Below are 144,179 nucleotides of genomic sequence, written 5' to 3'. Positions count from 1 at the left end.
TCCCAGCCTGCCGCTCGATGCCAATAAGAGCTAAAGTGCCTGAAATCCACACGTGCACAGGAATTGTACAAACTTCCGATTTTTCTGGGTCACCAACCACACTTACTTTTATAGGCCCAGTTTCCTTTTAAAGCACAGGGTCTTACTTGCTCCAACAATTGATGATCTTTCAGAACATAACTGTAGACGGGACTCAAATGAGTAAAACCGCAAAATGTTTCACTTCTGGAGAGCAGCCACGGGTCAGCAGATACTCTGGCAAACAGGCTCTCTCCAGTGGCTTCTTGGGTTGGGCCAGGGCTGGTGGCCTGGCCCTGATCCCCTTCCTTGCTCTGTGAGCCCTCCGATCAGATCACCAGGAGCCCCCCCACCACCCACCTCCTTCTTTTCAGTAAAGAAATCCATCTCCTCCCAGCAGGTGAGAGGTACCACTGGTCTCCTGGGTAACTCAGTTATTCCCGTTTTCTGTGAGCAAACTCTCCTTACTTTCCTGGAGAAAACCCTCTTCGTCCCTGAGAAAACACCTGGTTTCTCCAGGAAGCTGGGGCAGAACCATATCTGGCTTTGGCCTATGTCTCCCAATTAGAATCCAGATGTTCAGAACCAGGGCCCCAGATCAGCTGCATCTGAAACGCAACAGTTCTATGACCCAGCAGACGGGATGGCCTTGAGATTCACAGCCCTTGAGAAGAAGCCACCACCAGCCTTTCTGGAGAGAGACAGAGAACCCTCTTCTCGGAGGCACTGGTGGGACTTGTTTGTGCAAAGTGGAGTTTGGAAAACTCTGAAAGAGACAGCACGGAGGTGCAGGAGAAAAGGACTCTCCCCTCAGAGTTACAGCCCTGCTGGGAGACCCTTGTCCTCCCCAAGGGACAATCTCCGGGTGGCTTCAGGGTCTGTACACCATTGCACCCATAGACCTGTGGCCACAAGGCAGGACTACCTCCAGGCTCATTTCACACCCGAATTCCGGCATCTCCAGCCTCAGCCCCTCCTCGTCCCCGTGCGCTCACACACACACATTTTATTTTCTGTCCTCCATGGCATATGGTCTCTTGGTTTTAACTGGAAAATTTTCTTGCTGTCCGCCCCACCTCTACCCCGTTAGCTGGCCTTTAACCGCACCTAATACCTTTAGTTTGATGGGGGCATGATCTGGCTCCTTAAATAAGATGTCAGATTTCCAAATGCTGAGTCATTCAACCCAGGGAGCGGTGCCTGAGGGAGAATTAGGCCAGCCCAGGGCAGAGCCTCCCTGCCCCACCCCCAGTGACAGTGCCCAGCCCAGTAAGACCGCTCACAGGTGCCCAGGGCTGTTCGGAGTGCTTCCCATGGGTTCTCTCATTTACACTCACGACAACCCTACAGGGATGGGCTGTATCTCCATCTTCCAGATGAGAAACTGAGATACAGGGAGGCAAAGAGGGATGGAAACCAGCAACCAGGCTGTGTTGCCGACCAGCTACTGCAGCAAGAAATTCGAGCTTACATTCAATCATTTATTCATCATTTAGTGAGCAGGCCCTACCCTCAAGGCGTTTGCATTGGTGAGTCGAGATGAACACATGGAGCCCCATTTACAACAGTGGGTGATCAACATCGGCTGGGGGGAAGCCCAGAGTGCCAGGAAGCACCCAGAGAGGTATCCAGCCTGGACTTTGGGGGTGGTCAGGGAGAGCTTCCTGGAGGAAGTAGTCACTGAGCCAAGTCCTGAGAATAAGTGGGAGCTGGCCATGTTGGAAGGGCGTTTCAGCCCGAGGAAGCATGTGTGTGGTGGTTTAGAGGCCAGAGGACACTGAGGACCTTTGGGGGAACTTGGACAGGAAAAGGGGCAGCAAGAGACTAAAGCTAGCTACAGCCAAGGAAGCTCTCTGACCCACAGCCAGACTTCAAGTTGGAAAGTGTGGATTTGAACCTGAGTCTATCTATTTCTAGCTGTGTGACATTGGGCAAGTTAAACAGCCTCTCTGGGTCTTAGCTGCCACATCTGAAACCTGCAGAAAGGAACAGTACCTTCCACAGAGGGCTGTTGTGAGGGAGAAATGAGCTCCTAAGTATCAAGCACTTGACCAGGACACAGGAAGAGCTCACTCAGTGGTACCATCACCATCAGCTGGCGGGAGTCAGCCCAGCAGCTGACAAAGCACAAAGCTGCTCTCAGCCCCTCAGACAGGGTCCCACAAAGCACAAAGGCAGGCTTGGGGCTCCCACAAAGGAGAAGAATGAGGCTTCAAGCCAGCAAGACCCCAGGAAAACCCACCCTCCCACCACTGATGGCTAGCCTTCGGGCTGCCTCCTCCTTCCCGAGATAAGGCTTTGCCAAGGAATTCCACTGAGATTTTAAGAAAGTTCACTTTGAGTTTCTCCCAATCCCAAATAGAAACAAGTGCACGCGCGCGGGCAGCACAAGGGGAAACCGGGAGCTTGTTTATTTTCTCCCCATGATGAAACCCGCCCACCATGGAAGGCACCACGACGCCTGCCTCTTATCTGGCCAGGTGTGGGCTGGGCGGAATGGCGGGAGGTGGCCGTGGGATGTTACCGTGCACTGGGAGTGGGTAGAGGGGCTGTGACAAGTGGTCGTCTGTCCCCGAGCCTTGAGGATTCGAAAGGGATGCAATTGATTCAGCCCATAATAATATCCAGGCAGACCCCGAGCCGGGGCTACCTGCCAGCATCATTTCCCACGAAGGTTCATGGAAATCTTCCTATGGGACTTTTCAGGTGGACACTCACCCATCCCAGGCTAGTGCCTGGATCCTTTAAAATAGGATCCCGGAACTGAATATGGGCCGCTCCAGGTGAGGAATGCCGCCTGATGTGGGAGCTACAGCTCCTTGACCCTTGACCCCGGCGTCCTCTCTGCCTTTCAGACTCGGTCACCACCACCGGCTTTCAGGTCAGGACCGGCCACCATGAGGAGGAAGCATGCGTTGTTCTGAGTGATAGAACGCTCTGGTGCTCCCGCCTCTGAGCACTCATCCTTGAAAACAGCCCTGATCGCAGTAAGTCACACAGAAGAAACTTTGCGCTTTGCCAAAAAAAAAAAAAAAGTTTTAATCTTATTGGACGAAATAAAGGCCGGCCCACAAACGCCACCAACTACATTTGGTAACACCACGCTCCAGAGTCGTGCCTCGCTTATCAGGAAGAGAAGGGAGGGGACGCTGAGCTGGAAGGTGAGACACGTCCCATGAAGGACTTGAGGACTGGGCCACCAGGCCCCCGACTCTGGCCTCTGACGCCCCAGTGCAGGCTTGTTCCTGTCTCCAGCATTTGTCCTGGTCAGTAACCAAACAGCTCACTGCATGCTTGCCGCGTCTGCCTGCCAGGCCCTGCCCCTCCTCAACCCTGAGGGGCCCTAGGACAAGTCACATCTGTCCCCCTGATCTGCCTCAGGCCCAGCCCCGCACCTGGCCTGGCACAGCAGCTCTGCTCTAACCCGTCTCTGAGATCAACCCCTCTGGAGTGAGGGACGCGCGCATCCCGACCAAACCTCACACAGGAACTGACGGCCATCTGCTCCATCGCTGCCACTCCCCGTGAACAGGTCTCACAGTGTGCCAGGGACAGGGCTGATCCCTTTAGATTAAATCCCTAATTTATCCTCAGAGCCCCTTGGTGAAGCACATACTACTATTATTGCCATTCTCCAGACAGGAAATAGAAGCTCAGAGGCGGTAAGTCACAGGCACAAGGCCACGCCCTTGGTCAGGGTCCAAGAGCCACAGCACAGGAGCGGCTTCCTGAGCCAGCTGAACACCTCCTGCCCTACATTTTTCTTTTCCTGGTGGTCTGGAAGGTTCTCCTGCTTCCTTTTTGCCCTGTCCCATCACAATCACTTTAGGCCCCACCACCCTTGGCTGAGCAGATGTTATGGACTCAATTATGTGCCCCCCAACCCCAAAAGCACATGTCAAAGCCCTAACCCTCCATGTGACTGTATCTGGACAGTCTTTAAGGAGATAATTGGAGTTAAATGAGATCACGTGGGTGGGGCCCTAATCTACTAGGACTAGCATCCTTATAAGAAGAGGAAGAGACACCGGTGTGCTCTCTCTCTTTACTCCCTCCCTCTCCATCCCTCCCGCTATCTCCTCCTCTCCCCTCCCCTCCTCTCTTTCCCCCTCCCTCCCTCTCTCTGCAAGTCCACGTGAGGACACAGGGAGAAGGCAGCAGTCTACAAGCCACGGGGAGAGGTCTCACCAGAAAACAACCCTGGCGGCACCTCCATCTCAATTTCCAGCCTCCAGAACTGTGAGAAAATGAACCTCTGGTGTTGAAGCCCCCGGTCTGCCGTGTTCGGCTGTGGTAGCCAGAGCTGATCAACAGCATGCAGGCCCGGGAACCCGGGAACACCCTGCTCCCTCACTTACCGCTGCCCCCTTGACCTGGGAAGCGTGCGACAGAGTGCAAATCAGTGAGGAGTAAACGAGAGTCTTCGTGAACAGGACAGCCCTGCAAATCTGAAGACTGGAAGCTTCTTGGAAGAGGAGGCCTTTGAAAGAAAAAAGGCAGCAGAAGGGGGATATGCCAAGCACACTCTCTTAGACAAAGCCGTCCCTTTGTCCCACCTGGCGCCTGGGCTCTGGACTCAGAAACAGCTGTGTCTGATTCCCTAGCCTCTTTGTGCCTCAGTTTCCTCATCCGTGAAATGGGGATACTGATGTTGCCCACACCGAGTTGTGATGTGAGGATTATTAAGAATAACATACATGAAAATAAAAAGATATTCAGTGCTACGTATTTGCAGTCCTCACTCTCCACATCCTATTCCCCCAAAGAATTCTCTCTTCTCCAGCTCGGTTCATGGGGATTTTGTGATGCCTAACCAGCACCCTATATTGAAACAGACACAGCAATAGGAAGGGAATGCACATCTTATCTAAGTGGGAGGGCGGAGGGGAAGCAGCAGCGGTGGGCGTGGGCTTTCGGGGAGAGTTTGGTGTGGAAAATGGAGTGTGAGGGTGAGCTGGAATTCCCACACCGCACCAGGAATCTTCTTTCCTGCCTTTGATAGCCCTCAAGAGGACTGAGTCTGAACCACCTCTAATCACCTCCAGGGACCACACTACATTCTTTGAAAGCAGCGCCCGGCAGAGAGAGACTGGACACGTGGGGCCCAGGAACAACCAGGTCGCGTGTATGAGGCACCTCGAGCTCGGTGTCTGACACAGCAAATGCTAAATAAATGATCTTTCTTTGGGCCCTTATTATTCACTAAAATAATATACTCAGGCTCTTTGATCTCAGGAGGGAGAGCCTCAGATACAAGCCTCCAAGTGCTGGGCCCCTAGTCTCCAGTCCCCACCTAGAAGCCCAGCTCACCCTGTGCCTGACCCTTTTCCATGAGCTTCTAGGTACCTGCAGTTGAGATACCCATTGAGAAAGGTGCTTCCTGGCCAGGACACAGCCCACGTGAATGAACTGCCCTGGGCAGCAGGGGAAGGTTCCAGAACACTGATGGATGACTAGACCCCGACTCTCATCTGTCAGGTGCAACCTCGAGCCACAGGATTCATCTCGGGAGACAGAAGTGACTCAGAGTGATCACTGCCCTGCAGTTTCTCCAAATAACCTGGAGCCCCAAGATCAGCTGGTGACAGTGCAGAGGAATGCCACATTTTTCCTCCATGGGGCTGCCTTGAGAATTCAGAGGGAAGAAGTGGGACCACCAGGAATGCAGCTGGAGACATTGGGCCGGGGCGGGGGGGGGGGGTGACCCGTGCATCTGGGACTTCCTTTGCGTGAGTCTGTCCCAGGGTCTGGGAAGGCAGATCAGTGATCCAGGACCACCTCATGTATGTGAATCTTTGAGATTTACTGGGTTTCATTACTAGGGAATTTCATTGCTGTTATTTTTCCCTCCAAAAAATATCCTGAAGCGATGAGCAATGGGAGGTCACCCCAACTCCTACCCGGGACGTGAAGAGCAAGAGCACACCCCCACACACACACACACCACCCCCAACTCGCTGCCCAAACATACACAGTTCTCCGCTCTCAGGAACGGTGACCCCCATGGGTAACAGGGCCCTGGCTCAACTAAACCATGGTGCCTGTCCCCAGGCAGGTCACTTCCATTGGCACTTTTTCTTTCTTGCCTCCCCTGAGTGCTTGGTCTGCAGTGGAGCTCTGAGCTCACTGAATTCTCCTGGCCACTCCAGGAGAGCAGAGAAACTGAGGCCCCACTTTCCAGGTGGAGAAACTGAGGCCCAGGGAAGTAAAGCAATTCGCCCAAGACCACAGAGCTGTAAGAGAGGGAGTAGGGATTCAAACCTCGCTCCAGAGCCCCCCCTCTTAACCTCCACCTGAGACCACAGGAGACAGGACCACACCTGCCCCGGAACACCCAGGACTGCAGTCTACTGTCAGCATGCGTTGACACCATGTGGGGACACTGAGCAGAGCGCTGCCTGGGCCTCAGGAACACCTGCCAGATGGGACTCCAAGCCCCGGCCACTCAGAGCCCGCTCAGTCAGCTTTCCCCTGGCCACCCTCAGCTCACAGACCCCAGGAACAGGAGGCTGAGTGGAAGGCTCTGCTCTGCACAGCTCCTTTGGGGCTCCCCCTCAACCCCCCAGCATCCACCCACACAGAGCTCTGGGTCTGCCTTGCTGGATCCAGTCCCCAGGGAGGCCCAGAAAATCGAAATCTCATGTACCTCTCCCAGGGACCACCATAATGGGGAAGACCTGTGACTCACACTTGGCCCACACTTCAGGGCACAAATAACTAAGCAACAACTTGCCCATCCTACTCAGCAGCTTATACAGATTCCACATGCCCCTGCTCACATAATCCTAATAACCCTGCGCAGTGAGTGGGCATGTCAGATGATCCCCGTGTTACAGATGAAACGACAGAGGCTCTGAGGGGGCTTAACCCGAGATCTTGAGCTTTCATGCCAGAGCTGGCTCTGAGCCATCTGCTCTGCCCACAGATGGCCAGCTTTTCCCTCCACTCCTTACTGCTTTCCTCAGTGCTCCCCAGGGTCTGAGCACTTGCCTTGAATCACTAATCTACAAACCAGTACCCTGGACAGGGCAGCCGTGTACAGCTACGCAGGTCGCACACTGCACAACCCCAAGGGGGCACCATTCACGGGGACTACAATGCCTGGAGTTGTGCCCTGAGCCCAGACCCCACCCAGGCCTGACCCAGCACGTCCCCCAATTCCACGGAGCCCAGTGCTACCCTGCACTTGTCTTCAGGGCTCCTTCAGTTGGGCATGGACCCTAGACAGACCATCTCCCTCAAGAGCCTGTCCCAACTTGTTCTCACTCTAAGCCAAGCCCTGGTGGGGGCCAGGGCACACCCCATGGGGACTGCTCGGGAACACTGAGGGGCTCCAGAGCCCGGGGGGCTTTCTTGATGTCAGGATGGTGGGAAAGCCACGGCCACAGCTGCACTTCGCCCGCCCACCCGTCGGCTCTACCTTCCAATGGGCCCCACAGGGCCATTATTCAGCATCCACTACAGAAACATCTGCACCAAATAAATCCAGCCTGAGTCCCGGGGAAGAGGACTTGAGGAGAGCGTAGCGCTGTCAGCAGCCAATGACGTCCCAACACTGGACTGGAACCAGACTCGCACCAGTGATTTATCTCTGCTCGGTAAATTCTCCAGCATTGCTGGGCCGACAAGATGGGGCTTGTTATCTGGGGAGGGGAGTTGGGGTATACGGGAACTAATCCTCAGACCCACCATTTGGAAGAAGAGTGAGAAGTTCAGCTTGGAACCCCTGAACTGTCATATTCCTTGGCAGCTCCTCTCCCTGCAAAACGTCTGACTATCACTACTGAGTGCAAACTATGTGTCAGGAGCTTTTGAAAATTCCTTCCATGCAGCACATCCCTCAGACTTCCCAACAATGCAGCAAGGTGGGCACTGTTACTGCGCCCATTTTAAAGATGGGAACCTGGAGCCCGAGGAAGGTAGGCTCGGCACTCCTGCTCTGAGATCCCTGGCAGCTGACTGCGGGGACCCAGATGCTGAGCCCCGTGCTCCTCCACTCCCATCGCAGGTGTGCACCTCCTCTGGGCCGCCTTTTTAACCAGGTGCCAGGGGTAAGGGTAAGCAGACTCCATCACAGGCCTGCCCCTTCTAGAGACTAGGGGGCCAGATAGGCATTAATGAATCACACAGATGATGTGAAATGGCCCTGTGCTGGGTCCAAGGGAGGAGGCAGGGCTAGCCAAGTGTGTTAAAAGAGGGGTCTTTCTGGTCTAGGGGCTCAGGGAAGGCTTCTCTGAGGAACCGATGAGAACTGGGGATGTTAACAGTGGGGAAGAGGAGTAAGAAAGAGGAAGTTCAGCCCACGTGGCAGGAAGGTGGTGGGAGTTCTAAGAAACTGGAAAAAGCCCAGTGTGCAAAACACAAAGAATACTTACTGAAAGAGTCCCTTTATGTAAAATTCTAGAAAACGCAAACTAATCTATAGTGACAGTTGTTGCCTGGGCTGAGAGGTGGGGCAGGGCTGAGAGATCACCAGGTGACTGATCTGTTCATTACCTTGTTAGTGGTGACAGTTTCACGTGTACATACAGAGCTCAAAACTCATCAAATTGCGCACTTTATGTACAGCCCATCAGTATGTCCATTACATCCCAAAAAAGCTGTAACTTGGACTATGTAGAAGACTGGTGTGGTTAGAGGGCATGGAGGGTGGGAGGGAGGGGCCCGGGAGGGGCCAGCTCAGCTAGGCTTCACAAACCTCCAAGAACTGGGCCTTCGTCTGCCGGCAGTGTCTTAGTTCCTGGGGCTGCTGAAACAGAGAACTACAAACTGGGTGGCTTAAACCACAGGAGTGCACCATCTCACAGCTCTGGGGGCCAGGAGTCTGAGACCAAGGTGTCACAAGGTTTGGTTCCTTCTGGATGAACATGAGACAGAATCTGCTCCCGGCGTCTCTCCTGGCTGCCGGTGGCTTGCTGGCCATCTTTCATGTTCCTTGGCTTGTAGAAGCGTCATCCCAGCCCCTGCCTTCCTCTGCACACAGCCTTCTCCGTGTGCATGTGTCTTTTTCCAAAGTTCCCCTCTTTTATAAGGACCTCGGTCACACCGGATTAGAGGCCCGCACTCCTCCAGTATGACCTCATCTTAACTCATCACTTTGGCAATGGTCTTATTCCCAGATAAGGTCACGTTCTAAGGCATCAGCAATTAGGACTTGAATGTCTAAATCTGTGGGGACAACAATTCAATCCATAACAAGTGGTTTGAGGAATAAAGAGTAACCGAGCGAGATGGGGCAGAGAATGAGAACAGGTGAGGAGGCCTGCATTAGAATTCTGCTCCGTCACTTCCCCTGGGGCCCAGGCAGTCACTTCGCCTCTCAGAGCCTCTATTTTCTCCCCAAAACGGGGATTCTGATCCATGCTTCACCTTGCTGCCAAGATGTCCCAGGATCGAAGAAAAGGATCAGTGGAAATGTGCTTAGGGCACTGTCTGCTCCTGCTGGGCCCCTGGGGAAGCTCTCCATCCTGCCCAGCAGCTTGTGAAGTTGCTCCCCAGGCCAGCCCTGTGTGCTTACTCGCCACCCCTAGACACCAGGGATCCAGAGAGGTCAGGCCACTGCCCACATGTTCTCAGTTAGGGAGGGAGACGTACCATTAGCATTATCACACAAGCATGACAAAGAGCACCTGGGGTCGTGCGAGTGCAGAGTACAGAGCAGCCGCCTCTGCCTGGTGCAGTCAAGGAGGGCTCCAGGGAAGAGGTGCCTTTCTAACACAGGAAAGCTGCCATGGCTCAAGCCCCAAGCCTCGGAGTAGGGTGGAGTGGTAGGGAGAATAATGGCCCCTCCGCAAAGATGTCCAGGCCCTAATCCCCAGAACCTGAGACTATGTTACCTGAAACAGCCACAGGATTTACAGATGTGAATAAGGTTAAGGACCTTTAGATGCGGAGATTATCCAGATGGGCCCAGTCTAAGCACATGAGTCCTGAAAAGGTGGAAGAAGAGGCAGAGTGGGTCAGAGATGCGATAAAGAAAGGAGTGGCAGAAGAGGTAACAAGTAAGAGAGAGATTCAACGCACCGGCTTTGAAGATGGAGGAAGGGGCCACAAGCCAAGGAAGGCAGGTAGCCTCTAGAGGCTTCTCCCCAGAGCCTCCAGAAGCAAAGCAGGCCTGCTGACACCCTGATTGTAGCTCAGTGAGACTTGTGTCAAACACCTGACCTACGAAACTGTCCAGAAGTCAGGGACCAGCTCAGAATGCAGCAGGAGGCTCCCCCACCATAGCTTGGCTTTCTGAACACAGTTTTCTGCCAAAACATAGATCAAAGACCCCACAAGAACTCCATAACCTGCACCGTCTGGAGATCTGGGTCAGAGGCAGCTCATGACCCTGCTGGGCACTCCCCAGTGGGTCACCCCCATTCCAAGGAAGCCTCCTGTGACTGCCAGAGAGCAGTCAGACAACTTCCAGGGCCACCAATCCCTCATTCCTGGGTTGGGTTCAAGGTTTGTCCTGCACAAGGGTTCGTTTCCACCCGCCAGCCAGGAGGGGACAAGCAGGAACCTCTGGGGATCCAAATAGCAGGCCCTCTGGACAGGCAATGAGCTCTGAGGCGGGCTACGTGCTGGAAGTGCAGAGGAAGAACAAATATTGTTGAGAGCCCCCAGATCCAGTCTCCCAGTTAAAGGCATCTTTCAGGTCTCAGAAAACTCACTGAACGTTGCAAAGGCGTCCACTGGCAGGAGCTGCCCCACTCGGGAGGTGGATGAGCCGGACTGTGCCCTCAGCTCTCTATGCTTTGTGTCTAGTGGACCTTCCCAGTGAGTCAACTCTTGGTCATTACTCATTACTCAATGGAGGAAGATGGGTTTTGCACAAATGGTAAAGGACTTTGAAAAACAGTGCTGTTTCCAACATCCAAGGGACCCAGCCAATGGCGGCCAAGGCACAGCGTGCAGCGGGTGAGTCATCACCTTGGCCATTTCGTAACACGATACTGGAGAACACGAGGAGTCAAGGTGGCTTCTCCCTTTTCTCTGAGCATCAGGATATTTTATTGTCATTGTGTGAAGGTCCATTAGCGATGGTCCTGGAAAACGGCTCTTTCAAGGTCAGAGAAAAGGAGCAGAAGGAGCAATTACTCCAAATGCGGGCTGTTCAGATGCTTTAAGTTTAGAGCAAAGGAGGCATCCAGTTGGAAATAAAGCCATACACCGAGTTCCGGGCCTGGCAAATTTTCTGATTAAACAGAAGCGGTGCGATCATGAAAACAGCCTGCCGTGCTCTATACCAGACCCTGCTCTGAGGGAACTGCAGGCTGGGATCCACTGGAGCCCGCTGCGGGGATATCCTCCTCTGCCTCCCCACCCAGCCTCTCAGCTTCCGGTTGGACTCATCCAATGAAAGTTCCCAGCAAGAGGCTGGGGCGTGAGAGAAGACAGCGGTGGGAGAATTGAGGCCTCAGCCACAGATTAGCAGGGGCTAGGTCCTCCCCTCTGGCTGACAGTTCTAGGCAGGGTGGCCCGCTCTGGCTCCAGGCTGACACCACTCCCTGCCCCTGAACCTTCCAGCTAGGGGTGGTAAGCACCCCATCCCACGGGGATTTCCTTCATCCCCAGCCTCCCCTTTGTGAGCAATCCTAAGCTCTCTCTCCTCAGGGACCCCACTCAGGGGTCCCTTCTGTTCCCTGCCAAGACCTAAATGATCTCCCCACCTTCTCCAGAAATTCCCCCTGGAAGACTGCAGCCTCCTTCCTTGAGCTGCCATAAACACAGCTGTTCTTCGGATGCTGGTCCAGTTTGCCAAGCCAGTTCTGGGCCTCCAGGGAAGGGACCAGAGCGTACACACTGTGCACACCATTTATATCTACAGTGTGTCTGCTAAGCAGTTGTCTGGTTAAGCTGTCACACCTTCAGAAAACTCCCCCTTTCCCTGCCAAGTTCATGGAACCCGAGGGCGGTGGCCAAGAGGCCAGGAGGGGAGGGAGTGAGCCTGGGAAAGAGAAACACAAGCCTGAGTGTCCAGAGGGGGGGCAGAGGGGAGGCATCCCCCAAATCCTCCTCTCCACTCCCTGCCTGGCTCAGCCCCTTTGGCCAACAGCCAGCCCCGAGGCAGAGCTGGAGCCATCCTCAGCCTCTGGCTTCTTGCTTCCTAGAAGAAAGCATATGCAGTCAGCAAACACAGACTGAAAGGTTACCCAGGCCACACTGAAACCAGGCATCAGGGCCCTAAACAACCAGGACCTAGACCAGCATCTGTCCTGACTGGCCAGTGCCTGTGCTTGTATCAGTTGCTGTTGTAGAATTACAATGTGCGGTGGAGGGATTCTGACCTGGCGCCTGGGAGACTTCCCAGGGGAGGAGGCCTTTAAAGAATGGATAGTGTTTGATAATCCAACACTTCTTTAATGGAATCCGTGATGCTTTACCTCTGGAAGGGACCTCAGAGGGAATCTAATGATCCCTTCATAGGAAAAGAGAGGGAACCAGGGCCCAGAGAGGGAAGAGGACTCCTGGTACAAGGCTCCACCCCCTGCAGATGGCCCGCCTCCTGCAGTGGCCCGGGCACCCTTAGGACAGGTACCAGTTCTTAAAGGACCAGCTGCCCAGCGCTGCAGTGCAATTCACTCAATGTGTGCAAGAGCCTCACAAAAACGCCCCCTTGCCACAGGGAGGAAGCTGAGTGTCTAAACTCAGGAGAGGATTCACAGTCCCTGAAATCCTCCATAGGAATTTCATTCTTCTGATTTCAATCCCTCTCATTCTGTAAATATTTGTTGAGGCTTTTAGGAGTCAGGCATTGAGAACCAAGGCCAGAGGGGAGACAAACCCAAGTCAATGGCGATGATGCCATAGAAGGCCTATGGGGAAAGCAGAGAAGGGAGCAGCTAAGTGTGCCTGTGGACAGAGGAGCCGACAGCTGAGTTGGGTTGTAGAGGATGCACTGGAGTTGGCCAGGCAAAAGAGAAGCAACTCAGGGAACATCACTCCAGGTGCAAGGAAGAGCATGAACAAAGAAGGGCAGGGTGGAACGCTCATGCCTGGGTGGAGAATGGAGCAAGGCTGAGGAAGTGGGCAGAGAACAGCTGTGGGCATCACCAGGGCAGTTCCAACGGTTTGCATCCAGCATCTGTCCTCATTGGTCAGCGCCTGTGCTTGTACCGGTTGTTAAACAATTTGACTGTCATGTCTGTTGGACAAGGGCTGGAGCAGCAAATTATCAACAGCAGATGGATAGGACCAGGCTTGTTTTTACAGAAAAATCTCTCTTTGTGCATAAGCAAGATGGACCCAATGTTGTGGAAGGAGGCAGGTGAGAGGCAAGAGCCAGTTCCAAGGACCTGGCCTCTAGCCTGCACACAGGAGCAGGCTGAGATGGCTGGAGAATCCACATACAGCTATAACATGAGCCCAAGTCCCACAGGGCTGGGTGAAGTAGAACCTCAGAACTTGAACTCTGGAAGGTCCCTCCAAGACCACCCAGGTCACGTCCCTTGTTTTACAGATGTTCTACCAGAGATGAAATTAGAACTTATAATGCATTTAATCATTCGGTCAATGTGGGAGGCCCCCTCTGTGCCAGGCACTGCCCAAGGCCTTAAAGACAGAGCAGAGAATAAAGTAGCCACGACCTTGGCCCTTGAGGAGTTCATATACTAGTAGAGAAAAGAGAAAATTAAATAATTCAAATTCTGGGAGGTTTTATGAGAGAAGTAAACAGAATGATGTGATTCAGGGCTTTACAAAAGATAGCCAGTGGGCCAAATCCTGCCCTCAAGTCTTTCGTAAGCCAGCAAGCTAAGAATGATTTTTCATTTTTAAAGAGATGCAGAAAACAAAAACAAAACAAAGAGAAAACACGCAACAGCAACTGCATAGCTCACAAAGCCTAAGATGTTTGCTGTCTGGCCCCGAACAGGAAGTTTGCCAACCCCTGCAGAGTTAGCGGGAGGCTGGGGGCTCTCGTAACTAGCAAGGTCTGGCTTTCTTCCTTGTAATATGGCCTCTTTCTACTCCCCAGAGCTGCCTCCACCTTAGGGAGGATAAAACATTGAAATGGTTCGTCACAAGTTCACTGGAGCTGGCAACCTGCCTGCAGCCAAGAGTCCGGATTTCCGGATGCCTCCTTCCCCACCTGCTGTCTGGGGTCTCACTCAAGTAACCTGGTCCTCAACCTGGCCACAGCTGTGCCTCCCCTTCCCCGGCCAGCAGACAGGAGCCACACGGACAACAGCCTCCCCCCCCACAGGCCCCTAACCCCCCTGCTTACCTCTAACTCCTGCTTGAACCACTCAGTCAAAAATAGAACCACATGGATCCCTATTTCAAGACAGCTCCCTGGAAATCCAATACCCAGAAACCCTGACTTCTTTTATTTCAGACCACAGCTCAGAGTTCAACTTTACAAATCCTGACATTTGGCAACAAAGGCAGAAATGTGTCTGTCCAAACAAAATCAAATGCACAAGTCTAGCTCTCAGGAAAGAAAGTCCGTAGAACACATTCCAGCAGCAACTGTGAATGGAAACCCACACGAAGCAAGAAATACAGCGTAAATCCCCGAGCTCGCCACTCCGGTGGCATCTCTGATACATTCCATCACATTTCTGTGCAAAACAGGAACCAAGTTGTCTCTTTAAAAAAAAAAAAAGTTTGTCCCATCAACGTTCAACACTGAGCCTTTCCTCTCCCACAGCCCATCACCCTGGAAGGTTGCAGAAGATCATTTTGTTCACAGTGAAATCTGTGCTTCGTGGGAAATGAATTACACCTGAAAAGTTAACTTTGCAATCATTAAACTAGCCATCCCCTAAAGTTAAAATAACTCACCTGTTCACACAAAGTGAACAATAAATTCTTATTATGGTGATGGTGAAAACGTCTGATGAAAGGTGATAAGTGGAACACATTCACTTGTGGTTCCTCCCCCCACCACCCTCCCACCCCCACCATCCCATTAAAACCATAGCAAAGGGATTCTTTAAAGGAATAAGCCCACAAGAACAAAAAGAATTAGAAATAGCAGGAACAAAATTTGGGAAGATGGGAAGCAGATGGATGAGCTGTAACTGAGGGAGTAGAACTGAGAAAGCCAAGTAGAGCACTGGACCCCACCTGGTTTCCACGGAAGAACCCCATCCAGGCATCAGCACCAGGCACCTGGCAGAAGGGCTCAAAGTGGGGTCAAGACGATGATGATGAGTTGAACCTAAGGACCAGGTGGACCCTGATTACCCCTCACACTCCTTGTAGTCGACCCAGTGGACCTTCTGCCCCCGTGGAAGACTGGGAGCTGACTCTGGAGAAAGGAAAACAGGATCTCTACCCTGGGGGGCATCAGGGACCGATGGGGATGGAGGACCGGTGCCGAACACAGGAAATTAAGCCAAAGCTTACATGTCAGCTATCCAGACCCACAGTCTTCTTCCCCGGTTCATATCTCAGGATGTGGGCCAAAAAAGGGGGGGGGGCAGGAAAATGGAAAATTCTTCACGGGGGAGTCTGACCAAGTCAAGAGAAAAGAGCTCTGGGTGCTGACACGGTTGTCTTGTGCCCTCAAAGGACGAATGACAGACCCGTAAAAAATGTTTTCCCTGCTTTTCTTTCAGGGATATTTAACTTAGAATTTAACATCCGTCAGAGAAAACACAATTTCCTGCTCCCACTCTATATTATTTCCCACCATTTCTGCTGTAGAGGGGGGAAATAGTATACAGTGTTTGATGTATATGATTACAAGTTTACAGAATCTGCTTACATTTCTGCTATTATTGTTTCTCAAGACAGCTGAACTAAATCACCCTACAGCAGGGCTCTCAAGTTTACCTGCAATTAGAATTCCCTGAGGAGCCTTAAAAATATACCATTCCCAGAGCCCCACCCTCCAAAGGTTGATTTAATTCGTTAGGGAGGGGTCAGGTATCCTAGTTGTAAAAGCTCCCCCGGTGCTTCTAATGTGCAGCAAAAATTGAAAACCACTTAAATAACAAATACAGAAAAAGTGAAGCCTACAGACAAGCCTATTTATTCACTCAGAGGATCCAACTGGAGATACTCCACTAAAATCAGCAAGAGGAGGACATAGAATCCAGGAAGCAGAGGGTCCAGTACAGGAGAGAGGCAAGGAAAATACCCAGAAAGGTGTTGTGGGGAGATTCCGGGATGCATCAGATCTAGAGAGCAATTAATCCAGGGGAACTTGGAGCTTTCCCAGCCTACCCCTGCAGCTAGGATGAGTGCATCGGACCTTAGCCACACCAATCAGTGGATGCATGTGTGATTTCATTTCTGGAAAAAACAATTAAGAATCAGGCATCAATGAAAGACACCTGCTCATCAAGAGACGCTAGCAGAGAAGGCATCTAACCTTCCGGGACAGCAGGGTAAAGGGCTCGCATCCCTGACATCCAGCCCTGTGGTCTGAGCACTGGCCCTGGGTGTGACGTCTCCAAGCCTGAGTCTGGAGCCAGTGAACATCCTGTAGCAAATTCTTCTAGCTAGAGGGTGTTCTGCTTTTTTGCAACTAAGCACCTGACGGATAGAGTGTTACCAAATATTTAGGGCTGAATTCATAAATAGATGGGAAATTAAGCAAACAAAAAAGGCAATTGTTAACTACAAGGAAAACCCCAAAATAAAAGAAAAGAAAAAATGTAATTATGTATGCTACATGGATTGGCTGGAAACAATGTTTAATCTTATGTAAACATTAGATTTTGAGTTTTAAGTTATAAATATATCAGAAAGAAAGGGGATGAGGAAGTATGTGTGTCAAAGTGGGAGGTGTGTTTTCCATCGATGCAATTTGCTGCACGAACTTGGTAGCTTGATGCAATGGAAATTTATTAACCTCACACTCGTGGGTCCTAAGTCAGACATGGGTCTCACTGGGCTAAAGTCAAGGTGTGGGCAGAAGGAGCTCCAGGGACAATCCACCCCCTTGCCCACTCAGGTTGCTGGCAGAATTCAGATCTCTGCCACCAGTAGAACTGAGGCTCCAGTTTCCTTGCCGGTTGTCGGTGGAGGGCAGTCCCACGTCCTGGAGGCACCCATGTCCCTTGACTCCTGGTCCCCTTCCTCCACCTTGGAAGCCAGCACTGGGGCTTCCATAGTCTCCTACCTCATCTTCCTTTGTCACATCTCTGACCTACTCCACTGCCTTTCACTTTTAAGGACTCGTGATTAGATCAAGCCCACTCAGATAATCCAGGATAAGCTCCCCATTTCAAGGTTCTTAACTTTAATCACATTTGCAAAGTCTCTTTTGCCATATAAAGTAACATTCACAGGTTTGGGAGATTAGGGCAGGGGCATCTGTGTGTGCGTTGGGGGCGTGGTGCAGAATTCGGCCTACCAGGGCAGGGGAGGTGCAAGAATGTTAAATCCCCATCTTCCAGAGGAGGAAGTCACGAGTGCCTAAAATGGAAAAATCAAAAAAGAGCAGTGTAAACACTGGAAATGGAAGTAGAAGCCAGAAGACATTTCTAGAAGAACAGAAAAATCATTACCACTGAGCAGCGGGATGGGGGACAGAGTTTTGCAGTTTTTACATCAGAAGCCTCACACAGCACTATTTAATGTTTAGCTTTTTAAACCACTTATCTTTTTAAGCTATGTACATGTATGACCTCCTGCATAGGAAACACCCCTGGGTTCTGTCCACTCTCAATACTCAAAGCACACGTCAGACAACTGGGGACACATCTGACAATGTCACAAGTGGTTCTCCACACCAAGGAATCCTGCAACACCAGCTGGATGTCCTACAACTTAACTCAATTCTGACACAATCTATCTGGAGAGAGCATCACATCCCACAGGTTAAGGGCTCAGTCCCACAAGACTGCCCCCCACTTCAGAAACCACTTACACATCCAGGTTGTTACCCAGATGTAACAGACCAGATGTAAATAGGAGGTTCCCACAGCTCAGGGAAACAGTTTATTTACTAGATTATTGGTTTATTACGAAGGATATTGAAGGCTACGAATGAACAGCCAGATAAAGAGAGTCATAGGGTGAGGTCCAAAAGGGCCCCAAGCACAGGAGCTTCTGTCCCAGGGGATTTGGGGCGTGCCCCCCTCTGGCACATGATGTGTTCTTGTTCACCAACCCTGAAGCTCTCAGAACCCTGTCATTTAGGATTTTTATGGAGGCTTCGTTACATAGGCATGATTGATTGTCATTGGCCATTGGTGAATGATTAAGCCTTCAGCCCCCTCTTCCCTCCCAAGGATAGGGTGTGGTGGGGAGACTCAAAGTTCCAACTCTCTGATCACATGGTTGGTTCCCCTGGCAACCAGCCCCTCCTCATCCTTAGGGGCTTTCCAAAAGGCCCCTCATTAACATAAACTCAGCTGTGGTTGAAAAGGGCTTGTTATAAATAACAAGAGACACCTTTATCCTCTTACCACTTAAGAAATTCCAAGGGTTTTAGGAGGTGCCAGGAACAGGACGAAGACCAACTGTATATTTCTTATTATAAATCATTCTAGTTCCTCTGCTGGGAACACCCTCTTCTCTAGGCCTCCCCTTAACTGTTACTGACTCCTCTCCCAGCCAGTAACCCCACTCCATGCTTCCACAGCCCCTCACATGTCCCCCATTATAACTCTCCACCCAAACTGAAACTGCACCAGTCCACTTGCTGGAGAAAGCTTATTTGTAGGATGAAAACCAGAGACAAGCCAACCAGAGAGAGAAAGAGGGCAAGCAGCAATGAGATGCTTGGTCATGAGTGGGACATTCTCTCCTGAGGATTTGAAGCTGAGGGGATGTGAAGCCTGGAGCTGCTGCAGCTATTTTGTGCTTCTGAGGTTAGGGTCTGAAGTAGGAACCACTGTGAGGAACAATAAGAAAAAGGGAAGAGAGACATGCCAGTGTCTCTCAGTGATAGCACAGTACCTACAGTTGTTCCCCTTCCGTGTCTCTGGCCTCTGGGATTTCTAGTCCTAATTACCCTGAAGCAGTGGCTCTCAGCCTTGGCTGCCATTAGAATCACCTGGAACACCTTAAAAAAAAAAAAAACAAAAAACCCAGACCTGGTCTCACCTGCCCCCCCCCCCCCAAGAGATTTTGATTCACTGGGTCTGGGGCTCCGGGTGGAGAAGCTCTGGGAGGATGGGGAGGGGAGAAGGGACAGAGCAGCAAGAGGAAATAAGTGTTTCAGCCACATTTTCTCATTTTGATAAGGTTGGTCTGATTAAGCTTGGCTTCATGCTATTTGTGCAAAACAAACACCAGATTTTGTATCCCCTTTCCTCCCCACTCACCAGAGGGAATGGGAACTCCTTGACATTTTGGTGGAAAGCAGCAAGAGAAAAACAATTCCAGAAAGCAAATGGAGGGAGCCCTTTGGCTTTTGAAGGTGAAGGAATAGTCCTTCACTTGGTGAGTTTTGAACACTCTGGAAACAAGAGATGCTGAACAAGCAAGCAGCCCACAGTCTCTCAGAGGAGGGTGGTAAGCTGATGGCAAGGGCCCACTAGGGCAGGGAGACCTGCCTGAGCTTCACAGGCCCCACGGTGGACTCACCGTAGGAGTCAGCCAGGAGGGCAGGGGCTGGAGCCGGCTTGCTGGGAAGGACACCAGCTCTCCCAAAGGTTGGGAGACACAGACGGTATACTCTGCCTCAGGAGCTGCTGCTGGGAGAAGGGAGGGCCCCTGAGGCCAGGATGGGGAGGTCTGAGGGCAAGGAGGTCCTGGAAGGCCATGGGCACCACACAGAGGAGTCTGGACTTTGCCTGTGTCAGTTGGACCATGGAGGCATGAGAAACCCCAGACAGGTGGCAGAGCTCTGAATCATCCCCAGGTCCAAGCTCAGGTCCAAGATGACACCTTGAATGTATTTAAAATCGTTTTGGACTGAGCCCGTCTGTGTTCAGTCCCCACTGAGCATCATCTATACCTGCTAATGTGGCCCTGGACTGGAAGGTATGAAGGAAGTAAATGTTCCCTTTTGGGCTTGACAAGGTGCTTCTCAAAACACCCTCATACCCACTATCTGTTTCCAAACACTCCCAGGGGCGGCTGATGGGAAAGCCTGGCCAGGTGGTGCTTGGAAGCTTTTTAACTTGCAGAGACCAGTAACCTCCTCCTAGGCCCGAAGACGGCTGTGAACTCCTCCAACTAGGGTGAGCTACTCCTCACACAACCCTGACTCCTCTCCATAGGCAGGGAATGGTCCCTGAAGCAAACTGCTGAGTCAAAGATAGAGGAAGTCAGAGAGTTAATAAGCAGAAAATGATGCAGATAAAATACATTACTACTGATTTTATTATTGACAGCGAATACCGTTTATGCTCAAAACAGCCCAATAGGTAGATACTATTTTTATTATCTCTGTTGTACACATAAGCACACTGAGGCTCAGAGAAGTATAGTGACTTGCCCAAGGTCACACAGCTTCTCAGTGGCATGAGTTGGAACTAGGACCCTGGTCCCCCAATCCTGAGTCCACAGCTACATCTGCCTTTGCTATTATCCAGACATTCCTGTGACCTGGCATGACAGATCGCCAGGCAGAGGACCGCTGTGCTCCCTCTGGGCTCCAGCCAGCCAGCATCCCTGGGCAGTTTAGGCTCTGGCGGTGAGACCAGGAGTCAGCATGCCTCACCCACCCCAAGCGGTCTCCAGGGAACCCTGAGCAGGTCACCCTCCTGGCCACAGCTCATGAAAGGAGGGGCTGTGCAGGAGGCTTTAGCTGTCCTGCCACCAGCCCCTCGACCCACACCAGCCCGCTGCATTGTCAGCACCCTCTTAGGTAAAGCACAAGGGTCTCGGGCTTTGGGAAGAAAGCCACACTTTCCAGGACTGGGTGTCAGGCAGACACCCTGGACGCAGGGCAGGGCTGGGAAGCATTAGAGGGGAGACCCAGGAGGGGCGGCGATGGCCGTTTCCGTCTGTACCTGTGACTCGTGCTCATGCTGAGTGGGTAATGGGGCCAGAACCACTCAAGTCCCCCCTGCCTGTGAATTCAGTGTGGCTGGGGCCAAACACCCAAGGGGGTCAGGGGCATGAACCTCCCTCTCAGGGGGCGTGAGGGTTAAATGAATGAAATCACACAGCAAAGAACTCAGAACAGAGTCTGCACCCCTGACCACCCAAAGTCTCCCCACCACCCCCAGCCCTCTCCAACCCCTCTTCTGCTTTATTTCTCTCTTGAGCACTTTTCTCCAACTGACATCTCTTCTCAGCAAGCTCCTACCCAGCTTACTCTTCCGGGATGGTCTCCCTGGACTTGACATGGCCCACTCCAAGCCCGGGGCCTTTAGGCCACTTTAAGTCCCATTCCCTGGTGCGCTCCAAACCAGTGCTTTCAAACTTAAACAGGTAGTCATCCATCACCCAGGGCTCTTATTAAATATAGAAATTAAATCAGTAGGGCTGAGTGGGCCTGGGAATCAGCATTGGGATGCATTCCCAGATGGTGCCGGTGATGCTGGCCTTGGGCAGAATTCAAGCTCTAGAGTTTACCTTCTGGGCTAATGTTCTTTTCATTTTCCTTTTTTTCCGCCTCTCCTTTTGTCTCTCCCCCTGCCACTCCCCTTTTCTTCTGTCCCCCACTCCTCTCCCCTTCTCTTTCTGCTCACTGTCTCTCTGTTCCAGTCCCTCTCCCCCTCGCTCAGTCTCTTCCCATCTCTCTCCATCACTTCCACCTCTCTTAATGTCCCTTTCTACCTCCTTACTCATATCTTCCTTTCCTTTTCTTTCCCCACCCCTGCCCGCCCATTAGCTTCCCCAGGAGGTTAACTGGCACCCTCAGGCATTGTCCCAACCTGCTGGGCTCTAAGATCAAAACCCCTGATTCTAGGGGGTTCCAGAAAAGTTGCCTGGCTCCTTATTTGCAGAGGCAAAAACCAACATTAAAAAAGCCAGGAGACCCTGGAACTTAGCTATTCAGAGCTGGACTCATCACATTCCCTTCTTAATAACCACATAATGACTCCTATTAACAGCCCATCAAAGGCAATTACTACTCTGAAAGGAACAAAGGCTCCCACTCGCTATTTTTCTCACCGTTTGCAGCAAATGGCTCTTATTCCACACCTGCATCCTAACCACTCCCCCCACTTCTGAGGGCAAGTCTTACAGATACCTTCTTCCTCCTGGCCTTTCTCCAGCAGCTTCTCAAAGGACAGCTCCTCACCCATCCTTTCCCAAGGGACAGACTGAGAACCTGGCACTATCTTCCTAGTCCTTTCCTCTTTTTCCCTTAGTGAGGACATTTGATGGAGGCACAAGGAATCATCAAGAATCTGTCCTGCAGAAATACTCATAAGTGCCTCTGTTTACAAGCTTAATTGTGCAGCGTGGATTGTAAGAGTGCAAAACCGGAAATTATCTCCATGACCATCCCTGACAAGTAGAAAAACCGGAAAGCCGTAAATACAACTAGGTGAGCCCAAAAGAACAACAAGAGCCCACCCCTCCTCTGAGCACTTTATACATATTATTGCATTTAATGTCACAACAACCCTGGGGAAATTATCCCATTTCCCAGCTAAGGAAACCAAAGCTTAGGTGTTATTACTACCTGTTTTTGCCCCAAAATGAATTCCACTCCACAGCAACCAATGTCTAATCTTTAAGCAAATTTTGGGTTTTCTTTTTATGTATAGACCATGGAAAGTAAAACAAAAACTTCTAGAAAGTAATTAGGAGAATATCTTCATGACCCTGAAAGGCCAAGATTTCAGAAGCAGGACGAAGTGTGAGCTTCCTGGACTTCACAACAAGCAGTGGGTGTTACCCTTTACTCCCGTGCATCCTCTATCCTGGAATTCAGGAAGGTGGGAGGGTGGGGCACCAGAATTTGTTCAGCATGTGCAGTCCTACTGTACATTTCAGTTTGGAACTCCATCTGGGAAAGAGAAGGTGATGACTTCAGGGGAGGGGGACCATCACCGGTCATTCCCAAACAGGGCAGATGATCTATGGTGATGGACACCAGGGGGCGCCCTTCAGACAGTGCATCCAGTGGGGCCAGCGGCTCTGGCTGGAATCAGACCTTCTGCTTCCCTGCTGTCCCTATCCCAGCTTGTCTCTGGCAGCAGAGAGACAGAACCAGAATTTTCAGGAGAGGTCAGCAACTAGAAGGAAAGGCCCCTCAGCCCAACACCGTGGTTTACAGAATGCCTTCACCCACACTGTATCCTCACACCAGCCCGGTGGGGAGCGCCTACCCCAAGTGATGGATAACGCAGCGGTTCAGTAAAAGTAAAACAATGTGTCTGAGGCTTCCCGGCAAGTGAACGGCAAAGCCCAGCTCCCAGGCCTGCTGCCCGGGAGGCCTGCCTGCGCTGCCCTGAGCTGTCGCCTTCTCTCAGACAACTCCCAAGCACTGGACCAGACCTTCGTGACAGCGCCAGGTCTGGGTGGCCTGCAGGAGACCCACATGGGAGCCTGCTAAGTCCGCAGGTTCCTGGGGCTCAGCTGCCTTCTACTCGGGGGCCTGGTGCCGGCCCAGGACAGTGGGGGTTGACAAGCCTCCCAGAGGGTTCTGATGCCTTGTTAGCTTGGGAACCCCCAGTATGGAGGAAGGGAGGAAGAGCCCCCCACCGCCAGGCCAGGATCTGGACTTCTGAGGTTCAGCACCAACTCGGACACTGACCCGAGGGGCTCTCTTGGAAATATTTTCTCCTCGGGGCTCCATTTTCCTCCATCACCGAATGAGAGTTTGGGTCCTGGTTCAAGCTCTTAGTTTTCAGTGTTCATAGATCCCTTAGTAAATCTGATGAGAGCTAAGTACCCTTTCCCTAGGGAATGCCCCTACATACACACATACACACACACACACACACACACACACACACACACACACACACACAAGGGGACACAATTCTGTCTCCAAATCAGGAGACTTCACAGACCCCATGTGACATCCCACTGGCCTGACTCACCTCTAAGGCCATCCATGTCTCACATTCTGATTCTATCAACAACAGAACCAGCCTCTTCTGTCACCTCAGACCCAAGAACTCAGGCACCAGTATTTTTTGCACCAGTTCCCTAATGTCTGTAAAATTGCAAACACCAAGACTAATACTCTCTCTGGAGTGGTACAGACAGAGCTGGAGGGTTATATCAAGTATGGTTATTAAATTTCCATATTCAGACGTGCGAAGCCAGGGTCCTTGAGGAGCCCTTAGAAGCCACTCAGTCCCCAATAATCAGATTTCTGATGCTGCAGCCAATTCCTTCAGAGGGAGGGGAGGCTCAGGTCCTGTGCCAGGGTTAGCCCTGAGCTACCGCAGGTCTCATCTGCCCATGAGTGCAGGCAGAAGGGAAAGGACAGGGAGAGATGGAGGACAAATCTATATTACCTCCTCTGAGAAGCCCTCCCGGGTCCCCAGGCACAGTTAATTCCTGCCTCCGTTGGGCTCTGGCAGCATTTTGTGTGGGCTGCAATTATAGCCTTTGATATGGTCTGGCTGGTACTATGGTTCGTTGTGTATTTATCTGCCCTCCCCAGAGTGTGAGCAATTTAAGATCCAAATTCATCTCTGCATCCCATCCCAGTAACTATGGTGGGGAGGGGAGGGGAGGGTCAAAACCGCCTGCCTCTGGGCTGCCTGCTGCCTCCCTGATACCCTGGAAGTCTTGGGAAGTCACTCCCCCTCAGCTCCAGCAGTGAGCCCATGACCAAGCCTCGGTCTACCAGGGCATCCAATCATCTGGCCACAGTGATCAGTTCAGGGATGGGCATGAGACCTAAGTCAGACCAATGAGGTTCAATCCTGGGATTTGTACTGAAACTGTCAAAAAAAAAAAAAAAAGGCATTATCTTCCCACTGAGGCTCTAAAGCTGATTGGATGGAAGCCTGGATCTGCAGCTGGCCCTCTCTGCTGTGGGTGGGCACCGTCTGCCTGAGATTGAAGCCAGCTCGGAGGACAGCAGTGCTGAGCAACGCAGAGAAAAAAAAAGCCTTAATGATCTTGTTTGAAGCTCTGGATCCAGCCACGTCTAAAGCCAGCATCACTCTTGAGCTTCCCAGTTTCATCAGCCAATCAATCCCCTTTTTTTTTCTTTCTTCTTCCAGTTTTATTGAGATATAATTGACTTATAGAACTGTGTAAGTTTAAGGTGTACAGTAATGATTTGATTTACATACATCATGAAATGATCATCACAGTAAGTTTAGTGAACATCCATCATCTCATATAAAACAAAGTTAAAGAAACAGGAGAAAAAAAGTTTTTCTTATGATAAGAACTCTTAGGATTTACTCTCTTAGCAACTTTCATATATAATAGACAGCAGTGTTAATTATATTTATCATGTTGTACATTACATCCCTAGTACTTATTTATCTTAGAACTGGAAGTTTATACTTTTTGACTGCCTTCATCAATCAGTCCCCTTTTTGCTTGAGCCAGTCGGAGATGGGTTTCTGTCACTTGCATCCATGAGTCCTAGATAAAACTCCCAGATTCTTAACTTCCCTCTGGTTGGCTGAGTATCTTTAAAAAAAGATATACACTGGATTGGCGCAGCCACTATGGAGAACAGTATGGAGGTTCTTTAAAAAACTAAAATTAGTTACCATGTGATCCAGCAATCCTCCTCCTGGGCATATATCCGTAGAAAACTCTAATTTGAAAAGATATATACACTCCAATGTTCACAGCAGCACTACTTAAAATAGTCAAGATATGGAAGTAAACTAACTGTCCATTGACAGATGATTGGGTAAAGAAGTTGTATATATGTACAATGGAATACTACTCGGCCATAAAAAAGGAATGAAATGATGCCATTTATAGTAACATAGATTTGGATGGACCTAGAGATTATCATACTAAGTGAAGTAAGTCAGATAGAGAAAGATATATATCATTTATACGTAGAACCTTTAAAAAATGATACAAATGAATTTATTTAGAAAACAGAAACAGATTCACAGACATAGAAAACAAACTTATGGTTACCAGGGGGGAAAGATGGGGGAGGGATAAATTAGGAGTTTGAGATTAGCAGACACTACTATATATAAAATAGATAAACAACAGGGTCCTACAGTATAGCACATATTCATATTCCTATGGGAACCATATTCAATATCTTGTAATAATGTATAATGGAAAGGAATCTGAAAAATAATATATATAACTGACTCACTTTGCTGTACACCAGAGAATAACACAACATTGTAAATCAACTATACTTCAGTTTTTTAAAAAGATACATACTGGGGTTCATGGCAGCAGTAACTTGTTTGAGGTTATAGAGCTGCTTAGTAAGAGGGCTCAGACCAGAAGTCAGGCTGCCTGACTCTTAGACCGTTCTCCATCTGACACATTGCCACTCCTCCTCCGAGCAGAGGCCCAGCATTGGGCCAAACCCAATGACCAAACCCAAAGCCACACTAAAGCCAAAATATGCAGTGCGGTGCTCGTTCAGCAAGACCCCACCTCACTCTCAGGGACTGGCAGGGTCTAGACCACAGACAAATGAAGGTGAAAACAGAGGTTTTTCAATAGCGCTCAAGGTAGAGGCTTCTTCCAGCTTGAAGATGGGTTTTTTTAATCCAGACATGAATCCAGAGTCAGTGGACAACCAAGGAGAAAGCCAAAGATAAGACCCCGGAGGTGTCATCTCAGTCTGTCCCTTGACTCAGCTGCTGCCACTGGGGGGTCAGCCTTAAAGACTGACCCCCCAGCTAGTGAGCCTGCCAAGTTATGCTGACAATGCACTCTCTGTCCTTGGACCCACACACCAGCCCAGGGAGGGATGATCTGCCCCATAATAACAGAGGGTGTCAGCCCACAGTGATAACTCTCAGCCAGGCTCCCACACCCGATGTCATGATGTTGTGAGTGTGGCTGGAAATCCTGAGAATAATTTTCCCCTTTTTTTGGCTAACTTTCACTATTGATTTGTAATTTTCTTGATTGTGGTTTGAGAATGTGGTCTGTATGATAGTGGTTCTTTGGTATTTGTTGAGACTTGCTTTGGGCTAGTGAGTGATCAATTTTTATAAATGTTTCACATTTGCTTGAAAAATATGTATTTAAATGATAAATACAGGGTTAGGATTCTCTGTGTAATCATCCAATCAAACTGATAATGATGTTCAAAACTGTATCTTTATTAATTTTTTTTGTCTACCAGAGCTCTCATTTTCCAGAAACCTGTGTTAGAATCTCCCCCTCAGATTACATGTGTTTCCATTTCCCCTTATAATTCTGTCTACTTTCTGTATATATTTGAAATAATGTTGGTAGAAGAGACAAGTCCAAGTACATCTTCCTGGTGAATTGTTCCTTTCGCATGGTGTCAGGCCCTCTTTTTCATTAATTTTGTCTGATAATAACATTGCTACACTGGCTTTCTTCTGGTTAATAGTTGTTGGATGTATCTTTTTCCATCTCTTTTGACCTTTCAGTATCCTTATGTTTTAGATGCACCATTGTTAGCTGCTGCACAAAGCTGGATTCAAGTTGTTGTTCTATTTTGTAGCCCATTTGGAGCATTTCTGTCTTTGAGATGTCAAGTGAAATCCATTTACCTGCATTGTGATGACTAAAGTACTCGGATTCCCTACTGTCATCCTATTTTGTGTTCTCTGTTTAGCCTGGTTTTTTCTTTGCTGCTTTCTTCTCCTTTCCTGAATCACATTTTCAAAAGATTTTTTTTCTACTAATTTCAAACGCATATATGCTGTTTTACTATCGTAGCTAGTTTTCTACCATATTTTAATACGAATACTTCACAACATTTCAAGTTAAGCAACGTCGGTGTCCCCCACCTCAATGACGCAAAGACCTTAGGACACCTTGCCTTCAATCTTTCCACCATTTCTTCAGGCGTTGTGACCTAGGATTTTAGTTCCATGTGTTTCAGAACCCCCAAACCTGTTTGCGATTTCATTGCTAGTTTTTATACAATCAGTGCTTATATGCATATAATTATCAAATTATTGCCTTACAATTACTTTTTACATCCTACCTTTTCCTTCTGGGCTTAAAACTCAGAGGTTCGACTGTATTCATTGCACTCACCACTTTATATAAGGGACTTGAGCATCTGTGGATTTTGATATCCATGAGGGATTCCTGGAACCAGTGCCCCACAGATACCATGGGACAACTGTACATGCTTCACTAATTCTTTCAGCAAGGGTCTGTGAGTGTTTGAGTCTCAGACTTTCTTTGTCTGAACCTGTCTCTCTCTCTCTTTTTTTTTTTTTTTTTTTTTTTTTTTGCACTCATTCTTAGCTGCCCACAGATTTTTTGATTGACCATTGTTTATAGTGGTATCTTAATTACATAGTTCCATTGTCTTCTGGCCTCTATTGTTACTAAATCTGCTGGTCAGCTCAATCATTGCTCTTTGGTAAATAATCTGAGTCTGGTTACTTTTAAGATTTCTCTTTGTTTTTGGTTTTCTGCAATTTTACTCATTGTACATAAGTGTAGATTTACTTGTCTTTGCCTTCAGAGGACTTCTTGTACATTTTCCATAGGAAGAGTCTTAGCTTTCATCAGTTCTAGAAAATTCTCAGCCATTATCTCTATAAACATTACTTTCTCTTATTCCATGTTACATGTCTTGAAATGCCTATTAGATGTATGTTAGACTTTCTCATTCTATCTTCCATGTCTCCTAATCTCTCACTCCTTCTCTTTATCATTTCGTATTGCAGTTGAGATAATTTCATCACTAATTTTCTCTTCATGTCTAACCTACTATTTAACCTATTCACTGAGTACCTTTATTTCAATGGCTTTTTTCACTTCTATATTATTGAATGTAGCTCTTTTCCAAATCTTCCTTTCTTTTATTGTTGTATTCTGTTCTTTCCTTATTGCTTCTTTTCATTTTTTTTTCTTTCTTTAGTATGTTCAAATTTTCTCAAGTTCTTAAAATATTAATCCTGTGTGCCGTGTCTTCCCTGAGATGATTCTTCACATCCTTTGTGTCTGGATTCTGTTCATCTTCAGCAATCCCATGGCCCCTGAACTATGAAAGAATTTCTAGTAAAAGTCTTATATTTGCTTCTGCAAGGTGTCCCAGAGGGACTATATTTGACATTAATACCTCAGCTTGGGAAGTCGTCTAATATTTTAAATTCAGGCTGTACACTGAGAAATGTTACAGGCATAGGGCTTCAGTTTTTCATCAACTTACTTGGTTGACCGAGCCCTAGGCCCAAGTAGGTATACGATGAATGAGGTTGAGGTGCCAAAATTTCCTGGGTATACTGCAGAGGAAGGTGTCCACGGGCTTGGGAGGTTGGAAAACCTGGAGTGGATCTACTGTGTAGAACTTGCTCCTTCACCCCTGGGAGGACCCAGAGGACACTCACATCACTGAGGCTTTGAGAAATACTTTGGTGGGGGTTGCAGAATATCCTTGAAGTTCTCTATGATGGTTTTTCTCTACAGGCCAGAAATGATAGCGCCATCAAACTAGGTTTCCTCAGTTCAATAGGGAAGATGAAATCCTAGAGAAGCGGAGGCCAAGTGATCATATTTAATCACCAGAGACAAGGTCGGCATGGTTTCTGTCAGCAATAGAACCAAGTGTTCCTGGTCTGACAAGCATAGACCTTTGGTACTGGCTGAAGACCATGGTGACTCTAGAGATGGTGAAAAAAGATGGGCACCCGGATATGTATACTTGTACTATGCTTGAGATGTATAAACAGAGACGCTCTAGATCAGCTGAGCAGAGGTTTCGCTTGACTTCCCACACTTGAGCTAGTCCACAGGCCCAGACCGTGCAAATAACGATGCTGCATAACAAGTCATCCCAGGACTTAGTGCTTAAGACAACATCATTTATTCTGCTCACAAATCTGGATTTTGCATGGGGCCCAGTAAGAACAACTGATCTCTATTCTACTTGGTATCATCTGGGACAACTCAAAGGCTGGGGGCTGGAATCATCCAAAGGCTCATCCACATGTCTGGCGTTAAAAAGCTCAGAGGACTCAGACAGCCACCTCTCTCTCTACCTTTGTCTGGCCTCCAAATGTGGTCACTCCAGTATGGCAGCTTCAGAGTAGCCAGGCTTCTTGTATGTTGGCTCAGGATTCCCAAAGCACATGTCAAAGGAGAGAGAGAGGGGAAGGAAGGGAGGAAAGAAAAAAATAGAAAGAGTGTACACCAGATGGAAACTGGATCGCTTTTTATAGCCTTGGCTCAGATGCCAAGCAGCTCCACTACTGCCATTGTATTAGTCAGGGTTCTCCGGAGAAACAGAACCAATTGGATACATATATAGAGATAAAAACGGAGATTTATTATAGGAAGTGTCTCACACAGTTATGGAGGCCAAGAAGTCCCACGATCTACCATCTGCAAGTTGGAGAACCAGGAAAGCTGGTATAATTCAGTCTGAGTCCAAAGGCCTGAGAATGGGGAGTGGGGTGGGGGTTTAGGAGTCAGGAGCTCACAGTGTAAGTCCGGATGTGAATCTGAAAGCCCAAGAACCAGAAGCACCGACATCTGAGGGCAAAGAAGGCGGACAGAATAAGCATTCTGCTCAAGCGGAATGAATTCACCCTTCCTCAGCCACTTTGTTCTATTCATGTCAGCGGATTGGATGATGCCTACCTGCACTGGGGAAGGCCGTCTGCTTTGCTCAGTTCACCAATTCAGATGCTCATCAATTTCAGAGACACCTGCACAGACACACCCAGAAACAATGTTTTACCAGCTCTCTGGGCATCCCTTAGCCCAGACAAACTGACACACAATGTGAACCATCACAGCCATGCTTTAGAACGAAGACCAGCCCATGTTCAAGGGAAGAGATCACAGGCCCTACCACTCAGAGGAGGAGTCCCAACATCAAATCATAAAAAGAGCATGTAAGACGGCCTACATTCAACACAGCCACGTTTGGAAACATGGTATGTCACAGTCCCTTGGGAAAGAACCCTGCTCCTCCAACACAGCCTTCCCCCAGGTGACCGGGTTCCTGTGCATTGGAGAAGGAGAAATAACTAGACTTTTTAGGAAGTACTAGGCACTGGCTCTGAACTGACACCAAAGTGGCCACAACATCATGGCTCAGCAGTACGACTTCCCCTCCTCAAGGCTTGCCTGGCTATAGACATGTCACCATCCCCCAAGGGGATCAGCCAGTGATCCGGTGGCAAGCTGATAATGTTGAATCACACTGAATCACTTCCATCACAGGAGGGACAACATTGTTGTCTCATTGGATAGAATCTCTAAATATGGATTTATCTTCCCTGCTGTCCAGCCGTGGATGCACTGAATACCTAAGCCATAGTCATGGTATTTACTTGAGAGCCAGTGTAAGGAGGAGAGGGTGACTTCCATAAATCAAAATAAAATCGGGGCAAAGTGTAGAATGAATATTCTATCTTCATCAATTTCAGACTTATTAAGGATCCCTTCTGGCAATCTTAGACCAGCAGATGTTATGTTTAAGGGAAGAATTATTTAAAAGAATCCTGCCCCACCACACCACAATCAAATGTATTGTGAAAAAATTAGCTGAAGAGAAAATAAAACACTTTCTAATTTATTATAGGATAACGTTTCTTCAAGTGTCCGCCAAGCTTTCTATGAGTTGCAGACCTGGAAATATATTGATTATTTGATTCTGTTTTTTTAAAAATCCATCATAAGTTTTATTCTTACAGGCACAGTGAAAAAAGTGCCCAGGTCCCAGGGTTGCATCACACTAAATAAATCTGAACTTTCCCCTGGGAACTGAAGCTGTGCAAGGTCAAGATTCCTGGCAGGAAGGCAGCTTTCCACACATTCCAAATGGACCCCTGTCTGGGCCGTGGCTCCATTACCACAAGGAGCCCTGCCTCTGACCTCCCAGCCAGCTTCTGGCTGCCCTCCAAGGAGCCGAGATGCTCCCTGACATCAGCCCTGTCCCTGGCAGGTGCTGGTGCTATGGCTTTGGGCTCTCTCATTCCTCTAGGAACAATTCTGTCTGTCCTCTCGGCCTGTGGCAGGTCAGAACCGGATCATCGAGGCACTGCCCAAGCCCAGCCTCATTCCTGAAGTAGGAATGTTGGCTGGTGGGGCTGGATCTGTTTGTTGTATTTAAAAGTCTCCTTGCGAGGTAAGTTCAGACCCAGCCTGTCCCTGAGTAGAAGTGTGAGCAGCTGGAGAAAGGGTCCTGAGGTTCACTCATCCTTCTCTGGTTCACTCAGTCCCCCTTCGCTACTACCTATGGTCTCAGAGCTGCGGGCTGAAAGAGGAGCAGGGAGGTCCTGCTGAGGAGCAGGACAGTAGCAAGTGGTAACGATGTAGCTCAGAAGTTTAAATAAGAGTTACTAACTCCAAGGAGGTGCATGTTGGGAGGCACTGATGGGCAGGGGGTGACCAGGAGTTGTAACTGGTCTGGTCTCCTTCAGATGTGAGGAACAGAACCTCATATCAAACCAATTCAAACCAAATGGAGATTTACCAGCTCATTGAGAAGTTCAGGAGTATCTGCTGCAGGTACAGCTGGATCCAGAGGCTGAAGCAATTATGTCATTTGGGCTTTGTCTGTATATGGCTTTCTTTAGCACGAGGTGCTCTTCCTATGCAGGCAAGGTGTCCACCGGCAGCTGCAGACTCACAGCATCTCAGGTAAGCAGTGTTAGTGAAAACAGCGCTTCGCACTTGCAACATGCTCACATCAATCACAGGGAAGCGTCTGACTGGTCCTGTTTGGGTCACATGCCCATCTCTGAACCAATCTCTACGGCCAGGGGGTTGGATCCTCTGATTGGCCAGCCTATGTCCTATGCTGACCTCCCTGTGGGAGAGACAGAGCTGTGATTGACAGCCCTATAAGGACCACATGGCCTGAGGGAGTTCCCTAGAGGAACCTAAAGAAGGAGTGTGGGGAAGCATGCTGGGGAGATGGAACTCATTTTCCCAGTCTACTGCCAGAGCCTTCACAAGAGGCAGCATACGAGCTGGCTCTGATGGATGGGCCAGATTTACTACAGGAGAGTGTGGAGGGCAGAGAGAACGGGTGTGGGTCAGGAGTGACCTTAGAGAATGGCTGAGAAGGAGAGTGCTATAAATTGAATGTTTGTGCTCACCTCCAACGTTATGTTGAAACCTAACCCCCAATGGGAAGCTAGATGGAGGTAGAGTCTTTGGGAGGTGATTAGGTCATGAAGGGGGAGCCCTCATGAACTGGGTTAGTGCCCTTACAAAAGAGGCCATGTGAAGACACAGTGAGAAAACAGCCATCCATGAATCAGGAAGAAGGCCCCCACCAGACAGATAATCCACCTGCAACTTGATCTTGGACTTCCAGACTCTAGAACCATGAGAAATAATTTCTGTTGTTTATAAGCCACCCAGTCCATGGTATCCTGTGATAGCAGACCAAGCTAAGACTGGAAAGCAGAGAAGACCCCTCAGAGCTCCACCCACCTGCCTCACTCTACTCCAGTTCTCACCTCTCCAGGCCAACATGTTGAATGTTGATGTTTGAATCTAGGGTGGAGGCAATGGGTCCAGTGGTGAAAGGTGAAAAACATATAGGACTCAGACTTCCACAAGGGCTGTTTTGAAACTGGAGTTTGGCACCACCAATTCCCAGCTGAAAGCATGCTCCGGTGTGCAACATGGGGAACCCAGAAGGGGAAACAGGGTAGAATGGGCAGGTGTGGCTACCAAGGGCTTCTGGCAGGTGGACCTGGTCCCTGCGATGAGCTGGCTGCAGCCTCCAGGGACAAGAAGGAGCGTTACTGTTGGGCTTTAAAAGCAGAGGCAGCAGCATCAATGAGCCAGCAGCACAGCATTTGAACTCTAACATCCTGGGTTTGAGTTTTTTATGTTTAAAAAAATAAGGCTAGAACTATGTACCCGTAATTCCACCACCTGGAGATGACCACTGTTAGCAATTATGGATGTATGTATATATCTCCTTCTATAAATATACATATATTTTCTTATGTATTTCTATATTTTTCACACAAAGTATACAGGGGAAAATATACCTACCAAATGTTTCATTTAACAAGATAATAGCAGGGAGGTCATCAGATTTTGAGACCTTGTTTAACAGCGATAAGTATGAACGGTTTTCCAAGCCATCACCTATGTCTTTATTTAACAGTGAGGAATCTGAGGTCCAGAGGAAGGAAATAACTTGTGAGCCACTGGTGGGTCAGAAAGCTGCCCCAGCTCCAGCTCACTCGGGACCCGTTCCCTTTCTGGCGGGCGACTGCTGCGTGGTGAGTTCCCTGTGTTCAACAAGGTGGGCGGGGGGCGCTGTGGCCTCCGGTTGCAGGCAGCAGCTCAGGGGAGGTGGTGCAATAGTGCCTTGGGCTCCTCCAGCAGGTTCTCGGGCTCACACACCCTCAAACTCACAGCAGCCAGCAGGGCAGCCGCTGTGGCTTCATGGCCAGGACCCTGGATCCTGCCTCCCAGGAGCTGCCACCTTCCACCCTCCAGCTGAACCCCGTCTCTAGGCAGAGGGATGGCCCTGGACTTTACCTCTGGTCCAGAGGCAGGTGTGGCAGGTTCAACCAAAGGCCGTGGGTACAGCGTGAGCCTGTCCAGACAGCATTCGTCTTTGCGCTGTCAGGGAACATGTGGTATGTTTTTCCTGTGGCAGGACAATGAATTTTCTTTGGCTCCAGGAAGAGAGCTATTCATTAGCAAATGTCACAGCGGTGGACATCAGGGGCCCTAACAATGCATCCAGCCTCCTGGGAGGCAACTCCATCACCCCGAAACTTTCCATGGGAGCTGGGGCAAGCGGAGCAATTAAAGGACAACTGGAGACACACCCAGCAGGGCGGCAGTTGGCTGAGGCGAGAGAGAAAAATCACAGCACAGAGTCAGGGCCCCTGGGTTAACAGTGCTGGCTTTAGAGTCTATTAACCTGGAATTGAAGTCCCATCCAGCTCTTGCTGGCTGTGTGACCTTGGATGCACTGCATTCCCTCTCTGAGTCTCACCCTCCACATCTATAAAGCGGGATTACCTACCACCCTGGGTTGCTGGAGATTAAATGAGGTAACAAGGTAAAGCTCTTTGCTGGACACATTAACCACAGTTATTATTTACCTGGTGGTTCTCAGAAGGGAGGGACACCACATAAGTAAATACAGGCACATGGTAGACACTCCAAATGCCAAACTGTGTGTTCATCATTTTCTAAACTGTACTATATACATTTCCTGCCCTCTTAAACAGAGTAATTGGAATTTAATATTTTTCTAATAATTCAGAATTAACATTACCAAATGATTATATCTCGCCTTCATAGGGTAGTATCTGTAGAGGTGAGTGGTTGCAAGTTGGGCTATTTGTCCAAATGCTAAATAGCCCAGCCCAAGATGGCTCTGTTCGAATCGTGTCCATATCAGTTTTTCACAGTCTGCTGGTCTCCTCTCTGTCAGGTTCTTGGTGACTTCTTTTCACTGCTTCCAACAGGCCTTGCTCAACCCACCACCCAGTTCTCTATCACCACCACCTGACAGTCTGAGCTGAGAAACCAGACAAAGGAGCCTGTTACAAATGTGTGTAAAGTAAGAGTTCATAGGTTCCCAGAGAGGAGCTGACTCTTCTGCACAGCAAAAATGCGTTAGTAGAACTCTCTGAGACAGTTACCCAAGGCCTTCCACCCCTTCCCACTTCTCAGCCTCCCCCTGAATGGTTGAGGTGTTGGGGGTCAGACCCCAAGAAAAGCACCCATCACTATGCTAATCTGACACGACTTCCAACACAGAGAATATGTCAGGATGCTCTGTTTCTCAGATACATGGAAAAGTAATGTCATGGAAACAAATGCCATCTTCCTGTAGTATTTTTTAGAAATTAGACAGAGATTTCATCTGAGTTGAACTCAGGTCTCTGACATGCTGGGTGTCTTATTACTGCCTGAAAGGACCACTCTGAAGACAATGAGGAAGTTGTCCCAAGGAGAGCCTGTGCTTCCTCCCCTGTGGGGCACTCATTCCAGTTCACCTGCTTCTTCCTGAGCACCTTTATTCTGTTGTCACTGAGCTTCCTTCATCCAGCAGACATCTGTAAATTCTCAAGATGTGCTGGGCACTGGGGTCTTTGCCTCCAGAAGTCCCCATCCAGTGACGGGAGCAGACAGGTGGCAGTGGTTCGTCCTATTCTGTGACCAGCATATAGCAGGTACAGAGGTTCTGGGCACGCAGAGAGGAAAGTGCCCGGCTCTTCCCCGGTGGGAAGGGGGAAGCTTTCCCCAAGAGGGGCCATTTGAGCTGAACCTTGAATGCGTAAAAGGAAAAAAGAAAGATATTCCTGGCAAAGGAAACAGCTCATGCAAAGGTGTGAACATTCACAGCTTGTTTGAAGCTGAGGGAAGGCTGGGCAGAGGCTGAGGCCAGAGTAGGAATGTCCCGTTATTGTACGACCACTATCATAGAGACAGTCTGAGAAGGACCAGAAGAGGATCCAGGAATCCCCCTGGGTCCCTTACATATTGGCTGGGGCCAATCCCTCAGTCCTGCTCTAAGATTCAGGAACTCATGGTCCCGAATCAGCTTCCACCCTAGGCCCAGGCATATCTTCAAGAGCCTGTGAGCGCCTGCTGGAGGCCGCACATGCAGACTGGCCCCTGGCCCTGAGGGAGCGTTTCCATAGAGCGGCTGATCCCTTGGCCAAACAGGCTAAAAATAATCTCGGGTAGATTTCCAGACCAGACTCTGACGCATTCAAACCAAAAAGGCTCAAAGATTTGCACAGTTGATGAAAACTAAAATATCAACAGGCTCCTCCAGCTTGGGGAGCACTTTGCCTAATCAGTGATTCAGCAAAAGACATTTGTTCACTGAGCACCTGCCAGACACCGGGAGGAAGAAGGCAGGCAGCGTGACACCATCCCTTAAATAAACCATGGTTCATCTTTACAGCAGCTACAAAGACTGAGATGGCTCTATATACGCTGACCTGGAAAGCTCCTAAGACATGTTAAATGAAAAAAGCAAACTGCAGAACAATACATAGGATCTCAGATACACTAAATTTAAAAGAATGTGTGTATCCATATAAATTCATGGCCGAAGAACTGGGATACCTCACAACCACCCCAGGCAGTAGCAGTATTAACCCCTTTTGCTGATGAAATTATTAAGCCTCTGTGAAGTAGGGTAATTTGACCATGTAGCTTATAAACTGTTGAACTAGGATACAAAAACCAGCATTAAGATTTATATAGCAATTTTTTTCAAAGAAATGGAATAATAAACTAAACTCACTCACTCATCCATTCATTCAATAAGCCTGAACTGAATTATCTACAGTGTGCCTGGAGATAAAATGATGAAAAATACAGATGAGGTCCCTGTCCTCATGGCATTTATATGCAGGGGTCACCTCTGGGCAGGGAATGATAGAGGGTGGGGTTGGGAAAATGAAAGAGAACATTAGCCTTGTGTATTTTGTTTGAATTTTTCATAATCGGAATTAACCCAGTATTTGAATAACTGAAATTTATTTGTAATATTTTCACTGAAAAGTTGCCTTTACCTTTGGGGAATACTCACTCTTTAAGCCTACTGCCTAGCTGCTGAGTTTCTTTGTAATAACTTTCGTTTTAATTACCATAACAGTAGTGCTCACATCGGCAGCACATATACTAATTACTGTCACAGTAAAGTGCATTCAGAAAAGTGAAATATAGATAATACTTGGGGGGACCTTGCTATGCACGAGCTAAACCTTATGCATACACTATCTTGTCTGACTCTCACAACTACACTGCGAGGTAAGAACTATACCCATTTTGCAGATCAGTTCTCAACCAGGGGCAATTTTGCCCCTGAGGGACATGTGGCAAAGCCTGGAGGTGTTTCTGGTTTTCACATCGCAGGGAGGGGGGCAGTTGCTACTGGCATCTAACGGATAGAGGCCAGGGATGCTGTTGAACAACGTACAATGTACAAGATGGCCCCCACCACAAAGAATTATCCATCCCAAAATGTCAATAGTGCTAAAGTTAAGAAACCCTGTTATAGAAGAAACTGAGATTCAAGAAAATCACGTGCCCAAGGGCACGTAGCTGATGAGGTAGGCAGAAGTACGCCGCCCAGACTTGTGAATATGTTACCACTCATGGCAAGGAGGAATTCAAGCTGGAGCTGGAAATAAGGTTGCTGATCAGCTGATCTTAAAATAGGGAACATATCCTGGATTATCCAGGTGGGCCCAGTATAATCACAAGGGTTCTTAAAAGTGGAGTCGGGGGCAGGATAGTCAGTGTCAGAGAGATACGATGTGAGAAAGACCCGACCGGCCATTGCTGGCTTTGAAGATGGAAGGTCTGTTTGACCCCAAAGCATACCTCTTCACTCTTTACTAGCAGAAGGGTGGGGAAGGGCATCTTCCGTAATCCCGCAGCCCAGGGAGAACCACTGTTAATGTTCTGGAATTATACTATGGTTACAAATTTACATCATGGGCATTCTATGTCATTAATAATTAACAGAAGCTCAATTCATTGACTTTACAATAGTTCATCATATAAATGCACCATCATTTAACTGCTCCCTTTTATCTGGTCATTGACTTGTTTTTAACTCTGTACTGTTACAAACAACCCTGCAATACACATTTCTGCTTCAATTTCTGACTGCCTCTTGGGTTATTTCCTTAGAACAGATTCCTAGAAGTCAAATCATCGATCCAATGGATATGAACACTTTGAGGCTCTTAACAGATACTGCCAATGGCTCTCCAAAATGGTAAGTACAGGAAGGGATCCATCTCAAGTTCTTGAAAATCTGACGGATTTTTAAAAATCATTTGATAGGTAAAAATAGTCTCTTAATTTGCCTTTCCTTGGTTACTAGTGGAATTGAACTTTTTTCTCATATATTTACAAATCATTTTTATGTCACCTATGGATCATTTGTTCATATTCTTTTTTCCGATATTTCTATTGATGTGTTAATAATTTCCCAGTTTGTTTTATATATATATCAATATGAATATTAAAAATAGTGACCCAGTGTTCTCATATATATCCCAAATATATTTTGGAAAATATATATTGGAAAATATTTATCATACACATATGTTTGGGGGAAATATTTGCCATAAATATTTGTTTTGAGGAAACACTTGCCTTCTAGCATTTGTTGTTATTAGTGTTTTATACATTTTTGTCATGTTGTCAGATCCATTGCTTTTCCTTTGGGATCTCATCCATCATCTAAATGCTGAGAAAAACCCTCCCAGTTCAGAGATGGGGTAAATGTTTATATGCATTTCCTTCTGTGTTGTAGTGCATGTAGTTTAATTTCTTAAATATAACTCCTTAACTTATAACTTCATTATGGCCATGAGATGCTGACCATAAGGGCAAAGTTCCCTGCAAGTTTTTAAAAGTCGTATACAGAATCAGGGGGAGGGTGTAGCTCAAGTGGTAGAAAGCATGCCTAGCATGCACAAGGTTCTGGGTTCAATTCCCAGTACCTCCGTTAGAAAAAAAATTAGGTAAATGAACCTAATTACCTCCCCCCAACCAAAAATAAAAAGTTGTACACAGAGTCAAATACAATCCCAGGAGATATTTCAAGTTTAGCCAAAAGCAAGCCTGAATGTGACACACACTGAATTATAAGCATCCTTACTGTGGTCCAGCAGGGCCTCGAGAAGCACCCCCTCTCCACAAACACGCCCACGTTCAATTCTTTTCATCTCACTCTGAGGTTCCCCTGTGCTTGCCATCGAGGTAGATGCAGATGGTTTTCCCAGACTTCCTCATCCTTGCACACCACATTCACCCTCACGAAGAAACAAGAGTCCTAGCCTGGGATCCCTGTGCTCCACTCCCCCATCCACGCCCTGTCCCCACCAGGAGGAAGGATGGGGGAGTTACTCAGTTTTCCTGATATCTTCCATGTATACAAGAGGTATACATGTCATTAAACTTCTGTTTTTCTACCTCCCCCTACCCCTGCAGAAAAAAAAAAAAGGAAGGATGGGAACTCCTTGAACCCACCCTACGTGGTGATTGGTGTCTGCCTGTGTGAAAATGTCCAATCATCAAAGAGGCGATGGATCAGAGTCTGGAGCAGTAATTCTCAACTGCGGTGTCTGGTTGACTCTGAAGGGTGTCATCAGCAATGTTTACTAATAATAGTTAAAGGACCAAATGGTTAACATTTTGCAAAAAATTTTTTGTTCTTATTATGTATCGAGTAGATTCAAAAGACTATGTCAAAACATGAAAACGAATATATGTATGTATGCGCATGACTGGGACATTGTGCTGTACACCAGAGATTGACATATTGTAATTGACTATACTTCAATAAAAAAAGAAAGACTACCTCAAAAACAAAGATAAGATGTAAAGAATAACAGTAAGAATCAACTATGCATAAACTGCATACTTTGCCATCACCTTAAATTTCCCTCCCCGGTCCCATGCCATCCCCAGACCCCTCACAGAAAGACTGTCCCAAATTCTGTGGTCACTTCCTTGTTCTTTTTGGACCACATATGTTTGCACCTTTAAACAACATTTTGTTCAATTTTGCCTGCCTTTCAGCTTTATCTAAATTGGAACAGTATATGTATTATTTTGCCACCATGTTTTTACTTTTCACATTATGTTCCTGATACCATGTTTTTTTCACGTAGCTATAATTGACTCATCAGTACTGCTCAGTGGGTTCCACTGAATGGACATACCACAATTTATCCATTCCACCACGGATGAACATTTGGATGTGTTTCCAGTTTGGGGCAATTAGGAATAATGCTTCAGTGAACATTTTTTAAATAATTTTATCGGGGTATAATTTATATCATTATAAAATTTACCCACTTATAGGTGGACTATAAATGTATACAGTCGTGCAACATTACCACAATCCAGGTTTAGAACACTGCCACCACCTCAGAAGTTTCCTCCTGCCCATCTGCAGTCAGTCCCACCCACTCACCCCCACATACCCCCAGGCAATCACTAATTTGCTTTCCGTCTCTATAGAGCTGCCTTTTCTAGAAATTTCACACAAATGGAATCATACAATATATAGTCTTTTGTGTCTTCTTTTGTTTAGCGTAATGTTTCTGAGGCTCATTCATCCTGTTGTGTGTGTCAGTAGTTTGATCCTTTTACTGCTGAGTAATATTCCATTCTATGGACACACCCTACTTGTTTATCCATTTACCAGTTGGTGAATACTTGGATTATTTTCACATTTTGGCTAATATGAATAATGCTGCTAAGAGTACTTGTGTACAAGTCTTTGTGTGGACCTATGTTTTCATTTCTCTTGGGTAGATAACCTAAGAGTAGAATGGCTGAGTCATATGGCAAATGTATGTTTAACATTTTTTAAAAAACAAAGGAACTGTTTTCCAAAATGGCTGTGTCATTTTGCATTCCTACCAGAGTATACGAGAGTCCCAGCTTCTCCACATCCAAGTAGCAAAACCACTTGGTTTTGCCAGTCTCTTCTATTACACCTACTTTAGTTTGGTAGGAAGTATGTGAACATTCTTAATCATGTTTCCTGGTGTACCTGTGCAAGATTTCTCAAGAGTCTCTATCTGACTGACTGCTCCATCATAGGTTGTGTGGCTTCAACCTTATTAGATATTACCAAATTATTTCCCAAATAGACTGTAGCAACTTCATCCCCTTTAGCAGTATATATGAATTCCAGGGGGGTTGGGTATATAGCTCAGTGGTATAGAGCATGTTTAGTATGCACAAGTTCCTGGGTCTAATCCCCAGTACCTCCACTAAAAAAAAAAAAAAAAGTATCACAAAAAAAAAAGAGTTGCAGTTCCACCACATTTTTATCAACATTTGATATTGACAGAATATTTGATTTTGCATGTCTGGTGATGTAAAATGGTATCTCATTTGGTTTTAATTTGCATTTATTTCCTTGATTATAATCTTATTTATTCTCTTGTTTATTGGTCATTCAGATTTTCTCTGCTATTGGTAAATTTTCACATTTTTCACCAATTTTTCTATTGGATTGTATATCTCCTATCTAATGTTTAGTTCTCTTAGGTATTTTGGGTGCTAAGACCCTCATCTCTCACATAGATTGCAAATAGCACCTCTAGTTTGTGACTTGATTTTTCACTCACTCTGTGGTGTCTTCTGAGGAACAGAGGATCTTAATTTTAATTAACGTATGTTAATGCTATTGTTAGTAGAGTTTTTTGTATGTGTGTGTCTTACTTAAGAAATCTTTTTCTGCCCTGAAGTCATAGGGTATTTTCCTGTGGGGAAGGTATAGCTCAAGTGGTACAGCACATGCTTAGCATACACAAGGTCCTGGATTCAATCCCCAGTACCTCCTCCAAAGATAAATAAATTAGTAAACCTAATTACCTCCCCACCAAAAATAAAAAAGTTTAAAAAAAAATCTGAAGTTGCAGACAAGGATATTTTCCTGTATTGTCTATCAGCTGGAGTGTTGCCTTTCACATTTAGTCTTTAATTCAGCCAAAATTGGTTTTTATCTAAAATGTGATACAGGGGTCTATTTCTTTTTTTCCATATGGATTCTCAGTTATCCAAACACTTTATTGTAAGTCCATCATAGATCAAGTTTCCAGCATAGATCAAATTTCTTTATATGTGTGATTCTGGTTCCAGGTCACTCAATGTATGGCTGTCTCAATAGTACATCATCTGAATTACTGAAGTTTTGTAATAATTTTTATCTGTGGCCAGGCAAGTCCCCACCCCCACCCATCTAGTCCTTTTTCTTCAAGACCGTGTTGGCTTTCTTGAACTTTGTTTTCTCATACAAGTTTTAGAATCAGTTTGTCGAGTTTGATACACATATGCACACACAGAGTTAGGATTTTTATTGGAATTACATTGAACCTATAGATGAATTTGGAAGAACTGACAACTTTATAATAGTGAGTTTCCTAATACACAATCATAGCATATCTCTCCTATTTAGGTTTTCTTTATTATCTTTCAATAAAAGTTACAGTTGTCTCCGTAAAGGTCATGCACATATTGTATTAGACTATTAGAATTATTTTTTCCTCAAATAGGAGAATTTATCTGTAAAGTCATCTAGATCTGTTTTCTTCATGGGGAGATTTCTTAGTTTCCCCCTGGAAACCGTAAGTTTTTCTATGGCTGTGAGTCTGTTTCTGTTTTGTAAATAAGTTCATTTGTGTCTTTTTTTTTTAGATTCCACATATGATATCAAATGGTATTTTTCTTTCCCTTTCTGGCTTACTTCACTTAGAATGATGATCTCCAGGTCCATCCATGTTGCTGCAAATGACATTATTTGACTCTTTTTATTGCTGAGTAGTATTCCATTGTATATATACCACAACTTCTTTATTCAATCATCTGTCAATGAACATTTATGTTGTTTCTATATCTTGGCTCTTGTAAATAGTGCTGCTGTGAACATTGGGGTGCATGTCTCTCTAATTTCTTCTACTATTTTCATGATTTTTCCCTCCATCATGCTTTCTTCTATAATGATTATTTTTTCTTCATTCCACTTCTTTAGGTCTACTATATTGGAAGTTATACTCTCTATTTTCCTTTTTTTTTTTTTTTACAAGAGGTGCCCTACGTCTTTTAATATACATACTTCACCTATCAAAGTCTAATTTTAATTAATATTCACGACTTCAAAATGATCCACAGTGTGGGAGATGGAGTGAAAAATAAGGTGTAGGGACAGATAAAATAAGAGGCATCATACATTAAGGGAAAAGTGGGTTAGGATTTTTTACACTATGACTTTTACTTTAGTAATGCTTGAAATTTTCATGAAAACATTTAGAGTTAGTATCTTTACCCTCCTTCTGAACAACACAAGGATTTTAAAGCACTTTACTCCACTCACTCCCCTTTGATGTACACACTGTTGTTCCTGGTATTTTTGTTGTACTTGGTTGTTTGCTTGTTTTAACCAAAAACTAAATAACATCATCACCATAATTATTGTTTTGTTTTAGAAGAGCCCACACATATACTATTTCCTTTGCTAACCATTCTTCTTGCCACTCAGACCCTCGACAATCACTTTCCATCTGCCTGGGGGACACCCAAACACAATCACACACTGCACAGGGCTTCCTCACCCCACAGAGTCCCCTGTACTGTGTCAGGTCCTGGCTGGCAAGGGGAACTAAATGCACCAGCCCAGCTGACTTCTGGATATGCTACGGTCTTAGGACCCATGACACATGGGTCCCCTAGTGCACTGGCTGGATCCCCCTTGCCAGGGGTCCCAGAATAACAGCCCCAAAAGATGCCCACATCCCGCAAAAAAGATGTTCACACTGTGATTCCCATTTCCTGAGACTACTGTTACCTTCCTTGGCAAAGAGGAATTAAGGTTCCAGGTGGAATTAAGATTGCTCATTAGATGGCATTAAAATAGGGAGATTACCCTCCATTATCCAGGTGGGCCCAAGGGTCCTTAAAAGTGGAAGGGGAGGCAGGAGAAAAAAAAAACAGAGGGAAAGCAGCATGGGATGGATTTAATCTGTTGTTTCTGGCTTTGAAGAAGGAAGGGGGCACAGCCAAAGGAATGCAGGTGGCTTCTAGAGACTGCAAAAGGCAAGGAAACAGAGTCTCCCCTAGAGCCTCCGGAAAGGAATGCCGCCCTGCAGACGCACTGATGTGAGCCCCGGGAGGCCCATTTCAGACTTCTGACCGCCAAAACGTTAGGAAAGTGAGGCTATGCCGTTTTTTAACATGGGTGGTGATTTGTTACAGCAGCAATGGGAAACCAACATGCTTTCCCGCAAAGCATCATCATCCGTCTGCTCGTCTCTCCGCCCAGAGTGTAAGCCTCACGAGCTCAGAAGCACGCCCATCACATTCACCACTCAGCCCCCGGCCTCGACAGGGGAACAAACCTGACAGCTGGAAAGGGCCAAGAAACCAATTTAGGCCACCGAATTATTTTAAGTAAGAGAAAACTGAGGCCCAGAGAAGGGCAATGACTTGTTCAAGGCTACTCAATCTGTACCAGCCAAGGCCACCATCCTGCCTTCTGGTCACTAAGCCAGAGAAGCCCCAGGACAGACACAACTGCCAACTCACCAACATGGACAGAAGCTGTCTAGGCACAAGAAATCCCTAGGGAACTCCAGACAGCTGGGAAAATGTTAAGTGTGGGTCAGGTAAGACTGAGAGAAGATGTCGAAAATGACTTAAGTCTTAACGGTGTTAATCCCAGTGGAGCCTCTGGACCACCAGTAACAACTAGGGCAGAACTGTGCCCAGCACCCACCTGATCAGTTGAGTTATGAAGACACATTCACCTGAAGCTTTAGAAAGGCCGATAGACACACAGTTAATGGCAAACTGAAGGCCTGCTTTCAAGAATCTTAGCATTTCACACTTCTGGCCAGAGTCAAAGCTATGGGCAAATTAGAAAAAGCCCTTCCTCCACAAGACATCTTTTTCCATCTGTCAGAATATTGTGGTAACACACTGATTCCATTAGGAAAAGACACTTTACTCCCGATTTGCCAGAAAACTGTCATGGATTCACTCATATATGCGTTACCATGTCTGTTTAGGACCAGCACTCCCTTAGACAGGAAGCCTTTGTGCAGTGCACAACCTGCAGAACCATACACAGCAGCCCTACCAGGCACTCTGGTCTACCCCTTCATGATCTCATCTTCCCCCATCCCCACCCCAGTCCTTAGGCCCACTGGAGAACAACTTTGACCTCAAAGTTTACCATCTTATGTCTAACTCCTCCATTAAGGGCACGAACTTTTATTCCTCTCTTTTTATAGGCAGCCGGGGTTGAAGAGGAGCAAGAGAAGGCTGATCCCATCCAGAAAGAACATGAGGAGGTGAGGAGACAGGAAGCAGTAGGTTCTAACTGAATGTCCAGGGCAGGAGATGGCTGAGGAGGTATGGCAGCTCCCAGCAAAGGCCTTGGAGACACCCCACCCACTACCTACTGGGGAGATGCTAGGTCCACTTTCTGAGGCTCCCAAAGCCTCACTTTCCTTTCTGTGCAGAGGGTATCATTGTAGGACTGCTGGGAGGATTTAAGAAATGATATGAGTTCAGGCTGGTGCCTTGTAAGGGCTCTGGACCTGTGAGCTATTGTTAGTCCTATTATCAGCACCACCAGCCCAGGGGCACCTGCTCTTCATGCTGCCAGCTTCCAGGCATACCTTGCTTTAAACAAAACTGGCACAACCCAGATCTCTAAAAGCAAAGCATGTGACAGGAGGGAGGGAGGGAGGCTGTGTCACCAAGAGAAATGATAACTCACTGTACCAAAGTACCCATCACTGGAACAAACAGAAAAATCCACATCTCTTTTGAATGGAATTGGTTTTGTTTGGGAACAATCTCTGACACACCGGATGAGCCTAGTTCGGCCCCAGGAGGCTCCTTGCACTGTCTCATTTTGCCCGTCACCTGTGCTCTTGGCCAGACGGCCTCCCCCAGGTGAGCCCCAGAAGCCCCATGGCCAGAGGAGGCCCAGGTGCATCCAAGTAAGCACATGCCCAGCTTTGGAGACGCTGAATCTCCAAATCTGAGCCCTGCTGTTTGCGAGCTCGGCAACATGGGTAACACGAGGGCAATCACACTACTGGCCTCGTGCAGCAGCCGTTCTGAGACAAGGCTATAAAGCACCTGGTCTGAGGGCCGTGGGGTTATCGTTACCAATATCAGCTGGGAGACCTCCGTGCAAGCAGGGTGGGTAAGAGAAGAGCCACCACAGAACCCCTGTTCACACACACACACACACACACACACACACAGACACACACACACACAGACACACACACACACACAGACACACACACAAATTCCCACATGGTTGTCACCTCCATCTATCTGGCCAGAACGTTGTAGCCTGCCTTTTTGACAGACTAGCCAAATGCATTTTTTTCATATTATCACATCTCAGAGTGAATTCAGCTGCAAGTAAAAGAATACCTGACGTGCAGCAGCTCAATCAAGATGTTTAATTATCCTGTGTATCAACTCAAAAGACATCAACACAAATGTCACTGAGGCTTCATTTTTTATATAACTTTTCCAGGCAGCCATCAGCAGCATGCCAGCTTTTCGTCCTTAAGACTTGTCATCTCAGGGCTGCCTCAGTTCCACAACCTGCTGGTGACCAGAAGAAGGTGAAGTTCCCAGTCTTTTTTTTTTTTCCTTTTAAAGAAGGGAGTGAACTCCCTCCCAGAGCGCCCCCAACAGACATCCCCTTATATTTCAGGGACCGGACGTGAGTCACCAGTCGTCTCCTAATCCAATCGGGAGAAATGGGCTGTTTTGCGGGCTTATCCCCATCATAGCTCATCCTCACCCATAGGTCGAAGGGGAGACTCTTCCAGGACAAAAGTAAGAAAGCAAGCAGTAGAAGGTGGCTGTCACTTGACACAATGAGCCCCCTAGCTGATCAGAGGAAAGAGCTGGAGCCCAGAGTGGTAAAGTCCCTCGTCCAAGGCCACATGCGACTTTCCAGAAGGACCAAGATAAAAAGCCAGCCACTGGCCCAGCAAGCTCCCACCACTTCACCATGGGGCTTCTCAACCAACTACAGCAGACTCTAAGCCCCAAATGGCTGCAGCCCAGTCCCCAGGACACTGAGCTTGGCCAGAGGCACAACACGGACAAAGTCAATACCATTACATGAGTGAGCCCCTGACGTGCCCAAAGGTGCCCTGCTCCGCCTCCACGCCCCACGGCTAGGGAAGCCAAAGGACTTCCTGCCCCTCGCAAGAGCCTTGGCAGGCGGGTCAGCGGGAACCCAGAGCCTGACAAACAGCATCTCTGTGGCTGCCTGGATACCCGCCAAGCTGCCTCATTCCCTAGGGCTGACCTCATGTTTCTGAAGAGCCTCAAGACGCCTAAGGTCTGTGCATTGCCTCTCACGGCTCAGTTTTGCTGCCAGCAAAGGAAATGGCCCAAGCTGGGGGCTGGGGGCCACATGGAGAGGTGCGAGCGCAGAGCCCAAGCATTCCTCCCCACCACCCACCCCTGCCTGTCAAAAACCTCTGTCTGTGCCATGCATGCCCCGTTCCAGAAGATACTGAGCAACTCTCTAACCTCTGGGATGAGGCCCATCCTGATCTGTCTTCCTGCTTCTATCAATCTGAACATATCCCTCGAAGAAACTTTCCCACTCTGGCTATTTCTGTCCATTTCATTCCAGACTTCTGGAAAGGGAACAAAAGGCAGTCAGACTTCATCGGAAGTCCTGAGAATATCTCAGAAGTCAGTTCCACTGCCTCAAAGAGAGCTGGAAAGCTCACCACCAGGCTGAGGCCTGTGCTTGGTGATAAAAGTAACTGTTGGTTTAACCTAGAGTTGGACCAGGCACCCACTCCAGCCTTTCTGTGGTCACTGACTGCAAAGGCACCCAGAATACTGAGGGCCAGTAAGTGCCCCCCAACAAAAAAAAAACCCTTCATGCATTTGGCCTCCACTTCCAAAACATTCTTTTGGGGTAAAACACCTACCATGGGCAAGGCTGATGGCAAACAAGGTGAGCAGCCTGGAGAAACGGTGTGGAGCCAGGCCCCCAGGACACACGAGCAACCGTCCACTTCTCTCCAGGGCATCTGTGTCACAATCACCGCTACCCACCCACCCTGGCTGCAGCTCCCCATGAAGGCATTTGCTCTCATCCATGTTCACTTAAAAGTGTTTATTCCCTTTGCAAAACCACAAGGGCTAAAAACCACGTGGGGAAGGAAAGCCGTTTGCCATCCTCTCTTTAGCCTGACCAAGGCAGGTTGCACCCAGCAGCTGGCGGCTTTCACCTTTCCTCACAGAAGTTTTTCTCAGAATGGCAGCTCCCAGTCTTCAGAGCTTGAAAGGCCTGCATACCTTGAAAGTATGCAGGCTGCCGGGCTGCAAGAACAGAGTGGAATTTTCCATTTATAGAATACTCCTCATACCACTCTTGAGGCCGGCGTTCTCGTGGTAAGAGCTCAGAGTTCAGTGTCAGCTAACCCGCCACGCTTCTGTAGGAGCCCCACGCCATCCAGGCCCTTTTATTTATTTTTGGTGGGAGAGGGGAGGAAATAAAGGAATAGCTTCTTGAGTGCCAACATAAACTTGGAAAAGGAACTGGGTTGGCAAGTGCAGAATATCACTGCCTGGTTTGGGGACTGAAATCAACCGTTGGGAGTGGGAGGTGAGGAAGAGACCGAAAAACATATCTTCCACCCCACATGCAGACAGGTGGCCAGAACAGGCATCGTGTTACTGCCTCTAGGCCTTCCCCACGCCTGCTGCCCGGGCCCTGGACTGCTCCTGAGGGCAGGGGCCCACGCCAAGGGCACCAGGCCCCACCTCATTTCTTTCTCTCCTGCCGGGTTTCCCTGTGTTCTGCACTTGATTTCTGCTGATGTATGCACAGACTCGAAGTCTGAAATACCTTTGAGATCCACGGTATAGTGGGAAGGCCACCAAGCCAGTCATGAAGAGGTCTGAGTCCTAGTTCTGGCTGTGACAAATTCGCCATGTGATGTTAAAGAAGCCCATCTCTTCTCTGGGTCTCATTTTCTTCATCTGTAAAGTAAGATCAAGTTGAATGATCCCAAAGATTCCTCCCACTGCTGACATTCTGATTCACTCCTTCATCCTAATGGTAACTGGTGCCAGCACTAGGTGCTGAGCATCTCCTGTTGGGCACAGCCAGACCCATAAGCATAGCATCACGCCTAACGACGGCTGCACCACCATCCTCCCAGCCCTTGTTTCAATAGCCATAGCTCCTCCAGAGAGGGGAAGCAACCCTGCCTGCCAGCTCAGCCACCAGAGGAGACATTTTTCTCGTCCCATAGAACCCTACAAGAACCCTCCCAGTAACTAAAATCTTTCCTACTTTCCATTAAAAAAAAATGTGTTGCCTTTTCTGGAAAAGGCATGATCACCTCAAAGCCACCTAATCAAAAATCTTGATTTATTTTCCACTGTTTTCACAAAAATATTTTATTCATTTCATAGTACTAAGTTGTGACACAATATGCTTTGTTTTTCGAATTGCACATACACCTCAGATTTCAATATAGCCCCCCCAAACCCTACCCCAGGGGTGTTGAGGAGCTACACACACACACACACCCCAATCGTTGTCCTAAGGCTGGAAGATTATATGGCCCAGCCCTCATCCCTACCTAGGTCACTAGCTAACGGCCACCTAGTCTCTGGACACATGTGGGGAGGTGCTGCGTGCTGTGGGAAAGTCCTGCGTCCCTCTACTACTTAAGAATCGTAACAAACTCAGAGGTTTGTGCGAGGATTTCACCCAGTTGAAAGCCCTCCAAAGCGCTGTACAAACGGAAGTTACTTGATTGTTGGGCGGCTCTGACTTGAAAATTGCATCCTTAGATCGCGCCAAGTCCTGCCTCCCCTCAGCTTTTCTTACTGATGCTGGTGAGGAGAGAGAAGGGTTTCTCAGAAGGCCAGCCCAGGGCGCTAAATGCTGGGAGGTGCGTCTCACCACCAGGCCGAGGGAGATCCAGGCCTGGTCACCTGTTCCAAACCCAGGGCACAGAGCTCAGGCGAAGGCAGCCGCCCCTCCCGTGCTCCTCTCCCTTACTTTTCCCTCCCCTGCCAGCTACGCGGGCAGGACACGCCCCCTCCCTGGGATTCACCAATCAGCGTCCGGAGCGGCGCCTGTGGCGCAGGGGGCTCTGGTCGGCAGCCAATTAGCACCGGGGCCTCAGGCGGCGCCTCGCCCGCCCCCTCCCGGAATGAAAGCCGCCCCGCAGCTGGCGAGGCCGGCGCAGCGCGTGGGGCGCGGGAGCCGCGCGGGCGGGCGGGAGAGGAGCGCGCGCACTGCCTGCCCGCCCCCCGCGCGCCCGCCTCTGCTCCGCCTCCGTCCGGGGCGCGGGCGAGGTGGCCGGGGCGGGGGAGCGCAGAGGGCAGGGCCGCGGCGGCGAGGCCCGGGGGCGGGGAGGAGCGGGACCCGATAAAAAGCGGCGAGGCGGCCCCACCCCGCGGCAGGCCGGCGGGCAGGCTCGGCGCGTCCCTTCCGTCCGGCCCGTGCCGGCGGCGGGGAGGCGGCGCGCGCGGCCCGCAGCCCGCCCATGGAGGCTTTCCCCTGGGCGCCCCGCTCGCCCCGCCGCGGCCGCGCCCCCCCGCCCATGGCGCTCGTGCCCAGCGCCCGCTACGTGAGCGCCCAGGGCCCGGCGCACCCGCAGCCTTTCAGCTCGTGGAACGACTACCTGGGGCTCGCGACGCTCATCACCAAGGCGGTGGACGACGAGCAGCGCTTCGGCTGCGCCCGAGGCGAGGACCGCGGTGGCGGCGGCGGCTCCCCGCCCTCCTCTTCCTCCTCGTCGTGCTGCTCCCCCCATGCGGGGGCCGGGCCCGGGGCACTGGGGCCGGCGCTGGGTCCTCCCGACTACGACGAGGACGACGACGACGACGACAGCGACGATCCGGGGTCTAGGGGCCGCTACCTGGGGGGCGCCCTGGAGCTGCGCGCGCTGGAACTGTGCGCGGGCCCCACCGAGGCCGGGCTGCTGGAGGAGCGCTTCGCGGAGCTGAGCCCGTTCGCCGGTCGCGCCGCCGCCGTGCTCCTGGGCTGCGCGCCCGCCGCAGCCGCCACCGCCGAAGTGGCGCAGCGCGAGGAGCCAGCCCCAGTATGGGCGGCCGAGCCCCGGCTACACGCCGCCTCCGGGGCGGCCGCCGCCCGGCTGCTCAAGCCCGAGCTGCAGGTGTGCGTGTTTTGCCGGAACAACAAGGAGGCAGTGGCGCTCTACACCACCCACATCCTGAAGGGACCCGACGGGCGAGTGCTGTGCCCCGTGCTGCGCCGCTACACATGTCCCCTGTGCGGCGCCAGCGGCGACAACGCGCACACCATCAAGTACTGCCCGCTCTCCAAAGTGCCGCCACCGCCCGCCGCCCGTCCACCGCCACGCAGCGCCAGGGACGGCCTGCCCGGCAAGAAGGTGCGCTGAGGGCCCGGGCTCGGGTCTGCTGCTGCCACTAGGGTCACCGCCTGCCCACTCTCGTTTTTGGTCTGCGCACCATCTCTCCCTCGCTGCTGGGGAGCGTGGAGCTCAGCAGTTGGCTCTACTTGGGAATGTCGTCTTGGTTTGTTTTCAAAGGAAGCCGGCGGTACGGAGTACTTTCTTGTAGAAGAGCGGTTGAGACTAGATGCTAAAATCTTGATTTGTTTATCTCTAGTTTGTGCACATCCAGACGGTGACGGATGGGTATTCCACTAACTGAAATATGGCAACTTAAAGGCGCGCTGTTTATTTACTCTGTACGTGGACCTATTTTAGACGCGCATCAGTGTGAAATGGTCTCAATCTGATCTTGGATGTTTAATTTTATGAATGGAGGCACTTTACTAGGTCTAGAATATTTTTTTAAAAGCCTCTTAACTGAACTTAAAACTGGCGATTTTATGGAATGTCAGCAAAATGACTATTTTATTGTTTGGAACAAGTAATGTTTCTGTTGTCCTTAACCAGTTATTCTAATCCCAGGTGAAACAAGCCCCTGCCTGGTAGCATCATTAAGTGAAGGCTTAGTAAACTTTCCAGTATTCGTTTGGGTGGGTGTTCCCTCCTTGTGGCTTGTTTCTGTCCTAACTGGAGGTGTAAACATGAACAGTCTGTAGCAGGTAGAATACAGTTCCTTAGCCTTTTATGTACCAGATCTTTTATTACTGAATGACAACTAGCATTTTCCACCTTTAAAATTTTTGCCAAGTTATAATCATATTGTGTATACACTTGGAAATGGTGCTGTTTAAAAACCGTGTGTTGTTTATACAGTAACAGTATATGAACTCATTAATCTTGCCTTTAACTCTGGTACTTTTGTCTATGTAGTCCTCCTTCCCCCAATTTCCAGTTCTTCAAAAACATTTGTGATATAAGACCAAAAAGGAGCAGTATTAATTCACTCTGAATTGCTCAATTTCAGCGTTCCTAAATAGTGGAAAGCTCATTCCAGCTGTTGCCTCTCCAATTAAATTTAAGATGGGGTACTTTTGAGCTCCGGAAGGTTAATGTAATGCTATGAAGGTTCCACTCTGGGCTATGTCGGCTTTAAACATCACAGGCAGCTCTCAAATCAGTATAAGCACTGATTAAAGGAACTAGTGGGAGTGGGGGTGTTGGGGTGGGGTGTGCAGAGACAAGACACACAGCCTGTCTCATGTTCCCATTCTCACTGGAAGATGACCCTTTCTCTGGAACATCCACCAGTTTTCCACAAATGAGATTATACCCATCCCCAGGATTAAGTTTAGCTCAGTGGTACACGAGGTCCTAGGTTCAATCCCCAGTACTTCTATTTAAATAAACAAATAAACCTAATTAACTCCCCTACTAAAAAAAAACCCAAAAACTGACTCCTACTTCAGCCTCCCACCCTCATTTTCAAACCCACTATGCATAGTGAATAATACCACACTGTATCTTACTATCAGGACAGATACGTAAGACAAAAATGGAAATGAGTTAAGATGAAGTCATCTGAAATGTACAAAATCACTATCTGAAAATACCAACAAGAGATTTAGTTTAAGTATATTGAGATGACAGTTTACCTAGGCTATTAAAAGTCAAGACTGCTTTCATATTAAACCACTTCCTCCACAACAAATTTGCTTGATTTGAACATTCCTCTCAAAATGTAAAAGGCTGCCATAAATAACACTGGGATAGCTATGAGCCTTTTTGGTCAAAGGAAGGTGCACCAGAACAAAGGAAAGGAAAGCAGACAAACCATTTCTTGGCCAGGAAAAAATAATCCACTCCTGCTACTAGCCCCAAAGCAGAGAACTTCAGAATTGCTAAGCCTGAACTCAAGAGATTTAATAAAACCGTGTAATTAACTTACTCTCTTCAGTTTTGCTAGAAACATACCAGTTTAAATTAGTTTTGCTTTTTGAGGTCAACATGAATTCCTGTACCTCTTTCCCACTGCCCTATTCTGCCTTCTCAAGTTACTACTGATGGGTGCATTCTCCTGACCAGGACTAGGCAGGCAGCTTGCTTTGTAGTTTTAAAAAAGCCAAGTTAGGGGGTGGGTGTAGCTCAGTGGTAGAGTGCATGCTTAGCATGCATGAGGTCCTAGGTTCAATCCCCAGTACCGCTGTTAAAAAGAAGTAAACCTACCGTACCTACCCCCTCCCAATAATAAAAGAGCCAAATTACAGGTTTCCAGGTCTCAGGCACATGGCTTTATTATTTTCACAAGAATCCCTTGGTGACCCAATGTGCCTAATGCAAATCTGATACTACTATTTTATCAGAACTGGGATCAGTGTTAAACTTAGGTCTTTAAGTACGGGGAAAGGTATCTAGAATACTCTCACAACCAGCGAGGCAACCATTATGTCCATCTACATAAGCACCACCCCATACCAGCTCCCCTCCCCCCTTAAATTTGCTAATTTTAAGAGTTAAAATATGAACAAAGAATGTCCATAGTTTTCTAAAGCTTTCTTATAAGAGGTATACTAACCACATTCTAATAAATTTAAAAGCAACGCTCAATCTGAAACGTATTTTAAATGCTTGCAAAGCTAAACTTAAGGTAAAAGAAACCCAATTTTTTGAAGTTTAAAAAATACATAAAATAGTGTGACAAAACTGTCTTATTTTCATAAGAATATACTACATGTTTGGGGCAAGGGGAGAGAGAAAAAGATGTATAGAATCTTCAAAAGAGCTTTACCAACTGTGCAGGCAGACTGCCTGTCCTTTTGTTAGACACTTCCACAGGCTTTTCCATTTCCCTATGAAGTCCTTTGGAAAACTGCAAAATTATTTGATTACAACAACTTTTGGCATAGATATAAGCCAAAACCATGTATTTTAAAATTATATCACAAATATATGTGTATTTCGAAGGAAAGTTTCAGTGTTAGTCCTAATTTTCTAGTTTGTTCTTAGCTGCAACATGAACATTCCTTCTGTTAATGTCCTATAGATTTCAGTTAAACTTATGAAATTATAAGTCAGTCTACAGCCAAATCATCCTACATCTAGAGATCCCAAGCTCCTCCTAGTAGCCACTATGAACAACTAATAGGATGTGGAGTCTTTTGGGGGCTGCTGTCTCCACCCTCAGATCCATCCATGTTGATAGCGATGACATCCCCATTTGAAACTGCAGAAGCCACTGGGAACATGGAAGACATCACTGAGTAGGTTGGTGGTTCTGATTTCCTTTGACACCTGTGAATAAACACTGGGGGACAGAGTAAGGCTTGTGATGCCTTGAGAGTGGAAACCTAAGAGCAGGATCACAAAGTAGAATCAGACTCTTTTGTCCTTATCCTGTGCTCTGATTCCAACACCCAGGACAAAGAACTTGGAGAACAGTGTGTCTGGGAAAGGGGCTGGGCAGGAAGCGTGTTTGCAGACGAGCCTGGAAACCTAACCATCAGACATGCATTTGTAACTCATCCAAACAAATCAGTGAGGACGAGTTGCCTGTTGGGGGCCTATCTGTGATGTCACAGGTACAGTCCTCCTCTAGTAACTTATGACTCAGAATGGGACTGCCCCAAGTTCTTTCACTTGTTGTAAAAGAAGTCCTCTTCTCACAAAAAGATCTTTTAAGACTTTAGCTTGCAGTCCAGATATCAAGAAAAAAATGGTTTAGAAAGTGATTTCCATTATTGTTAACATCAAACAGGAAAGGCTGCATCTGATTATTTAAGTAAAACATCATCCATACTCCCTCTTCTGGCCTTACAGCTGTACCAACAGGAATTCTCACCACTACTCAGTATCAGAAAGAATACTAAGTGCCTACAGCCGCTATAAATTTACAACTAACATTCTCTGAAATTAGTTATGATTTATCTTACTTCAGAGGGAAACCCAAGATGTACACCACACACACACCACACTCACAGAGAGGACAGCATTACAAGCAAACACCGGGGCTCCTCAACTAACAAAGGACATTTTAGTGGAAGCATCCTAGCCACATTTGCCTTCTGTTATATTTAGGCTATTTTCTCTAAGACATTTAATAGCACTGGTAAAAACTCAAGTGAAGTAACTTCAACTGAATATGCAAACTCAGCATTATAAACAAAACACTTTGACTAACCACAAATCAACACTAGAACAAATTCTGTAAGTATTTTATTTATCGTTGAAGAAAAAACACAGCAGCAAGTTCTGTGTTGGCTTCAATAAGACCGAATAGTTAATCTTTAACATGGCTACTACACTCCAAAATTGAAGTCAACACAGTCATTACTACAAATTACTTGTTGAAAGAACCTATCCTGAAGAGAAAGGAAATCAGGAAAAAGAATTTAAACAATTCTTCCAAACCACCACATTTATAAATATTGTCATATTTAAAATGCTTGAAGGCATGAATTCTCCATAAATGGAAAAGCAGTTTGCTATTGGCAAAAGAAAAACTCAGCAATAGTTTACTAAATGCTTTAAAATTTCAAAGCTGTATCTGTTTTAGATTCACACTTGAGCAGTATTTTTCTCATGACAACAATGACTGCACATTGCTTTCTAGTCACCCTCTCGAGTAAAACCTGCAGAAAATCCCACTGTATCCAATGTGTGTAATGTTTACTGCACTTATAGTAAATCTAAAAACTTTCTAAATTTAGTAAATAGTAAATACCTCAAAATACCTAGAGGCATGTCTCAACTGCTAATGGTATGAAAATTGTTTCAGCTTCCTGCTTAAATCTTCAAATATCTTCAAATACATTTTCTATAACATGAACCATACTTCATTCCAAATTAATACCAGATATTTCAAAATCAAAAGAAAAAGGTCAGTTCCATACCAAGATACAGGTGTTACTCAATACCTGAAGAATTCACATTTTAAATTTATTTTTTACTTTTTCTTTTTTGTAAACAAATGATTGATGAAATAATGCCAAAACCTTAAATTCCGAAACGCTGCATGGTTTTCGAACCTTCCGTGGATACGGTGCATGATCGATCTATTATATAGGATTAATACAAGTTCATGCTTTTTGTGTTATGGTGAGACAACAGTAAAGAATCCAATTTAGATTGGTTGAAGCACAAGTATAATCCTTGAATGTGATCAAACCTATGTAAGACATGAGTTTGAATCCACTGTCTTGAGACTTAACGTCGTACTGTGGTCCACCCGTCTTCATCAGTCTCATTTTTAGTACGACGAAGAGATTCCCTGTCTTTCTCAGCTCTCCATGAGGGCTTCTCTTTTTCACCTTCTCTTTCTCGGTCTCGATCTCTTTCTCGATCTCTTGAAAGAGCTGGAGGAGGAACACGACGAGGGGCATCCCGCTCTTCTGTCCGGTCATCTTTCCTGTCATCAGCACGTCTCCAAGAACTTACTAAAAAGTTTAATTAAAACAAGACAGAATGAACTTGTACCACATTCTATTAGTTCACACTAAATAGAGCTTAAGCAAAACAAATGCCTCAAATTACTCAAAAATCCTATACTGAAGATAATGATGGAGAATCTCCATTAAGAAATAAAAGCTAGGTGTTAAATAAATAAATAAATAAATAAATAAATAAATAAATAAATAAATAAAAGCTAAATACATTTTAATCATTTTGATACAATTTCTGAAAAAACCTTTAAAACATACATCCTTAGAAATGTAAGCTGGCAAGCAAGAAGAAACCACTGGCCTGAGAAATATCCTAATTGCTTAAAAAAATTTAGGCTCAAGTGACAAAATTCTGGCTGAATAAAAAATTTCTAGAGGGTTTTTGGCTCTTTTTGAAGAAAATTTAACAGCAAATAAGTAAAAGAATGTATTTCATTATGGCTATAAAAGAAGAAATACCCTTACAATCCAGTTGTACACATAAAATAGCAAAAGCTTGTGAGACGACGACTTACTTCAGTGCAATGGTCATTTTAAACAAAGTATTCTCTACTAAAGTTTCAAATATTGCCATTTCAGAGAATGTTTTACACTTTGTGCTTATCCACGAGGACCTTACTTTTAAATAACTGATAAATTGTTTTCTTGTTTACATAAAATTAATGTTTTTACCAATATAGATATTGCTTACTATCCAATGTAGTCTACCACTATACTTCGAATTTGAAGATGACCTAAACTTCACAGAGCATAGTTAAGTTTGTGAGAACTATGAACTCTAAATGGAATAAACTGATCTACTGCCCATCTTATTTTTGGTGTTCATACAAATTGACAAGATGGTAAAACGCACAATCCCCCGTTATTCCGGCTCCCCAGGGATTTCTGGTCACACAGAAAGAACACCTCTACCTTCCTCACGCTCTGATCTGAGAGGAGGTCCCCTTCGATCTCTGTCATCTCGTCTTTCTCTTAGATCACGGCGATCATCTCTCTCACGGCGGCGGTCATCCCGATCCCTGTCATCACGACGACTCGCGTCTCTCCAGCTTGAAGATTCCTCAGCTGGTCCTCGTCTCCAGCCACCTTCATCTCTGTAGCCATTCAAAATGACATGGTAGGTTCCATCATTAGACTCCATGGGTAATTATAAGTGAAAATATCCTATCCAACTTGGTGCGCAAAGAGTTTGCAAATAATAACAGGAATAAAATTTAAACACGTGACTTGACTGCAAACTGATGCCTCAGGCATGGAAGTCAAATGAGAATATCTGGATCTGCACTGTCCAACACAGTCGTCGTTAAATTAACTAAAATAAAACCAAGACATTCCCTTAGCATTGCTAACTCATTCCAAATGCTCAATGGCCAGATGCTGGCTACCAAACTGGACACTACATATATATAGGACATGTTCATCCTTACAGAAAACTATTCAAGTGTGCTTGTCTAGATTAGCACAAAGCCACTTTGCCCAGAAGGAGCAAGCTAGAACTCTTAACTAATAGAAGTAAAGGGGCTTTTAATAATTTAAAGGCAATAAGCTGGCCTCAACCACAGGGGAAAACCAACAGCCTGGTGAAGACAACCTGGACTGGTTCCAGTGCCAGAGTTACACAGTCTATTGACAGCCACACAGCTCAAGCCTCCATGTCTTCTTCACTTTGTAGAGGAAAATGGTTCAATTAGATGACATCTGAAATTTTTTTTTAATCTGCACTATGATTCTAACTGATAAACTGGGGGGAATGAGGAGCACCACTTTTCAAAAATAGTTGGGAACGCACAGACAGCACTGAAAGAATCCTAACTGTAACGCGGATGTCAAACCTAGGCCGTCTGAAGCGGTCCTCTCGATCCGCGTCTCTCTCTCTGTCCCTCTCTCTGTCTCTGTCTCTCTCTGGGTCCCTGTCGTTCTCGTCACGATCTTGATGGTCTCGGTCTCTTTCTTTCTCCCTGTCCCATTCACGGTCTTCTGATGGTCTCGATTCTCGAGGTGGACCCCAACTCTCTTCTCTGGCTCTTTCTTTTTCTCTCCATCCACCTATTTTTTTTTAAAAAAAGAAAAAAAAAATTTCAACTTAAACAGATTGGCAACCATGAACAGAGATCTTAAGGTTGACATTAATCCATCACCATTTTAAATGCTAATTAATTTAATGCCATACTCCAACCTCGTTTTTTAAAAAGCCTAAATTCACTTACATCATTTCACAGACTCCCCTGCTCCTATTTGTCTCCCTATTATTGTTTTTCTAACATATAACATATAGGAACTTACATGGCCTGGGTTAAGCATTCCTTATGCAGAGATTCCAGGTATAAAAATCAGTTCTGATGGCAACTCATTTAAGCAGAAAACTTAAAAGGGTGAAGGGTAGGATCTAGATCTCCGAGAGACAAGAGCCCCAATTATGAGTTCATTTATATTCTGCAACATTTTCAAAACCTTTAGAAGCAAAAAGACTCTTTCCTGTTACATCGCTGCCCACCACCATTTACCACCTATGAAATAATAAATCCTTTGGCCTTGCCCAATATCTCACACAGCCATGGGATGTCCAAATTTAGGAACATTATACACACACGCACGTGCGCACGCACCAAAAAAGGCAGAGATTTCAATGAAAACGTATTATAGCTGCAAAGCTATAATTATCATTGTCACTAACATTTATATTACTATGTGCCACAGCACTAGTCTAAACCCTCTGCAGGTATTAGCTCATTTATTCAAACCTGTTCTCAGCTGAGGATGAGCAAGGCAATGCTGCCTTCTTGCTGCAGCTCTCCTACTTTAAACAAGGATCCTTTTGGTGGTCTTATTTAGTGACACGTTTTCAGACTTATGCTTTTTGTTGGTGATTTCAGTTTTTTAAATGTGCCCCCAGCCCCACCTCCAGCATTGTGCTAAAGTGCTGTCCAGTGTTCCCAAACACAAGAAGGGAATGATAGATATGCCTTAGGGAGAAAATACACGTTGCTAGATAAGCTTCATTCAGGAATGAATTACACTGCTTTTGGCCATGAGTTCAAAGCTAATGAATCAATAATATTTATTAAATAAGGTATCTCTAAGCAGAAAAATAAAACAAGGTTATGTATTGATTGACGAAAACTGTGACCAGAAGGCTTACAGGAACCTAATCTGGTATTTCCCTTAGGAGCAATGGTTTAGTATTCAGTGACTTTATAAAAATTACTATCTTGACTTAATGCGAATGTAAGATCATTCTCATTTTGCACAAGGCACAGAAAAGTTAGGTGCCTTGCCCAAAGTCACAGAGCTTCACAGTGGAATGAAGTGAGACTAGAAGAAACAGAACCCACTAAGGGTTTTTAAATGCAAGGAAGCTGCTAAAATTTGCATTTAGAACAAATTACTATGGTTACTGAAGATTCACAAAGAGGATGAACAAGCAGAGCAAACAAGTAGAGCAAAGGAGAGCTCCCAGATTTCTGGCTTATACAATCAGAGGGACAGATGTGCCCCTGAAGAGAAGCAGAGAAGCAGGGGGGTGGGTGGGGTGGTGGGTGGTGGGTGGTGTGGTGTGGTTGTGTGTGTGTGTGTGTGTGTGTGTGTGTGTGTGTGTGTGTGTGTGTGTGTGAATATACAATCCCATGGTTGGCAAGAGTACAGACAGATGTTCAGTAAGCATATTTTGTTTGTCATTATTTATACAGGAAGGCTCGTCCAGGACAGAACCTGAAGGACGTCACTACTTAAGGGCTGGCGCAGGAAGAAGAGCCCTGAAAGAAGCAGTCAACAAGGCAGAAGGAAAACTAACTGCACTAAAGCAGAAAAGGGAGTGAAGTTATTTGGTGTGAGCGATCTCACAGGCCAGCTTTTGACATAAAAGTCACTATGGAAAGATAAAAGGTGAGGTAATAAAGGAAAGATAAAAGACCAGTTTATCTAAAACTAAATAATACAGCCCAATCTGTTATACATCCATTAGAATTTCACTTTAATCAGCTGAAAAATAACACCATTTACTTAAACAATCAAAACGTAATTAGTCATTTGAGATTTGAGTTCCTCTTCTGAAATAACCTGCTATCCTCTACAGAACAGTGGAGATTAACTGGTGTAAAATTTCACTCTGTACTTGCAAACCCATCAAGCACTCTCTAAAGCATCCATCTGCTTTTCTGAAGACCAGAGTTTTACCTGGCTTGACAAACGGTCTCCAGGGACCAGGTCTCGAGTCATCGCTCCGTCTGGGAATCCGATCGTCATCAGCCCGTCTCGAGATCCGGTCGTCGTCCACGTTTCTCCAAGGCCCCCTGTCATCATCTGCACCGCGCCTGGAAATCCTATCATCATCAGTACTCCTCCAAGGTCCTCGATCATCATCCAACCCGCGCCTGGGACCCCGGTCGTCATCCATGCCCCGCCTAGGGCGATCGTCATCAGCGTTCCGCCAGGATGACCGCTCATCGTCCGCACCTCCTCTCCGCGGCCCCCGGTCCTCGTCCACCCCTCGTCTGGGTCCTCTGTCCTCATCGGCTGTTCGCCAGCTTCCTCTGTCCTCGTCCAGGCCTCGTCTAGGTGGTCTGTCGTCATCCGCGTGACGCCAGCTTCCCCTAGTCTTCATCGCCAATTCGTCTAAGAGGCCTGTCGTCATCAGCATTACGCCAGGAAGGCCGGTCATCGTCTGCCCCCCGGCGAGAGAACCTATCTTCATCTGGACCACGTCTAGGGCCTCTGTCGTCATCCATGCTGCGCCGGGGACCCCGATCGTCGTCTGGTCTAAGAGAAGATTCTCTCTCTTCGTCATCCCCCAAACGCCTTGGTCGATCTTCATCTCTTCTATGCAGCCTCTCTTCAACCCTACCTTCTCCGCGTCTCCACTCCCTACAGAGCAACAAGCCAAAAATCTTTTAAGAGTAAATTTTCTTCGAAGTACATGACCCTTTTGGGAAATATCTCACTCACTCTTAAAAGTCACTTCAGTCTAAACTCATTAACCTAACAGAGTATGTTCCAATTAAAAAAAAAAATCACACAAAATTGAAACCTTGTATCAACATAAACCAGTAAGGAGACAGCTGCCTTAAAAAGGTATCTCTGGTTTACAACAAGTACCTTATTTAGCAATTTCCAAATCTATTACTACAAGCTTTCAAAACTTAATTTCTGTGTAAGGGGTTATGACCAGCACTCTTACCTAGCACTAGCAGTCCTTTTAAAAGACGGTTTGATCTAACTTAATTCAAAGGACAAGAAAAATACATTATGAAATTGTTCATTTTTACTCTGAACTCAACACTATTAGTTTAATTAAAAAAAAAACTGAAGCCCATTTCTCAAGATGTTTGTAAGTCAGTAATTACATTAGCACTGAAGTGAACTATGAAAAACATACCAGTAATACACATGCATAAATTCACGGCTCTTTTTTCCCCACCCCAAAAATAAACTGTTAGAAAAACAGTAAGATATTAACAGGATCTATGATTATTTGGTACTATTTTCCTTAACGCTACTTACTTCTCTGGTGGGCCTCTTCTCCACTCAGAATCTGCTTCAGGTCCTTTTCTCCATGTGCCTTCTGAATCTCTATCTCCCCAACGAGAGTCCTATATTCACGGAAGTTAATAAGAGGCACTACATTGGCAACACTTACTACAACTACCAGTATTACCATTCAAGTGCTTTTGTACTTTACAGTAAACAATCTTAAGTTCTTAAATAAAAACAAGCTTTAAAATTCTGTTTCAGAACTTCTAGATCAGACTGATAGTACTGTGAAACTGGTGTTCTCATGTATTGCTGATGGCTTTATAAACTGATAAAACACCACTGGAAAGCAATTTGGCAGCATGCCCCTGGAACCATTCAAATTCTACAGATTTCCTTTGACCTAGAAATTCCCTTTTGCGAAAAAAAAGTCCAGTGCCCCAAAATGTACATCACAGTGGCAACTCAACAGAGGTGGAGCCAATGGACTGTCCAGTTGGGGATAGTTACATTATTTCCCTCTTCAAAATATTACATTGTCTTTGCAAATTATGGAAAGGTGTGAAGAGATACACACTCACCCTTAAGGTAAAAATGTAACTGGTACCACTTTTGTAATGGACAATGCACACAATCTTAATACAAACACCTCTGATACAGTGTGACTGATCCTACAAATGTAACCTGTGGCCACAATGGGACAAGTAAGAATACTCATGAAGACACAAATAATATCTAGGGGTGGAGTGGGAGAACTAAAATAAAAATCTAATGAAGTTGAGAATAAGTATGACCCCAAGTAGGTGAATAAAAGGATCTTTATTTAAATTTTAAAGCGTCTTGAAAACAAAATCCTCCAGAAGCAGCTGGTGAGAAGCAAGAGAGAAAAACAAGAATGGCCAGATCATGAGTCATCAGCCCTCAGCAGCTGCTGACTCTGAGCTGTCTCTTAAGATGGGAGTTGTTCTAAGAGACTTTCTCAAGTGGACCTTGTGGGAGAAGATATGAACTCAACTGTCGATGGTAACTTATGGTTACTACAATGGAGGGGACATCCACACCTAGAAGACGACAGTTCTCCCATCCTCCACACTCACTCTATAAATTAAACTCCACAAAGAATTCAAGTTAATCAGGTTTCACGGACAAATATTTGAACTTAGAAAAAGATTTTAGGGATGGCTATGACAGACATTAAACAAAAAAGAATTCTAAAAAACTAACATTATCACCAAAATTTTTAAGACAGTTGATAGATCAACAGCAGTAAAGGCCCTGCTGATGTATAAACAGAACAGGAATCTCAGAGAACCAGTCACAAAAGGACAAAGAGATGAAGACAGTAAGTGAAACATTAAGAGATAAAGAATAGGACATTTTTGAAAGGCCCAAATAAAGAAAAGGAGGGGGAAAAAAAATTCCCCTGAGTTAAGGAAATTCTATCTGCTCTAACCTAAGGAAATAGAAACCTGACTGACAGGGCACACATGTCAAAAAGGATGAGTAATAAAGACCATAAGCTTAGGCACCTAAACATGATTTGGTGAAATTTTTAAACCCTTTACCCTAATGACAGAGAAAATTCTAAAAGCTTTCATGGAATAAAGCAGACCATCTAAAGAAGTAACAAGACCAAGACTATTATCCTCCTTGCCCATATGTGACAGTGAGGGTAAGTCTCTAAACTTCTGAAGGAGGACGATTTTGAACTGGCTGGACCAATGTACCATTCACTGTTCAACTGTGAGAAACAAAACCTCTTTTGAGACATATCCAAGAATATTTGATAAAATACACAAAACAAAACAAAAATTATCTGTAAGGAGGAAAAGATGATCTACAATGGAAACATTTTAAACTAAATTATGTTTGCCAATACAGGTTGTAAAACTTAAATTAATTCTAAAGAGAGAGATAACATTGTTTTAATGGACTGGAGGCAATAAAACTTAAAGGCATGCTCAAAATTTTGTTTTGTTCTGAAGAGAGGAAAGAGTTCTCAAAATTTAGACTGTGAAAGTTTAGACTTTGAAAAAAAATAGATGGCAATCACTAAGAGAATACAGAAAAACATGAACAGAGAAAAATTCTTAAGCTTGGCTTAAAGAAATGAAGGGGTGGCAAGGATATGGAAGCAAATAAAAAGCTCCAAACCAAAGGTTAGGAATAAAACCAAATGTAGTATGTTACACCATGTTAAAAGTGAACAGGTAAAACTAAAGACTTTCAAACTGAAAGAGAAGAAGGGGTCCACAAAACAGTTAAACAGAAGGTCGAAAACAAACAAAAGGATGAACACAGATTTGCAAAAACTAAAAGAAAAAAATCTGTAACCCATAATCATGCAGTGATTTACCCCATTGTCTTCAGAAGATGAAGTAAATTAACAGGATGTAGCAAATTAAACACAATAACTCTGAATTCATACATACACACAGGACAACAAAAAAAGAATACTTATCCTACAGAAATTAGCAACAGGAGTTAACAAAACCAAAAATCTACCCACAGACACTATAAAACAGAAACTGAAGACCATACAGATAACTAACAACAGGTCCTCCAACAAAGAGAAGCATCTGATACAGGTGTGGGACAAATAAAGAAGCAGAGCAGGCAAGAAATCGTTACCTCTTACCTTAAAAAATAAGCATTATTTTATTTAAAGGGCAGCACGGGCACATCTCAGGAAAAAACGAAGAGCATGCAGGCAGATGTCACAAACACACGATAAAGTGTAACAGTAGCTCAGAACAGCTAGAGTACAGGTGACTGAGAAGAAAATGGTGACAGAAGAAGCTGATGAAAAAAGCAGCAAACCTAAAAGGCCTTGAATACTAAGGCATGTTTTCTGCCTTTGGCTCTAAGCAATGAGTACCAACCACAGGAAGGTCTGAAACTGCAGAGCAGGTGTAACAATCAAATATGCATTATGAGAAACCAAGCAGGCCACAACATAGAGGAATGCCCGAAGCTGGGGGAAGATTACGATCATGGAAAACAGTAAGACCAGTAAGTAATACAAGCAAAATTAAAATGTGAATTAAGGCAGGAACATAGGGACAGAAAGGAGGGAAGGGTGGATTCAAAACAATGTGATTAAGTGGTTAATAATGCCACCACCAACTAGGGAATTAGAGACAAAAGACAAAGGGGGTAACAAGGGTCAGTTTTGGACATGAGTGCATATTAAAAATAAAAATTTGGAGCAGCATTTGAATCACCTGGTAATCTTGTTAAAATGCAGGTTCTGATTCAGAAGGTTTGGCACTGGGCCTGATACTCTGCATTTCCAATAAGCTCCCATGGGATGTTGAATACTGCTGGTCCCCCAGATTCATCGGAGTATCCTCAGATCATCTTCCTAATTCATACCAACTCCTTTCAAGGAACCAAAACAGACCCCCTTCCATACCACTGTTATCTTTTGTCAAATACTTAAGTGTTTCACAGGATTAGTTCCTACCTGACAAGTATTCCAAACTGAAGTCCGTAAAATCCCAGCTTTGCTAAGACAAGTTTAATTCCACCCTACCCCCTTAGGAACCTCTGTCTTTGGGAAGATGAAACAATACTAGACTCTAGAAGAACAGACACGGACATGCATTAACAGGTGGGTCATGCAAGAGATCTGGCTGATAAACACACATCACATAGAAACAGCAATGTCTCTGCTTACCTTCCTAGAAAGTGCATCATCACCAAGTCTTCTCTCTTCCTCCCTACGACGTTCCCTTTCTTCAATTTCCAACTCCCTCTGGCGTTTTTTCCTTTCTACTTCTTCCAATTTCTTGACTCGCTCCTGATATTCTCGAAGTTCTTCCTCACGCTTTGCCCGTTCAGCACGCTCTCTCTCTTCTCGCTCTATATAACGTAATAGGTTACGAAGTGTGCCTCCTACCATACCCTTCCCCAAGTGCTAGACCTACTTTTCTGGTATTAAACAGACAGTATAATGTAGAAGGAAATTCCCTTTAAGAATTTTAAAATAATTTACTATCAGCTAAACTTGAATATCAGGAGACATTCAAGAAAACAAGTTTACGCCACTCAACACAACTAAAGTGATAGCAGAATCCCTCCCCGGTTCCTGAGCATCTGGGATGCCAGATAAAGGATCATTGGAGACTTCCATCTGGTATGTCTTCCTCAATAAATGTTAATATTATACAGAATACAGGGATAAAAATTAAAAAGCAGTATTAATTTTTCAAAGAACACCAAAACATGGAAATAAGCTGGCAGACAATGTAACATCCTCAGATATCAAACTGCAGAAAACTAAAAGTCAGGTTCTCAGAACCTGAAAACTAGCTACCTGTAGTTAAGCCAATGATCTTGGTCCCATGTTCCTCTAGCTTCTAAATAAGACTGTATAAACTGGACCTGACACCATCCTTGCCTTACCCTTCTACCTCGGTCCACACAGCTACCTTTTAGCATCTGTTCTTCTGCCCTCCTCTGCTCCTCCTCCTCTTTCTCCCTGTAGTAGGTTATTCTGCGTTCTTCTTTACGTTGCCTTTTACGCTCTTCCAAGCGATTATGTCTTTCTTCTGCTAACCTCTCTTCAAACTGTTTAAGTTTTTCCTATAATTGAATGGTTACCCAAAAAAAAGAAAGAAAATCCAATTTTTAAGAGCTGCAAACTGGCAGTAGATTTTATGTTTATAAAAGCATTGCAAGTTCTGTGGAACGATGGAAAGCAACCTTCCAGTATAAAAACCAGAATTTCCAAATGACCGAAGTTTTTCTCTCATGTCAAATTTTAAAAAATTTGAGGGGACACTATCTATATCCAGTGGGTTTATTTTTATACAGAATAAATCCAAATGATTAAATTAGAACCTAAGAGCAGGACACTTTGATCTAATTTTTTCCTTTCTGAATCAGAGTAAACAAACGTTTGTATCAAAAGCAAATTTTATGCAGTCCACTTTCACCTTCAGAAAAATTTGTTCATAGTGATGATTACTTAGCCTATGGAATATTTTCAAGATATCCCTATGAAAATATTATTTGAATGACCATTATGAATGTTATTAGCTCAAGACAGAATGTACCACCATGTTAAAGAAGAATTCTTAAGGCAAAACTAAGAAGCTTATGAATAAACAAACGTTTCCCTCAAACCAGTAAGTTTACCTCATAAACAGACTGTCGTGCTGCCTTGAGTCGCATTACAAATAAATCTCTGTCTTCGAGCATTCGTGACATTCGGTTCTTATGTTCAAGAGCCTTTTCCCGTTCCAGCTGCATCGTAGTAATCTGCAAATAAATGATACGAAGTTAAATTTCAAAGCATTCATTATGTGATTACTAATTTATCCCAAATTCCAAGCTCTTTTGCCCTTTTCAATTTTGAAATGTAAGTATCATGTGAGCCAACATGTCATGTCCCAAGGAAGACAATCAGGGGCCGGAGATGGATAAAGATGACTTAGGGCATCTCTAAGGAAGTAAGAGGAAAAACCAAAATGTATATGACAAAACAAAATAATAAATATCTCATGGTATATAATAAGCACTGTTGTTTAATTATTAAAGGCATTTTCTTCCTTGAAAACTGGAGGTGTTTTTAACTGGAGGTTAAGGTAGAATGAAGCAGGATGAACTACTGATGTAAGAAAGCTTTTCGGGGGGTGGAGGGGAACAGAGTGCATACTTAGCATGCATGAGGTCCTGGGTTCAATTTCCAGCACCTCCATTAAAAATAAATAAAATAAAATAAATCCTAATTACCTCTCCCCTCCAAACTAAACCAAACCAAACAAGGAAAGAGAGAGAAAGCTTTTCCTTTTGGCTCCCAGGGAAACAAAGGCTTCAGGGCACAATGCAGCAGATCTCCAGTACTTTAGCTGGTCTCTAACACTGGTTTCTAATTTTATGTATTAAAAGAATTATCACACAAATACCAACTTCTAAAAAAAAAATTGGAAAAACTGGCAACACTAGGCCCAGAAAGACAACAATCCAATGGAGCCATGAAGAGGCTGCATTCTCCACACTGCAGCCACCACAGGTATGTGTTGTCTCTTGCCTGTGGTTATTTTTTTAACCAGAATGAGGTCACCTGTTTTTACTACAAATCTGTAAGCATTTGCAAACCTTACATTTGTATCATTAGATGAATACATATAATATAGACTAATAAAACTAAGGAAGGAGCTATTTAGTCACAAAAGACCACAGATTGTGTGATTCCATCTGTAAGAAATATTCAAAATAGGATTATTTAGAGACAGAAAGGAGATTACTGGTTGCCACAGGCCAAGGGGATGAAGAGAAAATGGAGAATGACTGCTAGTAGGTCCAAAGTTTCTTTTGAGGTATGCTCTAAAATTAGACCATTGCACAATTCTCTAAATATACTAAAACCATCAACTGCACACTTTATTGGTGAATTATGTGGCATGTGAATTGTATCTCCACAAAACTGTTTTTTAAAAAATGAACTTTTCAACTGTCCTTTTTATTTTACAAGTTTCATTTTTTTAATCTCTATTCTGAAAATATCTATCCACCAATCTGTCAGTATGTAGCCATTAAAGCACCATTTCTGACAAAATACAAAAATCAAATTTGAAACCTTGGTTCCATTACTGGCAGAGGACTTAATTACAGCTTATAGTCTAAAATACTACAATTAAATGTAAAACTTACTCTTTCTTCTTCTTGCTGTTCCCAAAGATCCATGTCTTTAATTCTCTGTTCTTCATAAGCACTCTTAATCAAAGGGATTTCTTCTAAACGTTTAGCTCTTTCAAAATAGTCAATCTGAGTATCATGAAAACAAATGGTGTTAAAAAAAACTTTTAACTTGGCATGTGAAGTTTACCAGTCCTTTCATTTACCTTTTTTTCTTGATTCTTCAGGCGTTCCTGAAGTTCCTTCTTTTCTTTTTCCAGTTGTTCAACCTGCTTGGCCATGATGAAATCTGGATCCAATTCTTCAAGGTCCTGAAAAGTAATATAAATGCACCATAATTAATAACATTAAAGTGCAAACAGTCAATATGGAGCACCATTTCTTTCTAGAAACAAATTCTAAATTGCTTCTTTTTTAACAATGAGCAAATGCTTGTAATGGGTAAACTTAGGCAATATAAAAATGTTTTACAATAGCCTTATTTCCACTCGATTGTGGAGAAAAATTATGTAATCTTAATGCCTATTTCTTACTCCTCCATTCTACATATATCCAAAATCTAATTCAACAGTGGTTAAAAACTGTAGTCACTGAAAACAAATGCTTACTTCAGATTAAAGAACTAGCTGTATCAAAATGAGTGAAGTAACCGAATAACCAAAAATAAACCAATAAATGGTAAAGGGCTTTGCTTCTAAGAGACCTGAATAAAACTTAAAGTTTTTAATGCATAAGATACTACATACTTCAATATCAATATCTTTGAATGCTTTGGCACCCAGTTCTGTTTTCTTGATCTGCTCCAAACGCTCACGAACAGTTTTCTTTTTGATTTGTTCGTGTTCCTGTAAGATACGCTCCTTCTCTCTCTCCTTTGCTTCCTGTCGCAGCCTCTCTTCTTCAGCCTTCCGTACTTTCTGAAGTTCAGCTTCCCTCTGCTCCAGTTCCTCTTTCTCACGTTGAATATTCAGACTCTCAAGACGCTCTTTCCTTTCCTCAATTGTCTGACGGCGAGCCAAGATTCGCTGATGCTCTTTCCGTGAATTTTTAAGGTACGCAGTAACAGCCAACTGATGCTGTTCTTCTTTCTCTTGCTTCAAAAATAAATGCATCAAAAAAATTTTTAAGTGACACTCCATGGTATCAGACATCAAAACTATTAGTATATAATCCTGATGTATTACCATTACATGTATTTGCATTTAATAACAGAATGACATTATTCAAGCTACTGGTTCCCAGTATCAAATACTATGGCGCTCCTTCTATTCAGAGTCTTTAAGAGCAGGGACATAACTGAAGCACTTTTATCTGTCAGGCTCTTTTCTTTGAACCAAATTTACTTTAAAGTACTCAAGCCAAGGAGGAATACTAACAGATAACAGAGCTCACAAACAATAAACAACTTAAGCAGAGAGGAAAAGCCCAACCCCAGTGCTATCCGGAGAGTCGTCGTCCGTGGGGCCTGCTGTTGTCTGTGACAGTGCTCCTGTTCCCACACTACCTGTGCCGTGTATCTTCTACCCCGTGGAAGGCAGTGCAATGATCTGTGTATCTGATGAAGGCATTTGATAAAATACCCAAACTATCAAACACAACTGAAAAGGAAATATGTAATCAACCCCTTCTCTCAGACATTATCTCGAACCTTTTTGTTAAAGACATAAGGACCCTCAAAAATTCTGCAGTCCGTTTCTTCCAAAGATGCATACCAGTATATGAGCTGGCTTAATGACTTCAAGTGCTTTTGCAAGTACTGAGGACATGGCTGTCAGCTGATTTCTTATCTGTTCTGAAGGCATGCTTTGCAGATGAGGACCAATTGGAGCATCTTCTCGAGTAGCATAATTCAAATCAGATCCAAAACTAAGGGTCCGAGAGGTGTGGTCAATACGAACCTTTGAAAATTAAATGGTATTATCAATAGTTAAATCCATAAGTAAATATAGTCATTTGACAAAGGAATAACTTATGATTAAAATTTCAAATGAATGAGAAAAAAATTAAAGAATGTTAAATATCAAAGCTAGAAGATTCTTTCAATAAAGCCTCAAAATAGTGCCACTGTACCAAAAGATGAGAAACAAAGAACGTGTGCTTTTAGCCCTCAAAGGCCTCCAACCTCCGAGTCCTCCTGAAGCACCTACCTGCAGGTCACAGTGCCTGGCGGCATCTACTATGGCCCGTTCCAGTTGGAAAGCATCAACAAAAGGAACCAGAGAAGTCAAACGAGAAAACTCAATGCTCTGATAAATTTGTGCCACCTGTATAAGAAACACAAGGTTAGTAATAATAGCTATCATGTATTCAGCATTTTTTACATGGAGTCTCGTGACAACCATGGAAAGCAGAAATTATGCCCATTTTTCAAAGAAGAGAAACTGAAGCTCAGAGTATCTATATTAACAGCACATTGCTGGAGCTGGAGTTACAACCCAAGGCTGTCAACCCCAAATCCTATGTTTTGAATCATCACATAATCCTTTCAAATCTTAGTTTCATAAAACAAAAAAAGCCCTAAATGGTCATGTATTTGTAGACAGAGACCTGCTACTTACCAAATTCATCTGAACATTTAATAAAATTGTCCGAAGGAGACTGGCAGCATTACTATTTAGTTATACTGCTAATTAACCTCCAACTATTTATATCGCACATAAGAAATAACACTGCTCACATACACAAGAGAAAGCAGGTCAATGAAATGTGCACAAATACTTAAGTGAACATGTAACACATACCCCCTCCGCCAAGTAAAACAAAGAGATGACAAAACAGGAACATTAAGCTGTATTATAAACCATAATACTCAAATTTAAGTACGAGGTTGGACTAAAATATGTTAAAAGATTGACAATACTTAGGGAAAAAAGGCTATCTTGTTCACTACTGGTGAAAGTCTATAAATTGAATCTTTGAGGATCTGGTAAAGCTTTAAGTGTGCAGACTATGACTAATTCCACTTCTTAGCTACAGAAAGTCACACAAGTATGCTCACTGCTGCAACTTTTCCTATTAGCAAAAAGACTAAGATTTCCATCAACAGAGTTTGAATAAACCACAGTCCCTTTAGACAATGAAAAACTATGTAAGCATTAAAAGAAACGAGGTAAACATACATGGCTAACAAGGAAAAATATGCAAAGATAGTGGTCATCAAAAAAGGAGACAAAAACAGTTATGAATTATATAAAATAATTCTGTTTCAAATCAGATTAACAAAACTAATTTTTTGGGGGTGTGGATAGAATTTGAGGAGGCCTTCACTTTCTAGACCATTCCTAAATTTTTAGTTTAGTAATTTTAACAATCAAGGGAGAAATTCCAGTTCTCACATAAAACATTTTTTTTCTTTACCTGCTGCAGAAGCCGGAGTATGGTGTTGTTTTGCAGCTGTGGGACGTACTGTTGTAATTCTGGTTCCTTTTCAGGTTGTTCTCTAACCCAATTTAGAACCTATGAAATCCATTAAATTGAGAGAGATTATATTTTCTATATAACAGATACTGAAACATTTGCGAAACTTTTCAATTTTCTTAACACAGAAAACCATCACATAAAGCAGAAAAAACACAAAATGTAATAATATGAAGCTATTGATTCTTGTCTGAAGGTGACTGACAGCAATGGCTAAATTAGTCATGCTGCTAATTTACCTCCAAAGGTTTATTTAGCACATCAGAAATATCTTTTCTCTTGACATAGAGAAAAAAGACAATGAAATGTGCACTGAATTCAAACACATAGGAAAACACTTCTCTCTGAACAAATATAAGTATAACCTAAAACTACAAAAGGGCTGGCTACATGGTAATATAATCAAAGCTTACCTTTGTGACTCTCTCACAGAGTTTTAGTGGGTTAAATTCAACTTCCAGCCAATTGTAAAGGTCTTTTACTTCTGGGACAACATACTGTAGCACGTTGAATCTAACCTACAGTAAACAGAAGGTTTAACTGCTGAAGGTATTTTTCAACTGGGATTCTGAACTGATCATAGTTAAAGAAAAATATAAGACTGGAAATCTGGGAAATGACTGAAAGATTATCAAGCCTCAACCTCCTTTAAATTTACCAAAGAGGCATCTAGGACCTTTATGTTGAGTCTCTTGCCCCAAATTATGTAGCTCCCTATAGTGAAACCCCACAAGAATTTAAAAAGAAAATAAAAACTCATCAACACAATCAATAAAATATTTACAAAGACAAGTTGTGTGGCCAATACAGACTAACTTATTATTAGTAACAAATAAACTACCAGAAGTAACAAGTAACTATCACACACAAGTTATCACAGCACTACTTATAATCGCCCAAACTCAAAACAACTTTGGACACACAGGGATAGGTTTACATATTATATAGAAATGGTCAGAAAAAGAACAGCTACATTCAACACATGAATAAATTTCACAAATGGTGAGGAAAAGAATTTCACGTATTATTCCATTTATATGAAATCCAAATTTCACATAAAATATACAAGCAGGCAAAATTAATCTGGTGTTATTAAGTCAGGACAGTGGCTATTCTTGGGGGAAATGGGAAAGTGGTGACTGGAAAGGCCTTTGGAGAATTTACCCAATTACATTCTATGATTTTTACTTTTTAAAGAAAGTCATAGTTTGATAACATTTTAAGTTCTTATTTGAATAGACTAAACTTCCTTTCACAATAAAGATGCCGCTTGCATAACCTGCCTCACAAAGGAGACAAAAAAGTGGCATAATTTTATAAACTCCGAAACTGCTCATAAGCAAATCCTCTCTTACCTACGGCTCTAACTGTATGTAACGGCATGTGACCTTTATCCTTCACTTGTTGGGATCTGCTAACCCAAAAAGAAAAACTGCAGCGACATAACAAGACTCCAAAGCACAGGGTATGTACCCACTACAGACCAGGTTCCAAACTGAGGCAACTGCTGGCAGCCTCCATCTCCGAGAGGACGTCCAGACACTTGAGCACCCTAGTCTAACTCCAATCCAAAATGGGTACATGACTGATGCCCTACAACATATGAATACTTTCCTTGTCAGTGCCCTTACATCTTTTTCAAAATAAGATGTGATATAAGCATTCAAATAAAATTTCCCTAGCCCTAATTTCATTCCTATCTAGAAATTATTCTAGATTTTCCATTTAGCACCCTTTCCAAATAAAGAATATGCTGATAGGCTACCATAATTTATTGAAGCATATTTCTCTCTAAAATTAATAATAAACTGGCTTTCTAATCTAATAATCTTTTATGAACTTGATTAATTTGAGTCTGTTCCTTAGATATTGAAATCATTCTTTTGGTGATTATGAATTCAGTTATTTGCATCCAAAGCTCAGGTCTCAACCTTGGACATACGGTGAACTCATTAAAATTTATAAAATGCCTCTTGGCAGTCAACTTATTTACTCACCTGGTACCAACCAGTATCCTCCTTATAAACTTAAACACTTATCTATGGGCACAATGAGGATTCTAATCAGGATGTCCCAGCTACCGACCTTGATTCCACCAACACTGAGCCCTGAATCAGTATCACAACAGATCAACTTTAACATGAGTGGCATGTACAGACATGGGCTCAAGAGATATGAATTACACTTCCAATTTGTTTTCAGTATTAAAAAAAAAAATTAAGACATATTTACTAGGAAGATCTCTTCCTAAACACAATGCTGTTTTTATTACATTTAATCCTATTTCAGTCCCATAAAAACCTGTCTAAACACAAAGTTGATTTTCGCAAGTGGCAGCAGAATAAAACAAGGAGGCATACAAAGAGAGAGAAATACTACTTTAGAGATTAAATCTTTGCAAAAGTTGCCCACAGAAGGAATCTGCCTTGCTACTATAACAGAGAACTATGCAACAGGAGAAAACTGTTGCCATTTAGAAAATGTATTCATTTTTACCTAAATTGATTGATTCTGTCAGAAAAGTAAGGCCTATCTGTTATCTCTAGTAACTGTCCCTCTGTTTCTCTTGTCCTAAAGTAATTTGCTGAAAGTGTATCACAATAACCAGTAAGTCTGACTATCGCGAATCAGAATCCCTAACATCTAAGCTCCTCTAGAGTGCAAATGCCATGTATCACTTGCCCAGCAAGAACAGACTCGCATGACGAATTTCCACTGAATTAAAGATTCCAACGTAAAACACTGTGAAGATACATAAGCCTTAGGTTCCATATTTTGAAAATTAGTATATACAGTGGGTAAAACATAGAAAAGTGCATTTTAAAAAGCACTTCACACACAATTTCAGTGCACAGCCCTGATTAAAAACCAATGCCTTAGCAACAGACAATGAAAGTTTAAAAGAGAAAAAAGTTGGAAGTATTCAGCTGTCCAGAATTGGGCTTAATCTACTTCACATTCCTCCCTAGCCGTATCCGAGTAACACCTGTCAGCTTGGTGTTTTCCTACAGCCCCTGAAACAAGCCATGAACCTTCCTGCCCATCGTTACTTCCACTCTCACTACTCCTCTGAGCTAGTCCAAGTCTCATCATCAAATTTAACTCCAGCTGAGACGAATCACCTCAACTGAATACGATGCTGACTTACACCAGTGGTTCTCAAACTTGTCCGTGCATCAGAAAGCCCTGGCAGTGCAATGGAATTTCCAGCATGTCATCATAAATCATAAAATCTAACCAGACAGCTTTCTGTTTAAAGCCATCAGAATACTAAACTTATACCAACCATGTCATTAATAAGGCCAATCCGCGTTGGTGGAGCCTGCAGGCCTAGCAGTGTTGCCAGGCGACGCTGTTTTTCAACTATAATGCCGTCCATATCCAAAAGTCGAGCAATGTCAGTACGTTCAGGGGTGATAGGGATGGAAAGAGTGGCCAGAAGAACTCTAGTAGACATTCTGGAGAATAAAGTTACAATCTGTTAAATCTATAAATATTACTCAATAAGCAGAAAGACATTTCTCTTTAATCATCTAGTAAAATATGCCAATGACAGAATACGCACACCACCATGGGGACCTGGACTCATAAATATTATTCGTCAAAGCATGGGATTAATGAAAAGATTACTTTAATTTCTTTAATTACATTGTATTCCTTTAATTAATTTAATGTCTTTCTTTTGAGCTATGCTAAAAGGAATACTTCATCTACCCACTTAGTGTGGTCAATGTTGTCTAGCTACAGAAAAAGACTAGAGGTTAAAAAGGCAGAAGACACATCTGTATACCCCACACTTCCTTACAGAAACAATTAAGGCAGCTTTTAAAACTGAGGAAAATGACAATAAGAAAGGGGGTAAATTACAAAGAACATAAGTGAACACAATTATGGGAGACGCGGGCCAAAAGCTAAATTTTATCTTCCGTAAAACAAAAGAGGAGAAGTCAGGTTGAACTTAGAGCACCAAAGGACACTAAGGATTGTGGGCTCTGGAGCCAAAGAGTCAAGGGAAAGAATCTGAGCTTCACCATTTCCAAGGCTGGGACCTTAGAGGCAAGATACTTAATTTTCTGGGTCACAAGATTGTTGTAAAGATTAAGGAAAATAACACACACAGAGCAATTAACGATTATGACGGTACTCTCACAGTAGTAATGGGAGAGCATAAAAACACTTTAAAGAAAATCAAGTTTTTCATATCCTAAACAGACATGGATCACGTAAGAGGTAGTGAATGACCTAATGAGCACTGTCCTCAAGAGTTTCCAATAATAACTCAGCCATAAAAAATAATGAAATAGTGCCATCTGTAGCAACATGGATGGAGTTGGAGACTGTCATTCTAAGTAAAGTAAGCCAGAAAAAGAAAGAAAAATACCATATGATATCACTCATGTGGAATCTAAAAAAAAAAAAAAGACAAACGAACTTACTTTACGAAACAGAAACAGATTCACAGACATAGAAAACAAGCTTATGGTTACGGGGTGGGGGGTGAGAAGGGATAAATCAGGAATTCGAGATTTGCAGATACTAATATATATAAAATGGATGGCAAATTCATACTGTATAACACAGGGAACTATATTCAGTATCTTGTGGTAACCTATGAAGAATGTGAAAACAAATATATGTATGTTCACGTATGACTGAAGCATTATGCGGTACGTGAGAGATTCACACAACATTGTGAACTGACGACACTTCAATAAATACATATATATATATATAAACAAAGTTTCAAAAAATATATACCAGAAAAATTCATTTAGTTGGTTCCATGCATTGCTGTAAAGCTACAATTTGGTGTACATAGTTCTACTAGAGGCCAAAATAACATGGTCTGCCAATAAGAGATGGTATGTGAGTTACCTAAGTCCAACTGAAATGTGTAATAAAAACCAAACATAACTGAAAGAAAAGTATGCAATGTTAAAAAATAAAATGGTCTTTAGATTATTAGGTTATAGACTACATGTATATAAAAAATGCACACACCAAATACTCTATAGTTAGGAAAAAGTTACTCGATAGAAGTATTCATTTTTTCATCTAATTAGCTCTTAGATTCTAAATACCTGTATGTAGGATAGAAAGCTCATACCTTAACACTGTCTTTAATATTCCATTTTTTCAATTGGAGAGTTGGTTATCAGATAAAAGATAGCTACTGAAGACGAAGACTACTGCCCAAGAACAATGCCTGGAGACACTTTTGGTAGTTACAACTAGAGAGATTGCTAATGGCATCCAGTGGGTAAACCAGGGATGTTGCTCAAGACCCTAAATGCACAATCCCCCACAACAAAGATTTAACTAGCCCCAAACATCAGTAGTGCAGAGATTGAGAAACCCCAACCTAGAAAACACTACCATGCCACTTATAAGATATTCCTTTCATAATTTCAATACTATTCACCGGTAATATTCTTACCTTTGCATCTCTTCTTGTGTAAGATTCTTTCTCATTTCTCTAGATAGATGGTAAAGACGATGGAGCGTAGATGCATGAAAAAGAGCGTTTCCAGATTTCCAAAACACAGTTGAGACTTTGTTATAGTAATTTGCCATCAACTGAGGTTTGGGTGGTTTTTTAGACAAGGAGAACAGCCCATGAATATCTTCCACAGCTTTGAATGCTTCCTAAAATTAGTGGTATAAATCATAGTCAGTGCATTCTAAACAACAACAACAAAAATCTAACTCAAAATCTCTTTATGAAACTTAAAACACAGAACACTTAAGAACAAACGTGGCAAATAAAATGACTTCATGTGTGGTTTTTTTATTCATCTTTTAATTTATTATCTGATATAGTTCAGAAAAATGTCACAACTACAAAAATACTAAATCCTGGGTGGGGGGGCGCCCTCAGTGGTAGAGTGCGTGCTTAGCCAAGTTCCTGGATTCAATCCCCAGTACCTTCATTAAAAAATAAACGGACCTGATTAGCCCCCAAACACATCCAAACAAACCAAAAAAGAAAAACAAAACAAAACAAAACAAACAAAAAAAACCTTAAATCCTTAAACTTCTTAAACTGCACAAACCTAAAACAAGGTGTGTATTATCAGACCACTTGAGGGAATATATTATAAAAATCTGGAACAATGTAAAACACAATATAGAGGTTATTTCTGAGTGATAAGATAATGAAGGATTATTTTCTTCCTTTAATTCATCCATTTTTTTCCTATACTAAATGTTTACTTGTCTTCTACAGAACTTTTTTTTTCTTCTTTAGTTAATCAAGTACTATTTTAAGGGTGTCCCTACAGAAAAGGAAAATATTATGAGGAGAGAGCAGGAAATCACATTTTCACTTGGCTGAAAAACTACCCATTTTTGGTTTCTTACTTTGCAATTTCAATTACATTTGGGGAGGGTGGTGTCAAATATATAAAAACAAGTTATGACTACAAGATCATGCGAAAGAAAATGTCTTTGCAGAATTCTTAGAGTAAGAAGGCCATGTTGAGGACAAGATTCCCAACACTACTGAGCTCTCCAATGTAGGATACTCGCCGTGCACGCTGACTAAGCCAAGGCAGCACTGAGAAACCCAGAACCTAGCGCAGCACTTCTCCAACTATCTGCAGTAAGGGGCAAATCTGTCTTTGTAATTTCTAACCTGTCATCACCAATACTTTTATAAAATACAATAAAATTACTATAAAAATAAATCGGACAAACACTCAGATTTTTAAAATATGAGTAAACCGACACAAAACTACCATGAAATTGTCACTTTAAAAATTTCGTACATGCATAGTCTATACTTATTTCATCACCAGGCACTAAGCCACACTTTCAGCACAAAAAAATGAACCAAGTCTGAACAAGATTACATGACTTGGCTCAGAATTGACACCAGGCATTTAGAACCAAAATACCTGAGATTTCCAATCCAGAACTCTTCCTACTCTATCAGACAACCTTAAATTCATCACCCATCTATTGAAATTAACCAACAGATACCCAGATGCAAATACTTATTAAGAAAGAAAAAAACAGTAAAATGAGCTGTTATTACTACAAATAAAAGCTAATAGTTCACAACATACCTGCCACAATTCCATGCTGATAGCACTGTCCAACTGAACAAGCCTGGTCTCCAAATGCATGGACTGGCTCTCTGGATTATTAAGATTGACTTGCTGTACTTTGGTTATGGTGGCGTTGAATCTGAGACAAGTGCATTCTCAAATTGTCACACAGCTTACGGAATTCAGCCTTACGGGTATATTGGAGGCAGAATTTGAAAGCTGTAAGCATAATCGTAAAATAATTAGGTAATTTAATTTCCACCATCAAATTAAGTATTTGAATAAGTTTTATTTCAACAAGATTTACCAAACTCACCATCAGTCTTTAGAAGTGACCTGTGTCATAACTCACTTCATGTGCCCTACCACCTTTTTAGACATTTTCATCAGTCCTGATCTAGGACTAAAATATGGTTCTGGGAGAGTTTATAAATGGGAAGATATTCAAGTTTAGGTCTAAGAGGGAATCACCTTTCAAACACTTACCACTTCAAATCCTAAAAGAACAAAAAAATTCTGGTCTGAAGTACAATGAACTTTGTTACCTAATTTACATAGAAAGCAAAAAGCTTCTGCACTAATTAAAACTGAGTAACACAAATTTGGGATTTATGGTAACCTAATTTCAACTGTGTACACAGATATAAGTGTAAATGAACTACTTGCTCCATCATTAAAATACAAAGTAATTTTCTACTGTCATATATGCAATACTAGAGTAACATTTTTGGATATCCTCTGTCCTTCCCTTAAGAAAGAGTATTTCTACTTCAACAGGTCTAAAACAAAGGGATGCAGTTTAACTTCAAGTTATGCTTTATCTCAACTGTTATCAAAACCTCCTAGTTTACTTGTGTTAAACGCAAATTCACATATGCTAGCCACGTGAGCAAAACAAAACACAGATCCTAAGACTCCAAGTAAAATATTCTTAGTCACAAAGTCACTTAAAATTTGAATAAATGAATGCCAATTATCCCCATATTAAAAAGAATGGCAACACAAGCGTGTTCTTAAGGCCAAAATAAGAAAAACCAAGAGCCACTCTCAAGTCACATATAGTTAAAAGGCTGAGGGGAAAAAAGGCTGCATTGACAGCAAGGTAAGTGACAGTAAGGCAAAGAGACAAGATTAGGAACAGACTTAACACAGTTCTTCAGACTAAAAGTGCACGCAGTGTTAACTACTAAGTACTTTTTATGATGATCCTGAGTCATCAAGGTTTAGTTCTATATACAGTAATACTGTTTAAGAAAGGAAAAATGTATTTTTCATAGAATTACGTAAGTTTTCAGGAGCTTAAAAAGACCTTAGAAACCCAGTGTATGGTTAAGAAGCTTGCCTAAGAATATGCAGTGGAGTCAAAAGTAGAACTCAAGTTTACCAGAAAGCAATCAAAAAGTTCAAAAAGTTAAGTTTATCCTTTCAGTCACTTGGAAAATTCCAAAATGACTTTAAACGGTCTTTCAGACATCAGGGGAATACATTCCATATAGAACTAATAAAATAAATTTCTTACAATCACTTATTTAATATTCAAATGAATGCTAATCATGTTCCAATAAGAATAAAAACTATGTAAAATAAGTACAATGGAGAAAATGTTACCTTTAACAGTTAATCTTTTGCAAAATCTATCCTTTAAGTCAACGTTTCAAGTCAGTTCTTGTTTTACCTTGTTGGGCAATATCATGGTAGAGACGCTCCACTCTAGAATTGTTTCGAAGAAGGTCCAAACACTGTCTGTATGATTCCCACAGGAACTTAACCCATGGAGTTAAAAGTAATCTGTCAGTACGATCCTGAGTGTCTTCACCACTTACAGCACTTAAGAGAACACTACAAAAATATTTTAAAACGTTGAAAACAATTTTAGACATGGTTTCCTACTTTGCCACTTGATTATAAAACAAAAACCAACAATGATCATTACAAAATAGTTCAAATTTTTCCTACAACTTTGGACTAAAGCTATCACTTAGTGTCGAAGTATTTGAATTTCCAATCTGTATTACAGCCCTTTAAGTTAGCATATACCCTCCTATCTAATAGCTGTAATTTTCCACTTCTATGAATTTTGAACAGTGCATGACTTTTGGGGGTTATCATACATTTAAAATTTCAAAGATAAGCATTCTTTCTAATAAACAGCTACTTCAAATGGGGATGATGGAGACACATGTAAAGAAAAACACTGAGAAAAATGTATTTAGCAATTTAACCCACATACCTCTCAGGGGTTTGAATATTATCCAGATCCTCTATATCTAAGACCATCTGCTGGGATTCTTCTTTAGCAGCTTCAGTTTTCTCCTCTGCCAATTTCAAATATGCCCTAACAACATCCTCTAGAGATTTGATGTTTACCTAACCAAAAAAATAAGTAAAATAAAAATAAAACACTTTTCCTAACAAACCATAAAGTATTGTAAAAGCAAATTTTATGATATAAAATACTAACTTTGAGAGGAAAGCTCCTCTGTAAATTAGAAGCACTTATTAATAGACACACATTATAACACGTTTTATATATAAATAATACTATGCATTAACATAATGTAAAGAAAATAGAAAATGCACCCAACAATGATGGATTATATATGATTTTAGTTTTTTGCACCCTTATATATTTCCCGATTTTCTATAATGATACTATTTCCATAATTTAAAAAGCGAGTTTGAAAAAGAAACTCAGCTGTCCATACCTGTTGACAGATGTTCTTATACTGGTATAATCCTTCTTTAGCCAAGTGGCTCTTGCGAAGATCCACACAAAGTTCCAAGTATTTCAACATAATTGGCTCGTGTATCTTCTGCCATGTTCTGTGTTTCTTACTTTTCATAACATCATAAAGAACATCCAAAGCAGGCTGCTTTTTGCCAACCTCAAGAAATTCTGGAAAAGTAATTCAGGAGAATTAAGATCAGTTATTTAGACTATACAAAAGTCTAAATCTTGCTTTCTAACTTGGCGGTTTTAATTTTTGAACCCGCCACCATCTCTTTTGAGGTCACATTTATTTTTTACTTCTAAAGCTACTCCAAAATTATCCAATAAAACAATGAAAAACTGTACTATCTTAAATACAGTCTACAGGTAAAACTAGATTTCACTCAATTCCTCTGTACCAATCATATTTAGGTTATTTTAAAGTTCCAGAAATTGAAATCATGAGGGGAAAAAAATCTTGCAAATGCAGAAAAGTATAATTTCAATCACAGTGATATGGCTGATTTTGTTATTTGTTAGTTTATGTTAAGACTTGAAGCAGAAAAAACACTAGATTGACCTTCTTCCTTTAAGATCAATTGACTATGTGGGTCTATTTCCGGACTCTCTTTTGATCGTTCTTTACTGATCTATGTGTCTAGTCTTTTGCCAATACCTGTTTTTTTTTATTATTGAAATAAAGTCAGTTTTCAGTGTTGCATCAATTTCTGATGTACAGCATAATGCTTCAGTCATACATGTATATATACATACATTCGTTTTCATATTGTTTTTCATTACAGGTTACTACAAGATAACTGAATATAGTTCCCTGTGCTAACACCTCACTGTCTTGATTACTGTAGCTTTATAGTAAAGTCTTGATATCAGGTAGTGTGAGTGCTCCAACTTTGTTCTTCAGTATTGTGTTGGCTATACAACATCTTTTGCCTTTCCACGTAAACTTTCGAATTAGTTTGTAGGTATCTCCAAACAGCTCACTGGGATTTTCATTTGGATTTTATTGAACTTATCTTTCAAGTTTGGAAGAATTGACAATAATATTTAGTCTTCCAACCCATGAGCCCGTAATATCGCTCCACTTATCTATCCTAGTCTAACCATGAGAAAGACATTAAGATGAATCCCAGTTGAGAGACATTCTACAAAAATACCTAACCAGTAATCCTCAAGACCATCAAGGCCATGAACAAGAACCTGTCACAACCAAGAGAAGCTAAGGAGGCGTGACAAGTAAATGTAATGTGGTATTCTGAATGGGACCCTGGTATGCAAAAGGAACATTAGGGAAAGCTGACGAAATATGAACAAAGCATGGACTTCCCTGAAAAACAATGTATCAGTACTGGTTCATTAATTGTGACAAACGTACCAACAGATATAAGATATTCATTAACAGGAGAATCTGCATGTGGTGTACAGGGGACCCTCTGCACTAGCTTTACAATAACTGTGTAAATCTTTAAACTTCTAAAATTAAAAGTTTATATTTCTAATTGGGAAAAAAAATTTTAGAATGAAGAGCAAAGAAATGTATACTCTTGAATTCTCCGCCTAAACCTGAAGGCATTCTGTGTGTGGCAACATTTCAAAATCAGTTCCAATCTTAAGAGTTTATGTATGTTGCTCCTTTCGAATTCAATCAAAAGTAAAGGCTCCTCTATCACATTATTTCTGACCAAGGTTAAAATTTATCTTGTTTTTTCTCATCTTTTATTTTCTTTTGTACAAATACTTAATAGACCGGGGAGGGGGTGGGTATTTTTCTGGTTATGTTCAATTTAAAATTCAGTAATCACAAAATTACACACACACACAAATCTTTCCACTGAACATCTGAAAAATAATTTAACAAAACTAAACTCTAGTTTACACTACAAAAAGTCATAAAACACTTCATCTCCATTTTTAAATCATTGTTTATTTTCCTCCTATGAAATCTTTGACAAAAACATTATGAAACTGCTAGGCAAATAGGCAAAGCTGCCTCAAAGTTAGATAATTTACTAGATTTACAGATTTAGTGCCATTTCTGTTATTTCTTCTTCCAATTATCACATCTTTCAGGAACACTGATTCTGAACATTCCCTTCTCCAGGAAAACTAGAATAGTCCAACTCTAGTATATTAAAAAGCTTGCAACAGGATACATCACAAAACACAATGAAATAAGTATCTTTAACACAATATCCTACATCATTCCATACTGTATCAAATCATATTCCTCACATGCAAATGAATATAAACGCCTTTTCAATATTATAAGAGTCTCAATATCAATCCTGCCAAATACGAGAAAGGCCATTTTCAGTTGAGTCAATTTTATTACCAAAAAAAAAAAAAAAAAAAAACCCTACAAAATGAAACAAAGGTGTAATACAACCAGATACTTTGTTAGAATAAGACTTTACTGTTTTAACAGGAGGACCTACCCATCTTCTTCCCAGAGCATGCATACAGGTCGTTTTAAAATCCAACAGTACTTTTAAGTGTTTTGACAACTATTTAACAAAAACAGTCTCTATCAGCCAAAAATTTGGAAGAGAATGTTTTTAAATGTATCCTTTACATTAAGAATATCACAGCAGTACCACCAAAATGATCTATAATATCCAATTTCCAATCTTCCGTTGAGGATTCACATCTCACACTACTGTATGTACTACTGGAGGTAAGCACTGTCAATGTGCTTGTAACATGGATTAGGCACGTGGAGAGTTAAAGGTGACAACTGGCCCCAGCATGATGTGATGACAAAATACTAAAGTGTCTAAAAATAATTCACTTTCCCAATCTCATATTTTTAAATGAATGTGTTATCTTAATGTCATTCTAAAAACTAGTAAGTCTTGTTTAGTGATAGAACTGGAAGTACTTTTTATTTCCTAAACAGCCAATCAAAATTAATGATCACAAATTCCATACTTTTAAACTCTGAAATAGTTTCTAACCAACCAAAGCAAATGCATTAAAAATATTTTTTTAAAAAGGACACCCCCATCACCAAGAAAAAAAAAAAAGAAAGAAAACATGGATACTAGACAACGATGTTTTTAAAAGAAGAAAAAAAAAAACATGAATAGGAACAAGTATATGATAATCCATGATGGTGAGTCCTGTCTTTATCCTAACATATCTAAGGATTTAGTTCCTCTGAATTATCTAATTAGGGAGAAAAAAGCTTGAGGCTAGAAAAAATTATCACACGCTAAAAGCTCTATTACAATATTTGAAGAAAAGTTCATTTCCAGATTGATAGTCTAGATATAAAAATTAAAATTACAAACTACTTCTAGGCATTCTGAGCTTATCTTGAAGACATAATGAAACTATGTATCAGGCCTATAAAGAAAAAATTTAGGTCAGCCCTTCAATTTTACTAGCTTATTTGTGCAACAGACCAAGTAGATCAACTATAATGTTACACAATTTTTGAGTTTAGTAACAGCTTTATTTTTAAGGCATTGGTTGTTGAGTGTAAATTAAGAAGCTGTTATAGGGTCAGCAGCAACTAATCTGGCAACATTAACAACACAATCTGGAAAAGGGAGATTTTTCCAAATGATTCCAGGGTATGAATTTCTGGTCTGTAACTCCTAGGCCAAGTTCTCACCTTCTTGGATGATTACTACAATTGTTTCCAAAAATACTGCTCTGATATACAGACTCAGGGTGACTTTGAAAGACTATTCCATAGCTTAAAATTTATTCATATTTTATTAGGATAATGTAATGGATGAGGTCTAAAGGTGATTAAGATTACAAATGTTATAGATAAAACAATATTGCTTCCATTAAATAAAATGTGCTTTGATCATCCTGTTTAAAGTTTTGAAAGCAATGCCATGTGCCATCCATTATGTTCACTTTGATACTAAGAAGGGATTAAAGGTACAGAAATTACTGCTTGATGATAAGGCATCTCTACCATAGACGCACCCTTCCTACAGCTTAACAGGGCTGCAGCAAGGAGTCAGTACAGCCTTGTTCAAAAACTGCACCAACAAATTTCAAGTCTCCACCCTCACTCCAGTAACCCTTTCTCATCTTGCCTACTTTAATTTTAGACGTTTTCCCCAAATTGCCTTTGATGAATCAAATCTACTTCAACTTACAAATTGTGAGAAAAGATTTAACATCTGTTAAGCATCATATAACCCTTCTAATTTTAAAAAGTTACTGAAAAAGTTCCATATAAAGATTCAGGAGGAGTGAATTAAACAAAGCCTGAATCACATCAAATGTGTAATATTTAGGCCATCGAGATTACAGTGCTTCAACCTATTAAAATGAGAGAAAAAAAATGCCTGTTGGTAAAGCATTCAAATGACTGTAAAACAGATCTGCAGTAGCGATTAGAACAGTAATTTCACCCAAGTCACTTGTTACACAATGTAATTCTAAGTTTCAAAACATCAAAAAAAAATTTTTCTAACTTTACTAGTTTATTTTGGAGGGATAAATTCCCATTTCAATCTAGTTTCTTTCCTATAAATTAATCAACATTCTTAAACTTCTTGCCTGTTCTAACCATTAAAGGGTTAGACTGAGTGGTAATTAGATCAAAGTTGTAGTTTGTAGTTGTAGATTGTTTTTTTAAGACTTACTCTATTGCACAGAATGTGGTACTATCCGATTCCACAGACTTACTTCTCCCTGAAACTGATACTTTTAGTTAAAATAACAAGCATATGACAAACATCTATGGCCCGGACAGAGTATCAGTAGTATCAATTTTATGTACTGACTGAAACTGACCTTTTCGTAAGAGAATTTTCAAACAAGCTAACAAAATAAGTTCCGCAAGCATAAAACTAAAATACATGGCATATCCATCTACAACATGGATAAACCTCAAAACCAGTTTCAGGTGGAAGGATGAAAATAAGAGCAATGGATGGACGCCCTAACACATGAACCCTAAATAAGAAAGTTTTTAAAGACCAGAGACACGTACGACACACTGGCAACCCCATAATGCCAACGTAATAAATGCCTTTTGAACAGACCAGGACACACACAAGTTTTCCCAAAAGCGCCCGTGGCTTAAGTACACATATGGAAATAAAAATCGCAAGCAGCGGCGCTGTGATGAAAAAAAAAAAACGACTGATCTGGAAGTTAACAGACCTTGGCTTTAGTCTCCTAGCTCAACAACTAACTCCCAGAGTGACCTTGGGCAAACCAGTCTCTCTAGGCCTCACTTTCGGTACGTTTGAGAACTTCAAGTCCCTCTTATAGTATCAACTCTGCCCCAACTTCCTGTGAGTCGGAACAGGCTTTTGAGCAGCCAATAATCAATGCCAGAAAAAATCAGTAAACATGTTAAACGGATCCGAGTCCCCCAAACGGAGACAGTGGCTGGAGGGGAAGGGTAAGTGGACCCTGACCCCGCGAAGCGTGGCGCTGGATCTGGGGGGCGGAGGTGTCCGCGGGACGGCTGGAGGTAGGACTGCCGGGCTCCCGGCCCCGGCGGGAGGTGGAGTCGAGGTTCTCGCGTGCATTGTCCCCCGGAGGGAGCCATGTTTCCTCCTCCCCGGCACTCCCAGATGGCGGCCGGGGGCGCGGGGCGTAAGCAGAAAGCCCCGTGGTCTGGAGGGCCAAGCGGAGGTGGACGGAGGGGAGGAGCTCGGGCCCGGGTAGGCCTGCCTCCGGAGCTGCGGCCCCCGAGAGGCACCAGGAGGCAGCGGAGGAAGGAAGGGTGCCCAGAGCGACGGTTCCTGGCTCCGCGCCTCCCACTCCCCGGTCGGTTGGAGAGAGAAAGGAAACCATGCCCAAACAGGGACTGGGTCGGCGGAGGGCAGGCCGCATCGGCCTCCTATCTGGCCGCAGTCGGGCGGAGGAGCAACGAGAAGCAGGCCGGGCCCCTCGACTTCCGAGGCCTCCTGCCGCCCCAGCCCCGCGCTGCCTGATTCCCTACTCACCGTTGGCGCGTTTGAGGGCATTTTCCGGCCTCTGGAAATAGGCCGGCATCTTGGCGGCAGGCTCGGCTCACCCGGCGTCAGCGAACTCCTTAGCGGCCCGGGCCGGGACAGGAGACGAAAGGGAAGCAGCGCGAGGCTCCACGCGCCTCGGCAGCAGTCGCCCGCGCCCAGCCGGCCAGAGACGGAAAGGAAGAGGCCACGTGACCCCCGCACGGCAGCGCCGCCGCCGCCCAGGCCCCGGATGTAGAGGGCGGGCCTCCGCACGCGCACCGCCCCTCCCCGCGCGCAGGCGCGTTGGCGTCACGCGTGGCTGCTGACGTGGCTGCGGTGGGCGTCCTGCTCGAGTTCCGGTGCCTCCTCGGGACTCCGCGGGGAAACCTTAGGGAGCCGGTTCTCAGGCCCCTCGCACATGGAGCGAGACTCCGGGTGGAAAAGGTGAGATTTGGGTCAGAGCTTCTGTCTGGGCAGCAAGCAGGCGCCTGCACAGATAAATCTTGAACATGATTTGTGCGGAGTTATGCAAAGTTACAATCTGGTCCCATCGCCTAGGGAATGGCCTGTCTTCGTTGAGTGAAAATGCCGAATTTATACATTTAACACAGATGCATTCAGCAGGTATCATTAGGCCAGCGATAGTCATCACTGGGAGATAGTGGTGACCTGTCACATGACGGACTGGCATGGGGAGGGGGGATGCAATAAATAACCAAATAGGCAAGCATATTTCTTATCTAGGCAGAATTTTTAAGTTGGTGACAGAGATTGCCTGCCCTCAGAGAAGGCGAGTTTTGAGCTGAGACTTGAGGGATGGGGACAGACTGGGGACAACAGTTTGGCTGGGGGGTGGGGTGCCTGCAGCAGAACAGACCCTCAAAATGTTTGAAAATACATAGGAATGTTGTCAGCCTTTATATTCAGCACACATCACAAACAAATATAAGGAAAATGAGTGTTAGGAAAAAAATCAATTTATAACAAGCCCTTTGCTACAGTCTTTTATTATTGATTAACAATTTTAATGTTCAAACATTAACTATTATATCTAGAACTTGAAAGCCATTTAAACTGAATCTGAGTACTCAGTACCTTGTATGAAATTAAGATGTGTTCAGAAGAAAAATTCAGGAAGCAGCAGAGGAATAAATTGTTGCACATTTATTACACATTTTGTAATAATGGGTGTGGTATGTGAATTAATGAGAGTACTACATTAATGAATGAGGAAACTACATTACATACACACAAAAAGCATTTCCCCTTCATTCCTTCTGCCTCAGCAAAGAGGTTTTTCTGTTTTTAAGTTTATCACTTTGAAGAAAGAAAATTTGAAGAATGCAGACATAGACCAAAAAAATCACAAATTCTAAAACAGGTTATTTTAAAATTAATTTCAGAGAGTTCTTCCTCCAAAATGCTTAGGCCACTGTAAATGTCTGAGTTTACTCCTCAAAAAAATACGAGTCAGACAGGGTTGAGCAATAAGTACTAAGAAGCTGCAGGAACTGTTTTATGGGGCAAGATCAAGAGACTTCTTTGTGTGTATAATAATTAAGTCAAAATTAAAGAGCTAAACATAAGAGCAAATAGAGCTTTTAGATGCTATAGATAGAAAATTATTGAGTAGGCCATAGAGAGATGTAACAGAATAAAATAAAAGGAAACCTGGCCTAAATATCAGGAAAGCTTTCCAACATTCTTACCTTTCCATTGTCATATCACAAAGAAAAATGGTAAAATGATTATTGATTATTATTCATTATTTGGTAGACTTAAAAACAATAAAAATACTAGAAAATTGGGAGGTAAAGTCAAATCCAATATTTCTGTATCTTCATCCTTTTCTCTTTGAAGTTATTTAGGAAGTATAGTCAACCCTCCACACCCGTGGTGTTCTGCATCCTCAGATTCAACCAAATGTGGATCAAAAATATTCAGGAAAAAAATTCCAGAAAGCAAAACTTGAATTTGTTGTTGGCAACTATTTATGTAGATTTATGTTGCATTAAGTATTATAAGTAATCTAGAGATGATTTAAAGTATACAGGAACCTGTAGTAGAAAAAAAACAGTGTGTGTGTGTATATATATATAAAACTGAATCATGCTGTACACTAGAAACTAATACTTCAATTTAAAAAAGGGAGAAAAAAATAAAGTATACAGGAAACAACAGGGTCCTTCTGTATAGCACAAAGAACTATATTTAGTACCTTGTAATAGCCTATAATGAAAAAGAACATGAAAATATATATGTATAACTGAATCTTTATGCTGTACATGAGAAATTAACACAACATTGTAAACAGCTATACTTCAATTTAAAAAATAATTTTTTTTAATTTTTAAAGTATACAGGAGAATATGGTAGGTTACATGCAAATACTATGCCATTTTATATGAGACTTGAGCATCACAGACTTGGTACGTGGTGGGGGCTGGAACCAATCCCCTGCAGATACCAAGGGAAGACTATGAAGCATTTGGTGATATAATAGCCAGTGATCATTTAAGTGCATTGAATAAAATTATATACAGTTTATTACCATGTTTTTAAGTGAGTAAAGGTATACTGTCAATTTCCAGGATAAATTTATCTATTAAGTCCAACTATCAGGTATTCAGTTCTAGCAAGCAGCCATAAAGTTAGATGCTGGAGATAAAAAGATGCAAAATGCCTACTTTCAAGGAGATGATGATTCACTGGTGAAGATACATGAGTACACAATGAGGGACAAGATAGGATCTATTCTGGGCCTGGAGAAAAGCATAATTACTTGCTGTTGAGTAGCGTTCAGTTAGTAGAAAACAAGCAACCTGAATATGCTAAAAGCCACTTGAGGAAGTGGCAAAAGGAAGTAATCAGGCTGATGAAGTTTTTTTCCCCTCAAGCCACTTTTGTACTATATATGACTGGATAAGTTATCTAATGCAGTAATTTGGAGGGTTTTTCCGACTTGAGTGGAATAAATAAGATTCTCAAACAGTTATTAAGGGCACAATTGAAGGTACTGCATTATACATATTTGCAACATAATATCTTACAGGTTTAAAACAAGTATCTTGTTTTACAGCTTACAAAACACTTTCACATTCATTATTTTGTTTATAAGAATGCTGTAATGAAGGTGAACTGGTGAACATAAATTTCAGAGGTAGACCAACGTTCACAGGTACACGTTCATTCAACAATTATCAACAAGCCAATACCATGGGCCAGGCTCAGGAGGTAGTACACAGCAATGAACAAGACAGACTTGGTTCCTGCCTTCTTGGACGTTGCAGTGTAGAGAGCGGAAGGCTTGGAACACTCACCAGAAGCTCAGTGGAGATAGAGATGCCAGTCTAGGCCCTCATCATCTCTTCTAGGTCCATCTCTCACCACACTCAATGTCTTTCAGTGCCTTAAATAGCCCTCTCCCACCTCCAACCCAATGCGTGCCATCCGTTCACTTGAAAATTCTTCACCACTACCCATTCCTTGTTCTGGCAACAGCAACCTATTTCTCCTTCAGGTTAAACATCACTTCCGCCAGAATTCTTCCCTGGCCCCCAGATGAGTTTAGAGGCCAAGGCATTGAGCACCAATAACATCGTCTTAGCACTGACCATACTTCAAAGTAACTGCCTGCAGACTATAAGCTCAGAGAGGGAAAGGACCATATTTGTGTTGTTCACCACTGTATGGCCTGAGCATTGGGCAGACAGGATGCTCTCAAAAAATGATGGAGCGAGATATGAACGAATCCTTATGTAAAGATTTGTATAAAACAATTTCCCACTATCCCCATGGGGAAGTAACAAGTTCAAAGCCCAATGTGTGTCTTGTTTCCTTCATAGAGCTCAGAGTGCTCAGTATACCTAAGCCCCAGCATGCAAATATTAAAGAAGAAACAATCATGTTCCTCACCTAAAGCTCCTAATTGCACCAGTTCTAAATCTTTGGCTGTGCTGAAGTTCATTCATGATTTTCTGAGCTCAGTGTTCAAAGATATCATGCTTTCCTACACATATATATCCCTTCCTTCCCCCATCCCCTCCCCCAACATTACCTGACTTAACTCCTGCTAATACTTCAAGCCTCAGCTCAGAGACGTCCTCTACAAAGCCTTTCCTGCCAGCCAGGCCTGACTTAACGTCCCCAGTGCCTGTGCTTTTTGCTCAGGCCACCATTAACTCCATCACCCCAGTCAATCCTGAGCGCTGCTGCCCCTGCAACACTGTCCGAGGGTGGCTGTGTTCCTCCCTCCAACCACTGGTGCCTGGAGGTGGATCAGTGACTGACTAGCTCTTCCCATTAGCTACTTCCAGAGCTTGCTCGCTCTCTGTCTCTCTCTGTCTCTCTCTCTCCCCTCCTTAAGTTCTGAGTTTTGATGCTTACATCAGTCTAGGCCACACGTGATTCCTCCACATCACAGTCCTCTCTCTACAGGCATCTTCACATCCCGGGTCACACCTCCTCATTTCTTGACTCAGATCTGGCTCCCTATCACTCTGTCCAACACTACCATCATAATGATCCGTGGCCTCTGTACCCATGTAAATGATCCTGCCAGTATTCTGGCCACCTGCTTCCCAATTGTGTTGTCTACCTGACCTCAGCCACTGACACATATGGTGACACCCTAGAGTCTAGACCAGGACTCTTGGCACACTTATAAAAGGCCATAGAGTAATTATTTTAGGCTTTGCATGCCTCAGTCTGTCTACTCCTCATCTCTCTTAACTCTAAGGTTGAAAAGTCCCAGGGGTCATCTCCTGGACCTCTTCCCTCCTCTAACTACATCTCTTGGTTCTAGCTCATGGTTCCAGGTACTTCTGCTATAAGCATCTTTGCTGTGGGCATGTTTGTTGCAAGCATTTTACCCCAAATATTTTTGCAACATAACTAATTGGCCATAGGCAATTTTGCCATAAAAGGTAAAATAATGAAAAGTAGAAGAGGGACATTATCTGTCAGCTTGTTAAAGCCATCAACGACATCACTAACTGGAAGAAATGCTAATGCATTTGAACCAGTTGAAAGCAAACTGTCAAGCCAAAAACTGTCAACCAGTTATTGTATCCTTCACGGCAAAATTGCTTTATGGCCAATTTATTATGCAACAATGTCTGGCAGTAAAGGCGGAAGTACCCAGCACGCTAGCTCATAGCTTTAGAAATCCCATCTGTGCTTATGTTTCACAGTTGTATCACCAACACTTGATCTCCCTCCTGAAAGCCAGCCTCACATCTGGATGTCTAGCTGACACATCTGTAAATGTTCAACACCCAGCGTATACTCAGCCTGCCCCAAACCAGACTCCTGGTCTCTTCTGACTCCAACCTGCTCGTCCTGTCATCTTCCCCCAGTGAATAATGGCAACCCCATTCTTCTAGTTGCTTAGGCCACAAAAATATTGAAAACATCCTTTTCACCACCTTTTCTGTCATATCCCCACATCCAACCAACCCATCACCAAATCCCACAGCTGCCACCTCCACAGCTACCACTCTGGTCCCGGTCACCATCATGTCTCACCTGGAGTGTATAAAACAATTTCCCACTACACCCGTGGGGAAGTAACAAGTTATCTCACCTGCTAGCTTGTCTGTTTTCACCTAGCTCCCTTCTCTTTTTCCCCCACGTAGCAAGGAAGAGGGTGCTTTTAAAACAAAAGCAAGGCAATCATGTCAGTCCCCTATTCAAGACCCTCTTATAGCCCCCAGATCACTCTGTAAAAGTCAGTCCTCATAATGGCCTGCAAGGCCCTACTACCCGCTCCCTCCTCTTGTCCCTCCCATGCCGCACCAATGTTTCCTTTCCAGTGATGTCCTCCCTCACCTCTTTAAAGTAATAATAACGTCCCATCTTCCCATATTTTCTAGAACCCTTCTCTGTTTTTCTCCATAGCATGTACTTATTTATCACTGTCTGATCTCTGATACGTTTTATGAATTTATTTCTCAATTGTCTATCCTTCTAGAATATCAGTTTGTTGAGAGCAGGGATTTATGTCTGTTTTGTTCAACTGCTACATCTCTAGCACTAATAACAGTGCCTCGTACAGAGTAAGCACTCGATAAACATTTGTTGAATATATGACAACTGGTTAAGGAAAGCCTCCTGATCTGCATTTTAGTCTCCTCTATGACCCTGGAAGTCCCTTGAAGATAGTGGCTGGGACTGTTCATCTTTGTGTCTGGACAGTGCCTGGCACATGGTCACACCCAGGAAGTGTTTGCTCGGTGTCTGTTTCAGAGCACCTTGGTGGTTCCAGCTGCATGATAACAAACAGGGTCTAAAACCTCATGGCCTTGCATTCTTAACCATGAAAGCATCCGGCTGGGGTTGGAAATCTTTTAAACCAAGGGCAGATGTCAGTGCACTGTGCCTGTGCCAGACCGTTCTCACTGAGTCTTTGGGTTCTGCGAATGTAAAGCAGGAACATTGGAATGCAGATTCAGACAAATTTATTTTCTGGGGGAGAGTGTAGCTCAAATGGTAGAGCATGTGCCTAGCATGCATGAGGTCCTGGGTTCAATCCCCAGTACCTCCATTTTAAAAATACATAATAATAATAAATAACTAGATAGACCTAATGACCTCCCCCCACAAAAAAGTATTTTAAAAAAAAAGATGAGTTTATTTTCAGCAGAAACACGTCCTGGCAATACTTGTTATTTATTGGGAAAAATGCATCATATACTCAGGAGTCTTCAGTTAATATTCTTCTGGATTCTAGAAGGCTGAGGGGAGAAGGAGGGGCTTATTTGTGGGAATTGGCACACGTGCTCACACGTGGTTGTTAGCATGCCAGGAAGCCCAGCTCCTATTGGGAAGTGGGGAGATTATGCCCAAAGCTACACAAGCCAACTACAGCCAAGGAAGCAGAAAGAGTAAGACACTGCACAGTGGTTTTGGGTGTGGTTCGAAAAGAGGCTTCTTTGTGAAATGAGGTTAAACATGATTAGAAGGAACCCTGGGACAGGTCGGCTTTCATCTCAGGTTGGTGGATGTTAGACAGTTTTCCCATGGATCTTGTCATTGTGTTACCATCTCAGGGAGCGGCTAAAACAGTCCCTCCTCGGAGAACCCTTTCCTGACCACTCAGTCTAATCTGAAGACCAGCCTGGTTTAATTTTCAGCAGAGCATTCAGCACTAACTGGGAGTTTTCTTTGTTTCCTTGGTTACCGTCCCTCTTCCTGCACTAGACAGTAAGCTTTAAGAGACCAAGTTGTCTTGTCCACCATTGCATCTCCAACTCCTGGAACTACGCCCAGCACAGAGCAAGCATTCCAGAAATATGTGATGTGTGAATAAATAAAGGAATGGAGACCGTGGTGGACAGAATTCTAAGATGTCTTCCAAGACTCCGTCTCCCTGGTATACACATCCTGTTTAATACCTGGGACTGTAAATGTGATGGTGTGTTACTCCTGCAATTAAGTCATGTTATACATCACAGCTGACTTTAAAAAGGGGAGGTTATCTGGGTGGGTCTAACCGATGACATGAACCCTTTAAATCGGGGTCTAGAGATCAGAGGCAGAGGAGGCAAGAGATTCAAAGCATGAGAAGCTTTATGGAGAAAGCCAAATGGCAAAAATCCAGAGGCAAGTGCATGCTTAGCATGCACAAGGTCCTGAGTTCAATCCCTAGTACCTTCTCCAAAAAATAAATAAACCTAATTACCTTCCCTCAAAAAAAAATTTTTTTCTAACCAAAAAAAATAATTCCAGAGGCAGCCTCCAGGAGCTGAGAACAGCCTCCCCACTCATCCCCACCCCCAGCTAACAGCCAGCCAGTGAACAGAGGCCTCAGTCCTACAACTGCAAGGAACTGAATTCTATCAGCAACCGTATGTGCTTAGAAGCACATTCTTCCCCGAGTCCCCAGAAAGGAATGCAGCCTGGCCATCACCTGGACTTCAGCCCAGCAAGACCCTGAACAGAGACCCAGTCACACTGATCTACAGAACAGGGAGCTAATAAATGAGTCTTGTTTTAAGCTGTTGTTTGTGGTAACCTGTTACAGAGCAAGAGAAAACGAATACAGAGATCTTAACAGATTTCTCCATATTAACTCATAGAGGAGAAAGAATGAAACACTACGGAGTCTTTTTTGCCTTGCAGGAAGTGAACACTGAGGTACACCTCCATGGAGGAAAAGGCAAGACTGTGTAAGGTCTAAATATACAAATTCAGATGATTTGAGCAAAAGCCTCATGAGAGTTGAGACTCTGAGATTATGAACATGTTATTATAATCCACACTGGTGTTTTTAGAACTGGGAGTATGTTTTATTTCCTAGGGAACTAGGGTTATAAATACATCTCAGTTCTTCCTATAAGCATGCCAGATTGGAGTCAGATGCAGCTTCAGACCCCAGCTTTGCCATTTTACTTGACATTGGGTAAATAATCTCTCTAAGCCTCAGTTTTATCACCTATGGAATGAGCATGATGAGGGTGTTAGGTTTAGATGAGATACTACATATGTGTTCTTAGCACAGTCCCTGACGCAAGCTCTCTAGAAATCATTGCCACACATATGTACACAAGATGGATAAAATAATCAGTGCTTGAAATATTCACAGCCCCCTTCTGCCCCCTCAAATGCTAAACTATACTGATGTTGACTAATGAGCATTGCCCCTTTGCTCTCCTCCTGTTTTCTGCTTATTCTTTATTCAGTACATGAAGTAGTCAATCAAGAGAACAGCTGGAGAAGTTGGGTAGGAGATTCAAGTAGGCAAGGGCTAAAATGAGAGAGGTGACTAGAGGAGTAGGGAGAAGGCTAATGGGTGGGGGTCGGGAGAAGGAAAGAGGAGAGAAGACGAAGGTAACAGGAAGGGTTATTTGTAAGGAGAGTGGAGAGAGATGAAGAACCTGGACCAGACGAATAAGAGAGTTTACAAAAATATGAGGGAGTCCACACTGACATAAATACATGATTGAATAAAAAAGAAAGGCAAGTGAATAGACAAATTCCCCGTGGAGAAGAATTCCAAATAATTTGTGTAGATACTTCGCCCTCAAGGAAGTGGAACATAACCCTCCATTCTTTAGGTATGGGCCATGCATAGTGACTTCTACCCAAAGAGGACAGTGTAGAAGGAGGGTATAGCTCAGTGGTAGAGTGCGTGCCTAGCATGCACAAGGTCCTGGGTTCAATCCCCAGTACCTCCATTAAAGGTAAATAAATAAATACCTAATTACCTCTCCCCCCCGGGGTGAGGGTGGGGAAACTAAACACAAAAGAGGACAGTAAGGGAGAGAGGAGTCAGAAGGGAAGAAGGGAGTGACTTTACAGAAGAGAAACCCAGCAAACACTACCTCAGCCAGGTGATCAAGGGTTTCATACGATGTGATGAGAACTGCACTTGACCTCTGTGGTCTTCCTCCCCCAATGCATAATCCAGTCTAACCATGAGAAAAACATCAGACAACTCCTTATTGAAGGACAATTTGTAAAATACCTGGCCATCTGCTCCTCAAAACGATCAAGGTCATCAGAAACCAGGGAAGGTCTGAGAAGCTGTCACAGCCAAGAGGACCCTAAGGAGGCATGCTGACTAAATATAATAGGTTGTCCTAAATAGAATCCTGAAACAGAAAAAGACATTAGATAAAAATTAAGGAAATCTGCATAAAATATGGACATTAGTTACTAATGTATCAACATCTGTTCACTAGTTGTGACAAACGTACTAAACCGACAAAGGTAAGATGTTAATAATAGAAGAAACTGGGTGAGGGGTATATGGTAACTCTCAGTATTACCACTGCAACTTTCCTGAAATTCTAAAACAAAACGTTTATCCCAGGTTTCAGCACCAAGATTTTTTTTTTAATTAAAACATTTAAAAATAATAAACTGAAATATTTTTAAAATATGAAGAGAAAAGTATTTTAAGACATCATTGCAGGTAAGGGATTCCATCATCTTTAATTTTCTTTGAAAAGTGCAAATAAGGGTCAGAATTCATTTTAATTGCATTTTTCTTACTGAGATGCTTCTTTCAATGCAACACAGCTCCAAAGCTGGGCTGTTTGGGGCCTAGGGTCTACTGTTTCCAAAATTAGCGTCCTCAAACTTTGAAGAACACAAGGAGGCTGACTTCCTTTTGGGAATGTTCTGGAAGCCTCAATTAGGCTGGAAGCCAGTTAACCATCAGGACAGAGTGTCAGGGCAGTTGACTGAATCCCCTTCCAGAGGTGACTCTCCAGTCCCCAAGCAGGCCTGGAATCCCTTAAAAGAGCTGCCACCCGAAAGAAAGTCTTGACTGCACAGGCCTAATCTGAGTAAATCCAATTATGGAAACAGATGAAAAGAAGAGCCACGTTTGGCTCACAGAGACCTGGGCATTGGACCATCTGTGGAAAATATCAGGGTCCCTTATCCACATGCCCAGACAGTTTGGGCATTTTCCAAATCCACATCAGTGCCAACAACTTCTTTTTTCCTGGGGAGCAGGGAGCAAGCAGGCTGTGCAAACGAGACAGAGCAGGCCAGCCGGAGACCGCCACCCTTAGAAAAGCCTGCTGGGAACATAGGCCCTTGGCTGGTGTCTAAGAACTTGGATTTTGGGAGAGCTCCCACTGTTCCCAGAACCGATACCAGTGATCGACTGCACCTAAACTATTCGTATACATAGTGGGGCTCGTGCCGAACACCTGTTTCCTTCTGAGAGTCTGGAATTTTAGTATGTGCGGGGCAGAAGGTGCCTATGTGACTGGCCCTCGATAAAAAACCTTGAGTCTCTAATGAGCTTCTCTGGTCAACAATATTTCATTTGTGCTGTCACAACTTGTCGCTGGAGGAATTAAGTGGATCCTGTGTGACTCCACTAGGAGAGGGCTCTTGGAAGCTTGGACCTACTTTCCCTTTTGACATCACCCCCTGTGCCTTTCCCCTTTGCTATTTGGCTTTGAATCCTCTGCCTTTGTTAACTCAAAGCCATGAGTACAGCTATATGCTGAATCCTGTGAGTCCCTCTAACAAATCATCGAATCTGGGGATGGTCTTAGGGACCCCCTACACAAGGCTATTCTTTTTGGGAAGAGACGGCATTCGTTTATTATAAAAGAGAGACATGGATATTATTTACATGATGAAAGATTTCAGAACATTAGAGGAACAGGCAGCTTCACGTGATGCTATCTCAATAGTGACTTATTTCAGTCTACATACTTTCCAAGAATGTCACCATGTCTAAATAAATAATCCTTGCCGTCTAGAACTACTTTGGTGCCTCCATATTGTGGGAAAAGAACTTTATCTGCAACTTGCACGCTAACTGTTGAATCACTCCACCCCTTCCTCTAGAGCGCGATCCAACAGCCACTACCTTTGCTTGCAATACTTTTCCTTGAGGTTTCTCTGGAAGCATGATGCCTCTTTTGGTTACAGTTTCAGCTGTGCTCCTTTCAGCTAATACTCGCCCGAAGAGGGGAAGAAACTTTCTAGATGCCTGGCCAAGGCAGCTCAGTTGTACTCTCCACAAGGCTATTCTTAACTGCAACATTAGCATAAAGATTTTTCTTGATCCAACTCATTAGGGCAGGCACAGAGGAAAGTAAGATTAGCTCCATTTGATCACCAAGAAAACAAGCGCTGAGAAGACAGGCACCCTTCCTGAGGTTTCACAGCTCGGAGGGCCTGAACCGGGATTAGAACTCAAGTTTGTCTGTTTCCACACCCAGCTCCTTCCGCCTGTAACAATGCAGCAATCTTATCGCCAAAGGTTGGGATGCCTGCCCTCTCTCCACCCACTGCTTCTCCCCTTAACTCTGGAGAACCTGTCTGGCAGGTCCGAAAGCACGCGGTTATGAAAGGGGTGGGAGGGAGGCTTCAATTCCAGTCATCCTTCCCCCACCTTCCCAAAGATAGCCTCTCCACCCCCGCCCTGCGTCCCACTCCCTGCGGGCCTAGCCACAACCTTCTGTATCCTTCCCTCCCTGCATCCACCATCGTTTCCCTCAACTCCTTTCTTTTAGTATCTACATCCTCGTTTATTTTCTGAATGTCTCCAGAATTTGTCAAAGACTAAGGGTGTACGCATGGACCTGAGCCACAGAGGGCCGTCCCTAACTCATTCTTAAAAGGAAGTATTTTAGAGTGCCTACCCTGGCTCCCCGCCCACAGCATGAGCAGCCCGCGCAGGAGCGAGGAGGGGCAATGAACTCCGGACGCTCTCGGCCGGTCCACCTCTGGGACTTACTGGCTTTTTCTCTTTCCGCACGTTTGGATCTCTAGATCTGAAATCCTAGAAGCAGTAGATCTGGTCTTGCCTTCCCTCTTCCCTTTTCTGTTTACCCACCGGCTGCAGGGTGGTCACAGGCAAGAACTCTGTTGTGGTTAAGTCTGTACCACCAGCCTTTAGCCTGTGTCACAGTCTGTTTTGCAAATGTTAGCACACTGAGCAAGGGAAATCGAGTTTACTGATTGTACATTCTTGCTGATTTAATGGAAAATGATTACCCAAGCCCAGATGCCACAGAAAATTATTACACATTTTGGGCTAAATGTGTCTCTGTAAGATTCAGCAAGTAACCTTGAAGTGGAAAAGGCAGGATATTTGGGGTCTATGGATTTAACATATTTTCTTGTTTTTTCTGTTTACCATGTTTCATCAAATCTAGAAATGCCATCAATGATTTAGCATATCATTTTATGTACCATTAAGGAAGTAAAAAACTCTCAATTATAATTGTAGGATGCATCCCAATTTCAGATTTGAAAATTTGAACTCTTGGATGCAATGAAATACAGTACTTTTTAAATTGTGAAATAAAAGTAATAGGAGGAGGAAAAAATTGTTGAAGTCTTACTCACCTAAAGAAAACCACTGTTGCTAACATTTGAATATTTTTCTGTACTTTTACAGATATGGACCATATATAGTACATTCAATGTATCTATGTACTAAATATTTACGTTTATAAACATTTATAAATATATACCTTTGTATACTATACTTTTAAATATTTATATTTGTATTTTTATTATACAATTCATAGTGTTCTGGGGGCCCAGAAGGCAGCTGTGCAAGCCAAGGAGAGAGGCCTCGGAAAAACCTAGCACGCGGACACCTTTTTCTTGAACTTCTAGCCTCCAGAACTGTGAAAAAATACATTTCTGTTGTTTTGGTGTGTTTGTTTTGGTTTTTTTGGGGGGGTAGTTAGGTTTATTTTTTTTATTAATTTTAATGGAGCTACTATCTGCACAGTGGCTGCACCAATTTACATTCCCACCAACAGTGTAAGGGGGTTCCCTTTTCTCCACATCCTTGCCAGCGTTTGTTACTTCTGTTCTTTTTTGATGATAGCCTTTCTGACAGGTGTGAAGTGATATCTCATGGTGGTTTTGATTTGCATTTTCCTGATCTTTAATGATGTTGAGCATTCTTTCATGTGCTTGTTGGCCATCTGCATTTCTTCTTTAGAAAAATGTCTATTCAGTTCCTCTGCCCATTTTTTTTTACATTTTTTTATTGAGTTATAGTCATTTTACAATGTTGTATCAAATTCCATTGTAGAGCACAATTTTTCAGTTATACATGAACATACATATATTCATTGTCACATTTTTTTCACTGTGAGCTACCACAAGATCTTGTATATATTTCCCTGTGTTATACAGTATATTCTTGTTTATCTATTCTGCATATGCCTGTCAGTATCTACAAATTTTGAAATCCCAGTCTGTCCCTTCCCACCTCCTGCCCCCTTAGCAACCACAAGTTTGTATTCTATGTCTATGAGTCTGTTTCTGTTTTGTATTTATGGTTTTTGTTTTTTTTTTTTTTTAGATTCCACATACAAGTGATCTCATATGGTATTTTTCTTTCTCTTTCTGGCTTACTTCACTTAGAATGACATTCTCCAGGAGTATCCATGTTGCTGCAAATGGCATTATGTTGTTGGTTTTTATGGCTGAGTAGTATTCCATTGTGTAAATATACCACATCTTCTTTATCTAGTCATCTGTTGATGGGCATTTAGGGTGCTTCCATGTCTTGGCTATTGTAAATAGTGCTGCTATGAACATCGGGGTGCAGGTGTCATTTTGAAGTAGGGTTCCTTCTGGATATATGCCCAGAAGCGGGATTACTGGGTCATATGGTAAGTCTATTCCTAGTCTTTTGAGGAATCTCCATGCTGTTTTCCACAGTGGCTGCACCAAACTGCATTCCCACCAGCAGTGTAGAAGGGTTCCCTTTTCTCCACAGCCTCTCCAGCATTTGTCATTTCTGGACTTTTGAAGGATGGCCATTCTGACTGGTGTGAGGTGATACCTCATCGTAGTTTTGATTTGCATTTCTCTGATAATTAGTGATATTGAGCATTTTTTCATGTGCCTATTGATCATTTGTATTTCTTCCTTGGAGAATTATTTGTTTAAGTCTTCTGCCCACCCTCTGCCAATTTTTTAATCAGGTTGTTTGTTTCTTGATGTTGAGTTGTATGAGCCACTTATATATGTTCGATATTAATCTCTTATTGATCATATCATTTACAAATATTTTCTCTCATTCAGTAGGTTGTCTTTTTGTTCTGTCAATGTTTCCTTTGCTAGGAAAAAGCTTTTAAGTTTAATTAGGTTGTATTTGTTTATTTTTGCTTTTATTTCCTTTACTTTAGGAGCTGGCTCCAAAAAAATATTGCTGCAATTTATGTCAAAGAATGTTTTGCCTATGTTTTCTTCTAGTAGTTTTATAGTACCTGGTCTTACATTTAGGTCTTTAATCCATTTGGAGTTTATTTTTATTTTCCACTCCTGAGTATATATCCAAAAAAAAAAAAAAAACCCCACTAATTTGAAAAGATACATGTACCCCAATGTTCATATAAGCACTATTTGCAATCACCAAGATATGGAAACAAACTAAGTGTCCATCAACAGAAGAATGGATAAAGAAAATATGGTATACACACACACACACACACACACACACACACACACACACACACACTGGAATACTACTCAGCCATAAAAAAGAATGAAATGTTGCCTTTTGTATTAACATGGATGGACTTCGAAGGCATTATGCTAAGTGAAATAAGTCAGATAGGAAGAGACAAGTACTGTATGATATCACTTACATGTGGAATATAAAAAATACAGCAAACTAGTGAACATAACAAAAGAGAAGCAGACTCACAGACACAGAGAGCAAACTAGTGGCTACCAATGATAAGGAGGGACAAAATAGGGGTGGGGAGTGGGAAGTACAAACTGTTGGGTGTGAGATAGTTACCGGGTTGTATTATACAACATGGGGAACATAGCTAATGTTTTATAGTAACTGTAAATTGAGTGTAACCTTTACATATTGTATTAAAATTATATATATATATATATATATATATATATATATATATATGTTTTTATTGACGTATAGTCAGTTTACAATGTTGTGTCAGTTTCTGGTATATAGCACAATACTTCAATCAAATATGAACATACATATATTCGTTTTCATATTATTTTTCAAACCATAAGTTACTATAAGATATTGAATATTGTTCCCTGCGCTATACAGCATGGATGGATTTTGTGAGAATCCTCCTATATTTCAAAGCAAGAGACACTACCAGAGTTCAGTAGGTGTTCTGTGAAATTCAGTGGGTTTGTAGATGTAGTTCTTGGTGTATTTGTGGGAGTGGATGAGCTATGAGTCTCTCTACTCTGCCATCTTGGCACCTCTTCTTGCATTAGAATTTTTTCTAATAAAATTTTAAAAACAATTAAAAGAAAAGAGAATCCACAAGAAGATGTTTTCCTTGTAAATACTTTATCTGTAGAACCCCACTAGAGATTGAAAAGGCCATTGAAACATGAGTGCAAATGTCTGTTTGGCTTTTAAACTGATTCTGAACCTACGTTCCCCTCCTTAACCCCTAATACCTGCATATCTTCTGTGGGAACTAGAAACATTAACAACTATTTACTACAATAGTAAGCACAAAGAATCCAAAAGTGCACAGTTCAGAGTTCTTCCCTCCAGGAGTTCAGTCTAATGGAAGAAACAGGAAGAGCCATATACACACCTAAATATACTCCAATCCTAGCTCTATGGCCAAATGCTATTTGACCTTGGAAGAGAGAGAATGTAGTTTTGCCTGGGTTTAGAGAAGAAATCATATTTGAGACTTGATGGTATAGAATTTCCCAAGGTAAAGAGCAGGTAAAATAAGGAGACTTGTTCAAAACAGCAGCAGTGTAGTGATGTAGTAAAAAACAACAAGCAAACTTAATGTCCATTAACAGACAATGGAAATAATATTTTCATATACAAAATATCTCAACAGTTAAAATTACTGAACGAGAGCTATAAATATTAACTTGTATAAATCTTTAAAAAAAAAAAAGAACCATAAAGCTGAGCAAAAGGGGGAAAAAAAAAAGCAATTTACAAAGGAATACAAGCAGCAAGCCACAAAATGGGAAGCTGTGTATCACAGAGACTGGTGTGTGTCTGGAATCCTAAGGCTTGGTTCCACATCCTGGCACTGCTACTTGCACGCTGTGTAATCTTGAGTAAATTGCATCACCTTTCAGTTTTCTCCCCTGTAAATTGAGGATCATAATAGGACTTACAGGCAGGAGTACTGTGAGGACTTAAGGAAGTAATGCAAGGAAAACAAGTACCTGCCACTCAATACGTGTTAACTACTGTTGCAATGGTATAAAGTTTTATGAGGAGTACAATATTTTGTTGTGTGATACACACACATATACCAAAGTTTACAAACATATGAAAATGATAATTATCAAGTTTAGAATAGTGGGTACCTCTGTGGGATAGGGAAGGTCAGGAGATTAGGGAAGAGAAGGAAGTGCTTCACCTGCATTTGTAATACATTTATTTGTTAGGGTGGTAACCGTATGTTTTTCTTAGATTGGTATGTATATATGAAATATTTCATTTTAAATACTTAAAAAAAAAGATCAATCGAGGTGGGGGTGGGATTGTATTCCTATAGGCACCAGGGATTCTCCCTGATTAGTTTTATGTGATTTGGGTTTGGAGCCACAGAGAATCCAGAAGGAGGGATCTTGGAGCCACCCAAACGGTCTGGCTTTTTCCCATCATTCAGATCTTGGTTCAAATATCCCTTCCTGAAAGAAGCCTTCCTTGACACTTTAGATCAGCACACTTCCAACCGCTGACAAACGGTAGGCACTGTTTTATTGCAATAGGCTTATCACTCTGGGCTGTTATTTTACTCGGTAACTCCCTTACTGGAATGCTCTGTCTTGGTCAACACTATATTCCCAAAGCCATTTTAAATTCTCCCCTTTTTTTTTGTTTTGTGGATGGCTGGATGAATGAAAGAATGAGTAAATGGAGACACTTCCTCCATCCTTGGGTCGCCTCTTTTGAGCCAGATTGGAGGGCAGAGGGAGAATGAGGAAGGCCTGAGAAGAGCAAAGACTACAGTGAGCTGAGGAGGAGGCAGATGAAAAATTAAGGGAGGTCTCAAGAGGGTGAGAAACCAAGGGGTGAAGATGAGTGGAGAGGCAGGAAGTCCGGGAGAGAGGGGGCAGGGGTGGAGTCTCTAGGGCGGAGGCGGGGCCCGGTGGAGGAAGGCGGGGCGGGAGCCTGCGGGGCGGGGCCTGAAGGAAGGTGGGGCCAGCTGGCGGGGCGGGGCCTGGAGGAGGGACTGGGCCTGCGAGCTGGGAGCGCGGACCCGGGAGCAGCGCGCTGCGGTGGCGGCGGCGGAAGATGGCTGCGGCTGAGGCTGCAGACACTCAGCTGATGCTTGGAGTCGGGCTGATCGGTGAGGACGCAGGTGCCCTGCCCTGCAGGCCCACACTTAGTTCTGCCTCCGCCTGGGCCCGGGGTGGCCCCTGCCCCCGCGGCCCCGGGCGCCGCCAGCGTAGGAGAAGGCGCGGCTCCCTCCACAGGCCTGGGATAGGGGGTACGGGACCCGGCCTTCTCGGTGCAGGGCCCCGGTCTGCCCCCGTGGGCCCGTGCGCCCGCAGCCTTGTGTGGGGCCTGTCTGGGCCAGGCGGCGGGGCAGGGGGACCTCGGAGGCTTCCTCGGTCTGGGAGGGAGCTCCTCCGGGAAGCCCCGGGCTGCAGACGAGCCCAGACATGGAGGGTGAGCGAGCTGCGCAAACGGGCCCCGGGCCAGGCCCAGAGCATCTCGCAGGCCGTTCCTGTGAGGCGGCGGGGCAAGGGTCCCTCGAAGCGAGGAGGGAGCCACGCGAGACTGCCAGCCTGGCGCTTGGCTGGCCCCAATCATGTGATCGAGCGATTTGAGACGCGGTGGCCAACTGTGCCGGCCAGGGGTGCCGTGTGTTATGCATGGATTATCTCTCGTTTAACTCACCTCGGCTCCAGGGGGTCTGGGTTATGTTTGATGCCCATTTTACGGAGCAGGTGGAGGCCCAGGGTGTCATTTGTGCACGGACGCACGCTGCAAAGTGAGGGACCCAGGGTTGAGACCCTTGCAGTCTAGCTTCGGAGCCCCAACTCATACCACTGGGGAACTAATGCATCATGTGATAGAGGTTGTGCACGGGTGACTACATAATCACATTGGGTGGAATCCCAGTTAGTTTTGAGGAGTAAATGGATATGGAAGTGCGTTGGGATCTTTGGGCAGGCCGGAATGTGTGTCAGAGCCGTGTGCAGTGGTTCGGGGTGAATATTTGAAGCAACCATTCATCTGACAGCGACTTTGAGTACTGGGTTGCTTGAATGAACGTCTGTCGGTTCCCAGCGTGCCATTGTCCTTTGAATAAGTATTCTCCCGAGATTTTTACATATCAAACCCCAGGGTACAAGAACATTGCTTGGATTTAGAAAAGCTGGCGGAAATGTAGTTAAATGTTGCTGATTATTTTTCAGTGTCTCAAAGGAGTGCATATTTCTGGGAACGGCTTCCTGTATTTCTAATGTGATTTTGAAACCGTTTCAAAGGAAAGCCTATGTACCTCAGACATCTTAGTCCTTCTTGAAGGTACTTCTCAATTAAGGCTGAGTTAAACTCTGACTTTATCTGGTAACAGCGAAGAAAAGGATGACATATTTTCAATTCAGTTTTTTTATTTTTCATGTTGACATGAATTTAAAAGGGATTTGCTTAAAAATAATGGGGGGAGGGGCGCTCCTCCCCTTTATGAACCAATGAGGGCCAGGTGTTGGTAATTGCTGAAGCTAAGTAATGGAGATGAGGGAATACATTTTATCATTCTCTACTTTTTAATGTTATTTCCCATAATAAAAGGTTTTTGGTTTTTTTTTTTTTTTAAGTCTGTAGATTAAAACAGGATTTTTACTGCTATATGTTCAGTAACTATTTCTCTAAAGTTTAGGCTATTTTTGCCTGGAGTTATTATTAGCAAATTGTTCCTATTTTGTTATGGAGCTGCTGACTTTGATAATGAAAGTACATATATGACTATTTAACGATTATTATTAAAAACTTTAAATCTAGAATTCATATAATCAGTACATACCTTGATTTGAAAGAGATTTCACCATTTTCTTAATCTCCAGTTTTGTTTTCAACACACCCTTCCTATGTATTTATTAAAGATCCTTCCAACTGGATCAAAATGTAAAGTGACTATAAATTTATGAGAATTTGTGTGGGAGGAGTTAGGGCAGACCCCTACCAAACCTCTAAGGCTACATTTTCATTCATGACTTGTAAGAAAAGCTTCTTACCCAGGTGGCCTACAACTGAAAATCAGGAGAGCTAGGTAACTTGACCAGGAAAGGTAGGTGGGAATCTGGGGTCTCACATGCTCAGGGTTGCTTTGTAAAATGGGATGTTAAAACTGATTCCACGAAGTGCTTCTGAGTAACCAATCAACTCACTTCCTTGCTGCTGTTTGACATTCTCACAGTGACCATCTTTCCACCGTAGAAAAGGACACAAATGGAGAAGTTCTGTGGGTGTGGTGTTATCCTTCCACGACAGCTACTTTAAGGAACCTGCTGCTGAGAAAGTGCTGCCTTACAGATGAAAATAAACTTCTCCACCCCTTTGTCTTTGGTCAGTACAGAAGAACGTGGTTTTATATCACAACAGTTGAAGTTCCAGATTCTTCCGTTTTGAAAAAGGTATGACTGTATGAAGGTCAAAAAACCCAAAAATATTTTTAAGTGATGTAAGATTATTCCAATAAACCCTTTAGACTTCATCATTCACAATATACTTTGTAAAGATATTAAATATATGATATTCATTGGGAATGTTCTCTTTCACATTTCATTCATTCATTCTATTAATATTTATTGGTATATATTATATGACTAACCAGTGGTTGGTGTGGAGGAGCCTTTCCCAGGTTATACTTGGAGTAGAAATGTAGAAGTAGTTTCAAAGCCTTGACTCTGATTAAAAATGGGAAGAAGTATTTTTCCATAATTAAAAACTAATTTTAAGGGTATAATTATTCTAGTTAAGAAAACTTTTTCATTTGTTGATGATAAGGATATGTTAAGAATAGAAAGGGTAACTAAGGAAATTCATGTGTTCAGTAGACTTTGTGTGTCATTTGGTATGAACACTATCAAGATGACTTGCTGAAAACGAGTAAGTATGTGGTCATTGTGGACTTCCCTAATCCCAAACAACCAGCCCTTTTTCCAGAGAAGAAAAATCTTGGAAAGAAGTGGCTGAGCTCCTGGCTGTGATCTTCTAGGTGGGGACTCCTTTTACCTTTTCAGGGCTAATTTTATAGCCAGCCACAGACAGTATGAAGGATGCCCAAGATACTGGCTTAAATTTAAGGAATTACATTTAAAACAACAGGAAGGCAACAATTTAGTAACTCTAAGACGTTTAAGACAAAACAGATTAATAATTAGCAAATGTAAATTGCAGAAAGACGTTCATTAATGGGAATAATAAGTGTATGATTATCAGAAATTTATATGTATAATAATAGAGGCATATAAATAAGTGAAGCTTCTTATAACAATGCCCTTTAGCTTCTACAGCATCCTACAGAGAATTGACTATTTTGGGAACTATGATTTTTACTGTATGAATTTTACTGAAATGTATTTTTGTGTTTTCCATCCTATTTCATTCGTGAAAAGTAGTCACTAAGTCGTAGGTCTGATAGAGAATTGCGAGTTATCTTTTTTTTTGAATTATGGATTTACTTTATTCTGTAATTTATATCTTATAGGTTTTTTTTAGAACAATTTTTTTTCTTTTTGGGGGGGGGTCATTACATTAATTTTTAATTTTTTTTTAATGGAGGTACTGGGGATTGAACCCAGGACCTTGTGCATGCTAAGCATGCGCTCTACTGCTGAGCTGTACCCTCATCCCCTCATTTCTGGTTCTGCTTTGATGAAGGTAGGGGGCTTTAAATAAAAACTCACATTTAAAAAAAATTTTTTGGTGAGGGGGGAGGTAATTAGGTTTATTTGTTTATTTTTAACAGAGGTACTGGGGATTGAACCCGGGATACTATGTCCTCTATCACTGAGCTGTATCCTCCCCACCAAAAACTCACATCTTTGATATTTGAAATATTTTATGCTTTTGAGGAAAGAAACTCTAACTCTAAATGCATTACATTCTTATGTAGGAAATTAAATATATGTATATATAAATATAATTTTTTATATGTGTGTTTATACCCATAAAAGTATAAAGAAGCAAGTGAGGACTTGTTACATTTTGGTCTTTTCCTTTTAATGCTGGTAGATCTTGTACAAAAGATTTGTTAGAATATAGTGATAAAGATTAATTCTATTAAAGTGTCTTTAAAGAGTGTACTTTTTTTTTGTTTTGGACAGGTGACTCATTTTTCTATTGTTCTGACCGCCAAAGATTTTAATCCAGAGAAATATGCCGCCTTCACTAGGATATTGTGTAGGTCTGTATGAAAACTGTGTTAAATACTAATACAAACATGAAGATCTTACTCAATAGTTACATAGCAGACTTCTACACTGAGGAAGCGTATTTTAGCCCTCTGTTTCCCCCACTTAATCATTACCGGCCCTTCAGACACTGTTTTATAAAGAGGAACTTTGTCTTCTGCTTCCATGATACTGCTCCTCTTAGTAGGGAAGATGGTAGAGGGGAGAAGAAAAAGCAGTTTGCAATGCTGTTGTAATTTCTGGGCATTCTGAGTCATTTGCCACTTTTGGTTTGTTATTTCTACTCACTTCCAATCTGGAGCTTTCCTTAGGATGCAACTGGTGAGCTGGGTCCTGTGTGTCAGGGTCTGTGTGTGGGAGTCATTTGGGGGAAGGTTAATGGGCAGTTTGAATTATGCTAAAGCACAGGAAAATATTTCTTAGTTGGAATGCGGAGGAGTGGAGAAACTCTGATTAATTGGTTAATTGCGATTCAAGTGGACTCCTCCCATTTCATCCCAGCTGTTGAAAAAATTTATCTAAATTCTACCAGTTTACTTTCTTGCCTTGATAAGTATATCTAGTGAAATTAATGAAACCTGTCTTATATGTTAGAGATACTAGCTTTTTGTTTAATCAGGGCTTTTTAGGGTTTTGGGTTTTTCCTAATATCATTGGGTAGAATTATAATTCTGGGTGTTACGTATAACACTCAGTCCTCAAGTTCATGCCCAGTAAGTGTTTTTTTTGAGGGGAGGGTAAAGGGAATTATTTTTGTTTTTTCTCACTATAATCCCAATAAATGATTGCCTTTTTGCCATTTTTATGTACACACACACACACACACACACACACACACACGAAGAATATCATCTCATGACCTAAGAGTTTCAGTTAGGTTGTATTTCGACAAAAAGAACTTTTACTGTTTTAGCAGTCAGCTCTGATAAGAAAGACTTCTTGCTCTCATGCGATAAATTGCAGATATATGGCTCACCTGAAATATAAACAGTTGTCTGCAAATATGGCACTGACACAAAGGGGAGATTATTATCGTTAGAAGAGGCGCTATCCAGAAGCCATGAACCAAAACTACTGCAAAGGTGTTTTTGAACAAACATTAGGCTCCTGTTTCATTTAATTGAGTCAGAGTTAGGTTACGCAACTGAATTCACTGGGAAATATTCTGGGGCCCAGAAGGCAAGGTTGCTTTAGACCCCACTTCCTGCTCAAGAGGAAGCCCTAGGGTTTCTCAGCTTGTTCCATGCCACAGCACTGTCACACTCCCCTGTCACAGTGCAAGAGAAATGAGGACTGAAAGCCATCGCCAACCGCTTCCTCTGCCCCCAGCCCCCACCACGCTCAGTGCTTGCCCAGGCACCTGTCCACGCCCATGTGCTTGTGTGCACATACTCACTCTCCCCATGAACGCATATGCCTGTTCACACACATGTAAACAAACACTTCTTGAAGGCCGTGAGGTGCTCCCTTCCATCTCTGGGGAGAGCTGCCTTCTCCAGCATGCTGCCTACTGTGGCCACGGGAGCCCACAAGGAGGGGTTCATATCCCCTGTGGGACCCGGGTCCAGTGCCGTGACCCCTTCTTATAATATTAAACTAAAATTTTTTAAAATTAAATTTCATTTTATTTTAAAAATTTAATAATTTTAATGGTGTTTTTGTTTGTTTGGGTTTGGTTGTGGTAATATAGGCACATAGTTAAAAAAAAAAATACAAAGGGTATACAGTGAAAACTAAATCCCCTCCTTCCCCTATTCCCAGTCTCCAGTTCTGCCTCCCGACCCCCCACCCTAAGGCAGCTCTTGGGCCTGTTTTCTTTATTTCATATTGGAGATGTTTTCTCCATAGATAAGCGTGTACAAGTTCATGGGGCTGACTATTATTATATATAGATACACATACATATATATATAATGATAGTTTACCATATTCATTGTTCTCTACCTTTTCCCCCCAATTTGTGCATTGAAATAATAATTAAAAAAAACACTGATGACTGACAAAATTTATTAGGCAGTTAAAACACTTGCTTTTGTTTTTTCACTTAATGTGCAATACATACAGTTCTCAAGTGATCTGTCTTAAACAATGATTTTATTTTCATCCCAATTTTCTGTCCCTACTGAAATGCCCAAGTAGATCCAGTCCTACTTCTCCAGCAGAATTCAGATTTAGTTTCTCACAGGAAAAGTTTTCAGGGGAAGGGGCTGATGTCACATGTTAGGTATAAATGTAGCCAGTTTCCTGTCTGCATTTTCTGGAAGCTTTAACTTGATAAATGTATCTAGTGTGCATTTATCACCAGAAACTTAGAGGAGTCTGATTTCTTAATTATTTAAATATAGCTACCTCTGAGAACTCTGATAATAAATATAAGTTCTACATCTAATTACTGCTTTCTCTGTGAACAATGCGTAAGACTCCTTTCTTGTCAAAGGAAATCCCAGCAGTAAAACAGCAGTCATGACTAACACCACCAGTTATGAAAGTAAGACAAAAAAAGAGATAAGGATACAATATTCTCGAGAACAGCAGGGCCTCAGAAAGTCCACAGTTCATTCTCCTGCCTGCGTGGACCATAGCAGGCCTCCCCAGATATAACAAGAGATCCTACTTCAAAGAATTATTGAACGTTTCTCAAGGGGTGGTTTTAGTTTTTTTACCAGTATGTTTTCAAATTATAGACGTAACCGTGGTCATGAAAAGATTCAGGCATTCAGAAGTGTGTCAGCAAGTCGGCTTGGATTCTTTAGAAAGTACCCATGCCTGTCCTCAGCGTACTTCTCCAGGTGGTTCATGCTAAATCAGGTATGACTGCTTTTTGTCCTTTCTCACAGAATGTACCTGAAACACGGGAGCCCTGTTAAGATGATGGAGAGTTACATCGCGGTTCTCACGAAGGGCATATGCCACAGTGAAGAAAATGGCTCTTTTCTCAGCAAGGACTTTGATGCCCGAAAGGCATACCTTGCAGGCTCCATCAAAGGTAAAAAAGAAAAGAAGAGAAACAAACCCATCCCAGATTAGTCCATCCCAACAAAAACAAAATCCCTAAGCCAAGGACAATCTCCCTTTAAACTGTGATTTCATCTTTTCACATACTTCATCTATACAATATTTATTTCTTACTTGGGAGTGTAGTTCAACTTCTCCATTTCCTTATGTGGTTAGAAGTCTGTCAGGAGAGGAGACATTTGTGGTGTTCCTTTCTGTATGATTCCAACTGTCAATGTAGAAATGTTCTTTCACCAGTAAACTGAAGTTCTCGGCTTGAGATCTCCCCTGACTTCCATCGTTTTCTTTCCTTAGATCTTAGCAGTGACTTCCTCCATCCAGGGAGCTCAAGCCCCTGCCCCAGAGTTCCCAGTCTAATTCCCTGCTTCTGTCTCCTCCCTGGAAAGTCCAGCCTAGGGCTAAGCCAAGACCTCGGGGTCCTTAAAAGGGAGGAGGCGGGAACTCCAGGTGATGCTGGCCTCCATTCTCATCCTCCCACAGCGCCTGCCTGTCTTTGCTCTTGATCCTGCTGTTTTATATGGTTTCTAAGCATCCCTGATGAGGTGTTAGGTGTTTTTCCAGCTGTCTCACAAGGACTTATTTAGTGATTTATGTGTGGGTTGGGAGCAGTCTGTGAACTTTTTTTTAAACTTGAGCTTTCATGGCACCAAAGTTGCTGGTTCCCTTCACATAATTCGACTTTCTTGTGAGTCAGGCTTCTTCTGTGCATCCAGCATACAGTCCCTTGGAGGGTGCAGGGGTAGCTACTGTAACACCCATCCTGGGAGCAGACATATGGATTGATTTGCCCACCCACCAAATAAGGTGCTTCTGTATTTACAACATTTACCTACATTTATTGTCTGTATTGACAAGAATTATTTCCGATAAAAACTTAATTTTTTAACATAATATCTAATGCAGTAACATTATCATTTCTTTTGTTTTAAGACATCGTATCTCAGTTTGGAATGGAAACCGTTATCTTACACACAGCACTGATGCTAAAGAAAAGAATTGTTGTCTATCACCCCAAAATAGAAGCTGTCCAGGAGTTTACCAGGTATGGTCTCCTGTCATTAACAAGTGCAGACTTTGTTGGCAGCCAGTTCGGGGCCCTCCGTGTTACTGTGTACTCTGTTCCTTTGCACATTGGTATAAATAGCATGTGTTAGGCTGGGGGTAAAATATCGTTTTGGTTTAGATTTAGTAGTTCAAGGTCACTGAATTTCAGCAGATTCTTCTTGAAATTTTGAAACCTGAAAATTTTGGAGCAGGGAGTTGCAGACTTCTTGCCAGAGAGTAACTATTTTAGGCTTGTAGGCCATACAGTCTCTGTCCCAACTACTCAACTGCCACTGGTGCATAAGAGCAGCCACAGACAGTACATACGTAAATGAATGAGCTCGGCTGGGTTCCAGTAAGACCTTGTGTGCAAATCAGGCAGCCGGCCACAGGGCCTGACCTCTGTTTTAGATAAGTTGTTTCTTCCATTCAGTTTTACCACCAATTCTCTTATTTATATAATAAATGTAGATTGTTTTGTTTTCTTTGCCAAATCTAAGTTGTTCTTAGATTCTTTTTTAAAAGCAGGCGCACTAGCATTTATGCTGTTTACTGTATGCTAGGCATTGTATAAGGCACCTTAAGTCACTAAATTTACTCATGATGACGGGAGTGGCATGGCCTGTTTGTGGATGAGAAGACCAAGGCGCGGAGAGGTTAAGTGGTTAGATAATGGAAGAAGGCAGGCTTGCGAGTCCGAAAGACCTGGGTTAAAGTCCTGGGAGGGCCACGTATCAGCCCTGTGACCACAGAAAGGATACGTAATGTTTCTATGCCTCAGTTTCTTTATCTGTAAAGTGAAGATGATAATACCTACCTCATAAGCTTGTTTTTCGGATGGGAAATAATTTGGGTAAAGTGCTCGCCATGTGGCTTCAGAGTGTGCACTCTCGAAGTCACCGTTGTTATGACTGATTGCCTCCCATCCTCGGTGAGAGGGCCAGAATATTTACCCTCTTCTAACTCCAAAACCCTGTGTTTTCCCACCCAATTACCCTTTCCCTCTACATTTATGCTTTTGAAACTAGGGTGTCCACAGCTTCTGAAATATGTAGCAGGTCACCAGGGAGTTCACAGAACCACAGATAAATTCGGCACACAAAGTAGTTTGTAAATTTAGCTGGAATTTTAAATCTGAAATGAGAGACTTCAGAAAATTTCTTGCTTGCTTAAAATCCACTTTGGATTTTGGCTTCAGACCCCCTCTGTGGCAGTCTGCAGAGTGGGGCATTTGAAGGAAAACTTTGGAAGCCTCGCTCCATCACCATGGAGATTTTTCAAAACTTTACCTTGAACTCTTTGTAACCAATCGGACCCCAAAAGCAGTGTTAAAACATTGCATTACTGTACTTTGAAGCCTGGAGGTGTTGGCACGATTAGGGCTTACTGTCCGCTCTGCCTCTGGTAGCCAGTTTCCTCCCCAAGAGTGAGAGGGAAGAGGGCGGGCTGAGGCTCAGGTGCGGGCCAGCAGCCATCTGCATTCTCGCCTTGCTCCCCAGGACTCTGCCTGCCCTGGTGTGGCATCGACAGGACTGGACCATACTTCACTCCTACGTGCACCTTGATGCTGATGAGCTGGAGGCCCTCCAGATGTGCCCAGGTAGGCAGCAGGCTCCCAGGTGAGGAGAGGAGAGGATTTAACTAGGGTTGCTGTTTGTTTTTTGGGATTTAAAAAAGAAATCTTATTTTTTTGGTAAATGCATCTAATTTTTTCCCCTTAAAATTTTTTTTTAATTTAAAAAATGTTGTAGTAAAATACACATCACATAAAATTTACCATCTTAATCATTTTAAAGTGTATGTCCACATTGTTATACAACCATTAGCAAAATCAACTTATTTTTAACTTGTAAAGCTCTCATCTTAAGAGTTTCCCTGTTGGTGATCTGATTTACAGTTTATTTTGAGCCTTTCCATATTTTTTCTCAAAGGAAAAAATGAAGTTATTTTAAAATGGTGTTATTATGTAATACAATATAATAATTATTAATAAGATTCTGGGAATAGCTTAATAATACAGTATTACTTAGGTCTACAGGAATTCTAACTTTGCAGTTGACACGGTGTTTTGTTTTTATTTCTTCAAATTTAAGTATATGACCTTTATATTTTTAGGATCTTAAAGGTCTTTTCATAAAATGACGATGATGATAATGGTGATGTCAGATGGTAGGAGCTTTTATTGTTGTTTTTTCAATTATGAAATGTATTTTATAAATAATATGTAATATTTATGCAAGTTATAAAAGACACAAGGAACACCCGGGACTCACCAGAGTTGGGAGTAGGCTGCTGTCAGTCGTCTGAAGCACCTGTGCCTTCAGTCTCCTTCCACCTTCTTCCTCACCGCCTTCCTCTGGCCACGTCCCCGTGAACACACATCCCTAAACAACGCATCGTTCACTTTTCCTAAACCAGCTTCATGTATGTGGACTCATGTGGCATGATGGGTGAATTCTTCTGAGGCCTGTTTGGTTTTTTCCTTAATGTTTAACAGTTTTGCAGAATTCATTCATGTTCACGTGTCTGTAAGCCCACTCATTTTCACTGCTGTATGGGATTCCATTAAGTAATATACCATAGTTTATTCATTTAGACATTTCTCGTCATTCAGTTTTATTTCTACTTTTGTTGGGGAGGGCAGGAGGATTAGATTTATTTATTTTTATTTATTTATTTTTTATTTTTTTAATGGAGGTACTGGGGATTGAACTCAAGACCTCGTGCATGCTCAGCATGCGCTCTACCACTGAGCTGCTATACCCCCCCGCCTCGTCACTCACTTTTAAAACAGTGCTGCTGTGAGCATTCTTACTGTGGGTTTCCTGGTGCACGTGTGCAAGGCCTTCTCTGGGTTACACATTGCAGAGTAGAACTTCTGGGTGAGAAGGTATGCGAATCCTCAGGCTGCTGGATAATGCCACGTGTTTTCCTCAGAGGTTGTACCGATCCACCCTTCCACCAGCAGTGTAGGAGAGGTCCTATTCTTGTCCTCAACAGCACTTGGTTATGGTCAAACTTTAAATGTTTGCCAACTTGGTGGGTTTACAGTGATTATTTTGTTGTGGTTTTAATTTGCATTTTCTGTATTCCTAACAAGGTTAAGCATATTTCTGTTTTTGCCATTTTTGTCTTCTCTTCTGCAAAATAACTTTTACTCACTTTTCCATTGGGTTGTTTTTCTTCTATATTTTCTTATAAACATTGAAAAAGTTTTTTCTATGTGGGGGAGGGTATAGCTCAAGTGATAGAGAGCATGCTTAGCATGCATGAGGTCCTGAGTTCAATCCCCAGTACCTCCATTAAAAAAAACTAATAAATAAATCTAATTACCTCCCCCAACTAAATCAGTAAATAAATTTTTTTAAAGGTTTTTTTTTTCCCCACTGAAGTCTTTTGGATTTGGAATTATTATTTTTGTGGGAATCTGCCTAGAATGACTATTTTTGTAGGGTGTGAGTCTGAGATCTGATTTTTTTTTTCCATTTGGATAGCAGCTCAGCTCAGGAATACGTATTGAATAGTGTCCTCTCTTAGGAATCTGCAGCATCGTCTCTGTCACCTGTCACATTTTCTCATACAAGAGGGAGTCTGTGTCTGGGTGTTCTGTTGTGAGTTTTTGGTTTTGTTGCTGCTGTTGTTTTTATAAGTGTCCTCACTTGGTAAAGCAAAATTGGTCCTCAAAAAAAATTTTTTTTTAATTGTACTGCACTGTGAAATCCAAAAAGTCTGGGAACCAGTCTTAACGCCAACTGCAAAGGTCTGCTAATTCTTGAGTGGCCCTGATTCCTTTAGCATTTGTTGTATCAGATCTGACATTGGTGAAGGTGACACTGTTTCCATCTCAGGGGTGATTCGATCCCTGAGAAAACTGAGTGTTCAGCTATGACTTCTTGGCGATAAAGACTTAGGGGGGACAGTAGTCCAGAGAATCCTTGCTACCTGCCGCCTCATCTGCCATGCTCGACTCAAATAGCGATGACTGAAAAGCAGATGCTTTGCTTCAGCCTTCTTCTTTGACACTGAAATCTAGTTTTGGAACATCATGAGTTGTGTGAGTTTCTTCAGGCAATTGACAATAATGTCATCTTAATAAATGTCACAGGGTGCAGCTAAAACGCCCTGGATAAATAAAGCAGAGAAGAAAACCAGCTGATGAGTTTTTAGATTCGGTTCTCTTTGGTATGTTCACAGCATAATTTCTTCCTACTCCAGTAACGTTGGTCCTCTTTGTGATGCAGGTTACGTTGCTGGATTCGTAGACTTGGAGGTGAGCAACAGATCAGACCTGTATGATGTGTTTGTGAACCTGGCAGATAGTGAGATTACCATTGCTCCACCTGCAAAAGGTTAGTTCTTTGTTCTGTTCTGTTCTTTTCTGTTGTTGACACAAGATGTGAGCCAAGCAGTTGTATATTTTCAGTTATTCTCTAAAATCAGTATTGGAGGGCCCGCTTCACCTTCTGTGCTGAAGCTGGAGGGATTTTTCTGCATCTTGAACACAGCATTCATTCTTATAGACCTAGCCCAGTTAGCGATACCTCTGGGTGCTTATGCCACATTACGCATTAATATGATGAATGGTCTATTCGTCTTGCTTCTCCACTTTTCTGTTTAAACAAGGTCTATTCGTTAGCCATTGCTGCATAACAAATTACTTCTAAAACTTAGGGATTTAAAACAACAAATACTTAACTCAGTTTTAGTGGGCAGGAGTTCAGGAAGAATTAGCTAGGAGGTCTGGCTCAGGGATTCTTAAGAGGTTTCAATCAAGATATTGCCAAGGCTGTGGTCAAGTAAAGGCTTGACTGGGGCTAGAGGACCTGCTTCCAGGCTAACTCACATGGCTGTTGACAAAGGCCTCACCACATGAGCCTGTCCTTAGGGCAGCTTGAGTGTTCTCACCACATGACTGCTGGCCTCCCCAGCAGGGGGTAAGTAAGTCAAGGGTGGGGGACCACAGTGCCTTCTGTGACCTAGTCTCAGAAGTCATACACCACCACCTCCTCCATCGTCTATTCGTTAAAGCAAGTCATTAAGAAAGAAGAATTAGACTCCACCTCATGAAGGAAGGAGTATCAGAGTGTGTAGACATTTGTCACTGAACATGACTCCCGTGTGGAAAATCTTTTTGAAGGCTATCTCAGCAAGCATCGGGGAATGAGAGTATTCTTGGGTCTAATGATCGAGAGTGTTCTAGTGTCCTAGGGTTGTCTCTGGGAACTGTACATTGTCCTAAATTATAGCTGCATAAAGTAGAAAAGATGGGGTTAAATGTGTTTTGAGCCCAGGGCACTCTGAGGTATTGGTTTTAGATGGGAATTACTGACAACAGCTTTTGTGTCCTCATTCATCTTTCTCCTAAAAGTGTGAGCAGCTGAATGCTGGCCAATTAAGGATTTTTTTAGCTAGATTCTGATCATGTGAGGTTTTATCTAGCAACCTCAAATTAACAGAACCAGAACAAGTTTCCTTTTCATTTGCTTTGAAATTACAAACCTAATACATACTCATGGTGAAAAATTTCAAAATATAGAATCAGGTCTTTAGGATACTGCCTTTTGTAAAGCCAGTGATAGAGAACTAGCTATGGCCAGGCCACTGAGACTGCTGGAGGGTTAGGACCAGAAAGAGGGGCCACTCCCTGCAGCCCTCTGCTGCTCCAGGTCTATCAAAAGGGCTCCTGCCAGTGGAGTCTGTCCCTCAGTGTCAAACAAATTTCTGTTAACCTCCTTGCTGCAGAAAATAGCAGCGGGTATAATTAATGTAATTTAGGTTGTTGCCTTGGCTCGTTTCTGAGGGCCTTTACACAGTGACTGTTGAGCTGCTTCTGCAGAAATGACAGGAAGTGCTGCTTTCACAACATCCCTGCCAGAAAGATCAACCTGAATTCTCAACCGTAAAGACTCAGACGGGAGAGGGGTGGAATAGCTCAGTGGTAGAGCACATGCTTAGCATGCATGGGGCCCTGGGTTCAATCCCCAGGACCTCCATAAAAAAAAAAATCAAGACTTGGACAGAAAAGTTGAGCTCTTAGCTTAAAATCACAACTTATTTGTAGTCAGAAGTTTTCGTTAGGTTTTATCTAGAAAAAAATAAAAATTTTTATCAGAATTTTGGTTTGATATTGGCATGTTTTATATGGAACATGAAGTAGATAAATCATGACCGTGCCTTACCTCCTATTGTGTCACCATATTTGTGTGTAGTAATAAGATGGAAATGGGGGGGAGGGGGGTGTCAGTTGCTTTTTGAAAATTCCGTCTATATGATCGTTCCAGTTTTCAGATAGGATGGCATGATTACTTTTTATTACATAAACTTCTAAATATTCACACAACATATTCTTCTTCTTGCCAGAGGCCATGACAATGGGAAAACTGCATAAAGAAATTGGTCAGTTAATTGTCCAGTCAGCAGAAGATCCAGAGAAATCAGACAGCCAAGTTATACAGGTAACGCCTGACCCTGCCCACTGACCGAGTCCTGAAAAGGCATCGCTGGGCAGCAGCTCGTCATCTGCTGTTCACGTGAACAGAGTGAAGCGACTGGAGAGGCCGGTGGGCAGCTGCTCAGATGAGCAGAGGGTCTGCAGGACAGCCCTGGTGAAGATGAGCAGCCGCGGCCACTCCCTTACCGGACTCCACAGGCAGATGGATACAGGGGCTGGTGCTGAAGCCAGGCATTCACAGTGAAAAATGCACTGAGTCCTCAGCCACCCAAAGGGAATGTCAGTCAGTGAAGAGGAATAAAGCCCGTGTAGCAGGTGCTGGGTCACTCATCCCAGGCAGGAGAGGACTCAGGGAAGAGATTTGTTCTGAAAACAACAGCAGGTTCCTCAAAAAGTTAAACGTAGAATTAACGTAGATCTGGTAATTCTACTTCTTGGTGTATGTATGTATATATGTATGTGTGTGTGTGTGTATGTGTGTGTATGTCTATCAGAAAGAGCTGGAAGCAGGAACTCAGCTAGGCATTTGTGCACTGCTGTCCAGAGCAGCATTATTCACAGTAGCCAGAAGGTGAAAACAACCCAGATGTCCAAATGGATGGAGAAAAAAATGTAGTCCATACATACGGTGGAATGTTACTCAGCCTTAAAAAGAGTGAAGTTCTGACGTGTGCCATAACATGTATGAATCTTGACAAGAACCTTGAAGGATAAATAGTGTGATTCCACTTACATGAAGCACCTAGAATCAGCAAATTCATCGAGGCAGAAGGTACAATGGTGACTGCCAGGGCCTGGAGGAGACTGGAGTGGGGAGTTACTGTCTAATGGGTACAGAGTTTCAGTTTGGGATGATGGAAAGAGTTCTGGAAATGGATAGTGGTGATGGTTGAACCACACTGTAAATGTACTTAAAATGCCGCTGAATTGTACACTTTATGCCCATCCGCCCCCACCGCCCAAAATTACTCATGACATTTATCTTGTTATTTTAAATTTAAAAAAAATTATTTATAAAGTTAGTCTGATAAACCTAAAAAAACAGCAGGAAGGATTCTGGAGAACTATTCAAATTTTTTGATACTAACATATTATATATTTTCCTGTTCTTTTAAAGGATATTTCCCTAAAAACAAAAGAAATCTTCACCAACCTGGCTCCGTTTTCAGAAGTTTCGGGTGATGGAGAAAAGCGAGTGCTCAATTATGAGGCACTAAAGCAGAGACGACTTCCGCCAGCAACAGAAAACTTCCTCTACCATCTAGCAGCAGCGGAACAAATGCTGAAAATCTGACCACGGGGCAGAATGTGTCACTGATGACAGATCTAAAGCCCTGGCACCGTGACTATCCATCGCCTATGTAAAATACTGGAAATAGCAAAGAAAACGTTCTATTTTTAATGATTTATTTGAAAGCATTGCAGTTTGACCTGAAAAAGCACTGAAACACATACGAAAACACTTCTGAATTCCTCCTATCTGATTAATTTCATGCCTCCTCTCAATGTTTACAAAGTGCTGTAACCACCATATGTAACATTATACAACTGCCCGATGTCCTGGAGTAAGCGCGAAATAGCTCTGTCGAGTTCTCATGCAAATGACAGCAACTCCGAAGGCCTTCGTTACTCTAAGTTCCAGTTTGTCTCACTGTGTAGCCACCAATGAATGGTTTATTTTCAGAAAGCTGCCTGAAATTTTGCTTTGTATTCTTCTAGGAAGAACTTTAATTCCTTGTGAGGAACTCTACTTTCTGAGCCAAACTACTAAGTTTTCTGCAGAACCGTCTAGAAGATCATTCAGAAGACCCTGCAGTTGCACTTTCCTATAAAAGAAAATTCTTTTCTTAGCCTTTGAACATGTTGCCTATATTATAAGGGTTTTGCATAGATTTTATACCTGGGTAGACAACTTTAATAATCCATATTTATACTGTCGCAGAGGTAAGCAGTTGGCAATCTTCGGCCATTAGTTCTCTTTAACTAACCCTGTTGCTAGCAATATTCTCTTGAAAAAGATGCCAGCCCTTATGTGATAGAATAAAATAAGAAGCCCATTTTGAACGTAAATGTCTGCATTGAAGCAGCAACTTTATATAATTGGTGAGGGAATGTGAGAATTCACTTCTTGTGAGGGCCAAAACCAGAGAATGTTTTCAAACAACTTTAGTAAAAATAATTTGGCCACATATAAAGGCAATTGTTTTTGTTCAGTTAGGTACCTTTTTCATAATTAGAGACCTAAAAATTGCAAAATAAGCATGGGGGTCTAAATTGTTTTTGTTATTATATACATTCATATTAATTATGAAAGGGGATTTTTCACTCTTTTTTACTCAGTACTGCTGTCCTTAGAAATCTTACCCAGAAAAAATGTCTGTAAAAATACTTGCCTTTCTTGGATCTTTCATTTATTCTTGGTGTCAGACATTTGTTAAGGAAAAAATTTTTAACATACTCCCCTTGGGTGGGGGCAGGGGAGGATTTGAAATGAGATGATGTTTACTGAGACAAACAATTGAAAATTAAATCTGCACTTTATGAAAATACTAACATCTTTTTCTCCCTCATTTTTTTGTATTACTTTATTAGCTAATGATCAAAGTTGTTAAAATTAGAAATTTATGATACAAAAATAAAATGGAAATATTTTGATATTCAACAGAGTTTTAGGCAGATGAAGAATTGTGCCCTCTTTCTCTAATTCTCCCCACTCCAAATGAAAAAAGAAAAAAACCCTTTTTGTCAACTGCAGAACCACTGGGGAGTTACCCCAAGACCTATTTGAAGGTTAAGCAGTCCAGCTCCTTGCATTGGCTCGGCCCTCCTCCCCCGCCCAGTCTCTTCCATCCCCACTTCTGGAGCTGACTTTAATGGTGAAGCGTTTTCTTCAAAAAGATGCTCTTAGATTACTCCTCTGTCATCTGTTAGTGGCTAAACCTCCACCTGGAGCCTTTGCACATTTTGTTCTTTTTGTTTAGTATAAGCCTGTGGCTACATGGAGCCGACTGGTAGCTCATTCTCACAGATTTTTATCCTTTTAGGCTGCTGTGAAACATCTTCTACCAAATTTGGAGATAACTGTCATTGTGACCTAGGGAAAACTGAACGACACAGGTTATTTCTCAGATGACCTGGGGCAGGATGTGATGGAGACCGTCCTCCAGTGCGCAAATGTTTGGGTACCTACTCTATGCCGTGCACAGTGTCTTCTGGGGCTTCCTTGATGCACAGGATGCTGCTTCCTGCTCTCAAGGTGCACAGTCTTGGGGGCGCATAAGGTCAGCAAACAGGCCAACGCACTGCAGTGTGGCAAGTGCCAGGCACGGTATGAGTGCTGCAGGAGAGGGCGCCTAATTCTGTATGGTGACTCCTGGAAGGCTTCCTGGAGAAGAGTGATTGACATCCAAGTCAGACCTGAAGCATAGGCAGGCGTTAGCCCAGAGCAGAGGGGACGGCTTGTGGGAAGGCCCAAGGAAGAGAGACCACAGCACATCTGAGGAACTGGATGTTGGTCCAGAGTGAGGAGAGGGAGTGGCAAGTGATGAATAAGGTAAAGGCTCCAGCCTGCCACGGCAAGAAATCTGGACTTGATCCTGATGCATTGGGAGGCCACTGAAGGCTTTTGAGCAGGTGTGCTTCAGAAGAGCAGGCTGGAGGTAGACTGGAGGCAGCCAGACAGCAGGTAAGATGAGTGATACCAGTGGGGGATGCTGCTGGACCGAGCTGGGGTGGGAGCAGTGGATGCAGAGGGGTGAGGTCTAGAGACTTAAATTAACACCGTTGGGCTAAGTCTGTTGAATGGGATGGGGGAGGGCAGGGTAAGGGTGATGCTAGTGGTCCTGAGTGATGGAACTGGGGAAGTGGTGGTACCACCTCCTGAGAGTGGGAGGGAAAGGTGGTCTCAAGTGGACATCCAAATGGCAGAATGCAAGGGGCAGCTGGACGTGGGCCTGCTGCTCCAGGGAGAGCAAGGCCCATGACAGGCCTGCGCAGCCGGCAGCATGGCCGTATGAAGAGGATTCGCGGTGGGGAGGGGCGGGCATGGATGGCAGCAGTCTTAGTGGAAGGTGGGATGGAAACAGGATAGAAACCTCTGAAAATGTTTGGCTACAAAGGCGGGGGGTTTGCTTTTTTCATGAGGCAGGTGACTCAAGCAGTTTAAAGGGTACTGGGAAGGAGCAGAGAATTGAGGCTGGAGCCAGAGGGACAGTGGCAGCTGCAGAGAAGGTCCAAAAGAAACAGGGAGGGTCGGGCAAGCCGACCTCGGAGAAAGGAGGTTGGCAGGTTTGCTGCCAGGAGGGTGACAGCCTTGGTTTTCACCGTGCAGAGAAGACAGGGTCACTGGCCATTGAAGAGGAAGAAGGAGCTGGCAAAGATCTTCAGCTGTTTCCAGGACAGGAAGAAGCTGAGGCAGGAAACGGAATTGTTTTGGGGGCTGAAGGCCTTCACCAGCTCACTACATGTGCACCCTGAGGTGGGGCATCAGCTTAGTCCCTGTGCCACGTGGGCGTGGTGGACATTTGTCCTTCGTTTTCAACTACTCAACTTCAGACAAGTTTATTAGCAATTTCGCAGTATCCTTTCACAGGATGACGAACAAACAGAACACTTGATCTTACATCACACATCCCCTCAGCAGCCCCACGGGGTGGGTCAGACAGGACAGACCCCCATTTTTCTTCTTCTATCCAGGCTTGTTTAACACTGGGCACGACCAGCCTCAAAATCGTCTCGGCAGGTGTAATCATAAGCTTTCCTGTCACCGCGGACACCTCTGGGATTCCCAGTTCACCTCTGGCAGAGTTCCTGAAACTGAAACCTTAGGAGGAAGGTTTTCACTGCAGGAACCAAACAGATTCACCTAAAACTCACCCCTACACCCCTCTGTTATAGAAGAGTTCTGTTTCTTCTGTTGCAGATTGAATTTCCTTTTCCAGCTCACTGCACTGTATCTGAAAAACAAAGTTAAATTCTTAACATTCATATTAAGAAAGTTTTCTTGCCTTAGAAGTCAAGTTAAAAAAAAATTTTTTTTCAGAAAGCATCTATTTCACATTCTAACTTTTTCAGTGATGTCTAATCTATAGCAAAAAACATTAACTTCTTAAAAACTTTTTCATGGAAAATTTCAAATGTAAACAAATGCCAAAAACATATAGTGAATCCTCATATACTCATCACTCAGCTTTAACTATTAACAGTCTGCCGATCTTATTTCATCAAGCATCTCCCATACCGAGTTGTGGGGTATTTTCTGGAGTATTTTAAGGCAATTCTCAGGTGTATCAGTATTTCATCTACAAAGACTTCAGTATGAAATTCCAAATGATAAAGCCTCTGTCACCCAACTACATGCTATTATCACACCTGACAAAATTAACAACAATCCTGAAATACCATGCCACATTTCTAGGCTAGCAGGGTGGCAGAAGTACCAGCTGACACTGGCAGGCAGAGGTGGCTAATGGAAAAGGAGCTTCGGGAAGGACAAGTTTCCTCGTTGGGGTCCTTGAGGTTCCAGACCTGAAATTCGCTGCACCCCATGCAATGTCTGAGGAGGTGCCCCAGGGCAGAGAATCACTCCCAGCCTGGGGCTCTCTCTGCAAGCCACCCCAGGCAGGACAGGCAAGTGGGGCTCCACTTAGCCCAGGCCCACCATTCAGCCGCTTCCATGCCCACCATGGAGTAACAAGGTATTTTAAAAGCCCAGCAAATGCCAAGACTTGCTTGGCGGGGGCTGGAGGTATCTCGAGGGTAGATGGACTCCATTTCCTGCCTCCTCTCTGGCCTCTAAGAGCCCTGCACCCATTAAGACTTGCACAAACCACCTGCTGCCTTTGGAGTAGGGTCTGCTTCCTCGGCCTAGCAGTGCAGGCCCCGCCACCTGCCCCAAGCATCCTGTCAGTCACGTTTAGCCACGTGTGTCCAGGTTCACTGGACTCCTCAGCCCTCCTGCTCCCTGCACTGGGGATGCCCTTTCCTTCCCCATCTCTGCCTGTTCAAATCCATCCATATCCAAAGCCTACCTCTTCCATGCAGCCTTCCTGGATCAGTTAGAAATTCTCTTCCTTCCCTAATCTCCCCATAGCCTTTCAGTCATGTTCACTTTCTGTCACGTGAGAGTCATTTCCATACCATGTTACCCTTCCCGCTAAAGCCAGTGGCAGAAACTGCCACCCGCCCCCAACATCTGCTCTTTGCTTCCACAGCAGCAGAACTTTAAATAGGTCCAGAAGAAAGACCTTATTTCCTAGCTTCCCCTGCACATGACTCAGTTCTGTCACGGTGATGAAAGCCGACACGCCAGGTGACTGTGTAGAATGAGAGTGGTGTCATCTTGCTCCCTAAGGATGAGGGCCAACCCCAGGGTGGGCGGCGTGCTGAGCTGGAAGGAGCCCAGGTTCCAGAGGACTTCATGACACACGGGTGTCTTACCTGGCCTGGCCACCCCTCACTTCATGTGAATGAGACATAAACATCCCCCTTGTTCGAGGCACTTTCTGGATCTGTTACAACCAGAGGCAATCCTAGTTCTCGGTCCTGGCTCTTGGCGTCATGCCTGAGCCAGAAATCTGGGTGCCCCAAGGTCCCCTTCTCTGCAACGCTTTCACCCCTAATCTGCTCAGAAGTTCTGACTTACCCAACTGAAGTATTTCTCTCCAACCTACTACCACGGGTCTGCTCTGAGCCCCCTTCACCCTGCTGTGGGCATAATTTTACAGCCTCCCAACCATCTCCACCCACAGTGTGGGGTCCAGAGTAACATTCCTAAAGTACAGCCTGCTAAGCCACTCGCCCCGCTGCCTCCAGGATAAAGTTCCATCACCTTGTGGGGCTGGTGAGGCTTTTCATCATCTGGCCAGAACCAGCAAACCTGCCCTGCCTACCGTAGCTGAACAACCTATCAGGGAATTTCACATTTCCCCTGAGCCTCAGGCTCTCCATCTGCAAAATGGGAATACAAACTACCTTGAAGGGTACTTCTGAGGACAACTGCCCAGGACACAGAAGGGACTGGATAACACAGGAGCCTCACTTGTTGTAAGTGGGAATACCCTGAAGCTTCCTCTCCCACACACTCCAGCCACCTGCAACCCCTCGGAGTGTCCCAGGTGGGCCACGCCAGAGACCTCCATGCCTGTGTCCCGGCTGTTCCCTCTGCCCACGCTGCCCCTCCCCAGTGCACCCTGCCCCACCCGGGCTCCACCACAATCCCACTGCGGCTACAGTTCCCTCACTGGCCCGAGGACCCGAGCACGCCCATTCAGCCATGTAACTTAAGTTAGCAGCCGTCTGACTCCAGAAGGCCAGGGAGTGGCATCGGGATGTGGGGCACAGAATGGCAGTGGTGAAGGCTGACTGCTGACACGCTGTCCCGGGCCCAGCTTCTTGAGGGTGACCACGTACCCACAAGGGCCCCAGCCATAGAAAGAGGCCACTGGCCGAGGAGCAAAACCAAGTTACTCCTGACCCCGGAAAAATGAATCCCACTACACATCGTAACTTTAATCCATACAAAGCAAGTGGAAGGAGAGCCTGGTTATCCAACAACAAACTCGCCGATTCTGGATTCTGACACCCCAACGCCAGTGAAGGGAGCTCCCAAAGATTCCTTTCCTTGGATCCCCTGAAGCCCCCTGCTCCACTCTCAGCCTGGTCAGTTCCTGGGCTCTGTGTACCCCTTACGCCCACCTCTCCAACCTTTACCGACCTCATAGCGAGTATAGCAACCATCTGAAATAATTAAAAACTTCGATGTTATGTGCTGTTAAGGTTGCCAGCATTAATGACTCTATAAACCTAAACTTACAACTTGGGTTTCGAACAAGATCATTCCATAAATACAAATGCTTTTGAGGACATGAGTGATTTTTTAACTTCACTGACAGCAACAAGCATTTGAAATTTTCAGCCAAGAAATGCCAGAAATCGATAATATCTTACACTAAAAACGTCCTTGATACCAGCAACAAGGTTTTGCCGAGGTACTGTGATATTCATCTGTCTTTCATAGAAACTGAGCATCAGAGAGTTTAAGCGAACTGACTATGGTCGTGGAGGAACTGGGAACTTGAGTCCAGGCAGTCAGACTTGTCATAGATCATCATGTATCCTGGTCCACAGAACTGCACTGTCTGGAACAGTAGCCACTAGCTGCATGTGAGCACGTAAGTTAAAATAAAACTAAACTAGCGGGGAAGGCATAGCTCAGTGGTACAGTGTGTGCTTAGCGTGCACGGGGTCCTGGGTTCAGTTCCCAGTACCTCCATTAAAATAAATAAATAAACCTAATTATCTCCCCCCCAGGACAAAACAAAATTAAACCAGATTAAAAATCCAGTTCCTCAGTCACACTAGCCACGTTTCAACAGCCACACGTCATGAGCAGCTACCATATTGGACAGCACAGATACAGAACACTGCACAAAGTCCCACTGGGTGGGGCGTCGCTACAGATTATAAAATATCTCAAAGTTTTTTTTTTTTTTCTAACGTCCCAGAAAAATGCTTCTGATATACCATTAAGAAAAACAGTATCCAAAGCTGGACAAGTCTTCTGGGGAATGGGATTATGTGCAAATGTCTTATACTTTCGTAAACTTCACAGATTTTTTTCAGAGAATAATTTATTTCACTCTGATAACAAGGGGAAGAAATAGTTTTTTGGGTTGTTTTTTTTTTTTTTGAGAGGAAGTCCAAGGGGTCACTTACCCGTCCAATCTGTGGGAATATGCTGAAAGAAACCGGCACCATCAGTCCCATTACAAGGACAGTACAAGAAAACTTTAAGGACCACAATGACCACGGATACCGCAGGAAAAACTGGCTCCTGGAAGAGGCAAAGTTACAGGGGTTACAGGGCTTTTTTTAGAGGCTGGCCCTCTGCTCGAATGGTGGCCAACTGTCTTGGGAGCCGCTGCAGGCCCTGCCTCGGTTCCCACTGGCCCCACAAACAGGCAATACGAGTGGCTGCATGGACGGAACACCCACTATGCGTCAGGCTCGGGGTTAAGCACTTCACATTCATTTGCTCATTTGACCCCCGAAGACCCTGTGAGGCCTGTGTTATCATCACTCCTTCACAGGAACAGGAGAATGAAGCCACTGGCCGGGTAAGTCACTTACCTAAAATCTGCCAACTCTCAAATGTGAGAGGTCAGATTCTAGAGCCTGTGCTCTCCCCTGGGCCACGTGGACATGGATGTGACATTCTGACCCTTTGACAGTGTGGGAAGGTGCAAAGAACCTCAGCCTCCGAGTCAGAGACCTGGGGTCCTGGGGTCTGGTTAGGGCTCAGCCACTGACAGACTGTGTGCTCTTGGGAAAATCACTTTCCCCTTCATAGCTTTGAGTTTTTTCAGATACAAAATGGAAGAGGTGAGTTAGAAGAGCCACTGAGGTCTTCCTAGCCTGGCTACGTTTCATGGCTGTGGGCTGGCACGAGGTCCTTCCAGGCACCCCGAGGCCCACCGGGAAATGAAGACCATCTCTTCCCACCAGGCAGCTGGTGCCAACGGATAGGCCTCAGGGGACAAACTGGAAGGCTCCAGCTCTCCCAGAAGCCCCCACTCTAAGGACAGCCAGAGAGCTTCAGGAAGACCCTGACACAGCAGAAGTCCTCACACCCATCCAGCTGGATTGACCATGGGAAGTAACTGTTGATTCTGTCCAGGACACTGCTACGTCCTGAAATGCACTCCTTATGTGGTCCTAGTGGAAGCTTGCTAGCTCGGCACCCTGGACAGAGCCAGCTGGTTCAGCACCAAGCAAGTTGACCCCACTTGGGCCAAAAGAATCCTTCCCCAGGAGTTTATGAACTCAGTGGAAGACATTCTCTGTCTCCCCAGCCCCTGGGGTTTGCTGTTTTCCTTTCTCATCAGGACACTGTGAGGATATGAGCTGGGAGATGGCAGCAGTCATGTCCCTCATCAAAACAAAGGAGCCAATGTGTGGCAGGAGAGACGGAAGACAACTCCCACGAAAGAGAAAACTGTCCTGCACGAGAGTCTCTGGTCAGTTGCCATAGGCTACGCTTCTGCCCATTCCCAGGATCTAAATCAATGCATCTCCCTTCTGCTCTAAGCTACTTACTGCAGTGGGGCGTCTCATACTGGCTGATCCTCAGGCTCTCCTTCTAATAGGTCATTCCTCACTTCTCAAAAGGGATGGCAGTCCACTGATTCTGGACCAACTGAGCTAATTTAACACATGTTTGGAAGGCAGAAAAGAGGCTTGAGCAATATTCACAGCATATCAGAGGTGGGAGAGCCTGCAAATCATCCAAACTCAGCATTGTAGAAGTGAGGAGACAAGCCTCAGCAGGTGCCGGGACACGCCCCAGGAGCAGAAGTCACTGAGGACAGGGCCTGGGCGAGATTCCAGGGTCACTGGAATATACAAATCAAGATTTCCATAGCTGCCCTAAATCAATCCTACTGTCTTACCTGTGATGAAGAGCAGTTGGAAGATTCTTGAAAGCAACTTCTTCCCACCCTTCCCACCAGATTCAGGATTTGACAAGTTTTATATGGACTTTGACTATCAAAATGTTTATTCCTACTCAGGGAGATGAGCGTACCTCTTACCTTTTAAAGAAGTATGAGAAGATTTCGGGGATAAAAGCTGAAGGTCCCAAACAGCACAACTCTGGATGTTGCTGTATCTTTAACAGCCTGGTGGAAATGAAAAGAGAGCAGCTTAGCACATGGAGTGAGAGGATTTCCAGGGATCTTGCAACTCATGACAGAGACCAGTAAAGCACTACTCTCCCTTCTTGCTTAGAAAAATAATGCCGGTGCAAAGAGGTGGAGCCAGCAGCTGACACGGATGCCCGGGGTTGGTGCCCGGAGTAACCAGAGACGAAATTTACCTCCTCTGACTCTACAAGGTCTCCATCATTTCCACCAGCCACCCCAAATAAGATACTCACTAAGCACAAGCAAAGGCAGCTTGCAGACAAATCCTTACTTAGAACCAAATGGCAGCCCCTTTGGTGGAAATACTGGATTTGCCACCGAGGACCACTCCATGTTTTCCTTTCAGTCCAGGACTCTGCCACTGGCCTTCCTCTCCTGAGCAACTCCCCAGTTATTCCCACCCCTTCTAGTGAAGGAATCCTCCAAACGTCCAGCTCCGAGTGCACTGGCGAGGCAACACACTCACACGTAACTTGCACGAGTCTACCTGTATGTGCCCATCTTTTCCTTGTGTAGTTAAAAGTATGCTATAAAATTTTCTTTTGCACAAACATGCACGTATAGTTTATAACATTTTGTCATTTTTAAAGTAATGTACATTACTCTCTATGTTGAACGTTTAAAGATGTAATTTACAGTATGGGTTATATGCACAAAATCATGTATACTCAAGGGCAATGTAAGAGACATTCAAGGGAAATTTTGACTACAGATGACACTCACATGCAACTTCAGAACTCAACCCCCAATAAGACACAACTAACTGCACACACGGCACCACCCAGCACGAGATGACTAGGCAGTCACTCCACCATTCCCTCCCCTGAACTCTGTTCCTTGCACTTCCGGCCTCCCATGACTCCATGGCTACACCCTACTTCCTGGCTCCTCTGCTGTGCCCGGTACCCTATTCTCTGCTTAGGACACTAAGGCTCAGCTCCCCCATCCTCTGCGGGATTGCCCTTTCCTCAGGAGGACAGAGGGCGCCAAGGAGGGTGGCTTTCAAAATAAACTTTCAGGAATGTAAAATAAAGTCGCTTGACTCCAGGAAGAGAAAACTGGCTGCAGGGAGTGGGAGGGTGTAGCTTGGTGGTAGAGTGAGTGCGTAGCCTGCATCAAGGTCCTGAGCTTAATCCCCAGTTCCTCCATCAAAAAAATAATAAATAAATAAATAAATAACCTAATTACCTCCCCCTACCTCCCAAAAAAATAAAAAATAAAAAGAAGTGAGCTGAGAAGCTTTCACTTCTTTAAAAACAAAAAAGTGGCTGCAGAGTGTAGCGTGTTTTGACATCAGTGGGCGAGGCCAGACTCTCTCCATTTGTCTCGTGTGGAAAGAGAAAACATTCCAGACTGGACACCGATCATGAGGAGGCCCGGGGAGACGCGTGTGACAGTTTGCAACTGACGGGCTGACAAGGCCAGTCAAAGGAAAACGACGTGGATGAGGCTCCTGAAATCTGATCAAAGGTGCCCTATTACAATCAGATATCGCTGGTTACGTAGTTTCTGAAATTTTAGCCAAAGAAAAATCTTCCGGCAACAGGGAAATGATAAAAGAATGCTAATGCTTACGCATGGTCGCAGTCACTTTATTCTTAAGAGAAAGATAAATTTTTTTTTTAAGCAGATCATCAAACCTTTCTTTTACCCTAAATTGGCCTTCATGCAAAAAACGACACTCCTCTGGACGAGATGGGATAGAGAACTGGAGAGCCAGCGGGGCCGAGGCCACCTCCCTGCAGCTCCTGGGGAGAAGGCATTCTGACTGGTGAGGGCTTGGGTCACCAGAGCCCAGCACAGCGCCTGGTGGGCGGGAGGTGCTGTGGAACAACTTGTGGAGTAAACATTCGCTCTCACTGTTCTCTTTGGCATATTTATGCCTTGCAGTTAAAATTGAGTTAAAGAGAAATGCAAACATTCCTCCACACACAGAGTTGTCCATGAGCGTTCAGAGCAGCACTACGCATAACAACCGAAAACTGGACACAGTCCAAATGTCCATCGCCAGGGGAGTGAACAAGCAAAATGTGGTCCATCCATACGACGGAACACTGCTCAGCGACTCTAAGCCACACAGCACACTACTGACACATTAAAAGATGGATGAACCTCAAAAGTCGAAGAAGCCAGACCCAAAAATATTGTATGATATATCTGTAGGGAAATTTCTAGGAAAGGCAAACCTATGAAGACATAAAGCAGACCAGCGTTTCCCTGAGGCTGGGGGTGGGAAGGGGTGTGACTGTAAATGGGCACAGGGGATGAAGTGTTCTAAAATTGGACTGTGGTGATGTTTGTACAACTGTTTAAATTTACTGAAATTCATCAAACTATACTCTTTCAATTAATTTTATAGCATGTAAATTCCTCCTCAATAAAAGTGTTAGAAAATGTCTCTTTAGGGCATATTCTTAGGCACAGGACCTTCATTTCAAAAACGAGGCATTTCATTTCTGGCAGTAATTTCTCTCCTTGTGACTTGCAATTTTCATGTCCTTATTGTAATTCACTGAGGTGGCCACTATTTCCAGACATGCTATTAGATGCACTAGTGGAAATACTTGTAGCATGTATCTGATGGTTTATAATTCAACTTTGTAAATCAGTGATAGGATTTACAGTAACATATTTCATGAGCCCAATAACGACAGATTTATGGACTGAATGAGAAGCCATCTTTTCTGACCTCCTCTTCCACCGACAGGCTGGGCAGGAGGTCCAGTTGGCTCAGAGAGGCCCCCTGACCGAGGACACAGTGAGAGACCCAACTACTCTCTATACTTTGCAAACAATTGCCTCATGTTACAATTCTTTAGCTAAAATCACTTCACAGAGACCAAAAAAGATCTCATTTGCTTAAAAGGTATTTTTCCCCCTTAACAGAGGCACTGGGGATCGAACCCAGGACCTCATGCACACCAAGCACGCACTCTACCACTGAGCTATATCCCCCACCCCCGAAAAGGTATTTTTTAAGTTTATACTCAAAATGAAACCACAGGTTAGTGCAAGTTCTCTGAGCTGAATGCAGACAGAAGCTATTATATTGAATGGAGCAAAAGAACAAACTATTTAACAATAAAAATTCTTAAAATGCGAGGCCTTTTAGAAGAGTTGTAGGTCAGAGTGTTGGATTTCCTCAGGCCATCCTTGACAGCAAATTGGTCCTTAAAGATGAAGACTCTAAGGAAATCTGCTGGGAGGTGGGGTGGGAGGCTTCTCTTAAACCCAGAGAGGGTGTCCACTGACTTCCACGAGCACAGAGCAGGCTGGGAGGGCGGGTGCTGAGCTTGAAGGACAAGACCTCACACTCAAAGAAGGGCTAGTGTTTGGCGGATGCCCATCTGTGATGGTCAGTCTTATGGGTCCACCTGTAATTCCCAGTTATTTAATCAAACACGAATCGAGGTGTTGTGGTAGGGGTGTGCTGTGGATGTGATTAACATCTACAACCTGTAGAATTTAAGTAAAGGAGATTGATTACTCTCCACAGTGTGGATGGACCTCATCCAATTGGGTTGGAAAGTGTTCAGAGCAAATCTGAAGTTTCCCAAAGAAGAAATTCTCAGCCCCTGAGTTTCCAGCTTGTAGGCCTGCCCTACATATTCCTGGTGCTACAACTGTGTGAGCCAATTATTGGAAATGTATGTAGGGGATAGGCAAATAGGCAGATAGCCTGTTTGTTTGTTTTTTTTTTCTGTATATATATTTTCATTGAAGTGTAGTCAGTTTAACATGTGTCAGTTTCTGGTGTACAGCATAATGCTTCAGTCATACACGAACACACACATATTCGTCTTCATGTTCTTTTTCACCATAAGTTACTACAAGATATTTGAATATAGGTCCCTGTGCTGTACCATATGAACTTGTTTATCTCTGTCGATTCTTTTTTTCTTGGGAACCCAGACTAACGCGTCGCCTTTTAAACATCAGGGCACAAAATGTAGAATCTCTCTCTCAGCATAATGAGGGAAGACAGATAAGAAAAGGATGAAGGGAGACATGAATTTGTGACCAGCTCTCAAACAGAAAATGCAATTCTTTGCCCAAAAGGCAAACAGCTCACGGCTCCATCGTGTCCCCCTACCTTGGTCCCAGCTTTTCTGGAATAGCCTATGACGTTGCCGTCCTTGTCCATGACCTCAATCCCTCGCATGGGCTCCAGACTTCGGGAGGCAATCACGTTCATTCCACTGAGTTGGGCTGTGGGTGGAAAGACGACACAGAGGGATAAGCGTCAGTCCAATGGAGGAACATCTTTCCAAGTGTCGTGCCTCTTTCTTTGACAGCTGTGCCTCCTGGTCCCCAGGTGCTCACCTGACAGGTGCTGGGCCACCCGAGCTCTCCCCTGGGCTGAGGAGTAGGGTCAGAGCTTCTGGACTCTCAGTCTTTTTTTTTTTTTTTAATTTTTATTGATTGATTGATTGATTGATGGGGGAGGTAATCAGGTTTATTTATTTATTCATTTTTAATGGAGGTACTGGGATTGAACCCAGGACCTCATGGGTTCTAGCACTAGCACAGCATAACACTGAGCTGTACCCTCCCCACTGGCCTCTCAGTCTTGAGTCCTGACTACCACCCAGCACCAGGTTCCAACACCCCTGGCAGGATTCCCAGAGAAACCAAGGTCCTTGAAATATGCCTGCCTTCTTGGCTTCAGCTGGTTAGACGAGATTTCTGTAACATAATTTCCCAGTGTTACCACTGACATAATTCTGCCAACCCTTCAAGCTGCTCTGATTCCCAAACCCAAATGTGGAGTGTGAACGCGTGAACTTGCAGGCTGGCAAACTTAAAAGGGTTGGTTAATACGTCTGTCACTCCCTTGGAGTCAGACCACTGGGTTGGAGTCCCCTATACCACCACTTCCTCCCTGCGTCACCCCAGGAAAGTTCCTTAACCTCCCCCTGCCTCAGTCTCCTCATTTGTAAATGGGAATAATAATATTATCCGCCCATGAGTTGTCAGGATCAAGTGAAGTAAGACATGAAGAAGGCTTGTACAGAGAGTCTTTAAAATGTAATGTGTGTTTCCAGGTTTGTGTTCATCCACAAAGGTGGCAGGCTCCCTGCTTACCGAGCATGACGACAGGAAAGACATTTCTGCTCAAAATGCTACTCAGTGAAAACTTTACTTGCAGCAAACGAGGTAATAACTAGAAAATAAGAGACAAAAATCACTGTTGCACAGGACCAAAAACTCAGCTGAACACATGTGACAGCAGGGAGCTAGCGTCAACTTAGTTCCCATTACAGGTCAGACCCCAGCAAGTGCCCTCCGTGTATTTTTCATTTTCATTCTCGTTCTCCCTGATCATTAGAGAAATACACGGAGGCTCGGGCTGCAGAACTTTTCCAGAGTCACTAAGTCGTTAAGGATTTGAGCCAAGATGTGAACCCAGACTTATCAGACTCTAAAGTCTACATTTTCAACCATAACAGCGTCCTGACATCTAAAGCAATATATAATGTGTATAACATGTTCATACAGCATGAATTATTTTTTTAAAAAGATAACAGTACTGAGCATATGTCTAGAAACTCGGAAAAATCAGATGATAATTTGGGAGTGATAGGATTCCAGATGACATATTTCCTTCTTTATGTCGTAATCATGCTTTCTAAGTTGAGGTAGAACATAAAATTATGATTCTGAGAAATACAAAAATTCGACATATTTTTAAAATACATACTCCAAAAAAGGTAGAGGAAGTGATTACTCCTACCCCAAGTAATATACTCTCATAGGGGCGACGATTCTAGGGAAAAACAAAAGTTCATATTTAGCAAATACCACAGTTTTACCCAGAAAAGATAATTAAAACAAATGCACACACACACACACACACACACCAACTCCAAAAGAAATAATACAAAATTGCAGCCCCCTGGGCCTCGTGATACTCACGTAACTTGCGTTTCCATTGACGATGCTGAAGACTGTACTGTAGGTGTAGAAGGAAACCTGCAGTAAGACAGAGGCTAATACATCACATTTTGGTTTTAAGCACAATAAAATACAGTGATCATGAAATGGGAGGAACTGCTACCTGCGGTAAAATCATGGACTTTAGATTTTTTACTGGCAGCACTGACAAAAACACCTGTAAAGGAAAGAAAGCAGAGCTGTGAGTGTTTGGGGGGAGGGAGAGCCTGTAGAGCAAAGAACTTCCCCAGGGAGATGCAGAACTGAGCCCTCAGGAGCCGGGGCAAGGAGGGGAAGGAGCGGATGCGGGGGGCTAGTGGTCGGTGGACATGTGATGTTGGATGGGCACCCACAGGCACTGAGAGCACCCGGCCGCCTGACAGTGGTCCCCGTGCCATGGAGCAGGGGGTGAGAAGCAGCACTTGCATGGGGTGGAGGCTGTTCTCACTTGGTGAAAACACCTCGTGAAAGCCAAGGTCAGATGGCCTTGCTGGGAGCAATTTCGGGTTCCAGGAGAGGGACTGCACGATGGGGGAGGCTTGGGGAGAGAAGGTGATGGACAATCACACGGGCCTATGCCAGGGAGCACATCTTAACTCATCCATCTTCTCCATAGTGACTTGCACACAGTAGGTGTTCAAAGAAAGGATCACCCTGTGACACTGTGGACCCTCAAGAGGCCCAGGTGCCTGGCTGGATAAGTGGGGGTGGGATGGGGAGTAGACCAGGGTCAGAGGTGGGGGAACCATAACCAGCTATCAGGGGTCCAGAGCTGGAGGACACCAGCCACCAAGCTTGGGAGCTGGGTGGACATCTTCCTAAAGCCCCGGCTTCTGAACGGTGAGCAGTAGCTTACTCACCATGGGCGCCGTGAAAGGCAGGAGAGCTGGCAAAAAAAAAGAAGAGGGTCAGTGACCGCAGAGAGGCCAGAAAGGGGCACCGCCCATCCCAAAACCTCTTTTCTGGCCAACTGAAGGCACGGACATCAAAGAGTATTTTTCACTCATTCTTTTTTTTTTCCTAATAAAAATAATAACCATATGCATATGGTAAAACTCTAAATCAACACCGTAGAGGAAGACCTGACCAGGCTCCCTCTCACGGAAGGTAAACCATCACTCGTTCCAAGTCCTGGTTCATCCTTCTGCGTGAATTCAATGCATCTGATGCTGTGACTTAATAATAAGACAGGCATATTGGCTTTTTGTCCCTGTTTTGGCACAGAGAGCCTAAAAACCTTGGAATTTCCTAAATGAGAAGAGTAATAAGGTGAAAAGAGCATCTTTTATTCTTCATAACAAGCCCCTTTCAGCCACATCTGAGATAGTGTCCATGAGGTGACTTTCGGAAAGCACCTAAGGAAGGGGGCTGGTTGCCAGGGGAACCAACCACGTGACTAGAGGGAGGCAAAGGTTTGAAACGGTTACAAACCACTTGTGAAAATTAGAGTCAACTCACCTGCTGGTCGAAAAGGACCGGGAATCAGCTTGCTATTGTCAGGATGTACTGTTGACTTCAGAAGGGTAAACAGGAAGTTTAGTCTGATGTTTGATTTTGTTATTTTAGGCTAAAAATTAGGACAGGGATGAAACTTACGAGACTTCTCTTCCAAGCTTCTTGTATCTAAAGAGAAAAAAAACAAGCGATAGCCTTTTTAAAGGTGCCCTGGCAGCCAAAGCATCTCCTCTCATTTCTGGTGCCACCTTTGTGAAGCAGCGAACTGTTTTCTACCACATGGACCGAACAAATCAAAACAAATGAATCAAATGAATGAATGAACAAATGAACTAATCAGAAGCAAAGAGATGATCCACATGAAAATGATCAGAACACTATAAAAAGCCCCTAGTCTCTGACCCTGGAGAGGACTCAAGGCCAACACCTGACTTGTCACTCAGGTGAGGACCTGAATGCAGCCAGCCTCCCCCGGCTCAGAGCAGAGCAGGCTGTGGCAAACCACGCCATTAGCCAAGTCACTTGCAAAAGAGCCAGGCTGTGAGCCCAGAGGCCCCAGCAAGTTCTTAGAAAAACCAACTTAAACATGTGAGCTTTCCGCAGGCTGCCTCATGGGACTGATGATTGTGGGCCCCGGAAAGCCCCATACACTGCAAGGTAGATAACAAATGCTTGGTGTAAGTCCTTAGGCAGGACTGTAACCCTGCCCCAGAACACGGCCTCTAACAGGAAGTCGATTCTGACTTGGGAGGCCTGCCTGAATGCTGGAATTTGCCATGGGCCTCTAGGAATCTGCTACAGGGAATGACCACTAGTATCTGCTGCACAGGAGGAACCCTATGCTTTTTCTCCTTCATACAATTCCTACTAATTTTAATCTGGTTTATCAGAAGGAATTCTAACTATACTTAAAAAGCTAACCCTACTGACAAAATCCCACCTGATTTGAGACCATGCAAGCAGAATCACCTGAAGGCAACCACACCCAGCCTTGAGCCAGGCACACCTGGGCACAGGAGACATACCCTTTTGTCCTCCAAGTCACCCCTGGATGCATCTTCATTTGTTAACAATAGTTGCCTCGATTTTTCTATTTTTTCCTGGAATCAGATATTAAGAAATCAAGCGATGATCTCAACATTGTTCAGATTTATCCACAGATTCCATTAGACAGTCCTGTATGTCATTCAGACTCAGACCACCCAAATTCTTAGACAGTTCCAGCAGCTTACCCCACTGGTGCTGCCATTTCCCGCCCCGCACTGTTCTTCTCTGATGTCCACTATTTCAGTGAATGAGTGATACCACCATCCACCTGGTTACACAAGTTAGAAACCTGGAAGCCCCTTCTCTCTCACTCACCCCCACATCTAATCAGTTCAGTCTTATCTCTTCTCTTCTTTAAAAAAAAATTAAATACAGGAGATACAAAGAATGATTATATACTCATAATCCCCTCACCCAGAATTAACAACCATGAATATTCAGTTATATTTGCTTCTGATTTTTTTCCCAAAAAGGTCCATTACCTCCAGTCTCAATTCCCTCCCCATTCTATGGGAGGTAATCACTATTATGAATTCAAGGTACAAACTTCCAGATCATCGTTTATATCTATACATACATGAATACATGTATCCATAAACAAATATGTAGTTTTGGTTTTTTATGTTGTAATTTGTATAAATGTTGCACTATATGCATCTTGTTTCCTTTTTTTTTAAAGTTTTGTTAAATTTAAAAATTTTTGTTTTTTGGGGGGGTAATTAGGTTTTTTATTATTATTATTACTACTACTACTACTACTACTTTAATGGAGGTACTGGGGATCAAACCTCACCACCTCACCCTGCAGGTGAGGTATGAACCCCCCCTTCTCTAAGTGACATTCAAGGACCTTCAAGAACTGCCTGGTTCCCCTGAATTAAAAGCCCCAGGGACCAGGTGACATGTTCTCCCCCCACTGGGCTTTGCTTACAGTCCACTCTCCCTGCCCCTCCCTCCCAGCCTTCCCTCAACAACCTCCCCCAATCCCCTGCTACATTTTACCCTAGAGCCCGAGGTCCCATCCTCCATGACCTAGGAGGCTTGTTTTGATCACTTTTGAACCACCAGCACCTGGGCCAAGTCTTGGACTGCCTGTTAAATGGGTGTCCACTTTTACATATCACCTTTCCAATCCAACAGGCTCATTTGGAAGGAATAAAAACAATATATACAGTTTCTGTCATTTCAACTACTTTCAAAAGAGACACAGTTTTCATGTGTCAGTATACAATGTGAAATGCACTATTTCTGAAAACAAGAAAATACTTACAACTGAAACAATCAAATTTGTAGGATCCAACAATTCTGTCCACAGAAGAACTCTTTGAATAAAAGACTTGAGGGGTAAGAGCACCAGAGAGGTTAATGGCAGCAGAAAAACAAAGATATGTGGTAATAATAACAGTTACCATTATTTTTGAGAACCTAATAGGGCCTTCTATTTGCAGCATCTCCTGGAATTCTTACAAAATCCCCATCTGACAGGTGAGGAAACTGAGGCTTAGAAGGGCTCTTGAATGTACTCAAGGAAACCCAGCCAGGAAATGACCCAATGGCCTGTGCTCTTGACCACTCCAATATCAATTTGCTCTTGAGGGTTAAAGTCCAAACTTTGGGGACAAATGAGCCTATGCTCACATCTCACATACGACCTTGAAGCAACTACCAAGAAAGTTCTCAGCATCTGTTTCTTCCGGCTCTTAGCATGGTTATAAGGCTTAACTCCAGTCGCAAAGAACCAGTCACCCCAGTGAGGCTCAATAAAGGCAGTTTGGCTCACATGTGGAGAAATGAGGCATGGTTTGCTCCAAAAAGCCCCCAAACTTTGCAGTGGTTCCAGTTTTGAGGCCTGGCTCTGCCCGGACAACTTGAGTTCCCTGTCCTTTCTCAACTTTCCACGTAAAAAAACCGGGTGAGGCTCTACTTTAGGTAAGCGCTGAAAGAGAAAGCTCTAGAATTGTGCTGTCCAATTAGCCACATGTGGCCAGGCCAAATCAGATGTGCCTTATGTGTGAAACACACACCGGATTTTGAAGACTTCCTGCAGAAAAGGATGTAAAATATCTCATTCATAATTGTTTATATAGATTACATGTGGAAGGTTAATATTTTTTATCTATTGGGCTAAATGCAACATATTGGTAAAATTCAAAAATTTAAAAGCCACGTTTTTAATGTGGCTACTAGAAAAATTTTAATTACCTACGTGGCTCCCACGCTCTTTCTATGGGACAGCGCTGCTCCAGCTACAGGCTGGAGGCGGGGCCGTGTTACTTTTCGATGGCGGTTTGTCTCACTGGTGGCTGAGCCCACAGACTCTGGGAGGCGAGGGGCTCCTGGGACGACCTTTCCCTCTCCAACCTGCTGCTCAGCAACAGCGTAGGCAGCAGAAGGCAGACGACTGAGTGGTGGGGAATGACTCGGTGCCATTGCAGGGTGACACTAGTGCGACCCTCCCCTAGCCAGGCCTGAGGCAGAGGCGACGCACGGTAACCGCCATGGCCGTCGGCTTCGGGCAAGCTTGGGCTTCCCTCCGTCCCCTCCCGAGGTCTGAGATGGGAAGGCGGGTGGTGCGACCACGTGGCCTGCCCAAGGTCACCGCGGCCAGCGCCGACTCCACGCCGCGCGGCCCACGCCCTCCCCGCCCCCAGCCGCGCCGGGCCCGGGCCGTACTTGGCGTTCGGTGATCCAGAAGCGCACGTTGGGCTCCATGCGGGCGGCGGCGCCACTGCGCCCTTGGAGCCGCCCGGCCCCGCGATTCCTCCTCCGTCTCCGACTCTTCTTCCCAGGACCTACGCGCAGCCAGGAGAGGCCGCGGCCGCCGGGCCAGGCGCGGAGGCGGAGCCCGTGGCAAGCCCCGCCCCGGGCGCGCACGTCCCCTGTCCCTGCTCCCAGGGCCAGCGCGCCCGCAGCTCCTGCTTCTGGCTTCCCGCTACTGGCTTCCTGCTCCCGGCTCCCCGCACGCACGCTGCTCTCTGCTCCCTGCTTGGTGTCCCTGCGCCACCGCCCCGGGCCCCGCGCGCCCGCTGTTCCCGGGAGCCCCCGTGTCCCACAGGCCAAGTCCTCTCAACCTTGTTCCGCCCTTTCCGGTAGCCCCGTCGCCTCCAGGCCCGGAAGGGTCACCTATCAGAAGCCCCAGATCATGGTACCTACCGCGAGGACTCGCTCGTTGGCGCGTGTTGCCTTCCACAGCCCTGCGCTCCTGCGGCGTCTAACCCCGGCCCAGGAGCACCCAGGCTTTTGGACATACCCTAGAAGATCCCTTCAGTTGCACCCAAAGTCCAACGTACACAGGATCCGGGACAGTCACGACCCACTATATAATTTGTTCGGCCCAGTGAAAAATGAAAATGTGGCAACTTTTATTTTAAAAAGATTGAAAGTTTTCAAAAGTCGACATCAGCGCATTAAACCAAAGCCTGGGGCACTTTAAAGTGAGGAGCCCCGCCGTCACCCCGGGAAGCACAATGTCTCAGCCTAAGAATTTTTCCCCAGCCCTGGGGCAAATATACGGTTTCTTCTTCTGGATACTGGATCAAGTAAGGCCCATTTGTAGAGGAAAAAAGTGCCTGCCTGCCTTCTTCAGCCCCAGGGGGTTCTGTGTTTGTGGAAGCCAGTGTGGATGTGTGGATGTTTACGGTGTTCAGGGGAGTCCTCGGGGGTCCTGGGTTGGGGCCCCAGCAACATCCATTACTTTGTGTGACCCTGGTCAAATCTAAGTCTACTTTCTCATCTGTAAAATGAGGGCAATAATCGTACCCATTTTGCTTTTGTTGTGGATTAAGTAAGATAAAACATATAAAAGCCCTAACAGTGCGGGAGTCCATAGTTAGTGCTCCGCCTGGGCCACTAACAGGAGCAAGCCTATTCCTTCTCTTGTCTGGCCTTGCCCTCCAGGAACAGGAAACCAACTCATGGTTTTCTTGAGGCCCATGTGGCTTCTTGGCTCCCACTTTTGCTCACCTCACATAGCTCACTTTTCCACAGCCTTCAAGACTCCATCTCCTCTTCCAGGACTTCCTTGATGCCCACAGCTGGGTAAGGCGCCCCCTCCTCACTCTGGCCCAATGTTCTCACTGCCCCAGGCAGGAATGCATCTACTGTACTACAGTATTTAGCACACCTATATTATCCTGTTGGCTCTACCCACAAGTACGTCACAAATCCAGCACAGCTGACCTCTCTGCTTCCCTCTCCAGACTCTTACAGTCTAAACAAAGGAGCCAGCGTGATCCTCTTAG

At 43.9% G+C, this 144,179-nt stretch overlaps 4 protein-coding genes, 3 non-coding genes and 1 pseudogene across 10 annotated transcripts; 2 read left to right on the top strand and 6 right to left on the bottom strand.

Annotated features, from left to right (window-relative positions):
- The first annotated feature begins 50,810 nt into the window (after positions 1-50,810).
- NANOS1 (nanos C2HC-type zinc finger 1) lies at positions 50,811-53,720 on the top strand. Its single transcript, XM_032490799.1, has one exon. The coding sequence runs from the start codon at positions 50,946-50,948 to the stop codon at positions 51,822-51,824; it is 879 nt and encodes a 292-aa protein (XP_032346690.1). The 5' UTR covers positions 50,811-50,945; the 3' UTR covers positions 51,825-53,720.
- Positions 53,721-55,975: 2,255 nt separating this feature from the next.
- Positions 55,976-88,641, bottom strand: EIF3A (eukaryotic translation initiation factor 3 subunit A). The gene is given in 24 exon segments (XM_032490794.1): positions 55,976-57,208; positions 58,127-58,308; positions 59,047-59,260; positions 61,388-61,805; positions 61,807-62,074; positions 62,711-62,799; positions 66,360-66,544; positions 67,114-67,267; positions 67,823-67,945; positions 69,341-69,454; positions 69,532-69,636; positions 70,072-70,419; positions 71,038-71,223; positions 71,473-71,589; positions 72,683-72,781; positions 73,156-73,260; positions 76,029-76,200; positions 78,180-78,388; positions 79,810-79,899; positions 79,901-80,010; positions 81,467-81,630; positions 82,022-82,158; positions 82,497-82,687; positions 88,447-88,641. Coding segments are annotated over 24 exon segments (4,059 nt in total). The 5' UTR covers positions 88,496-88,641; the 3' UTR covers positions 55,976-56,978.
- LOC116667437 lies at positions 71,908-72,037 on the bottom strand. The gene has a single exon (XR_004324312.1). It is a non-coding gene; the product is annotated as a small nucleolar RNA SNORA19 (small nucleolar RNA).
- LOC116667375 lies at positions 72,927-73,055 on the bottom strand. The gene has a single exon (XR_004324264.1). It is a non-coding gene; the product is annotated as a small nucleolar RNA SNORA19 (small nucleolar RNA).
- A 97-nt stretch (positions 88,642-88,738) lies between the features above and the next one.
- DENND10 (DENN domain containing 10) lies at positions 88,739-123,459 on the top strand. Of its 4 annotated transcripts, none has more exons than XM_032490796.1 (9): positions 88,739-88,881; positions 108,294-108,510; positions 110,206-110,285; positions 113,130-113,278; positions 114,238-114,349; positions 115,851-115,951; positions 118,593-118,700; positions 120,712-120,806; positions 121,920-123,372. In XM_032490796.1, exons 1-9 carry the CDS (start codon positions 88,856-88,858, stop codon positions 122,094-122,096), a joined length of 1,065 nt encoding a protein of 354 aa, XP_032346687.1. In that variant the 5' UTR covers positions 88,739-88,855; the 3' UTR covers positions 122,097-123,372. The 4 variants fall into 4 exon arrangements, with proteins under 4 accessions (XP_032346687.1, XP_032346688.1, XP_006192988.1 ...); XM_006192926.3 differs by lacking the exon at positions 88,739-88,881 and adding an exon at positions 106,062-106,214 and having other exon boundaries at positions 108,314-108,510; positions 121,920-123,459; XM_032490797.1 differs by lacking the exon at positions 110,206-110,285 and having other exon boundaries at positions 88,750-88,881; positions 108,314-108,510; positions 121,920-123,355.
- LOC102504830 lies at positions 99,606-99,952 on the bottom strand (annotated as a pseudogene).
- A 1,876-nt stretch (positions 123,460-125,335) lies between the features above and the next one.
- On the bottom strand, positions 125,336-142,971 carry SFXN4 (sideroflexin 4). The gene is given in 15 exon segments (XM_032490798.1): positions 125,336-125,757; positions 129,518-129,635; positions 131,392-131,432; positions 131,434-131,478; positions 135,596-135,711; positions 136,588-136,666; positions 137,204-137,269; positions 137,419-137,475; positions 137,561-137,614; positions 138,297-138,322; positions 138,895-138,949; positions 139,033-139,059; positions 139,917-139,991; positions 141,209-141,274; positions 142,612-142,971. Coding segments are annotated over 15 exon segments (942 nt in total). The 5' UTR covers positions 142,651-142,971; the 3' UTR covers positions 125,336-125,679.
- TRNAT-GGU lies at positions 134,386-134,457 on the bottom strand. The gene has a single exon. It is a non-coding gene; the product is annotated as a tRNA-Thr (tRNA).
- Positions 142,972-144,179: the final 1,208 nt, after the last annotated feature.

This window comes from Camelus ferus, chromosome 11, assembly GCF_009834535.1.
Source record: "Camelus ferus isolate YT-003-E chromosome 11, BCGSAC_Cfer_1.0, whole genome shotgun sequence".
In the NCBI taxonomy this organism is placed as follows: domain Eukaryota; kingdom Metazoa; phylum Chordata; class Mammalia; order Artiodactyla; family Camelidae; genus Camelus; species Camelus ferus.
This window is presented reverse-complemented; position numbering and strand designations above follow the sequence as displayed.

Coding starts and splice junctions, on each gene's coding strand:
- NANOS1 (XM_032490799.1), top strand. CDS start 50,946: ATGGAGGCTTTCCCCTGGGCGCCCCGCTCGCCCCGCCGCGGCCGCGCC.
- DENND10 (XM_006192926.3), top strand. CDS start 106,160: ATGGCTGCGGCTGAGGCTGCAGACACTCAGCTGATGCTTGGAGTCGGG. Junction 108,511..110,205: donor ATTCTTCCGTTTTGAAAAAG/GTATGACTGTAT, acceptor TGTTTTGGACAG/GTGACTCATTTTTCTATTGT. Junction 120,807..121,919: donor CAGACAGCCAAGTTATACAG/GTAACGCCTGAC, acceptor GTTCTTTTAAAG/GATATTTCCCTAAAAACAAA.